At 46.8% G+C, this 139,037-nt stretch overlaps 7 protein-coding genes and 1 long non-coding RNA gene across 14 annotated transcripts in view; 4 read left to right on the top strand and 4 right to left on the bottom strand.

Moving 5' to 3' along the window:
- Nucleotides 1-2,347, top strand: part of Derl3 (derlin 3) — a 2,713-nt gene extending 366 nt beyond the window's left edge. For both annotated transcript variants that reach the window (XM_006999025.4, XM_015990207.3), the window contains exons 3-7: nucleotides 55-128; nucleotides 241-334; nucleotides 701-896; nucleotides 1,347-1,437; nucleotides 1,541-2,347. In XM_006999025.4, coding sequence (XP_006999087.4) covers nucleotides 55-128; nucleotides 241-334; nucleotides 701-896; nucleotides 1,347-1,437; nucleotides 1,541-1,613 — 528 coding nt within the window. In that variant the 3' untranslated portion in view covers nucleotides 1,614-2,347. The remainder of the gene's footprint in view (nucleotides 1-54; nucleotides 129-240; nucleotides 335-700; nucleotides 897-1,346; nucleotides 1,438-1,540) is intronic.
- An 855-nt stretch (nucleotides 2,348-3,202) lies between these two features.
- On the bottom strand, nucleotides 3,203-28,169 carry Smarcb1 (SWI/SNF related BAF chromatin remodeling complex subunit B1). Of its 2 annotated transcripts, none has more exons than XM_042266359.2 (9): nucleotides 27,814-28,169; nucleotides 23,766-23,877; nucleotides 22,024-22,153; nucleotides 16,965-17,102; nucleotides 15,819-15,946; nucleotides 12,710-12,876; nucleotides 11,170-11,360; nucleotides 3,847-3,978; nucleotides 3,203-3,526 (listed from the first exon to the last, which is right to left on the bottom strand). In XM_042266359.2, the coding sequence occupies exons 1-9, from the start codon at nucleotides 27,904-27,906 to the stop codon at nucleotides 3,487-3,489; spliced, it is 1,131 nt and encodes a 376-aa protein (XP_042122293.1). In that variant the 5' UTR covers nucleotides 27,907-28,169; the 3' UTR covers nucleotides 3,203-3,486. The 2 variants fall into 2 exon arrangements, with proteins under 2 accessions (XP_042122293.1, XP_042122292.1); XM_042266358.2 differs by having other exon boundaries at nucleotides 23,739-23,877; nucleotides 27,814-28,116.
- Nucleotides 28,170-29,889: 1,720 nt separating this feature from the next.
- On the bottom strand, nucleotides 29,890-39,320 carry Mmp11 (matrix metallopeptidase 11). Its single transcript, XM_006997022.4, has 8 exons — nucleotides 39,127-39,320; nucleotides 35,167-35,396; nucleotides 33,940-34,083; nucleotides 33,713-33,846; nucleotides 33,365-33,606; nucleotides 33,029-33,245; nucleotides 32,034-32,291; nucleotides 29,890-30,784 (listed from the first exon to the last, which is right to left on the bottom strand). The coding sequence occupies exons 1-8, from the start codon at nucleotides 39,247-39,249 to the stop codon at nucleotides 30,651-30,653; spliced, it is 1,482 nt and encodes a 493-aa protein (XP_006997084.2). The 5' UTR covers nucleotides 39,250-39,320; the 3' UTR covers nucleotides 29,890-30,650.
- Nucleotides 39,321-42,897: 3,577 nt separating this feature from the next.
- Nucleotides 42,898-44,741, top strand: Chchd10 (coiled-coil-helix-coiled-coil-helix domain containing 10). Its single transcript, XM_006997021.4, has 4 exons — nucleotides 42,898-43,055; nucleotides 43,274-43,481; nucleotides 44,328-44,475; nucleotides 44,570-44,741. The coding sequence occupies exons 1-4, from the start codon at nucleotides 43,015-43,017 to the stop codon at nucleotides 44,587-44,589; spliced, it is 417 nt and encodes a 138-aa protein (XP_006997083.2). The 5' UTR covers nucleotides 42,898-43,014; the 3' UTR covers nucleotides 44,590-44,741.
- A 387-nt stretch (nucleotides 44,742-45,128) lies between these two features.
- C21H22orf15 (chromosome 21 C22orf15 homolog) lies at nucleotides 45,129-47,487 on the bottom strand. 3 transcript variants are annotated; one of them, XM_042266261.2, is made up of 5 exons: nucleotides 47,195-47,485; nucleotides 46,727-46,813; nucleotides 46,513-46,638; nucleotides 46,201-46,275; nucleotides 45,129-46,128 (listed from the first exon to the last, which is right to left on the bottom strand). In XM_042266261.2, the coding sequence occupies exons 1-5, from the start codon at nucleotides 47,217-47,219 to the stop codon at nucleotides 45,989-45,991; spliced, it is 453 nt and encodes a 150-aa protein (XP_042122195.2). In that variant the 5' UTR covers nucleotides 47,220-47,485; the 3' UTR covers nucleotides 45,129-45,988. The 3 variants fall into 3 exon arrangements, with proteins under 3 accessions (XP_042122195.2, XP_076414739.1, XP_076414740.1); XM_076558624.1 differs by having other exon boundaries at nucleotides 46,727-47,487; XM_076558625.1 differs by having other exon boundaries at nucleotides 45,989-46,275; nucleotides 47,195-47,322.
- A 94-nt stretch (nucleotides 47,488-47,581) lies between these two features.
- Nucleotides 47,582-54,078, top strand: Vpreb3 (V-set pre-B cell surrogate light chain 3). 2 transcript variants are annotated; one of them, XM_076558626.1, is made up of 2 exons: nucleotides 47,582-48,852; nucleotides 52,765-53,532. In XM_076558626.1, exons 1-2 carry the CDS (start codon nucleotides 48,714-48,716, stop codon nucleotides 53,082-53,084), a joined length of 459 nt encoding a protein of 152 aa, XP_076414741.1. In that variant the 5' UTR covers nucleotides 47,582-48,713; the 3' UTR covers nucleotides 53,085-53,532. The 2 variants fall into 2 exon arrangements, with proteins under 2 accessions (XP_076414741.1, XP_006997081.2); XM_006997019.4 differs by lacking the exon at nucleotides 47,582-48,852 and adding an exon at nucleotides 50,462-51,996 and having other exon boundaries at nucleotides 52,765-54,078.
- Nucleotides 54,079-67,406: 13,328 nt separating this feature from the next.
- On the top strand, nucleotides 67,407-126,731 carry LOC102905148 (solute carrier family 5 member 4-like). Of its 2 annotated transcripts, XM_042266033.2 has the most exons (15): nucleotides 67,409-67,652; nucleotides 69,501-69,572; nucleotides 71,542-71,646; nucleotides 72,067-72,126; nucleotides 84,903-85,004; nucleotides 86,491-86,596; nucleotides 87,787-87,867; nucleotides 93,588-93,808; nucleotides 102,211-102,346; nucleotides 104,405-104,512; nucleotides 108,770-108,920; nucleotides 114,146-114,314; nucleotides 119,004-119,219; nucleotides 122,303-122,405; nucleotides 125,553-126,731. In XM_042266033.2, exons 1-15 carry the CDS (start codon nucleotides 67,524-67,526, stop codon nucleotides 125,876-125,878), a joined length of 2,085 nt encoding a protein of 694 aa, XP_042121967.2. In that variant the 5' UTR covers nucleotides 67,409-67,523; the 3' UTR covers nucleotides 125,879-126,731. The 2 variants fall into 2 exon arrangements, with proteins under 2 accessions (XP_042121968.2, XP_042121967.2); XM_042266034.2 differs by lacking the exon at nucleotides 119,004-119,219 and having other exon boundaries at nucleotides 67,407-67,652.
- Nucleotides 98,429-99,595, bottom strand: LOC143270044 (uncharacterized). The gene is made up of 2 exons (XR_013046914.1): nucleotides 99,455-99,595; nucleotides 98,429-98,540 (listed from the first exon to the last, which is right to left on the bottom strand). It is a non-coding gene; the product is annotated as an uncharacterized LOC143270044 (long non-coding RNA).
- Nucleotides 126,732-139,037: the final 12,306 nt, after the last annotated feature.

The raw sequence follows: 139,037 nt of genomic DNA, 5'->3' as shown, positions 1-139,037 counted from the left end.
CCAGGCCCTTGCCCTCCAGCCCCGCGCCTCACCGCCACCCCCACCTCTTTGCAGGTCTGGAGGCTCATCACCACCTTCCTCTTCTTCGGGCCCCTGGGATTCGGCTTCTTCTTCAACATGCTCTTCGTGTATCCTGGGGCCACGGGGGTGGGTGGTGAGGTCGGATTGGGGGGTGTGCTGGGCTAGGAACGGGGAAACTGAGGCCCAGTCCGCGTGGCACTTCCTATACCAGTGTTGCAGGTTCCGCTACTGCCGTATGCTGGAGGAGGGTTCTTTCCGTGGTCGAAAGGCCGACTTCGTCTTCATGTTTCTCTTCGGGGGTGTTCTTATGACTGTATCCTTCCTGTAGGCTATTATTGGGCCAAGGGACACCTCTGTCTATGAAGTGCCCAGGCCGGAAGAGACCAACATTCAGGGCCTAGCAGCCATGTAGTCTAGATGCCCCAGAGCTAGATCAGTGTCTCTGCAGAGCACAACGGGGAGAAAATAGGATAGACTGGTAGAATACTGAGGCTCTGAAACGTGAATGCAAGAGCCAGAGAAAGGAGCAGTCATGGATGGAGCCTGGGTACCTGGACGCCACAGAGAGGGGGAATCTGCTTGATATGGAATAGACCAGGGATATGAGGAAACCTGTTGAAAGAGCCAGGGAGGCACTGTGGGCAGCAAACTGCTCCAGGGCACCTTGACTCTGGCCCAGCTGCTGGGATTCCTGGGCAGCCTCTTTTTCCTGGGACAGGCCCTCATGGCCATGCTGGTCTATGTGTGGAGCCGTCGCAGCCCTCAGGTGAGGGTCAACTTCTTTGGATTACTCAACTTCCAGGCACCATTCCTGCCCTGGGCTCTCATGGGCTTCTCGATGCTGCTGGGCAACTCCGTCCTCACAGACCTGCTAGGTGAGCCTGCCCACCCTTCCCACTCACCTCAGGCCAGCTGCTCCCATCAGGGTATGCAGCTCACACACACATCCCTTCCCCCTGCACCAGACCTTTCTCCCGTGCACCTCCCAAATTCCTCTTCCTGTCCCAACTGTCATGTTCTTAATGCCCCTCAAGCAGTCCAGCTGGCCCACAGGATTTGCATCTGTGGTTGACCTGAAGACACCAGAGTTGGTCCTGCGTGGGGGTGGTTACAGTTTCTGCTTCCTGGTTCCTACTCCTCCAGTCTTCTCAGGTCCCTAGTCCTGCCCCCTCCCCAGGTACTGTCCACTTTTGGGCCCCTTTATGCCTTTCAAAGCCAGTTCTGATCTCACCCTGATGGCAGGTAACAGGGTGCTTGTGCTCTGGAACCTGGGGCTATACTGGGCTGTGAAAGATGGCCTCTGCCAGCCTTCGGCTCTCTTGCAGGCATTGTTGTGGGCCACATCTACTACTTCCTGGAAGATGTCTTTCCCAACCAGCCTGGAGGCAAGAGGCTGCTGCTGACCCCCAGCTTTCTGTGAGTGTGGGACAACTGTTTTCCCTCCTTTGGGGGCAATCTACCTACTCCATGGGGAAACTTGTGTTTACCGCAGCTCAGTCGAGTTGTCCCCTCCCCACAGGAAGCTACTACTCGATGACCCTCAGGAGGACCCCAATTACCTGCCCCTTCCGGAAGAGCAACCACAGCCCTGAGTGCAGCCCCTGGAGCAGTAAGCCCACTTGGTCAGCCTGAGGCTCCTGGCAGAGTTCTACCTTCTCTTATGCCCAGCACCCCATCCAGAAGGCTGGGCCCACCTTGGGGCCTCAGCCAGCAACACTCTACATCCCCTGTAGCATCTCTGCTCAACTGTAGATGGTAGGACACGAGGCCCCGAGAGGGTGAAGACTGCCAACAGATGCCTAGTACAGCTCGGAACTCAACTAATACAGACCTCCAGTTCTCATCTTCATGCTGCCAGTGCCTTGCTGGAGCACTGGCAACAAGTCCTCACCACCCAGGATCATGCCCAGTCTACAGGTATCCTGCCTGGGTGCCTGTGGGCTGATGCCCGTCCTATCCTAGCCTCCCTGTCCTCTTTTAAGGCAAGCAAGTGTTCACGTTCATCTCTGGCTGGTGACCCAAAAGTCCCATGGGCTCAGGTGCAGAGAACAAGTTTGGTCCTCTGCCACTCTAGTGAGCCCAGGATCTTGAGCTCTACCTTAGCAGAACCCTGTGTGTAGCAGAGGTAGTTCTGGGACATTCCGTTTGCTGAAGGCCTGTGAGTCCTTCCTACCCGCACCTATCTGAACCGAGGATGTCAATGTGGCCAGTTTTCCCTGTTGCTCCACATGTGCTCCCCTGGGGCTTACTCCTGGATGCCCAACAGCATGGGATTCCCCCAACCACTGCTTGTTATTTCTGTGGTAACAAAAATGTTTTCTACTGAGTCTGACTCAATTTCATAGTGAAACCTGGGGGCTGAAGCTGTGTTGCTGCGTGGAAGTGCTCAAAGCAGGCAGGCTCTAGGGGTGTACGGGGAGAGGGGTAGAACACTCCCCAGGAGGACCCCACCCTCCGAGAGGGTAGTAGCAGACTGTAACTGCGGTACTGGGATCACTGTCTTCAATTACAAACCCGCACGCCCAGTTTGCCAAGTGCAGACCCATCTGCCACCTTGATGGATGCTATGTCTATTCTATACCACACCACAAATCAAGGACAAAGGGAATGAGGAGCTTGGGGTGGGGGTAGAGGGCTGTACCTCTTCTCCATACTGCCAACTTAAAGGATGGCACACGGCTGGTGTGCTATTTCCCCAACCTCACAACAGGCTGGGGAAGAAGCTGGTCCTGGCCACAGTGGAGATGGATGGGTTTAGTTAACCTTTCTTGGGTTGCTAGAACAGAAGACTTCCTGTTTGTGTACTAGTGATGTCATGTCCAGGTGCCGCCCACACATGACCAAGTCCTCTAGAAAGGACTCTAGAGCGACATGGTCCCTGCAGCTGGCAGCAGCCTGTCTGGATGCAGAGGACCAAGGCCAGCAAACGAGCCTCAACCTCTACAGAGACTTGCTGAGCACAGAGCTGCACAGGGAAGCTGCTGGAAGGCACAAGGACGAACAATGACTGGGCTCTGCTGTGGGGGAGACCCAGTGATCTCCATTACTCACTTGAGAATCTGAGGGCAAGAAGGGCAAGGTTGGCCCACCAACCTTGACCAAGCCCTCTGCCATCCACGCAGGCCCCACCTCAGGCCCCACTCCTAGCTCTAGCTCACATTTTTATGTTCTCAACACCAAAGAAGCTCAACTGGTTACTTTTATTTAAAAAGTGTTGCTAGCTCTGCCTGGGGCTCCTATAAAAAAAAACAAAAAACCAGCCCAAATGAGGCTGCTTCCTGACGCTGACTCTGGGGTGTCGACAGTGCTGGGGCCGAGCAAATGGAATGTGTGCTGAAGGCAGGCACCCGGAGGCCCTACCCCATCCCTCAGGGTGGCACCAGCTGTCCTCTGCCTCTCTTTACCACAGAGGAAGGGAAGGCAGTCTTTGAGATGCTCCGTGGAAGCTGAGCATGGATGGCTTCATCACCAGGCTGGGGCAGTGTTGGCGAGACGCCTCATTCGCCTGGAGTAGGAGAACAGGTGGTCAGCGGGGCCGCTCACAGCTCTGGGTGGCCACCCTCCTAGGGGTGTTCTTTTCTCTAGAGGAGGTGGTGTGGGGCCCATCTAGAAGGGATAGTCTCCAGCCCTTTTCTTGACCTTGCCAGTCTGCTGCACTGGCCCTGCTAATCTTATAGAAACCCTGAGACCTGCTAGGGGATGTTGTTCTCTTCAAGGAAATGTACCCTGGGGCCTGATCCCCACAGAAACTTCCCCTTAAAACTAGGTTCCTAGGGAGAAGATACCCCTGCCTCTGCCAGGGAAGATAGGTGCCTAGGGGTGTACCTTGTGTTCCGGTCTTGATCCCGGATCTTCTTCTCCATCTCAGCATCGGTCAGTGTCTCCAGCAGGGGGCACCACTGATCAGCGTCCCCGGTATTTCGGATGGCAATCTCAACTGTGGGAAGTGGGTTCTCACTGAGGGAAGGGAAACAGGGAGAGGAACAAGGACTAGTTAACAGGATGGCAGCTCGGAAGTCCCCCAGAAACCACTGCTTTCTACTCTGCTGTTCCTTAGCAGATGGCCAGGGCACAGCAGGAAGGCCCACTTCCTTGTCTCTGCTCCTCCCGGCAGCAAAGCCGATGGGCAGCTGCGAGAGGACTTCTGTCACTGAACCTCAAGCAGGATGCCAGAACCTGTCTAGCAGAAACAGTACTACCTACAGCCTAGGCAGTCTCCCTTCAAGGCCAGTTCTCGATAAGAAGAACTGAGGGAGCTGCTGGCTATGGAGGTAGTTTCTTTGGACAGAATAGTGTCTCGGGTACAGCTGACTGATAGAGACTGCAGCCAGGCCTAGCTGCTACCTTACACTGTCCAGCATCAGTACCCACCAAGACCCACTGATCAGGGAAACACCACCAACACCAAAGGGATGGGGGTGGAGTTGTAACAGGATTTCTCCAGAGGCCTCAAGCTCCTCACAGAAGGCCACTGGGTGGGCCTGCTCTTTGCCGTTCTATACACACCTATCCCTTGGCTCACTTCTCACACTAAGCCCCGGAGAAGCCAGCCTATTTGCTTTGAGACAGACAGCTGGTTGGCAGAGAACTGGGCCTAGAGATGATATCTCAGGGCTTAGAGTCCTTCAGGGAGCACCTGACTGCACACTGGAGTATGGGGGTCATCTGTCCAAGCCTCTTGCCAACGGACACAATGGTGTGAAGAAAATAGGAGGGAGGCTGCAAGGGTCCAAGTCCTGGGGACGGGTGGCTGTGCCGCTCTGCACCTCGGTTTCCGAGTCGTAAGAGGCAGCCAAGGAGGTACCCAATGTGTCTCACAGCAAGGCTCTACACAGGTCCTCTCCTCCCTCCACTGTCACACTGCCCTTCCAGCTAGGTGGCCTCCCTGTCACTTGAGGAGATGGCCTCCCCACTCTACCTACAATCTTAGTCAGGTGTGTGCCCACCTGCCATCCTGCAGGACCTTTTCAGCTCTGGGGAAGGAGGAGACGGAGCCCAAGTGATACTTGGCAGATGAAAATGGGATAAACAAGCTGACTGGGCTGTTTCGGTCTTTGTCTGAAATACGGCAGCAGAGTTTACTATCGGGAGGCTTAACATTAAACAGCCAACATTCACTGCAGAGGCCTCTTCAGAGCCAGACAAGTCCTTACGCAGCCTCTCCCAGGCTTCAGGAATGGTGGACTTCACAAAAGCAAACTCCTACACCAGACTGGATTGTAGAGTCACAATTCTTCATCACTGCACTAAGCCAGTATAGGCCAAACCTGGCATCTGAGAGCCCACCCTAGCCCAACTCTGAAAGGTTGGGCTTGGGCCAATTCTTGGCATAAGGGTTTCAGGGACCTTGAGCCTGGATTAAAGCCAGAGTATGGGTGAAGCTGGTTCCACAGACTGGGGGAGCCCTGGCTTCTTGCAGACACAGGTCTGACTTACTACTGAAGCTTGGCTGACAACATCTATACCCACAGGCTCCATAGAACCTGGAAGCCCAAACTCTTACTAGTGACTCAGAGGCCAGGCACCAGTCAGCCCCCACCCTGTGGTCCCAGGGCAGGCCTCTTCTCAGCAGCTTCATTTGGAAATCCAGGAACGGCCCAGGCAGACTCATCCCTCATCTCCAGGTCATCTCCCTTGGGAGGGCAGGCTTGAAAGGCGCCAAGCCCAGGCAGAAGGAAACAAAACATGTTTTTCTCTGAATTTAAATAAGAGCTGGCAAACAGGCCCAGAGGCCCCTTTGTTTACCTCCTTGACTCTGGGAAGATTTCACACCATGGGTTTGTTCAAAAATAGAACTGCTAGAGCTGACCATGAAGGAATGGGCATTGAGCCAACACTAGCTGCCTCGGCTTTATGGGGACACCCAAGGAGAGATGCTGCCCTGAGCCCCAAGTCTGTGAGCCAGGACCCTGGACATTCTCTGACCACACAAACACCCCTTTAAAAGCTGTTAGAAGACGCTAATGGAGTGGATTCGAGTTGACTTTTGATGTAAGAGTTTTGTTGTTTTTTTCTCTGTGTAGTCCTGCCTATCCTAGAACTTAATATGTAGACCAGGCTGACCTCGAACTCAGAGATCTACGTGCCTATGCTTCTCAAATGCTGGAGTTAAAGGTATGTGCCAACATGCCAGATCTGGATGTAGGACTTTTTTCTGTGATGTACAGGCAAGCTAAGAAGCAGTATCATCCTCCCTGTATGAAGAAGAGAATGGGGACTTCAGAAAGAAATGACCTGTCTAAGGCCACTTAACTGGGGGGAAAGGAGACCGAATTCTACACTCACCCTTATATTTGCAAGCCACAGCTGCCATACCCCTTAAGACAGGATGAGAGTTCCACATACTCACTAGGAAAGGGCAATCTGTGGGCAAACTCCTGATACAATATGCCTCTGCATTAGGCAATGGTTTCTAAAATGTCACACACAGAGACACAGACACAGACACAGACACACACACACACACACACATACACGCGCGCGCGCGCACACACACACACACACACACACACACACACACACACACACACACACACACAGCAACCAACTAAAAAAGCCAGGTGAACTGAACTGTTATCAAAATAACAACTTTTGTGCTGCAAAGGACACTATCAAGAGTGAAAAGGCAACTCAGAGGGTGGGAAAAAATATTTACAAATCATACCTACTAAGGAATGTGTATCCAGATTATATGGAGAACTCTTACAAATCAAGAAGAAAAAGAAAAACTGGTTAAAAACACAAGCTAGTAAGATGGCTCAGTGTGAGGTCCTAAGTTCAATACAGAGTACTCACATGGTAGAAAGAAAGAACTTCCTCCCAAATTTGTCCTTTGACATCCACACATATGTATATGCACATATTCCCCCCCCCCCAAAAAAAATAAACTGGGGTTGGGGTGAATGACCTGAACAAGCCACTTTCAAAGACATATATACATAATGGGCCAATAATAATGAAGAGATATTCTCTAGTAGACACAACTCCAGCCTATCACTTGACACTCACCAGGATAGCTAGTCAGAACAGCAAGACAAGCCCTGGCCGGGGTGTAGAGCCTGGGCCCACAGCACTGGTGGGTTCTGCAGGACGCTGTAGCCTCTGTGAAAAACAGCTCAGCAGTTCCTCAAATGCCAGGTATGACAGCTCATCATATGATCCAGCCTCAGAGAAGGCTGAGCCAGGAGGACTGCCATGAACTATATATTAGAGGCTAGTCTGAGCTACAAAGTGCGATCCTGTCTCAATAAAACAAGCGAAACACAAGTTAACCAGGAATAAACAACATAATCCAGAAATATCAGAGAGCCAAGAGAACCGCCAAGAGTGTTTAAACACAAATATACAAATGTCCTAGCATGATTTACTATAGCCAAAAAGTAGAAGCAACCCACAGCAAAACAGGTAAGTCAAATGTATATATTTAATCAATGGAATATTATTCAGCCATAAGACCGAAGTTCTGATAATGCTACCACATAGATGACCGCTGAACACATTATTCTAGGAATATGGCTTATAAGGCCAAATAGTGCCAGCCTGAGCTTTGTGGCGGGACCCTGGCTCCATAGAGTGAAAACCAACCAGACCAAACCAAATATACATTTAAGAAGGCCAGGCAGAGTGACTCAGACCTATAATTCCATCATTTGGAAGGAAGGTAAAAGCATGAAGATCAGAAGTTCAAGACGTGCCTGGGCTACAGAATGAGTTCAAGGCCAGCAACTCAACTCAGTGTGACTCTATTTCAAAATCAAAAAGTAACAAGACGCCGGGCGTTGGTGGCGCACGCCTTTAATCCCAGCACTCGGGAGGCAGAGGCAGGCGGATCTCTGTGAGTTCGAGGCCAGCCTGGGCTACCAAGTGAGCTCCAGGAAAGGCGCAAAGCTACACAGAGAAACCCTGTCTCGAAAAACCAAAAAAAAAAAAAAAAAAAAAAAAAAAAAAAAAAAAAAAAAGTAACAAGACACTAAATCTTTCTTTATCTCAGAACTTGGAAGGCAGAAGCAGGCAGATCTCTGAGTTTGAGGTCAGGCTAGTCTACAAGCATGTTCCAGGACAGCCTTAGGTTCAATCTCTAATAATGCAAAAATTAAACAAAATTTTAAAGTACAACAAATGGCTAAGTGGTGTGGTGTGAATTGTCTCTCAATGGGTTGTTATAAAAATAAAACCCAGGCTGGGCCAGCTGGCGGAGTTCTACTAGGATACCTACCCTCTATGGTACACACCGAAGTAGCCCAAAGGGGTTCTAGCAGGTTCCCCCACCTAACTGCTGATGCTACACCAGCAGAGGACCATGTTTCTGTCCCTCACTTAGGCTCAGCTGCCAAGCCTCTGACCAAGTACACCTTCACCTTTCTGCCCAGCACATGATCCTGGCGGGGCTGTGGGTACAAGCATCCCCAGGATAGACACTAGTGACTGAGCTCCACACAGTGCTTGTAGTGGGCATCCGAGCATCTGCTCTACCCTTCCTAACCCAGCCAGTGCTCACCCCAGCCAGCTTCACCTTAGGCTGTGTGCCCACCCCCAGCCGTTGGGTACACTAGCAGTCAAAGCACACTGGCAGCCACACATAACACACCTGTCTTTCTCCCGTGCCAGACAGGATGCCGTTTGCTGGTCCCTGGCTTTGGAGCAAAGGGGCTGGCTCAGGAGAAGTTATCAGTCATTTTTCTGGAGACAATCTCCTAAGAGCAGAAAGCCCCCTGCTGCCTAACCGAGCTCCATTCCTCATCAAACCCATTTCCCCATATTTGTCATAGCCCTTCTTAAAAACAAGAAAAAGAATTAAAAAATTTTATCTGCTTTATTATAATTTTATGTGTATGAGTTATTTTGCCTCCATATATGTATGTGTACTAGGTGCACATGAAGACCAGAAGAGGGCACCACATACTCTGAAACAAGTTACAGATGGCTGTGAGCCGTCGCCATGTGGGAGCTGCAATTATTCAAGGTCCTCTGCAGGAGCAGCAGCGCCCTAACCTCTGACCCACCCTACACAGCTATGTCAGAGCCCTTTGTCCTCATTCCGGTTCTGAGACGTAGGTGTTGCTCGAGTTCTGTAGGTTCAGTTCTGTACTCTAGGAGCCTGGAGCCCTTCCCAGTTGTCACCCCCTCTCCCCGCCACGCTTCTTGTCCGGTCCTGGCCTTTATCAGGCCATCTAATGCACGGCCATCATGGTCTTGCTCACACATGCCCTGTGACCGGCAGCTCTCTCTGCTACTCTGTGGATACAACCAAAGACAAGGGACCGTGGGATGGGTACGGAAGGGGATGATGGGACATGGGCATGCAGAGAAAGGCAAACTGGCTGCCGGGAACTTAGTGTGCTTTCAACATGAAGTGACAGAGCTTAGAACTTGAAACTTGTTTGAAGGGGTCATGGAACTCAGTGCTTGTCATACTCTGTACATGGCAGAACCCAGGCCAAGGCTCCTTCTCCCAGGGAGGAACTGCAAGGATGATAGGGACCACAATCATTGTCTTGTGGTAAATGGTTAAGAAATCCCGAGTTTCGGGCTGGAGAGATGGCTCAGAGGTTAAGAGCACTGGCTGTTCTTCCAGAGGTCCTGAGTTCAATTCCCAGCACCCACATGGTGGCTCACAACCATCTACAATGAGATATGGTGCCCTCTTCTGTCCTGCAGGCTGAACATTCACAGTATAAATAAATAAATTAAATAAATAAATTAAATCTTTAAAAAAAAAAAAAAAAGAAAGAAAAAAGAAATCCTGAGTTTCACATGTCCGTGAGGTGAGGTGACGCAGTGCTGGGGATACAGGAAACATCAGTTTTGGTTGCTCCTGTCCTCCGGATTTTTAGACTCTGATTCTCATGTGCCCCAATTGTCACTGCTAAGTCTCTTGCAGTGTGGGTAGCATCCCAGCTGCCCAGATGGTACAACACACGGGACTGGTGTTGAGAGCTCACCAGGACATGTTCCAGGAGTCCAGGCAGGCCACGGTGGGAAGGACGTTTGCTTGCTCAAATTTCTACCAGGGTGGCCCTATACTTACTCCCAGGGATTTGAAATCTGAACTCAGAACTAAGGACCACGGCAGAGGCAGGCCCTTCCTGTCTACACCCGAGAACTCAAGCAATGGTCCCTGAGTCCTGACCTAACACCTTTGGATGGCTCCCAGGGGGTTTGCTCTGGGGCACAGGAGAACTGCAGGTGACCAGGAGTTTATCAAGGACCTGAAGCCACTTGGGATCTGATAATGTGAATGCTGCTAAGAGTTGGTAACGGAAGAAAAGGATGTCAGCAGGAGCCATCAGGAGCCTCAAGAAGCTGCATCTCTCAAGCCTTGACCGTGGCACTTGAGGCTGCCACACAGCACCGTGAAGGCCAACACTCGGTACCTGCTGCTAGAAGCAGCCAGCTGCATGTGCACAGTTTCAAAGTGGGCTCCCCTCAACTTCTGATTGTGGATGGGTCCTCTGTGTCACTGTCACTCCAGGACCCGTACAATGTCACCAGGCATCGCAGGACCTCAGACTGGACTCCAGGGAATAAAACCGTCCTACATTGGCTCTCAGGCCTCCTGGCCTTGGCTTCATACAAGGTGAATGGACACTTTGGCTGCACCCACAAATAGGCTTTCTGCAGGAATGGTGAGGCATGGGACAGACATCAAGACTAGAAAACAGCTGCTTGGCCAGTGGGCTACTAGAGGGGTGACAACAAGCAACGCACGTGCCTGCTTAGCATGTCACGGGCTTCGGCTGAGGGGCTCACACCCCTATGGATGTGCCTCGTTCCTTCTCGCTCAAAACTTTATTATTTTGTGTGTTGAGTGTATTGCCTAAATGGATGTCTGCATACCCTTTACGTTCCTTGTGTTCATAGAGAGTACTGAATCCCTATCGAACAGAAGTTCCCTCTCTCCAGCCCCTTTTCTCTTGCTCATACTGACACAAAGTCCTAAGGAAGCTGATTCTTGGGATGTCTGGTAAACCTAGCTGAGTCCAAAACCTACTAACAAACCCCCTGAATTGCCATGTCTTTCCAAAAAGCCCTTTGTTCTTGCTTTTGCTAAGCATTCCAGTTCCCAGTGAAGTCCTTTTCCAATGTAGACAAGAAAGAGGACAAAAAACGTGAGACCAGAGGGAAGGACGAGTGTGCTAGTTATCCTACCTGAAGGCGTAGGTCTTCTGGTGCCAGCTCAGCTGTCCCCGGATGCTGTATGCAATGGTGGTGACAAACTCCCCGCCCAACCCCAGCTCCGAGCACAGCTTCAGGGCGAACTTCTCTGGGGAGTTCTCCTTCTCTGACATGTCCCATTCAAACTGGTCCACCAGGGAGATGTTGCCCACGTGGATGTTCAGCTGCGGCAAGAACCAATAAGCACAGTGAGGGCAGCCCAGGATGCTGTGAGGAGGTGAGGACAAGCCATGCTCGGTTGCCAGGTTGGAGTGAATTCTGCCCGTGACTCAGGAGCTAAGAACCAAGGCTGGCCCTCGTCTGCCCAGTTCCTTGTTTACAAAACAGGACTGACCTCAGGCCCCTCCCAGGTTGTCAACAGACACGGAGGCTCTGAGTTCGCACCTTACCCTCTCTTCTCGTCCCCCTTGTCATCTCATGCCGACCAAGTGTCTTCTTTGTCTTTTACACCCGGGGCGATCAACCTCTATGTAGCTATGCTGACCACGTAGGGTCCTTGGTTCTGTGTTAAGCCACTGTCTATACCCTAAAGTCACTGCTTTACAGCCATCTTGCCAAGCAGCCCACAGGTACACCTGCCCTATTTACTCCTTACCCCTTAGAAAGACATGCCTATTCCCAAACACCAACTCCACAAAGCTGCCCTCTGACCTCCATCCATCCTGGCACACACATACTAGTAATAGTTGAAAAAAATTCAACACAGCAAGACACATGCATCATAGCACACAAACTAATAATGAAGCTAAAAACGCCGGGCGGTGGTGGCGCACACCTTTAATCCCAGCACTTGGGAGGCAGAGGCAGGAGGATCTCTGTGAGTTTGAGGCTAGCCTGGATTACAGAGCGAGATCCAGGACAGAGCTACACAGAGAAACTGTCTCAAAAAAAAAAAAAAAAAAAAAAAAAAGTAATAATAAAACAAACAAATAAATGAAGCTAAAGTGACCCATCAGGATGACTATTATCAAACAAGGAAGGAAGGAAGGGAGGGATGAAGGAAATTAGGGAGGCAATAACAACTTTTGGTGACTATGGGGAGATACTGGAACCTTTATGCATTGTTAGTGGGAATATAAAATGGTTCAACTGCTGTGCAAGTTTGGTAGGTCCTCAAAATATTAAAGGACAGCCAAGTGATCTGGCAATTTGAACTTATGAGTATAAACCCCGAAGAACTGAAAGCAGGATTCAAACAAGTATTTGAATTATGAAATATTTCTGGCCCAGTACTTAATTAGAATATTACATCAATGCTGCACATCTCACTAAGGGCTTTCATACTTCACCACCAGCTGCTTTCACCTTCTAACTGGGGGACTGGCTCAGCACCCGACAGAGACATAGCAGCACTGGCTGTCCTACCCTCAATGTGACACTTCACTCTGAAAAGTCAGCCCTCCCATTCCTGAGGACACAGTCGGGCTGTCGCTGAAAGATGCCTTCCCAGAAACTGCATCTCAAGCAAGGAACCCTGACAGACTTCCAAGGGCTGAGTACTCTTTGCACCTACCTTGATGATGACGCGCTGGTCAGACTGGTCCTCCAGGATGCTGTCTGTGGGGTAGGACTCAATCTGCTGTCTAATGGCAGAAGCAATAGCTGGCACAAAAGTCAGCGGATTCAAATCCAGGTCGTCACAAAGGATTTCTGAAAACATCTCAGGAGTCATCAGCTTCTCTGAAATCAGAAAATGCAGACACTCCAAGCTTTGCAGAGCCTCATTTTATGGTGCTCACACCTGTCCTGGCTCCTCCCATTTTCTCCTCCTTTGTCAAACCTCCCCTCATGCTGATGTGGATGACTGGGCAACTGAACGTGGCCTTCCCAGACACTCAGAGCAGCAGAGGAAGAAGCGTCCTTTCCCTTCTGGCCCACATCGTTCAGATACCTGCCCCTGGGGAATCTTCCCATGGTTCACCCCCTAGGAAACCAGAGTGTGCTCTCAGAACCACACTTGGGCAGTCAGGATCCAGGCCACGACCATCAACACCGGGATCCCTCTATGTTCTTTTGCAGCCACAGCTACTTGCCTCCCGCCACTCTTCATCTGTGACATGTTTCTATAATTTGAGCATTTGAAGAACTGAAATCATACCTTACGCAACTTTGGGAGTAACTTTTTTCTAGTCGGAAAAATTCTTCAGAGAAGCTAGCCATGGTGGTACATACCTTTAATAGCAGCAGATGGGAGGCAGAGGCGAATGGATTGCTATGATTTCGGGGCTAGCCTGGTCTACATAGTGAGTTCCAAGCCAACTAGGGCTACATTCTGTCTCAAAAACGAACCAACCAACCAAAAGTTCTCCAGAGATCCATGCAGGCTGTTATTTCCTTTTTTTTTTTTTTTTTAAAAGATTTATTTATTTATTATGTATACAGCATTCTGTCTGCATGTACACTTGCAGACCAGAAGAGGGTGCCAGATCTCATTGCAGATGGTTATGAGCCACCATGTGGTTGCTGGGAATTGAACTCAGAACCTCTGGAAGAGCAGTCAATGTTCTTAACCACTGAGCCATCTCTCCAGCCCTGTTATTTCCTTTTTATTGCTGATTAGTATGCTGTGTGTTGGGGGGGTGGTGGTGGTGGTGGTGGTGGTGGTATCACATTTTATTTAAGTATTTACCCACTGAAGGGCATCTAGGCTTCTTCTAATTTCTGGCTATCATGCATAAAGTTTCGGTCAACATTCACTTGCAGGTTTCAGTGTAAACAGATGCCTTCAGAACTTCTCTGAAGCTGCTCACTCATATAGTAGCCAAACTGTAAAACAGGTTTAGGTTTTGAACGGTTTTGCAGTGCAGCCTAGATACTTACATTTGCACCAGGGTGAGGGACTCAGTTCTCCCCTTCCTCACTGGTATTGTCACTAGTCTTAATGTGCAGGTCTGGAACAGCGAATCAAGCAGAACTCCTTTCCAGTGTTTGTCCCCATCTGAGTAGCTTCAGTGAAATGTATCTTCATGTCTTCTGTCCTCGTTCTAAAGGACTTTAGACTTATTTTTATGTCTGTGGTTGTTTTGTCTGCATATGTCTGTGCACCTCTTACATGCCTGGTGCCTGGAGAGACCAGAAGGCATTGGATTCCCTTGAAATGGAATTACAAACTTGCTGTGGGATGTTCTGTATGCTGTGAATATGTGTTGCTCTGATTGGTTGATAAATAAAATGCTGATTGGCCAGTAGCCAGGCAGGAAGTATAGGCAGGATAAGCAGAGAGGAGAATTCTGGGAAGAGGAAGGCTGAGTCAGTAGACGCTAGCCGGCGGGCCAGGAAGCAGCATAATGGCACACAGGTAAAGCCACGGGACACACGGCAAGATATAGATGAACAGAAATGGGCTGAGTTTACATGTAAGAGCCTGAGCAGTTTTAATTAATATAAACTTCTGAGTGATTATTTTATAAACGGCTGCGGAGTCCAGAGGACTGGGCAGGACCAGAGAAAACTTCAGCTACACAGACCGTTGTGAGTTCCCATGTGGGCACTGGGAATTGAACCTGGGTCCTATGGAAGAGCAGCCAGTGCTCATAACTTCTGAGTTAACTCTAGCCCATGTCCTTATTTTAAATAGTTTGCTTTGAGTTTTTACACTCTAGAGCTGACTCATAGGAGGAAGGCGGAACCTGAAATTCACATATGACGTTGTTATTTGTATTTCTTTTTTTGCTGTGCTTGCTTTTTTGTTAGAGCCTCACAAATGCAGCCTAGGCTGATCACGATTGTGCAATCCTCTTGCCTCTACTTCCCAAGTCCTAGGATTACAGGTACACGACAGAGGGCCTAATTTTAGAAATGCACTTTTTTTTTTTAGATAGGGTTTCTCTGTGTAGCCCTAGATGTCTTGGAACTCCCTAAGCAGCCTCGAAATCACAGCAATCTGCCTACCTCCATCTGCCAGTGCTGGAATTAAGGACATGGGCCTTATAAAATATAATGTTTCTCCGTGGTTTTTTCAAATACTCAAGTGTTGTTGATCCCTCCTCACTCCCTCTGCCTGCTTTTTCCATGCTGATTTTTTTTTCCATCCACATTCTATGTTGCTGACCAGACCAAGCCAGCCATTAAAGCCATGTACAACCACACATTTAATTATTTATTAGCAGCTGGGAGGATAAGGTATTGCTTATTCTTTGAAAGCTGGAAGCTTAAGGTAATGCAGGCAGGCAGTCTTCTCTAATGAGAGCTCATTCTTGTTATGTTGGTTTCATTGCTACAAAGGTAGACTGTCATTAAGTGTGTCCTCAAGTTTCTCTAAATAACTTCATTTCTGCTTTTTGTCATGAGTTGAAGCAGTGTGAGGCCTCAATAGAAAAAAACCTTACTTAGTAGCCAACCTTGAACTTCCCAGCTTTCAGACACACAGCAGAGTGAATTGCTTATATTTATTTATAAATTGCTCAGGTTCTGGTTATAGCCAAAGAAAACCAACTAAGACACATGCCCAGTCCACAAGGAATAGTGCACAGGGGCAGAGCCAGGATGAACCCAGAATTTGCAGCCTTAAGAACCATGCCACAAAGTTTCAAATGTGAAGACGAGAATCTGCCTGACAGGCAGGTGGCTGGAAAGTGGGCCAATTTCATATAAAGCCCAGGCAAAGCTGACTATCCACATACCATTCATGTTCCAGGTAAAGGCATCCCGCAGCTTCTGCCCATCTATCTCCATGTCCAACCTGATGGGTACCAGCACCTCAGGCTGTGATGCATTCTCATGGATCACGGCTGGATCATGGTCATCAAAGCTGAAAGTGAAACCACAGCAGCTGTCAGTCAGGGCTCCAGGGTTCCCTATGCCGAGGTCCCCAGGGACACAAGTTTCTAGCTTCCCTTTGCACTGTGGGTCACTGTAAATATGGTTGGACGGACAGGCCATTTCTTATAGGCATCTGTCATCTAACACTGAGGCAGCACAGAAGAGGTTACAGGGGTCCCGAGGCCAGTTAATGGGAGTGTGTGTGTGTGGGGGGGGGGGGGGGGGCAATAACAATAAGCTCAAACACGTCTAGGGTTAGGTTCTGCAACAGCGTGGGGCAGTGTGCTTCACAATGCACCAGAAGAGCCAGGAAGCTGCGGCCCTAGAAAGAAGAAAACCTAGACATGCCAGCTTATGCCTGTATTCCCAGCACTTGGGAAGCCGAGACAGGAGAGTTGCCAGGTCAGACTCATTGTAGGTCACTGTAGGGTACAGAGTGAGACCCTGTCTCAAAACAACAAAACTACCCCCTTGCCCCTGACGCTCAGCAAACACCTCAGAAGAGGGGTGGAAACCACTAAGGCCTTAGGGAAAGCCGAACGAACCTCTTGGGAGCAATGCCCTGCTCACACCTTGACTTGTGATCTCTGTCAGACTCCTGCCTTTAGAAGAGGAGAGCATAAATCTGCACTGTTCTAAGCCACTAGTGTCTTGTCTCAGCAGCCACAGAGAACTGACAGAGTGGGAGCCATGTGGATATCACCCCAACCTTCCAGGTTAGCTGTGGGCATCAGATGACCCATACAAAGGCCTAGGGACTATGTCCCCAAGAATTACACTGAGATGCTAGGGAAGGGGGGAAATGGGAGAGAACAGAGCGAGCCAGGGAGGCTGGGGAAAGCCAAGGATGATGTCCTGGAAGTAAGGGAACAGCATCTGAGGCAGTGGCGGGTAGCATTTGTGAAAACACGGGTCACTGCACAGGGCCTCTCTGGGAATGAGCCTAAACGCACTGGAGAAAGAAGGGGGGCATCTGTGCAGAGCCACGCACAGCAGCGCCTGCTCACCACAAGGGGAAGGTTCGCTTCTTGTCCCGACCCATGCGGTTCCTGTTGATGGTGGTGGAACATGGCACAGCGTCCAGATGGTGGGAACTGTTGGGCAGGGTGGGTACCCACTGGCTGTTTCTCTTGGCCTTCTGTTCCCTGGAGAGACAGAGAGAGAAAGTAACCCCTTCAGACCAGGAGTCAGGTTCTGCTCTCTTGGACTTTACTCCAGTTCAGTGGGCACTACTGTGCCCCTGCCAGTCTCCAAGCTCCTGTGGAGGACAGCTGCACATTTCTTACACTGTAGGACTCTTCTTGGCACCTAGAGGTACCTGTGTGAGAAGGGCACAAAAGTATTAGATACAGGGTGGGGCACGGTGGTGCAGCCTTTAATCCCAGCACTCAGGAGGTAGAGGCAGGTGGATCTCTTTTGAGTTCCGGGACAGCCAGAGTTACATAGTAAGACCCAGTCTCAAAAAACAGACAAAGAAAGAGGTATTAGATACAGCCAGGCACAAGGTGGCCCTTAACCACGGCCATGATGCTCGCAGACATGGTTTGCACAGAAGCACATCCCTAATCAGGGAAAGGAGAATAAGACAGACTTTCCAGAATGCTCTGGAAAGGGGAGTCAGATGCTGAGTCAGGGCTCAGCGGGCAAAGATCTGCAGAACGGAGACGTGACATGATGAGGCCAAGCTGGCTTCTCTCTCCTTCCCGCTCCACCCTCACTCAAAAGATGGTGAGGCTGTCAGCTGAAGGGGGGTGGGGGTGGCAGCAGGAGGAAGACACTGTCGCGGTGAAGGGCTCCAATTACAGCGTCCCTTGAGTTCTTGCCCAGCTGCTGGCTAAGAGTCCCTAAATGCCTAAAAGGATTAATGTGATTGATTTCTGAGGCGATGTCTTGATATGCTGCCCAGGCTGGCTCTGACTTCCTGGGTTCAAATGAAGCCTTCTGAGGAGCTGGGGCTACAGAGATGGCTGGTTGTGATTTTAGATGTGCTGGCCATCCCAAAATGTACTGACAAGGCTTCTAGTCTCTAAACTCATGAACTTACAAGTGAGGAAAATGGATTGATAAGTATAATCTAGGAAACAGCACTGGAGATAATCAACCAGCCCATGCAGCATGAAAAACTCTCTCTTTCCCCAAAGTCCAGGTTGCCGTTACTATTGGGAAAATTCCCAAAGCCACTCCACACTAGGACCCTCTACGCTTTGCTTGTGTGTCTTTCCTAGTGAGACCCTGGCTGGCGGATAGGGAGCCACTGTGTGCTGCCCACTGTGCCTTAGCTTTAACTGTCTATTTGACACAGCCCAGAATCACAGAGGAGGGTTTCAACGAGGAACCTAGATCTAGGCTGGCCTGAGGGCATTTTGTGGAGAATGGTCTTGACTGCTAGTTGATATGGAAAGAACCAGTCCACTGAAGGCAGCACCATTCCCTGGGCTGTATAAGAATGTAGGAGCTAGCTGAGGCATTAATCCTAGCCCTCGGGAGGCAGAGGGAGGTCGATCTCTGTGAGTTCCAGGCAAACAAGGGCTACAGAGTGAAATCCTGCCTCAAAAAATAAAATAAAAGCTGGGCGGTGGTGGCGCATGTGTTTAATTCCAGCACTCGGGAGGCAGAGGCAGGTGGATTTCTGTGAGTTCGAGGCCAGCCTGGTCTACAAAGTGAGTTCCAGGATAGGCGCAAAACTACAGAGAAACCCTGTCTCGGAAAAAAACAAAACAAATCAATAAAATAAAATAAAAAATAATAATCAAAAAAGGAAGAATAAAAACCAGGTTAATGATGCAAGCAGGCAGGATGGGTACATGTTTCTCTTGCCCTTGACTGTGGATGTGAGGTGACTAGCTGAGTTCCTCCCTGGCTGCCCCTCAATGGTGAACACTTGAATTGTAAGCCAAATAAGCTTTGTCCTGCTTCGAAGTTGCTTTTTGTCCGGGGATTTTAGCACAGCAGCAGAACGGAAACCAGAACACTTACCTCTCTACCCCACTATTGCACTTTCTAATAAAGGTCAGGACTTCGTCCTTGGGGGCAGAGCCTTTAAGTGTAACCTTTATTCTGAAGAAAAAAGCTAGGGTCACTTAACACCTGTCGTGCTAAGGTCTGGGAGCACCCTCTGGGCAAGGGTGGGCAGGGAATGAACCACAGTGCCGAGTTTGGCCAGGACCTTACCAAGTTTACAGCACCACAGGAATGGCTCTGACCTTAAGGTCTGCTTTCACCTTTGAGACCTGGACCACAGCCCGCATCTGCACATGCTCAACAGCTGGGCCAGCAAGCCCAGTTTCCATCTCAGCTCTGTGGACCAACGGTTCATGAGAGTGCGAAATTTTAAGTAGCAAATTCTTAAGCCCTATTCAGATTAAATGAGTATCCATCTCTGGAGAGGGCTGGCATTCTTTGCACCTTCCAGACAATTCCAGTGCAGCTGGGCTTGTATCTGGAAACTGCAGCTCTTCACTATTTAGTCTGCTGTGCTGACCCCACTCCTTGGCCCTCAACTCCCACCTACCCCCAACCTTGCTCCTATTAAAAGAACTTCCCAAGAATCCTAAGAGGGGACAAATTATCCAGTGACAAGATAACCGCAAGGCCCAGTGTCAGGCTGACGGAGCAGTGGAGCCGCTTACCTCAAACACTGGACACCCCACCCCTGTTTTGGCTTCCAAGGCAATGGACATCTACTCCCTCAGCTGGTCCTCATATGACACAATCCAGAAATTGTTTACCGCTGTATAAAGGGTTCCCAGCTGACATGTGCAAACATAAAAGTGTCATCCAGATGTACATAATTCCCTTCTGTGACTTCCTGGGAAGGTCTAGTTATCCTTATGTTCTTACCACATCCCGTGGGGAAAACAAGAATCTGCTGAGCATGCGTCTACAGCGCCCACCAGCCTGGATGCATGCCACCTTCTCTGGGGGCTGAGGGGGACCAGAAAAGCAATCTAACAACAAAGATGAAGACAAACCCGGATGGAAATGATTTTCCACAGCCACATCACTCTGAACAATACCTTCTTCCCTTCCTACTCTCTGGGTTTTGTACAGTAACATTTGTTTCTTTTCTTGCTCTGTTTTTTGATAAGGTCTCCTCACTATGTAGCACAGGCAGGCCTTTTAGTCAAGACCCTCCTGCCTTCACTTGAAAGTTCTGGGATTACAGGTGTGGCCTCAGTGACTAGCTTTTATTATTAAGCTTTGAATTTTTAAAATGACATGAGTGACTGGGGATGTAGCTCAACGGTAGAACATGTTTTAGCGAAGAGGCCCTGGGCTCCATTCTCCACTCCACCCACAACAGAACAAGATTACAGAAGAGGACAAACATTCTTCCCATGTTTGTTTACCTCTTGTATTTCTAGATGTGGACTATATTCTAGTTATTTGTATTTTATGGTCTGGGGTGTAGCTCAGTGGTGGACACAAGCTCATGGAGTCCTGGGTTCAACCTCTAGCACCACTACCCCCTCCCCAAATCTATTGGAGTTCTCAGTCTCCAGTCTGAAGTCTAGATGTGCAGACACTACACACCATACAGTACATTTTTAATTACTCGCCTTTTGAGTGCCACAGATACTTTCATAAAGCTCCGTTCTAGGCTGGGAAGATGGCTCGGTGGGTAAAGGCACTTGTTTGGGAGTATGGTAATCTGAACACATGTAAAGATGGAGGAAACCAACTCCACAAAGCTGCCCCCAACCTCCACATGCATGCCATGTCACACACGTGCAAGCTCTCCAGCCCTACGATAATAACGCATGAAAAAGTTATTTTTAAAAAATAACTCCAGAGATGTAACATGGATTGCTAAATGGTCTTATTAATAGAAAACCTGGAGCCAGATACTGGGGTGAATGCTGAAAGATCAGAGAAGCAGAACAAGCCACAGCCAACCTCACCTTACCAACTTCTCAGCCTCTAGAGTGCAACTTCCTGTTTACTCATGCCTTATATACCTTTCTGTGCCCTGCCATCTTCCTTCCTTCCTTCCTTCCTTCCTTCCTTCCTTCCTTCCTTCCTTCCTTCCTTCCTTCCTTCCTTTCTTCCTAGTGCTGGGATTAAAGGCATGTGCCACCATGTTTCCAGGGCGGCCTTGAACTCAGATCCAGACAGATCGCTGCCTCCCAAGTGATAGGATTAAGGGTGTGTACCACCACTGTCTTGCCTCTATGTCTATGTCTAGTGGCTGGTGGCTGGCTCTGTCCTTTGACCCCCAGATACGTTTATTAGGGTACACAATATTTTACCACACAGAGGCAGGCAGATCTCTGAGTTTGAGGCTAGCTTAGTCTCCAGAGTGAGCTCCAGGACAGCTAGGGCTGTTACACAGAAAAACCCTGTCTCAAAAAAAAAAAAACAAAAAAACAAAAAACAACAAAAATTTTTTTCCTGGCTGGGTGGTGGTGGTGCACGCCTTCAATCCCAGCACTGGTGTGGGACAGGCAGGTGGTCTCTGAGTTCAAGGCTAGCCTGGTGTACAGAGTAAGCTCCAGGACAGCCAGGGCTACAAAGAGAAACCCTGACTCAAAAACAAAACAAAAAAAGTTTGGACCTGAGGATATAGTTCTTGCCTGATGCACATAAAGACCTGGGCACCATTCCCAGCACTATTATAACCAGGCATGATGGCACACACTTGTAATCAGAGCATCCAGGAGGTGGAGGCAGGAGGATTCTAAGTTTAACACCATACTTAGCTACACAGCAAGTTTAAGACCAGCCTGGACTACATGAGACCCTATCTCAAAAAGAAAGAAAAGGCTCTTTCAAAGTTTTACCTGTGTACATTCAAATCTTATTTCTTTTGGGAGTTTATCTGAGTCACATTTTTTTTTTTTTGGCAAATGAGTCCGTTTCAGAATATTCCAGAATTCAAGACTTGGCCTCTGTTTGTTAAGAATTCCAAAAGATACAGAAGAAACTTAGAAACCTAGGTCAGGCAGTTATAAACACAGTGAGTAAAGTGTTGAAAGACATTTCAGTTCACTTTAACTTGTTCTTCATGAGAAAGCCCCACCCACCGCATGTCCCTGAAGCCTACACACCGAGATCAGGAGGGCGTACCTGAGGTAGGTGGGGGGCTCTGTGCTGATGGACACAGCCTTGTATTTCTCATCGTTGCCATCCAGAATCTCTTCTACCTCTGAGGCTTTCAGCAGCGTCACACTGGTGGCGAGGGTGGTGTAGCCGTGATCTGTAAGCAGAGAGACCCCACTGTGGTCATCCTGCAGCAGTGTGAACAAGCTGCCAGTCAAGTTGATACAGCACATGAGGTCCTCACATGCAGGAGGTGGGGAAAGCAAGGTGACAACTCACTACTGCTGAGTGCTAGCCTCTTCCAAAAGGGCAATCCAGACTGAGGCTTCACCTAGACATCTCAGTGGAGAAAGCCTCTGGTGGGCTGGATTTGGACAAATTTGCCTCTTATGAGCACTAGCTCAGGGGCAGACATGTTTGGGGTAGCTGCAGCTTGGGGGCTGCCAGGAAGGCTTCAGAGTAACACCCCAGTGGGAAGAGGTCTGACACCACCACAATCTAAAACACAAAGCAAGGTAGAGATAGAATGAGAGATGAATCCTTTTCTTTTAAAACAAGAGCCCAGAGAGAGTTGGAAAGAACTGCTTCACACCAAGCAAGTTACCATCCCTGAGTCAGGCCAGATGTGCTGTCTGGAAAGTAAGGCAGGACTTCATATCACGTGATCCCCAGCTCTTCTAGGGAACCTTTGTCAAGAGCTGCTACTTATCTGCAGGACCTGCTTAGCTTTGCTGGAGGACTCTGGTTATAGGGAAGGAAGGCACACCGCAGAAAGACCACTAAGACTTATGGGACCTTAGGGAAGGGCTGGCAAAGTTAGGCAGCCACCATGCTAGTGACTGGACTCCACTTGTGGCAGAGGAGACACAAAGGAAACTGTTTTAGGTAACAGCGGATCTCTTTCAGTCGTGGATAAAAAGCAGCTCTGGCTCCTGCATTAAAAGAACCCCCAATATACCACAACAGACAAAGCTACATTTGCACCTACAGACGAGACACACTACAAAGTGCTAGTGAGCACACATGCATGCACGTACACACGCACCCAGGCCCACGGCAGCTCTCTACAGGGTGCCTCTGCTAAGTGGAAAGCAGTTTTGCCACCTGCCAGACGGCACGTGGCACCATCCCCAAATGTCCCTGCTGGAGGCCCCAAATGTCTGAAGAGCATCTTCACTCTGCACAGAGTTGCCACAGCCCAGAGCTTGCACTGGTTTCACTAGCACCAGGAGGCTCACCCAGCAAGCCCGGCCCAGGGCAGGCCACATGGAATGGGTACATGCACATGAGCTTAGCACACTGGTTGCCAAGATGAAGTATTATGGGATAAATGTGCTCTGGAGGGAAGCGGTGAAAGCCCCAGAGGAAAGTGAGGGGACCACCATCTGCTACTAGGGCTGCACGGAGGTGACTACAGCAACACACTCACAGCGAATGGCAGCAAATCACAGCATTCCTAAAACGTTTTGAGACCAACATGTCTTCACAGCACCTGCTACTGCCCTGGCCCCGGCCCCTCACGCACCCACTGGCCCAGCCAGGAACACACAACAGCGGAGCACCAAAGACTCCCCATGACGCTCTCACCTGAGTCGTGTGCGCTGGCAGGGTGGCCTGCCCCGGGATGCTCCCTACCCAACTAAGGTCAGGCTGCAATGAAGACACTGGAGTGAAAACGTTTTATCTTCATGACATAAGCGAGTGGTTTTGAAACAGGTTTACAAACCCTCGTGAAGACGCACCCTTAGTGTTAGGTTTTGTTTTTTTACCATGTGACGATGCAACTATTTTCTTCCTCTCTTCCACAGTGGCTAGTCGCCTCCAGAGCGAGGGGTATCTCTTGTACAGAGAACCTCGGAACATACGGAGGTAGTTTCCCACCTATGAGTAAAGCAAGAAGGCTCATTATGAGGGTCAGGCCATCTATCACTATGCCGAAGGGCTCTGGCATAGAGGATTTGCTGGATCAAGTATACGAGATACAAGGCCTCCAGACGCCAGCCTGTCAGCAGTCATAAAACACATTCTGCTGACATCAAGGGTTCAGCAGCAGTGCACATCTGGCTAGAATCTGTATCCTGACATCAGAACCAAGTTCCAAGAGGCCTGGCCAGATGTCTAATAGGGCAGATCCCAGACCTCAGTAAGAAGCTTGTGATTTTGATCTGGACTAAAGAGTTTTTGGCACTTTTCTGAAATCTAAGACTCCTGTGACCTTCTTTCATCTTAAGAAGCAGACTTTGATATTTTTACAAGGCAATAAACACCAAAATGTCTCTAATTTTAGACAGATGCAAGATAATTTGTCCTGCTGCCTGGGTTGCTTTATTTAGTAACAAAACTCAAACCAGAGACACCAAAGAATCTTCCAGGGTCTAGAAAGCACTGTATTAATAATCAGTAGACTATCACAGAAATCACGACTTCCCCCAAGCAATAGCTTCAGCTTGTTTAGAGCAATACTGTGAGTACGGCCTTCATGAAAGCTAGGCCTGCTATTGTCTTAAAGACCCATGGTCTCACTGACTTTTCAGAAATGATGTCTGCAGAGCCACACTACGGGGACAAGCAGGGGACAGGGGCAAGGTGCTGGCTCCATCTGCAAATCCGGGCCTCTTTTCTCCCCTCTCAATGTTTAAAAACTCTGATTGTTTTTTTTCCTGAGACAGATTCTCACTATGTAGCCTTGGCTAGCCTGGAACTGGCTATGTGGACCAGGCTGGCCTGGAACTTACAGAGATGGGCCTGCCTCTGCTTCCCAAGTGCTGGGATTAAAGGTACATGCCACCACGCCAGGCCCTCCAGTCTGAATTCTGCTCTAGAGGATCACTCCTATTATTTTTTCATCTTCTCTACCCATCATAGCATATATTTATTAAGAGAAAGTCATTTCTCCACTTTTCTTCCAGGAGAGATTTATAGAAGTCCGAGTTGCTGAGTCCAGAGCCTAATGGTCTATATAGAGAACAGCAAAGACTCCTTGGAACTATTTGGTTTGTGGGTCATTACTATCCAAAGGTAAAGTACGGTTTTCATTCATTTTAAAAAACAAGTCGGAGCTGGAGAGATGGCTCAGTGGTTAAGAGCACTGGCTGTTCTTCCAGAGGTCCTGAGTTCAATTCCCAGCAACCACATAGTGGCTCACAACCATCTGTAATGAGATATGGCACCCTCTTCTGGCATGCAGGCAGAACACTGTATACATAATAAATAAATAAATAAAGGAATGAATAAATAAATCTTTAAAAAAAAAAACAAGTCGGCAATGTTGCCCCCACAGCTACTGTGAGGGTCCTGTAGCTTCCTTCCTAAGGAAGGAAGAAGAAGCAGGGCTTCTGTACCAGAGTCTTCCTTCCTTCCTAAGGTCCCTTCAGGGCTTAGGACACTAAGGCTAGACAGCTTGGCTTTTCCTAAATCAGTCTTTTCCCTCTCTGGAATACAAAATAAAGATTTGGATTTGGGTATTCATTCTTCAAAGTTCTGTGACTTTTGTGGCACATGGCAGGATGGCGCTGACACAGTCAGACCACGGCAGATGCCCTCCCACAGCAGATGCCCTCCCACAGCAGATGCCCTCCCACAGCAGATGCCCTCCCACAGCAGCTCCTCAGATGCCAGACGCTGCTAGCGCTGCCATGTCTGGCCCAGGTGTCTGAATGCTGTAGTCTTTGTCTAAGAGGAAGGGGCCAAGGACCGTCATCTAGACAGTACTGCCACAGGAACCACAGAAAGGACTACACGATCCTAAGCTCTTCCCAAAACCAAAGCCAGGCCCCAAAGAGCAAATACCACTGTCCATTTTGGTCTCAGGATAATTATTCTCATTCAACTGGGAGGGCCAAGAGTAAACAGGCTGAAAGAAGATTGTGGTTAGCTTTCTAAAACCTAAAACATGCTATGACGATGACCTCAAAAAGCCATTTATCTCCAGTTTAAGCATCTCATACGCATGAGAAAAATGGGACCAGCCAAGAACAGAGTTTAATGGAAGAGCACAAAGCTCTAGGTTCAGTTCCGAGCATGAGAAAAAAGAGAAGTTTCCCACCCCAGTTGATCAGCTGTCTTTTAACTGCTCCACCAGATGAGAATTTTCTTTTCAAAACTACCACCACCCACTCAGAGTTAGGGCCAGATTTACCCTTTGACACGCTTATCAGGTAAATGTTTCTTTCAACAAGCTGCTCTGTATAGACTGCTGAAACTGCCTTACATACCCTGCATTTGAGCAACTGCCCGTCGGCTAACAAGGACCATTCCCAGCTGTGGGAGATGGACAGGCACTGAGTGCTGTCCCCAGCACAGCCACTGGGGAAGAGCAGCACTGAGGTGAGGGTGACACCACGTCACGGCACTTCCCACTTGTTTAGTGAAAATGGCAACGCTTAAGTCCTGAAGCCTGACATGACAGCACTGGCCCCATTCCCTGATACAGCTATGTCAAGAACCACGAGGGGTCCTTAAAGCCTCCGTCTGCTGTGAGCTTTTAGTCATCATGCAGCACTAAACTGTCAAAGACAAAATAAACACCTAGCAAGCAACCAAAATCCAACCACACACTAATGAAATGGAGGAGATGGCACTGGAAACAGCTGCCGGGAGGTAACGGTTGGCATCTGAAATGGCTTTAGCTCTCCATGGTGGACAGCACTCACCTCCTCACATCTGCATTTTATGCCCAGATCTTTCTTTTTTTTTTTTTTCTTTTGAGATAGGGTCCCACTATGTAGGTCAGGCTGGACTCAAACTCACCCTCTTCCTCCACCTCCTGAGGGCTCAGATTAAAGGTGCACCCCAGTGACTGGCCGCCCATATCTTTTCTTTCTTTCTTTTTTGTGAAAAAGAGGAACATAAACTGATGTGGTGCATATGCTATTATTGATCCCCAGACCTTGGGAGTCAGAGGCTAAGTGGATTTTTGTGAGTTCAAGGCCAGCCAGAGTTACACAGTGAGACCTTGTCTCAAAACAAAAAGGGGGGGGGGAGAGCAATAAACTAGTTGGTGGTTGCCCTTAGATGGAAGAAGGCTAGTTTGCGACAATTTGTAAAAAAAAAGAAAAGAAAAAAAGAAAAGAAAAAACAAACAACAAAAAAACTTCAGACAACTTGGCTGGTCCAAAGGGCCAGTTGTAGGGTTTTCCTAAGAAAACGTGTCCATCTGCTTCAACAGAGGCTTTCTCTTCTAGTTATGAATTAGCGATCCTTCAGATTTACCCCCTATAAAAACTCAAAAGCAGCTCACAGATGTCCAAAGTGTTGGTGCTTCTGGCCCCGGGGCCTCATGTACCCAAAAGCAAACATCCTTCTCCAAGCACTTTCTACAGATAATAAAGATCATAACGCTTCCGCAGCCCACCTCAGAGGCAAGAAAACAAAGAGGTGGGGTGGGGATGGGGGTGGGGGTTAGGCCTTCCTAAGCCTCAGGCTAACAACTAGATTTCAAGACCATGGCAGTGGGGCGCGAGAGAGCTGCCCAAGGGTTCAAGAGCAGAACCGCACCTCCGCCGCCAAGCACCCAGGGGCTCCCGGGACATCCTTTTCGCATCTGCCTGCAGTGTCCCGGCTGGACGCCCCAAGCTAGGGGCAGTCGCTTTGGGGTATGGACAATGTGAAGTGTGGTCAAGTCAACCCCGAGGGTCAAGCGTGTGCCGGCCACGCCCACCAGGCCACGCCCCAGCCGCGAGCACGCGCCCGCCTCCGCGATGAATGGAGGCGCGCGCTCGGGGTCGGGGAGGGGGGGCGGCGCGGGAAACACAGGCCCGCTCCGGGCTCGAGCCCGCAAGCCGGTGCCCCGGAAGCCGAGAATGCGCCGCGGGCTACCTCGGAGCCGATCATGTAGAACTCGCCGTCGTCCTCCAGCTGGAACTTGACGGGCTTCTGCCCGAAGGTCTTGCTCAACGCCATCATCATCATGGCGGCGGGGGAAACCGGCAGCCGGGGTCGAGCTGGAAAGAATCCGGTGGGCCGGGGCGGGGCCGAGGTGCGTTGGACCGAAGGGAACGGAGGCCGGGAGGTGAAGGGCGGGCCGGGCGGGCCGGGCGGGCGCTCGTGCCACTACTGGGTTCCGGGGCGGCCGCGGTGGCGGCGACGACGAGCAGGCCACTCTCCGTACGCATGCGCGCGGAGGGGGGGGGGAGCTGACGCTAACGTGCGCGCCGCCGCCTGCGCAACCCGAGCCCGACCGCGTTCCCGCGGGCCCTTAAAGGAACCCGAGCGCTTTTCGCTCCCGGGGCTACCTCCCAAGTCCGGTGTGGAGGAAAACTTCTCAGCGACATAAATAGCCACGGAGGCCCTGCCTCGGGCGGTGGCTTTCCTAACCGCACAGCCAGGGCTGGCGCTCCGCCCAGGGGTGAAGACAAGAAAAGAGACGATAAGCGGAGAGAAGGACCGCTCCATCTCTGGAAGCCCGAGAGAGCCTGGGTGGGATGGCGACCCCAGGCTAGACCTCAGGTTCTCCACCCGAAAGTTCTCTAGGAATAGCTGCACGCCCACAGCTGTTCCCGAGGCAGTAGGGAAGAATGGCAGTACTGGATGGAGGTTGGTCCTATTCAGAGATTCAGGTGGTGTGCCAAGTGAACGGGGAAGGGCCGCTTGCATTCTTCCCTTAGCTCTGCAAGCTTGGTGCCCACAAAGCCCAGCCCTGCTCGGTGCGTGCCTCTGTCCCTTGGGCCTTAACAGCCCTGAGGGAAGACAGTGCCGCTGGAAGATACCCATGCCATCCACCATCTGTTGAACAGAGCAGTGACTCAAATATGTTTGGGCAGTGTTTATTGTAGCACATTACAAGAGCTAAGTTACAGCCCAGCCTAGGCAGCTATTCAGCAACAGAAGAACGGAAAAGAAAATGTGGTATAGGCCAGGCGTGGTGGTATAGGCCTTTTAGTCGCAGCACTTGGGAGGCAGAGGCAGGTGGATTTCTGTGAGTTAGAGGCAAGCCTGGTCTACATAGTGAGCTCCAGGACAGCCCAGGCTATGTAGAGAAACAGTGTCTCAGAAAACAAAACAAAATAAACCAACAAAAACAGAAAAAGAAAGTGAAATGTGGTGTGGACACGATGGAATTTTTTTTTTCAGCCACAGAAACGAAATTATATTGCTTGTAGGAAAATGGATGCAACTAGAGATAATCATATTAAACAAATTAAGCCAATCTCAGAAAGACAAGTATGTTTTCCCCTCATTTGTGGTTTCTAGATTTTATATAGATGCATAAATTATGTATTCCACAGAACATGAAAATAAAAGTGACATTGTGTAGGCGGGCAAAGGGGCTGAGAGGAGCTGGAGGGGAGGGAAGGTCCGGGGCAAGGTTGGGGAGTGTGCAAAACATAAATGCTTCTGTGAAAGTTGAAAAACAAACAGTGGCCAGTTGTGACACTAGTGACTATTTCACAAGGGTCAGGCTAACGAGATTGCAGTTGTGACCGAAGTCACTCTGAAGGAGATGCCAAAGAGCTAGGAAGGGCCGTGGCAACCATGAGTTTTGTCCACTGTTCCATAGCCATGGGAACCAGAGTTTTAAGTTAAGGGCCAGGCCTGCTGGTGCCCACCTTTAATCCTAACACTCCAGAATTCCAGAGTTACAGGCAGATCTCTGAGCTCTAGGACAGCCAGGGACATATGAGATCATGCCCCACTCCTCCCAAAAAAGGTGGGGGTAGTTAGGCATGATCACATAAAATGGCCACTGCTTTGGAGGATGACGTAAGGGGCAAATGAGAACACAGGCGGCCAGCTAAAAAGCCACTGCAGGTGCCCCTCTCTACTTGTGCAGGCGTGGAGTAGGAGAAACCCTCAGCACTGGGCCTAGCCCCAGGAAACAGTCCTGGGTGAAGAAGACTTTGACTTTAGCTCCCACATCCTGACTGCAGTTGCAAAGAGAAACCAGACAGACGCTTAGAAAACACTCACGTTTAATGACAGTCTTGGCTTTTTTAAAAAAGGCTTTATACACTGTATACACATTTACATGGCTTTGGAAGGTACCTGTGCTAGGAAGAGCCCCCCTACCCCACCCCAAGAAGAAATGGCCCCGGGGCAAGGCTGTGAGGTATGTGGGGCCTCTGAGGTTCAGTGTCTCCGGGAGGAAGCAACTGCCTCCCTGGCTGGCTGGCCGGCTGTGTACCTTCTGGCCCGGAAATACATCACTGACTCACCTACCAGAAGATAATCAGTCCAGCATCTCCCCAGAGCTGACTTATCAGGAAAGATAACTGCCCCGAGGCCCAGTTGCTTGGCTGGGGCAGAATGGTACCCTGGGCATCTCATCACTAACACCACTACCCACAGAAACCTCATTACAAGAATCGAATGAAGACACTGTGGTTCCTGCATTCATGTTGGGGGTTCTGCTTTGAGCGGCAGAGATAGAGGCCTTGGGCAGCCAGGTAGACTGTGATCTACATAAGTGGGATACTGTTGGCCCAAGACCTCCCTTATTTTTAAGTAATGCCAAAGCCTTTGCCCAGCCTGAGACAGTTGCTGACAAGTGACCATGACCAGCATGGCCCTCCCTGCAAATGGTGCCATACCCCAACTCACTCCCCTGAGGAGACATAGGCTCTATCTGTCCCATGCCTGAAGCCACAAAGATGGCTGTGGGTCTCTTTAATAAGTGGCCCGGCAGGTCAGTACCCCTGAATGCTTCCAAGGTGTTGTCAGCGGAAAGTATTAGCAGGCTCTGCACAGTCAAAGAAGTCGGGACCTATAAGGCGAGGAAAGCCTTCCAGAACCTTCACCTTCACGGGGTCAAACTTCCAGTAGAGATGGCCACGCAGGAAGTAGGCATAGCCTGCAGAGAGAAGGAAGTCAGGTTGGGTAAGCGGACACTGGCCTCTGCGCCTGCCTGTGAGGCTGGGTCTAAGGACAGACCCTGCTGAGTGAGCAGGCCATGGCCGCTACTGAATTCTTCAGAATCTGCACAGCTGGATACAGTGGCTTCCATGTCTGTACTTCCTGCACTCAGGAGGTACAGGCAGGAGGATAGAGTTCAAGGGCATCCTTGGCTACATAGCAAGTTTTGAAGCCAGCCTGGGCTACATTTATTTACTTTTCTTTTACCTTCAAAATAAGTAAATAAATAAACCTGCAGATTCCAGAGCTGGCTTACCAGAACCTCCTTTCCCTTCAGGGAGCCCTTCTGCCTGCCCCCAGGGTCTGGTTCAGTAGGTACTGGGAACCTCAGCTTGTCTGACCTTTCAGGAAAGCAAGTACTGCTGCCGCTGTTACGAAGCCCCCCATTACTTCCACACCTACCCACAGACCACAGAAGGCAATACCAGAGGTCCAGAGCTTGAAGCTACTCAAAGTAGTTCTCGCAGTGGGTCCCAGTGTGGGTGGGCACAGCCTCAAAGGAGAGGAGCCAGCAACCCCTGGGCTCGACTCCACTTCTCTGCACTTAGGGGGAAGCCCCGGGGTCCAGTGGTTACAAGCAGTGGCTGATGGGAGTTCTGGCTCGCCCATTGTTCATCTGGTATGGTTAGTGACCTCACTGCCCATTCCTCTGTCTGCCCCTCTGGAACTATGCTAGTAAGAACTATTACGGTCAGACGTGGTGGGGCACTCTCTCTATACCAGCATTTGGAGGTAGTGGCAGGCAGACTTCTGTGAGTTCAAACCCAGCCTGGTCTATAAGGCAAGTCCCAGGTTAGCCCAGGATACATAGTAAGAGCCTGTCTCAAACCAACCAACCAACAGCCGTTGTGATGTCAGAAGGCTGTTCTGAGAGTTGTCTGAGACATGTAAGGACTTGGTGCTGTGCCTGAAGCATTGTCTGCCCTTGGTAAGCACTGGCCGTGGCCAAGGGACCTGGGCAAGTCCTTGTACCTCTCTGGCCTTCAGTCTCATCTGCAACATGGGGCATTAACACTGGTTGGCCACCAGGAGGGGAGATGACACTAGACAGAGGACCTGTGAGGATGAAGTCGGGTGTGTTTGTGGGGGGAGGGAACGACACATGATGTCAACACACAGGATGACAGCCACAGCTGTGTAGAAGTGTGAGGGCTACTACACTCGCTCCCCCCCCCCCCCCACCTCACCCTCAGCGTCCTGGAAGGCAGCATCGATCTCAGAAGGTACCCCTCGCCAGTCAGTGGCACGTCGGGGCACAGGATTGTCCACACGTTGGGTTCTGGGGTGGAACCGCCAATAGTCTCCACCTCGGAAGAAGTAGATCTTGTTCTTCTCAAGACCCCAGACCAAGGCAGCATGGACGGGGGACCCCTGCAGGCCCAGCTCGGAAAGCGGTGCAGGGCCCAGGACTGGCTTCTCACCGTCATATACCCAGTACCGCGCACCTGCCAGAGAGGAGATGCTGCCAGGAGCTGCCAAGCCACCACTGCCATACCCAGCCGCTGGGGATCTGCTTGGCCACCATCAGGGACTCTCCCAGCCTGTTTCTTTTGTTTGCGAAACACTGCTGGCCAACAGTGCCTTCTCAGCAACCCTACCCCACGAGGGATGTTAGAACCAGCTGGGATGAGTTGGGTTGAGAAGAAAGATAAGCTTGGGTTCAATAAGCCCAAGTTAAGGTTATTCTGGTCAACAGAGGGCTGCCCATTGCAGATGTCTGCTGGCCACCCTGGGTCCCAGCCCACCTGTCACAGGCCCCTTGGCTACCCTGGAGTGCACATACAGGGTTCCCATGCCTCACCTGTGTTTATGAAGTCCTGCCACCTGGAATGTTCTAGGTTGTCATCTCTGCCAGACGAGAGTTGAAATCACAGGCTCCAGGGTCACTATATGCCTAGATCGGTTTCCTGCTCTGCTTTTTCCAAGCTTTAGACCTTATGTGAGTCATTCTGCCTAAGTCCTCATCTCTAAAGCCGCACCCCACATGGTGGCTTTGGGGGTTGAATATATCAGCCTGCAGCCGCAGAGTGCAAGACCCTCAGTGCTGTTTAGATCTTAAGAGCCGCCACCTCTGTAAGCCCCACTCTCCCTTGGCTCTGAGTCCTCAGGGCACTGTCTCCCTGCCCACTGTGTCCCCGAGTCCTCTGTCATTACTCTTGGCCGACTTCCAATCCCCACTCACCTTGGAAGAACCAAATATGACCCTGGGCATCCTCAAAAGCCGCATCCACGGGGCTCGGCAATCCTTGCCAGTGCCGAGAGGCCAGAGCGGGATACCCAGGCTGCAGCTGCCCACTGCGCAGCCTCCACACAAAGCCCGCCTTGAAGAAGAAGAGCTCGCCCCGGATGGTGGACACGGCATCAAAGGAAGTCTCACAGACATCCGGCGGGGTTTCCGGCTGGGGTGGGATAGAGGAGGCAGAAAAGACCACATACTGGAGCCGTGTAAGGCCAGCTGGGGTGCAAAGGGAACAGGGACAGAGTCTTACCTCTGTCTCCCCACCCGCCTCATTCTTACCTCCAGCAGTGCGATCTCGTTGGTATCGATGCCAGCCTGGGAGCCCAAGGCTGGGGCGTGGGAGGTGGGGGCCAGCCGGGGCCGGCCGTAGAGGTGCTGAATGCCCCTTCGGTCATCTGGGCTGAGGCTCAGTGGGTATCGGAAGGTGTAGAAAGGGGACATAAGGGCCTTAGCCGCCGTGGTGTGCTGTAGCCCGAGAACATGGCCAAATTCATGAGCTGCCACCTGTAGCAGGTCTGTGCCTGGAAAAGGGGGGTGGTGAGTTAGCGACCTCCACCTCCTGCGGCCAGTCGCCAGGTTCATCTCCAGATCCCGGCGTCATCTGGAAGATGGGTCTCTAGCACATACCCTGGTTGTCCCCGATAGTCCAGGTCTCATCATAGTCAAAGTGTACATCTCCTTCTCGGTGGGTCTTAGGGAAGAAAGCATGGGCCAGGATGCCCCCAGGCCCATCAAATGGTAAGTTGTCTCCATGCCAGTACCTGGGGGTGGGGGTGGGATGGGGGGAAGAACACAGTTAGAGGTTGCTGACAGTGGGGTATGTCCCCAGAAAGGTCCCAGGCCACAGGTTTCACCTGGTGAAGTCAATCATGATGTCAGCGCGTCCCTCATGCACCTCGGTGAAAGTGAGTGGTGTCACCTCACTCCATACCTGGAGGGCCTCTGCCACCGTCTGCCGTACCTGCTCCCTTACAAGCTGCCATGGGAACCGGAGGATCCTGGGGGGAGGCGGAGGGGCCTGGGCATATGGGGCAAGGAAGCCCCTGAGGACTGAGGAGCCAAGCTTCCCCTAGAGCTGAGTGTGGTGACTCATGCCTTTCTTCCCAGCACTGGAGAAGCTGAGGCAGGAGGATTTCTGTGAGTTTGGGGCTTATTTGGGCAATTACGAGAGATCCTGTCTCCCCGCCTCCCCACAAGAAAGAAGTGTTGCCTTTGGATGGTCAATGGGCAGGTGCACTCAGGGCTGCAGCCAGGAGTGTCCTGGGTCTCAGGTTTAGGGAACTGTTTCTAGACGTGGGTTTCCTGTGTATGGGGTTGTGTATGTTTAGATATACACACTGAGTGGAAAGGTTACAAGACCAGGAGTCCCAAGACCTGACAGTACAACTCAACTGTGAGGAGCCTTGTGCTGGAACTTGGTTCCCCAACCAGGAAATTCTGTGCCCTATCCCAGCTCCAATGCCCTATGACCCTAGATCATTGTCTCTCAGGCTAAGTCTCGGCTTGCTCGCCACCTGCTAAGGGACCTCCTATATCACTAACAAGTAGTCCACCATTACTCTTGTCCACCTACAAAAGGCCTAAGTTGTTATGGTAGATTTGAACAATCTACCAGGGCTGTGGCTCTGTCCCATTCACTACCGGTCCCAGGCCTGAGCCTTATAGGTATCTAATAAAGCCTGTCTGAAGCCAGTCGGCAGTGGGGCACGCCTTTAATCCCAGCACTCGGGAGGCAGAGCCAGGTGGATCTCTGTGAGTTCAAGGCCAGCCTGGTCTACGGAGCGAGATCCAGGACAGGCACCAAAACTACACAGAGAAACCTTGTCTTGGAAAACAAAACAAAAAGCCTGTCTTGAGTGTCTGAAATCTTACCCCAGGTACACTGAGATTCTTCCAGGCTGCAAGAGGACATAACCTGCGGGTCTAGACCAAAGTTCCAGGTTATTGGTCCATGAACGGCTGGGGGAGGAGGATCAGTGGGCATGCAGGTCTGTGCACTGTGTGAATGTGGCCTCGGGCATCTCAGGATGAAGGTATAAGAGATAACGTGCGGCCCTGCTCCCCTGCCCTCTGGTCCCTACCTATAGGTGAGGTCTGTCTTCTCCCAGCGCCCTCCTGACAGGACGAAGCGCTTCTGTCGGTTTCGGGCATTCAGCACGTCAGGTGGGTCAGGCACACCACATCGTGGAGGTCGGGAGCTACTAGCAGGACTAGGGGCCCAACGGGAGGCAGGGGCAGATGTCAAGCTATGAGGCAGAGCTGCATGTGGGAGCTGCTGCCCTCTCTTCCCAGGGTGGTGGCGATGATTATCCTGGGCAAGAAAAGTGACGTAAGAACCAAGTCAGCTCAGCTCCCCGGAGCCTAAGGTTTTAGATGTAGTTCTTTAATGCAGCCATGCTTAGCCTACTGAACTGCTGTGCCAATGGAGGAGCTGGAAGGCACGCTGGCACACGGCTGGGTCCACTGGCCTCAGTTTGAGCCTCCGGTGTCCTGATACTCGTCCAAGGCATCAGGCTCTCTCCTCTTGCTCCTGCCCTGCTGGAAGGCCCTGGATGGTCGGTCACCAGCTCCTACCAACCAGGCTAAGGAGGTCTAGATGGGAACACATTGAGACTAAGGGAACATGAGCCTATGAAGCCCCTGAGTTCTCCAAACGTACCCAGGAAGCTCCTGAGGATGCTCCTATGACCCTCGTCCAGCATGGAGGGGCTACAGCCTGCAGTGTGGTCCTGGGCTTGCCTGCCTAACAAATGGGGATGAGACCCCGATGAGTGTTGCTCGGAGAACACAAGGTGAGGCATGTTGAGCACTTAGCACAGGCCTTGGGCATCAGGTAGCGGAGGTCAGAGTTCCCTTTGTGCGGCTTACATGGGGGTGCTGGTCATTAAATCCAGGGCCGACTGTACTTGTGTTCTACTCCTGAGAAGCATCCCATCCCTGTGAGATCCCAGTCCTAGCAGAGACACGTTTGCCCACACCCTGCCAGATCCGTAATCTCCTGCCCCTTGGATGCAGAAAGGGTAGGACAATCAGTTCCCACTCTGTCAGTGTCTCAGGACCACAGATGGCAACGGTGGCCAGAGCTGCGTTTTCCCACATTCGTCCCATATTCTCCCCCACGAGGGGACACCTGAGATTACAATGATTTTCTCTGGGAAAGTTACAAAGCATCTGCGGGCCTCTGAGGTAATTCACACAGGGAGTCACTGAAACTCCGCCTGGGGACCCCAAAGCGTCATAGTGAAAATGTGGTTCCATATGACCTGGTTCTAGATGACCAGCCACAAGGGCCTGTCTAAGCAGCCAGCAGGAGAGGCAGGTTCCCCTAGCCAGTTCTAACAAGGCGAGCCGAGAGACCCTATCAAAGAATGTTCGGGTGTTGCCATCCCCCGGGCGGCCCTCCTGGCTCAAAGTCTAGCCTGTCTGCTTGGCGTCTCTCCGTTACCACCCAGTGAGGCTGGTAGAGCAGCCATGAGAGAACAAAAGGTGAAGGAGACACACAACCCTTCCCATCTCCACCACGGCCCCTTCAACACCTCTCTCCTCCCTGTGAGGCACCAAGGTCATGGCCAGAAGCTGTGAGCTTCTGAAAACCAAATTCTATGCACTGGTGACCCCGACAAGTCACCGTCTTTGTGGAACTTCCACGTCTCCGTCTGTCAGACGGCCATAGTGCCAGAAGAAGGAGTGGAGAGGCACCCTGTAAATCCTGCAGCAGCATCTCCCCCCCAGAGGGCCTTCCCAGACTCTACCCCCTCAGGCCTTCTACTCCCACAATCTCCTCTTCCCAAATTCTCAGCCCTCCCAGGACTACTGGGGATCCAAATGAGCTAGACTGGTAAGCTCAGAGAACCCCTGGCCTCATCTACAGCTCTGGAGAGTTTGGGGAGCAGTCATTAATTTTATCCCAAATGCCCAACATCACAGACATGGAACAGAGTCCAGAGAGGTTAAAGACTTAGCCCAAGATCACACAGCAAGCCAGACAAGAGCTGGGGCTTATGCCTCTCCTCAGAACTCACCCGCTCCCCACCAGCTTGGCTCATCTCCAAGACCCACATTCCTAAGAAGAGGCATTTCTGTTTCTAGTGCACTCCTTTCTCAGCTAGCAGCCTTCCTTCGGGCTGCCCTGACTCACTCTGCCCCACCCTCCCCTGGCCTGGCAGCTGCCAATCCACAGCCTCAGACACACTCAAGGGACTCTTGGGCGACCCAGCCTCCTGGCATAGCTCAGACAATCAAGATCAGCCCCTAGGAGAACCGTCCAATCCAGACCATGAAGGAACCTAGCGGAAGGTAGATAAGAAAAGTCCTCAAGACTAGGAAGCCACCGGGAAACTCCAGGCTGGTGGTGCCCCTTCCCGAATCTCAGTCCGCTTTTGAGTTAATGCGGATGATGCTGGTCATTAGTAAGCAACCTTGAGAGGAAATCCCTTGGTTAGGCTGTGATGAGGCAGGAGGTGGGGGCACCAGAGAAGGCAAGGAAAGAGCCCAAGTCATACACTCAGCTGGTACACAGACTTGGGCTTCTGTCTAATCACCCCCTTCCCGCCCCTCCCCCACTGGCTCCAGAAGGGAAGGCAGCTTCCCTGGCCACTGGGGTTGTGGGGCTTTCACCAGCTCAGCAAGTTGGGGGCTGGGCTGAATAAATATTTACAGAACTCTTTCGGCCCCGCTGATGGCAGTCTAGGGATTAAAAACACTAGAGGTGACCCTCTCTGGGCATCTATAGGAATGACAGATCCTCGTCTCGGACCCCACCCCGGGCTTGCCCCCAGCCCTGTACAAGCATCAGAGTGGTTACAGCCACAGAGGACAACGCTCCTCCAGTGTGCCTGGCCTTGCTTCCTTTTATCCTAAGTGCCCAACAGTAGGTGTTGGCCCGCCCTCCTGCTTTGTCCTCTTATAGACCAAGGAGTTTGGGGTGCATTCACTCAAGGTTTCATGGTTCAGACTCCCAAATGCATGAGTTTAATCCATGGCGGTGGGGGTGGGGGGTGGGGGTTGTTAACGACTGTGCTCCAAGTTCTAGGGCAGGAAACTCCATACTCTGCCTGAGAAGCTCCTGATCCATGATACCCACCCTCCTTCCACACCCAGCCCCCTTTCCAAACGCTTTTGCTCCCGAGGCCAGTGTGGGGCAAAAATGGGCAGATGGACCAGTGTGGCTGGACCGAGGGGCCAGTCCCAGGACACCTGCCTGTCATAACTTTCTCCCATCATTCCTTGAGCTCAGCTGGCAGCTAAGGGCAGGGTACCCGGTGGGCATTGTAGGTCTGTAGTGGTCCCTGCTCCAGTCCCAGCCCACTTAATTGCTACTGTGACAGGTACCTCAAAGGCTAGCCCGGAAGGATGCAGCCATTGGGACACGCAGGCTGTGAGCCCCTCGATCCCTCTTCTCCCTCTTTGCCTCCTTCTCTGCACCCCCTTTCCTTTCTCTCCCTGTGTTTTTGTTTCCTGAGTGTCTACAGCACCCAGTTTCAGTGCCCCCCCTTTTATTCTGACTGCCACCCGATGCTCATACGCACTGTCTCAGGTACAAATCTTGGTTGGCTCCAAGTCTCCCAAACTTGCCTTCTGCAGGTGGAGGCACCTCTCTCAACGTGGGCCCCACCTTCTCCTTCCCTGGCTCTTCCTTTATTCTCCATCCACTGTTCACACCTTGCAGGGGTGATCACCGGAGGCTGCCACCCCCCGACCCTCCCCTAGACTTGCTTTGCTTCCTTCCTGTGATGAACAAGGGGCCCTGGTACCCACTCCCTCTGCTGCCTCTACCAATACACACTCCAGCATCCCTAGCTGGGGCTGGAGAAGCCGGTCCCCAAGCTGAGTCCAGCGCACAGTCGCGCTTAACCAGCCTCATAGGCTCCACTTGCACACCTCCAGCGACGGGAAGCTCATTATCACGGCCAGAGAAACCCAAAAGGCATTTCAGGGACCGATTGCGCTAGGGTAGCCGGGGCGCTCCGTGGGTCAAACTCAGCCAGTGGGCCCAGCCCGCGTGCCCAGCCCTCCCTCGGGGAGGAGCGGCGGGCACTCACCGGTGGCCTGGCCCGGGCCATCAGCGGCGGCGGCAGGAGCAGCAGTAGCAGCAGCAGCAGCAGAGGCGGCTGGAACAGGAGGGCGCGCGAGATCGCGCGGAGGAGACAGGCGGCCTGTGCCATCCGCCCCGGGGCTGCTGGGCCTGCTGGGCCGCGCAGGGCTGCCGCCCCTTATAGCATTCGCCCCGCCCCCCGCCGGCGCCGGGACCGCACCCCCCACCGCCCCGCCTTCCCCTGCCTTTTGTTCTAAACTCAGCCGGTCTGCAACCCCGGCGTGGGTTAGGGAGGAGTGCCTGGAGGGGCTGGACCCCTCAGACAGATAATAGCCGACCCCACTTTCAGAAGTCTCATCCTCTTCTAGTCTCCATAGTGGCTTGACCTCTCTCTGTCTGACTTCTTTTAGCCTGCAACAGGTGGTCAAATCTTCCATCCTCACAGCCCTAGCCAATGCACCAGGAATGCGGTACAATAGTTCCTGCAAGAAACCCGCTATTGAAATATGACTACTGGGGAAACTAAGGCATATATATGGCAGAAGGTGGCCAGCCCCTCACCTTAAACCAGAGACGGGTCTGGAGAGATGGATCAGCCATTAAGAGCACTTGTTGCTCTTGCAGAGAACCAGGGTCCCATTCCTAGCACTCCTCACGGTGGCTCTCCTAGAATCCGATGCCTCCTTCTGCTCTCCAAGGACACTAGGCACACACTGATGCACATACGTACATACAGACAACGACTTCAGACCAGAGACAGTTACCCAGGATCTTGGAGGGAGGGACCAGACTTCTGTACTAGCAGACAAATGGGTCAGATGCCTGGGAGGAGAGGAGCGTTAAGAGATGTCTGAGCGGGGCACTGAAACCCAGGTTGTTTTCTGGCTCAGGCCCTGGCCAATGGGCTTTTCTTGACCAGTCAGGCCCAGTCCTCTGAGACGTGAAGGAGAGAATCAAAGATGAGAGTGAGGTCCACATGCTGGAGAGGTTCATCCACTCTCATCTCTGCAGAGGGTGCCCAGTGTGTAGACAGACTTTCCTTTGGGCCACCAGCTCACAACTAATGACATGGAGACTTATTATTACTTATGAAAGTTTGGCCTATAGCTGAGGCTTGCTCCTAACTCTCTCTTATAACTTAAATTAACCCATTTATATTAATCTACATTCTATCACCTTGTGTTACCTCTTTTCCATCTTTCACCTCCTGTTTCCTTTCCTGTCCGCCTAGATTCCTCCTCTTCTTCCTTTCTCTCCCCAGAAATCCCAGCTACACCTTCTGCCTAGCTATTGGCCATTCAACTTCTTATTACACCAATCACAGCAATATATCTTCACACACAAATATCCCACAACACAACTGTGCTGTGTACTCTCTATGATGAGATGTACTGCACTGGAAAACCTCCAAAGCTAAGAATCAGGCAGGCAGGACCCTGAGCTGATGCATGGTTGCGGCCAGAGAGCAGTGCATTTTATTTGGCTGTCTGCGATCTTTTAAAAAGCGTCACCTTTTTAATGGCTGGCACTTTTCATTCTTTCCTTCTCCCTTCCTGTCTGGCCCCCTGTCTCTCTTTCCTTCCTTCCTTCCTTCCTTCCTTCCTTCCTTCCTTCCTTCCTTCCTTCCTGTCTTTCTGTCTTTCTTTCATGATAGAGTCTCCTATGCATAAACAAAGCCCAGGCAGGCTTCCAGCTTCAGAGTCTAGTCTTAGCCTATCTGAATACTGGGATTACAAACACATATCATGTCTAGAATTTCAAGGTCTGGTTCAGCCTCATTGTAGCAGTGTTGAAATGATCAGGCGGTGGTAGCTCATGCCTTTAATCCCAGCACTTGTGAGGCAGAAGCAGGTGGATCTCTGTGAATTCGAGGCCAGCCTGGTCTACAGAGTGAGTTCCAAGACACCCAGGGCTACACAGAGAAACCCTGTCTCAAAAAAAAAAAAAAAAAAAAAAACCAAAGCAAAACAAAGAAAGAAATCATGAAATGGATGAGGTATTCATACATTTTCTGATGCATATGAAAGTATAGCCTTTTGAAAATAAACTGTTCTCTGGCCATGGTGATGCACACCTTTAATCCCAATACTTGGGAGACAGAGGCAGATGGATCTCTGTAAGTTTGAGGCCGGCGTGGTCTACAGAGTGGGCTTCCAAGATAGTGAGGCCACATAGAGGGACCCCGTCTCAACAAAACAAGGCAACCCCCCAAGCCCTAAAACATTAATTTGTGCAGCACATAAACAGTCTTCTGTGTTGCCAGGGATGCATGGCCGTGTTTTGAGGGACCTGCAGCTTATCAGACAAGGGCTAAGGCATTACCATCCCTCATTCGGGATCTGGAAGGGCAGATGGGTGCATTTATACAGGTGGGCTAGCTACAGATGCCTGCAGAAGAAGTTGAACCTGGAAAGATGTTACCACTTGCCCACTGGATACCAGGTAAGCAGAGACCAGACTTCTAAGCCAGTGGGTCTGGAGCAAAGCCTGGCATTTCTTTGAGGAAAGAGCGGCTCATCCTTTAGCAGCTCGCTTCACTGGGAAAATCCACCCTGCGGATAGGTGGGGACCCTACGTTAGAAGAGAACTGAAGTCCTGGTTGAAGAGGGCCAGCCAAGAGGCTGCTGAAAGAAACAAGGTTTGGGACACAGGAATGGGCATGGACCTCATGTCCAGTGTGCAGTTCTGAATAGTTTTGACTCCCTGTTCCTGAGACTTTTGCTCTTATAGAATGTTTGGTGCCAGGTGATCTCTTCTGTATCACCGACAGAAGAAGGGAAAGAAAGTATGGTCCCTCTGTGCCCACCCTACTCTGGCCAGAGGTTACAATTATTATTATTATTATTATTGGTGGTTTTTTTTTTTTTTTTGGAGACACGGTTTCCCTGTGTAGCTTTGGTGGCTGTCCTGGAACTCACTCTGTAGACCAGACGAACTCACAGAGACCCATCTGCTTCTACCTTCCAAGTGCTGGGATTAAAGATATGCACCACCACCATTTTTTTTTTTTTTCTGCCAGAGGTTATATGTCATGACCCTAGCCAAAAGTCTCTGAGGAAAGACCGTAAAAGCCAAGTTCCAGAGGACAGCGAAGGAGCTGCTCTCAAATAAAGGTCAAACGTTCTAAAAAATGATAAGCTCTGGGTTTGCCTTGACCTTGCCTGGCAAACACCTCTAGGCACTCAGGTCACCTCTGGGACGGCTTGAATGTTTCAAAAACGCTACCAGTTTTTGGGCGCTCTATCCCAGGATGCTGGGAGCCCCGGTGCCTGTGGTATGGTGGTCGCAGGGTTAAGGGCCCTGGGCACACCTGGGACAGGCATGGTTCAAGGATGCCAGCGCGCTGCGAGAATCAGAGAAGGAACAGAAAGATCGAGACACCTCCTAGCTCACATTCTGATAACGCACCACTGAAGGCCTTTTGGATCTAGTCCTTTGGTGACCCTGGAACTGTTATTGTCAAACCCTATCTTGTGACAGGAGTCAGGGAGTGAAGCCGGGCCTGGAATCTCCCGTTCCCTGTTCTGCTTGCTGATGGCCTATGTGTCCCTTCTTCCCTCCAGGGCTCGTGACAAACCCCTTGGGATCTGAGATAGTCCTAACAGAAAGGACTGCCTTCGCTGCCCCTGCTTAAACCTTCGGGTTTATAACTCCGACGGGCGTCTCAAGGACCCTCGTAGCTCCTCCCGCCCTAGGATGGCTCAGGGGCCCTAATCCAGGAGGTTACTGGAAGGGGGAGGCTTGCCCCGCCCACTTGTGGGCGTGCCCCCGAGGCCCCGCCTCGGATCCCACCCATTTCACCTGACTCGCCGCACGCTGCAGCGTTTGTTCCCGCATTGAGCGGCTGCTGCGGTCCTCGCTTCTGACTCTGCTCCTCCTGGGTCCTACCACTGCCATGCCTCGGGGAAGCCGCAGCACGGCTGCCAGGCCGGCCAGGTGTGAGGGGGACAGGGACCCCGTGGGAAGGGGTAAGGGAAGCGTGGGTCCTCTCCCAAAGGCGTCCGCAGAATGACCTTGGAAGCCGCTGCGCCATGTTGGCTTGGGGGAGGACTGGGGGCGCAGAAACACGAGTCTAAGACGAGGGTCGCTCTGGTCCCCGGAGCAGAGGGGCTTGTTCCCGGAGCACTAACCTTGCCTCCCTTTGCCTCCTGCAGCCGCCCAGCCCACCCTCCTGCTCACCCACCACCCTCAGCGCCCGCCCCGGCACCTGCCGCTTCGGGCCAGCCGGGTCTTATGGCTCAGATGGCATCCACCGCAGCTGGCGTAGCTGTGGGCTCAGCTGTAGGGCATGTCATGGGTAATGCCCTGACCAGCGCCTTCAGTGGGGGAAGCTCGGAGCCTGCCCAGCCTGCCGTCCAGCAGGTGAGCAAGAGGATTTAAGAGAAACGGAGGCAGGATTCGCTCAAGGAGACTTAAAGGAACCGCTTAAGCGTCCAGCAAGGGGTGACCCAGAGTTGCCCCAGGCCCAGGACTTTAACCAAAAGAGGGTCCTTAACCCTCGTGGTTGTTAAGCCTACTTTCCCCTAGCTGGAAAGCTCGCCCCAGCCCTCGTTTGCGGGCAAAATGTCTGACTGCCAGAGACTGACACCCACCAGTCCTTGAAAGACGGAGAAAACCCAAGCTCAGATGAGCGCAAAGACTAATCCAAGGACACCTAACCCTAGTGGAGCCGGGAGAGGTGCAGTGTTTCCCAAGCCCCTGTTCTCACCAAAGCCCGTCATGGCATCTGTTTCCTGGTGACCTGTGCCCCACTGGGGTGCTTCCACTCCCCACGAGTCTTGAACCAAATCCAGATGCTAGTTAGCAGTGTGAGTCCTGAGTCATGAGATTCAATGTGACTGAGCCAGGAAGGTGCTGTATCATGGAGTAAGGCATACATACTCTGTGTACACATGTAGTGTGCAGCTTTTTCTAGACCCTTCCCTTCCCCTTCCTGCATTTGCCCATCATGTCCATTTTGAGGCAGAAAGAAAACTCTATCTGTTGAGTGACCTATGGAAGGCCGCTGGTTTACCCTGTGCCAGGGATGCCGCTCAGGCCGGACGGGGTCAGTCTCGCCCTGGGTCACTCAGCCTGCCTTGAACCATTCTTGGGGGACCAGGGCTAGGGATGTGGGGAGAGGCAGTAAGCCTCTAGCGTTGGTACTTAATTTTGGGTACCAACCTCGGGCTGACAGTGTTGACTCTTATACTCTCCCCGCCCCCCCAGGCCCCTGCCCGTCCTGCCTCTCACCCCCTACAGATGGGGCCCTGCTCCTATGAGATCAAACAGTTCCTGGATTGCTCAACCACTCAGAGTGACCTAACCCTGTGTGAGGGCTTCAGCGAGGCCCTGAAGCAATGCAAATACAATCACGGTGAGCGGTCGGGGTGATGCAGGTGGGGTTGGGAGGGACAGACCTCTGGGACCCTGCTGATCATCACCACTTGGTGCTGTGGTTCCTTCCACAGGTCTGAGCTCTCTGCCCTGAGGAGCCCATGGGCCTGCTCTGACCGTAACCCCTCACCGACAGCTTGACCAAGATGAGATTGTACCTGGGACTGGGAGTAAGGAGGGTAATTCTCACCCCACAGATGAACAAGAGACATAAGTGTTCAATTAAAGCATTTACTTTAGACCACAGCCTGCTGTGTCCCAACTGACTGCCTTGTCTGCTGGGAGGTGGGATCAGGGGAGATAAGTGAATGGAGGCATAGTGTGCTGTCTCTCTCTCTCTCTCTCTCTCTCTCTCTCTCTCTCTCTCTCTCTCTCTCTCTCTCTCCCCCCCTCTCTCCCTCTCTCCCTCTCTCCCTCTCTCCCTCTCCCTCCCTCTCTCTCCCTCCCTCCCTCTCTCTCCCCCTCCCCCTCCCCCTTCCTCCCTCCCTCACCCCCCTCTTCCCCCCTCCCATCTCCCTCCCTTTCCCTCCCCTCCCTCTCTCTCTCTCTCTCTTTCTCCCTCCCTCCCTCTCTCCCCCTCTCCCTCTCCCTCCCTTTCCCTCTCCTTCTCTCTCTCTCTCTCTCTCTCTCTCTCTCTCTCTCTCTCTCTCTCTCTGTGTGTGTGTGTGTGTGTGTGTGTGTGTGTGTAGGGAGAGAGAATATTTCCTGCTGTGTAACCCTGGGCTGTCCTTGAACCTCTAGGGTGGGGTGGGAGGAACCCTGTTATAATCTAAATTGTAAATAGCCAAGGACAGATTCCTCTAGGGATCTCTTGAAGTGGGGGGAGAGGTCTTAGTCCCTGGGACCTGAAACCTCAAGAGGAGCCTACTGTCTGCCCCACACAGACCATCAGCCCCGCTCACTCTTCCTGTTTTTGTCCTTGGATCTTTTTCTCTGCACTCAAATGGGGGGGGGGGGGAGTGGAGGGGCTCTCACATCCTGTCTGTGACCTTTCCCTTCTTGCTGATGCAACTTCTTAGTAATGCCAGATTCTGAAAGAGGAGTCCCGCTGGACTGCGGTCTGTGTGCAGTTGATCATAATGCCGAGGTCAGGGCCAGTCCCCTTGGATCCAAGTCCAGCTGGGCCACTTGGCTGTGGCGCGCCAGGTCATAGGACCTGCTGGGACGGAAGCAGGCCCTTCAGACCCCAGCACAGATGGCTTCATCACACACTGTTGCTGCTTTCACAGGCAGCAGCTGTGCATTGAGCACCTACGTTGTGCCAGGCTGGAGAAGTGTGTACCAGCTTCTTAAACTCGTAGCATGTCTGCCTTTAGGATCCTTATACTCCAGCAGTATAGTGGGACTTCTCTCTAGGTACGGTGTGTACTGTCCTGGGTGTGTAGGTGTGTGAAAGCTGTACCCCTCAGCACACGTGTCTCTCAAGAAGGGCTTCCCCCATTTTGGATCTTCCTGAGTTTCCATAACTCTTCTGTACCTGGCTCAGGCTCCAGCTAGCGGTTTCTGGATGGTAGGGAGACCACCTTTCGAGACCTGGAAGGGGGGCCTTGTTCCCGGTGGCCGCGCCGAATGCCGGGGCGTCTTCTCTGACTATTGCTTGTAGCTGGAAAGCCGGAGAGGCAGCACAGCTCCTCTGGAAAGCCCAGGAGTCTCGTTGCTGGGAGCTGCATAGATGTGCCTCCACCCCACTTACCTTGATACGTACCTGCTAACTCTGGACAGTGGTCATCTAGGTTGTCCAGTAGGGACTCATAGTGGGCAGGAGTCCCATCTCTCCCTCCTGAAGAGTATAGAGACAGCAAATGACCCTAAACTGTCTTCGTAGTCCCCATCCTACATTTTATCCTGTGTCTGTTTCCTGGCCCAGGCTGGGGGTTAGGACAGGCATTGGATAGGGATGGTTGGGTATAGGACCCAGCCAAGGTTGAGGCTGAACAGGATCTCAGCTGGTCTGTGGCCTACTGTTCCTCCCTTATCGTCAACACAGCTGCAACAGAGAGTCTTGGGTCCTACTCACCAGTGATCTGTACCAGGACATAGGTCCCTTGCTCCTGTAGCAGGGAACAGGCCATGGAGGGGGCCTGGGCGATCCCTTCTTCCAGCCTCACCAGATGCCCGTCTTCAGCCAGAAGAGCAGTGGTTACTGGGCAGAAATGGGAATAAACTGGGCAGCCTGCACCCCGGCATGGGACCCTCAGCCCTTCCTCCCCAGGGCCCCCAGGTCTCCTCACCTTCTGGGGGGACCTGAACTTTCTGTTTCAGATGCATAATGAAGGTCACCAGGCTACACCAGGTGTTCACCAGCACCTGACAACCAGCTAAGAGAGGGGTGTAGTTGAGTAGGACATCACAGCCTCTCCCAACTAGGAGCATTTTCTCTCCCATGCCTAGAGATGGCACTAGGATTATGGGGCTAGTACTGTGCTTCAGGCCTAATACCCTAGGCAAATGCTGCTCAGACCACCACACTGGAGACCCTTCCATCCATCTCTTGCTCTATAGAGGATTCTGGACCACAGCTGAAGTCCTCCCAGACCTGCCCCTTGTCCTGGCCTTGCTTTGCCTCCCCATAAGAACAGCTTTCTCGAATTTCCATCCCCCCCTCCTAGCCTGTATCTCTCCCTCCTAGGTCTCTAGGGTAGAGGGACGAATAACACTCAGTATGGCCCCTGTGTTCTGGGACAGAGGACCCTGCTTACCTCCAAACATCACAGTGATAAACATGGCTGAAGAAGGAAGGAGACAGACAGATCATGGGTCTTTGAACCCCCTCCTCCTGATTCCTTCCACAGCTCCCACCTGGGAACTGTGCGCGCGTGAGGAATGCTGGGTAGGTGGGCGTGGCCCCTGGCTCGGGTCTGGCCCCTGCTCACCCACTCGCTCAGCTAGTTCAAGACCACTGGCCTCCTTTTTCTTGTGCTGCTTTCTGGGTGTCCGCAGCTCCTTCAGCTCCCGATGGTCTCCATGGCAGTGGGAGCTGCCAAGACATCTAGGCAGGAAATGCTTTATCCCCAGTATCCTAGTAACTGGACCTACTAGGGCGGGCCTGCAGGGGGAGCTCTGGTCGGGCCCATATCGGAGGCTCCAGACGGAGGTCCCTAGGATGCCGGGGATTCTGTTTCAGAGACCAGGTCTCCTACCAGGGGAAGAGAGTGTGCAGGATGCAGGGATGTGAGCACCCTCCCGCACGAATCTCTGCAGGCCCCACTAACCCAATGACCTCTTCCTGTGTGGCTTTCTTTCCCTCTCTCCCAGCCTGCCAATTATTTTCTTCCGTTCCTGTTTCCTCTTGTCTTCTGTTAGGCATGTTTATGGAGGTATAATTTATGTTCCCCTTTGGAAGGCTTTCAAGTTAGAAAACACTACTTACACTTATTGATTCTGTGTGTGTTTTTGTATGCATGCATGTACCACAGTGAATATGTGTGGTGGTCGGAGGATAACTCGTTCTCTCCCTTCCACCTTGTGGGTCCCGGGCATTGAACCCAGGTTGTCAGGCTAGGTGACAAGCTTCTTTCCTTACTGAGCCATCTTGTTGGCACTGTTTTGACAAGTCTCTGATGGCCACAGCCAGGATACAGAATGTTTCCATCTCCCCTTTCCATAGGTGACTCTTTGGATTTGTGAGACTAAAAATAGTTCTTAACCTTTGGGCAGCGGTGGCGCACGCCTTTAATCCCAGCACCTGGCAGGCGGAGGCAGATAGATTTCTGAGTTCGAGGACAGCCTGCTCTACAGAGTGAGTTCTAAGGACAGTTGGGGGCTACACAGAGAAACCTTGTCTTGAAAAACCAGAGAGAGAGAGAGAAAGAGAGAGAGAGAGAGAGAAATAGTCCTTAGCCTCCATCCTCCTACTCCAAGTAACTAAAGCTGGATGACTACCGTTGGGGATTTCATGCATGTACGTTTAATGACAAGAACTAACCACAAAAGACTGCCACAGCCACAACTTTGCACAAAGGCCACCACACCCTTACACAGAAACACTCCTGCAAGGCCATCCCATCCACCCAGCAACTGTGTGTTTAGTCTTGGACACGGGCCACCCTTGTTATTGATCCTTGTAGCCAAGGATTAGTGTTTCCAAATACCTTATGTAATCCAGTTCACCTTTAGATACTTCCCCTTGCTTCAAGGCTCCCCGAATGGCTCCTAGTGTGCTACAGCATGGTATATCCCTCCTGCAGTGTTAGCTCCCCAAGTCTTCTTCATCTTTAGATGCTGTTGAGGTTCATGTCGTCAGCCCTAGCGCCTGCCATTCACAGCCGTTTCCTACGCATGTTTTCCATGGAGTCTCATAAGTGGGCTCAGAGTATACGGCCCATGGTCTCTTCACTCAGCATGATCCAGGCTGTGTGTGGGGGTCAGTGGTAGTTTCCCTCTTATTGCTGAAGTGTACTCTGTCGTCAGTGTGGCCAGGAGTTGACCCACTCGCTCACCTGCGGTTGCTTTGGAATTTGGGGAGATTTTTATGAATAAAGCCAGTAGAAACTTTTGTCTGCTTGTTCTTGTGGGGGCAGTTTTCATTTCTCTGGTCCAGTGAGGACCACCGGGAGAAATGCAAGTGAATTCAACTTTATATAGGCGTGCTCGCGTATTTTCCAGTGTGTACTCGGTTGGTGGAGTTTTGCTTTTGGCCCTGGGCCTCCTAGAGCTGTAGCAGGCCAGAAGCACCTGCTTGTGATTTCTCACTATTAGTTAGGGTCCCTGCTACCACCCCCCCCACCCCCCACCCCCCCACTTCTTCTGTATCCAGGGACACAAATGCTAAGTGCTCCACACTGAGCTCTAATCCCAGTTCTCTGAGCAGCTCTGGCTTTCTCTCCGCAGACCTTTGCCTGTCTCTCCTCCTCCTCCCTGGCTCTCTCCTGGGTTCTACATTCTCATACGCAGTGTTTGGTTTCGGTTTCCATCTCTGAGGTTATCCTTTCATTGATTTTGTTGTTGTTGTTTTCGAGACAGGGTTTCTCTGTGTAGCTCTGTGCCTATCTGGATCTCGCTCTGTAGACCTCTGTTGGCCTTGAACTCACAGAGATCCGCCTGCCTCTGCCTCCCGAGAGTGCTGGGATTAAAGGCGTGCGCCGCCGCCGCCGCCGCCGCCGCCGCCGCCGCCGCCGCCGCCGCCGCCGCCGCCGCCGCCGCCGCCACCACCACCACTGCCAGGCTTAATTGATTTTTTAAAAAATGATTCCTCATTCTTTCTTTTTTATTCTCTCACATGGCTCCCGTCTCTCTGCTTTGGCATGGTGTTCTCTCTCTGAGCCTCCACTCAGACGCTCCAAGCACAGTGTCAGAAGGGTCCCTGCATGGTCAGGCTGCTTGCTCTGCCTTCTGCGGGCACATTTCTCGATGGGTAACTCGGGAGAAATCTGGGTCCTCCATCTAGCTCACCACTGACCCATTTTCCCCCTAGACAAACACTTTTCTTTTGTATTAGCCTCACTATTTCCATTTGTAAAATACACATCAGGACTGAGCAGGCTTGTTGTGACTCTGTGGTTGCTGTGGCTTTCACAGTCCTTTTTTGTTGTTATTGTTATTTGAGACAGGGTTTTGTATGTAGCCCAGATGGTCTTGATTCATGATGTTACAGAATTAATCTGCCTTCCCAGTGAGAAATCACTCCACCACTTCCATAAATGATGGAAAAACTCTTTAATAATAGTGCACGGTTGGTTCCAGCTAATGCACAAAAGGGAACGAGCCTTGAACAGAAATCCCTCTCTATTTCTATAGTTTCATGGCTCCGAGTTACACTTTGAGCAATTAAACATCTTTAACAGAGACAGAAATCCTAAGGTTTGGTTGTTTGGATGAATGGGGAGATTTCCAATGTAAAATTATTGCCAGAGTTATCACGAGGCAGACCACAGCTGCATTTCCTGGGCAGCTGTTAGCCAGGATCATCCTGTCTGGCTGGCAGAATGATGCTCTTTCTGATAGAGGCACGGGGTTTAATTGGTGGTGTCAGCCAGGGTTGTCTCTCTAAACTGCCTGGCAGAGCCATGCTCTTTTAGCTAAATTTTAGCTTGATATATAACTTAGTATTTTTGAAGCAAGTTTATTGGTAAGTCCCTTAGGGAAAAAAAGTATAGACACCAGTTTATTTCTTTTCTCCTTCAGAGTTCTTGCTTTAGCCTGATAGGTGCTTGGATTAGAGGTGGGTGCCACTGTGCCCATCTTAAATGTTACAACATTTTAAAAGCCATCTCAGGCCTCAGAACAGTACTGTGGAAGCAAGCAGTATTTCCAGAGCTTACTTGCACATAGGCTCCTTTGTGAGGACTTATGTCCTACAGAACACAACCGGGATGCGTTACGTGTGAAGTCGGTGGCACCTAGAGACACACTCCGGAAGGAAGGACAGTGTAAGATGGGAGCCTTAAGCTCTGAGAGTTGCCTTTGCCTGTACTGTTGTTTTGGTCTCCTTTCCGGTCTCAGAGTCACGTGACCAACTGATTAAAGGCATGCACCACTGTGCGTACATACATACATACATACATACATACATACATATATATTCTACTTAAAGGAGAATTTCTACAGCAAACAAAATTAATCTAATGTGGTAGGAACCAGAACAACTGTTCCTTGGGAGGTTGTATGAATTTCTCATGCCAGTAGCAACTATCTGAGACAATCAACTTAGAGAGGAAAGGTTAGTTTTAGCTGATAGGTTTGGAGTTTCAGTGCACAGCACATTGCTTCTGGGCCTGTCAGGGTAAGGCAGCATGCCATGGAAGCATCATGGCAGAGCGTATGGGGTAGAGCAAGGTCATGGCAGGGCCGGGTAGCAAGAGAGATGAATCTCTGGCCCCTCTAGACCCTTTAAGGGCATAGTCTTCTTGATCGAAAGACGTCCCATTAGGCCTTTACCCTCAAACAGTGTCAAGCTGGGGACACCTGGGCCTTTGTGAGGACATTCTAGAGCAGTGGTCCTCAACCTTCCTGATGCTGAGACCCTTTAATACAGTTCCTCATGTTGTAGTGGCCCCCAACCATAAAATTATTTTCATTGCTGCTTCATCACTATAATTTTGCTACTGTTTTGGGTCATAATGTAAATATCTGTGTTTTCCGATGGTCTTGGGTGATCTCTGTGAAAGGGTTGCTTAACACTCCCAAAGGGGTTCTGACCCACAGGTTGAGAACCACTGTTCTAGTGGCTAGCCATTGTTGAGGACTTAGAAAAGAGTGTGAGGGGGCTCTCTGGGGAATTCTGACTTACGGGAACTGGATGTGAAGAACTTCTGCTCTCCCACCGGCTCTGCTCTCGGGACATTTGGAAGGCAGAGCCCGACACTGGCCCCAGACCCACACTTCCCTCTTCAATCAGTGGGCTGATTTGCATGCTCTGTTGTGGTCCAGAGGCTTCCCCGTCCCTGTAACCACAAGCACCCAGAGCACAGCCCAGCAGAACAACTCTAGGTCAGCCTTCTGCCTCTGGCCATGGCCTGCCCTGGTTGCCTGCCTCTCCTCCTGACTGGAGCCTTCTTGGCAGGTAAGACTCCTCTGGGAGTGAGGTGGGGGTTGGCCCTAGCTCAAGAAAACCCCAATGCAAAGAAGCAAATCAATAGGGTTAGTGGGGTGGATCCTAGGAGGGGCATAGAGGTGGAGTGGAGCCCAGACTCCAGGCAGCTCTGTCCAGGACCGGGGGGGGGGGGCACTTTCCTGTGTGCATCTTGCTTTCTCCATTTGTGGGTCTCCTGACACTCTGACCCTTTTAGAGTCTCTGAAGAGATGACTAGTCACCTTTGTTTCTCACAGGGGAAGCTAATATGGACAGTCCCCTTCTCCATAGATCCTTTAAGACCATCCTCTGTGGCCAGAAGCTTGAAACTAAGATGATGGTTATGCATCCTGGAAGGTTCCTGGGGGCAGTTAGCCTGTGGCCAGGGTTTAGAACAGCTGTTAGATTGAGGGGCAAGGGTCCACAGAGTAGGGGAGAGTAGGTACTAGAGGGGCATAGAAGGTTCCATTTCATGCTTGAATACTAGGCTCTGCTGCATATGGATTCTTGGAGACATGACAATAATGCTAATTTAGGGGTCACTTACCCCTCATTCATAGAGGAGAATAGAGCTGTAGAGAGTGCATACTAAGTCTCATGGAACCAGGCCCTCCATGCTCCATCCGGGGCCAGTCCTAGGGCACTGGGCTATGAAAATTATGGGAGTGAGAATCTTTTGGGGTGGGGGTATCTAACAAAATATTCATAGCAAGGCAGGAAGGGGCCCAGGCTAGCCCTCAGTGGGTCTGTATCTTTCAGTCTTCCAGCCAACCCTGACCCATCCTGACGCACTGCTGGTCTTCCCGGGCCAAGTGGCTCAACTTGGCTGCACAATCAATTCCCAGCATGCCACCATTGGGGACTTTGGCGTGTCCTGGTATCAGCAGCGCCCAGGCAGCGCTCCCCATCTTCTCTACTACTGCTCAGAAGAGGAGCACTATCGGCCTGATGACATTCCGGACAGGTTCTCAGCTGCCACGGATGTGGCCCACAATGTCTGTGTGCTCACCATCAGCCCTGTGCAGCCAGAGGACGATGCGGACTACTTTTGTTCCATTGCCTATAACTTCGATCCTTAGGGCTGGGGTATGGGGTGAACGTCGTCTGTTTGTCCCCTACTTCTGCCCCTGCCCTCCGACCTCTCATTTTCCTCTAAGTCTGGCTTCCCTTCCTCTGCAATATGAGTTAAGAACATTCAACACGCCAACCACAGTCACGATGACCACGAGATCCTGGGAGAAAAAAAGGGACAAATTAGAGGACATGGGAGTCGAGGTTCTGGTGATTGCTGTCAAAAGAGGAAACACCTGTGACCCTTAGGGAACAGGCCCAGCCTTGTCCCGATCCCCAGGGGTTTTAGCTTGGTGCCTGACCTCCCAGTGATCTCATGAACTGAAGGCAGAGAAAAAGGAACTAACCTTTACCACGTGTCCCCCCTCACCCCCTCATTCCCCACCCCGCCACCAGCTCTGCCTGGCTGATTGTGGTCCAACGCTCTCTTGTTCTTGGGTCCCCATGGAGTTCATACTGACGGCTTGGGGGAGGGGCAGCCCCTGCTTCTCCCCCTGAAGTCTCTGGACAAGTCTCCCCTGATCCTTGATGGTCAGCCGCAGGTGTTCTCTGAAGGGCCCTGAGGGCCAGGTTCTGAAAGCAGGTAACAGATCCTGTAGCGTCCCTCCCCCTCAGAGACAGTGTGTTCTACTCCTTTCCCACAGATGGGTAACCACACCTGAGTAGTCATGGGCAAAGGGGTGGTACAAATTAACTGCAGGGCAAATCTTGCTGTTAGAAGCCGAACTGGGTAGGACTAGAGCCTTCAAAAAGATTTCTGGGTCAGTGTGGTGGCACGTGGCTTTCATTCCAATACTCGTGTGGGTTCCTGTGACTTTAAGGCCAGCCTGGCCTACATAGGGAGTTCCAGACAGCCAAGGGTAGACCTGTGGTTAGACCTTGTCTTAAACCAAAATAAAATTCCTGGGCTGGAGGACATATCCAACCAACTTCTTTCCTGTTCCTGGGGTCTTAAGAAGTGCCTCCGGCTCCCCTCCTCCCACCCCCCTCCTCCCACCCCCCAAAGGTATGGGGTTATGGCGCACACCTTTAATCCTGGCACTGGGGAGGCAGTAGCAGTGGCAGGTGGATCTTTGGGAGTTCGAGGCCAGCCTGGTCTACAGAGAGTTCCAGGACAGTCAGGGCTACACAGAGAAACCCTGTCTGGAAAAACAAAGAAGTGCCTCATTTTTGGAGGTGAGCACCTAGATGCAGCCCTTGGGGGATCCCGAGTTCTAGGAGGGTCCAGTTTACAGTCTTGACTATCTTTGGGCTCTCCAACCTTTAATCTCCCTTCATCTCACTGCAGTTTTACGTGGGCAGCGTGCGCGCCCGCGCGGTGGTTGGGGGGACGACGGGACAAGGCAAGGGTTACCCTTGAAACGAAGAGCTTGATCCTAGCCTCAGGGAAGGTGCAGCAGTTATCTGAGGCTCTAGACTCGCCTCTCCCAACCTCACTGTTTTCTTGTGCACTCTGTGCAACACGGGCTCCACTCTACTCTCCCCACCGCCAGGACGCGGGGACACCCTGCCAACCAGCAGCCTGGCTCAGCAGGAGCAGAGATGCTGAGACCTCCGTGACGCCCAGAGTGGTCCCGGAAGTGCCCACGGGCTCGAGGGAGGATGGGAAGAGGGGCAGAGGGGCAGAGGGGAGGGAGGAGGGGGGAGTAAGGGAGGAGGAGGGAGAAGAAGGGGGAGGGAGGAGGAGGGAGGAGAGGGAAAAGGAGGGAGGAGGGGGAGCGGAAGGGCGGGTGCAGGGCAGCTGGGTGCAGTTTCACCCCAACCCAGATGCCCCACCCCTCACCCCATCCGGGTCCTGCGGACCCACCTGTCGCTCCGCTGGACCAGGGTGTGGATGCCCCAGTTGGCTTAAAGTCTTTGGGGAGCTGTGTTCCTCTCGCGATCCTGGTTTGCGGGTCTGTGTCCACTTGCGGGCCTCCAGCCAGGAAACCCTGACCACGCCGAACGTTTGTCCTGTGCCCAGGCCCTGGTGGGCTATGGATTCCCGAGAGAGCTGGGAAGTCTGGGGTTCCAAATCTTCGGATTTTTCAGTCAGGCAACATTGAACACATTGTTGGGGACAGATAAAGCACCTTTTCATCATCTCAACCCTCCTTACTTACTCTCCAGCAGTTTACCATCTCCAAACTCTCTCATTCAGTGTGGTACTGCTGGGCCTCACTTTCTCAATCAGTATTACTAAATGCTCGTTATGACCAGGGGTGTACGGTGTGTTTAACAACCAACTCAGAGCGTTTGCGCGGCACGGGGAGCTCTAAGCACTTGGGAGGTTGAGACTGGAGGATTGCCACTTGTCCTCAAAAGACAATTTTGGGCGGGCGTGTGGGGGTGCTGTCCCAGCAATAGGTAGGCAGAGGCAGGCAGATCTTTCTGAGTTCGAGGACATCGTGGTCTAAATAGCAAATTCCATGACAGCCAAAGCTACACTGTGAGACCCTATCTAAAATTCAAATAAATAAATTGATTAAAAATAAAAAAAGCAATCCTAGTCTTTTTTTAATGAGTAGACAGCGACACCTGGTGGGGAAGCCAACAAATTCAGACTTGTCTTAGGACGTGGGAAGAGGAAAAGGAATCCCTTATATCTCAGAGGGCGTTTCTCTCTTTAAATGTGTCCATCCTTTCTAGGGAAGCCTCAGCGCTTGGGGAGAGCCCACAGGTCTCCCTCTATGTTAGTGTGCAGTGACCTGGCTCCTGGGTTAGCGTAAGAAGCTATCTCCTGGAGCAATATTGTCCTCGGCGACTCCCAGGCCGAGAGTTTCCACAGGGAGCCTCAATCTGAAGCAGTCACTGCAGCATTTCCCAGTGGACATAACCAGAGACATTTGTCCCATTTGTTCATGGTCTACTTCTAGGGTCTTGGACGTTGGCCCCATACTTCAGAACCTTTCTTTGGAAGGAAGTTTCCCTCCAAGTTCACACAGAACCCTGGCTTTCCATATCTCAGCCTTTCATATCCCAACCTACCATAAGAAACCTGGGGACCCCGTAAAAGCAAAACTATTACTCTGAGCCCTTGGGTACCCGAATTTCTTTTGGGGGCACCAACAGATTGCTGACTCCCAAACCTTCTCCCTCCCTTTGAAGGTGTTCATAGAGAAGGCTCCTTCCTAGCCTGGGACTCTGTTTCCCGGATCCCTAAAGTCAGATCTGGGAGAAAGTTAGTTGTTGTTGCTTCCCCAGCACAGCTCCACGGAACCCCCAGGCACCCCCACACTACAAGCTGCTCTGACATACCTGCTCCAGGCACCCCACCTGTCAGCCGCAAAAGGCCACTCTGTGGACCCACCTTCCGGCAATAACCAGTTAGTCCTGCGGATCAGCTCTTTGCTCCCATCAGCCTGCGTGACATCATCAGCTCGACAGAACCATGTTCTCTCAGTAAAGGCCTGGATCTCAGCTTTGAGGAGAATCCCCCCAAGGGGCTTAGTCTTTCTTCACCTGGCAATCTGTCCTCATCATAGTAACTTCTTTTTCAGTTGACCACTGGTGAGCTTCTTAGAATCTCTTTTATGCTTTTTTATACGTGGAAAGCCTTTTTATATTTTCCATGAGTTAATAATTCTTAAGAGTTTCCATTTAAATTGCTGATGGGATTTGTTTCCTGACTGGACACTGGTTAACATAACAGGGCTTCAAAGAGGCCTAGAATAAAAGGGGGTGGGGGTTGGGAACCACGCCACACTGCTGCTGTGACTGAGCTAAAACCCAAACTAAAATGAAAATACCTTCTTCCAGAAATGAGGGGGAGATGGGGAATGGGGGGTGCCATCAAGGACGTGTGTATGGCACTGAGCTATGACCCTTTGTAGCCAGATGGGACTTAAATAAGAGAATGGAGGAAAGCAGGGAGAGAATACACATTCATGCGTATGCCCCTGGTACAAGTAGACATCATTTATTGTTAGCTAAACAGGGATTGTTGCATTAAAGCTCCCCCCCCCCCCATCTCTCTCTGTTTTATGAGACGGAGTTTTGTTGTGTAGCTTTGGCTGTCCTGAAACTCATGCTCTAGACCAGGCTGACTTCAAACTCACAGAGATCTGCCTGCCTTTGCCTCCCTAGTTGGCCTTCAAAGCATGTGCCACCATCGCCTGGCTCCCACTGCTCTTTATCAAAGATGAAGGAAACTGCCCTCTTGTGGGAATGGAGTGTACTGCAACGCTTTGCACCTGGCTTTCTGGGGGCTTTGGGATTTGCCTTTCCTACTCCATTCCATTTTCTCTGGGTTCTAATAAAAGGAGGCTCCAGGAACTGGGTCTTACGGAACACAATCAGGCAGATGTCGCAAGTGTTGCTGTCAAATACCCTAATGCTGGACAGCCCAATGTAAGTGAGAGATAAAACTTAATGATAGCTATCAGCTCGTGTAAACTCAGGAGCTCAGGCATATTGACTGCGCTCTCTCTCTCTCTCTCTCTCTCTCTCTCTCTCTCTCTCTCTCTCTCTCTCTCTCTCTCTGTCTCCCTCTCTGTCTCTGTCTCTGTGTGTGTGTGTGGGGGGGCACTTTCTCCTCTCTTGAAGAAGTGAAGCAGAGGATTAGGGAGATTCAGTCAGGATAGCTGTGTCACAGAAGGCTATCCAGGGATGTACGGAAGAAATCAAAGATTTCTGGTGGCCATTTAGAATCCAACAAAAAACACGTTTGTACATGCTTCGGAGGTGGCTCTAGAAAAACTTGCTGGGCCAACCGCATGCTCAAGAATTGCATAGACTGTGTAGGCTGTTCAGGCTGCATGCTCAGGCTGCATACTCAGATTGCATAGGCTGCTCAGACTGCATGCTCAGGCTGCATACTCAGACTGCATAGGCTGCTCAGACTGCATGCTGAGGCTGCATAGGCTGCTCAGACTGCATGCTGAGGCTGCATAGGCTGCTCAGACTGCATGCTGAGGCTGCATGCATGTGCTACTCAGGCTGCATGCTCAGGCTGCATGCTTAGGCTGCATACTCAGACTGCATAGGCTGCTCAGGCTGCATGCTCAGGCTGCATAGGCTGCTCAGGCTGCATGCATGTGCTGCTCAGACTGCATGCTCAGGCTGCATAGGCTGCTCAGACTGCATGCATGTGCTGCTCAGACTTCATGCTCAAGGTTGCTCAGGCTGCAAAACAAAGAGTGAAGCTGGAAGCTCAGCTCTCTACCTTTTCAGATAAAAAAAAGGAAGAAACCATCATGGCAGCCTGCCATCTTTCCACTCCCCTCATGGTGTCGCATAGAGGAAAGTTTCTGATTTCGGGTGGATCCCCATGCAGATGAATGCAGACTCTCATCCTCGCAGGCCACAAAGTTGTCCTCTTCAAACACGATCACCATCCCTCATATGTTCTAGGATTTTCATAATCTCGCAGAAGATGACAAGGTGGTGAAAGTGTGAGCCTTAGTGATCAAACCAGCATTTTGGATAAAACTACTTTTGGGAACACTAAGGAAGTTGGGTACTGTGGACTGATCACCCAGCTTATTTAAATGGACCGCTGAGTCCAAGATCACAACCTTCTGACTGACCACAAAGTCAATTATTCTCTCAGATATTGGGTCACAAATCCTGGCAATCTAACCCAACGACCACTAGATAGCTAAGTTGTCGGACATCTGCAAGTGGATTGGCCCCAACAATTAGATCTATAGATTGCTTTTGGTAGGTAGCCATTTTCACAATATTAATCCGAAGGATCTATGAGCAAGTGAGGCATTTCCACCTTCTGGTATCTTTTTCAGTTTCTTTCTTCAGACTTTAACATTTGTGTGTGTGTATATCGTGTGTGGGGGTGGGGCAGGGTTGAGACCGGGTTTCTCTGTGTAGCCTTGGCTGTCCTGGAACTCGCTCTGTAGACCAGGCTGGCCTTGAACTCAGAGATCCGCCTGCCTCTACCTCCTGAATACTGGACTTAAAGGCTCTTAACATTTTCATTGTACAGTCTTTTTCATTTCCTTGGTTAGATTATTCCAAAATATTTTTGAGCCTATTGTGAAGGGCATCATTTCCCTGATTCCTCTCTTGGTATGTTTGTTACTGATATATCCTTATGACTCTTTGAATTTCCTCAGTGTTTTAAAAAAGCTCTTCTTATTCATTTCTTTTCTTCTCTTCTCTCTCTCTCTCTCTCTCTCTCTCTCTCTCTCTCTCTCTCTCGTTTTTTCGAGACAGGGTTTCTCTGTGTAGCTTTGTGCCTTTCCTGGATCTTGCTCTGTAGACCAGGCTGACCTCGAACTCATGAAGATCCACTTGGCTCTGCCTCATGAGGGCTGGGATTAAAGGCATACACCACCACCACCCAGCTCTTATTCATTTCTAATTTTATTAATTTAGGTCTTCCCTCTCTTTCTTTTGGTTAATTTGGCTAAAGGTTTGTTGAGCCTTTCAAAGAAGCAACTTTTTGTTTCATTGATTGATAGTTTTTTATTTTATTCCTTTATTTATTTATTTATTTAGCTTCTATATTTTTAAATTTCGGGCCTGATTTTGATGACCTCTTTCCATTTACTATTTTGGAGTAGTGCTTATTCTTGTATTCCAAGGCCTTTGTGTGCACTATTAAGTTGTTAATTTGAGATCTCAAAATATTTTTTAAGTAGGCACCAAGTGCTGCAAACTCATGTATTGTTTCGTTTCCACGAGTTTGTGTACTTTCTATAGTTTCTATTGCTATTGCTATCCAGCTTTGTTCCAGGCATCAGACAGAATGCAAGATGTGATTTCAGTTTTCCTGTATTTGTTGTGATTTGACTTGTGTCCAAATATATCTATTTTGAAGAAAGTTTCATGGGCTTCTGAGAAGAATATGTATTCTTTAGTGTTTAGTGGGATGCTTTGTAGACATACTAGGTCCATTCAATTTACTATGTTATTTAATTCCAGGGTTTCTCCGTTTAGTTTTGGTCCAGGTGACCTGTTTATGGAGAGTAGAGTATTGCAATCACCCACTATCACTGTAATAGTGTTAATCTGTGGTTTTAGATCTAATAGAATTTCTTTTATAAAATTGGATGCCGCTTGTTTGCTCCATACATGTTTAGAATTGTAATCTCCACTTGGTGGATCATTCAATGAGTTTGATGTGAACCTGTTTAACTCTCCTGACAAGTTTTGGGTTGAAGTCTATTTTGTCTGATATTAGAATACCTATGCCTGTTTCTTGGTTCCTGTGGTGGTTTGAATGAGAATGGCCTGCTAAACGCATGTATTTGAATGCTTAGTCTGCAATCAGTGGAACTGTTTGGAAAGGATTAGGAGATGTGGCCTCATTGGTGGAGGTGTGTCACTGGGGGGTGAGCTCTGTCTCTGCCTTGTGATTGTCTCAGCATGCAAGCTGTCATCTATTGCTCCAGTGCCATGCTTACCTGTCTGCTGCCATGCTCCCTGCTATGGTGATCATGAACTTTACTTCCTTCTGGAACTGTGAACTACAAATTAAGTGCTTTATGTTATAAGTTGCCTTAGTCATGGTGTTTTGTTATGACAAAAGAAAATAAGACAGTTATATTTGGTTAGAATACCTTTTCTCACTTTTTTGCCATAAGGTAAATCTATCTTTGATGGTAAAGTGTGTTTCTTGGAGGCAGCAAAAAGATGAGTCCTGTTTGTTTGTTTGTTTGTTTGTTTGTTTGTTTGAGACAGGGTTTCTTTGTGTAGCTCTGAGTATCTTGGAACTAGTTCTGTAGATCAGACTGGCCTTGACTCACAGAGATCCACCTGCCTCTGCCTCCTGAGTGCTGAGCTTAAAGGCATGCACCTCCACCACCTGGCTAGGATCTTATTTTCTAATCTTCTAATTAATATATATATTAATATATATTAGTTGATATTATTAGGGAATAGTTGATATTAAGAGCTAATATTGATCAGTGTGTATTAAGTCTTGTCTATTTTGTTCTTGTTTGTGGTGTTTTCTAAGATGTCTTTTGACAGAACCCCTCCCGCATAGATAAGATCCCTGAGCCTTGAGGGGAGGGTTTTGATGAAGACTTCCCATTTAGGAGTATTCCTAAATCTGTGTTCCAAAGTCTCTCACTCTTTGAACATTTTCCATTTGTGGGTCTCTATGCTAGTTCCATTTACTGCTGGGAGAAGCTTCTCTGACGATGGCAGAGTGAGGCACTGATCTATGGGGACAGCATAATGCCATTACGAGTCAATGTATTGCTGTGTCCTTTTAGCAGAACAATAGTATCTGGTTTTCCCCTGGGTCCATGGCCAATCTACTCTCAGCGTATCAGCTCCCAAGCAGTGTCAGGCATAGGCTCCATGTCATGGCCTTAAAGCCAATCAGGAAGTGGTTGGTGACCCCCATAACATTAGTGCCTCTATTGCAGCAATATATCTTGCAGGCAGGTCAGGTCACTGTGTAGACTGCAGGATTTGTAGCTAGGTTGATGATTACCTTTCTCCCCCAGTAATATGGAGAGTACCTTTCAGGACCATGAAAACTAGTCAGTAGTGGTGAAGGCTCTAGTTAGGCACCCGCTTGACGTCTCTGTGTTCCATGAGTCATGTAGGCATTGTCTTCACCAATAGGGCCTTACCATTGGTTTGTGTGGAGAGTTATCAATAGCCTTGGCAATAGCCTGAGACATTTGGGGTTCCCATGGGGCCCCTTTGGCCAACAACTCAACTAGAATAACTCATTCCTAGCACAGCAGGTTTTACTTGTTGGCATTAAGATGTCTAGTTGGAGCATTGTTTATTATTTGGTGACTCCAGTTAGATGTCTTTCATATATGTATGTATTTTAGGAAGCTTCTGCAGTAGCAGGTTCCCATGTTTTTAGTTGAAATAGAATTATATTACTTCATTCCAGCCCCTCCCAGGGAGCCTGCCTCAAACCAACCCCTCTTAGTCCTTACACTCTCAAGTTGATAGCCTCTTTTTCTTTTATTACGAATGTTACAGACACACAGACACACACAGACACACAGACACACACACACACACACGCATGTGTATGAACAATATACATACACATATACAAATATATATTCATATACAACTTGCATATATAACCAAATAAAAAAATATAAATATACAACTTGCCGAGTCTGTTTTGTTTTCTCTGTGTGTATGGTTTCAGGGCTGACTACTTTGCACTGAACAACCAGCAAGGGGGCTCATCCCTGGGAGAGGCTAATTTTCCTTCTCTGAGCACTCATTAGCTCTTTGTGTAGAGGTGGGGTGCTGTGAAAAATTCCCTTTTCCACATCAACATGTCCATTGATAGTGCCATTATTCCAGTCTTGTTTATGCATCCATTTCTAGGAGAGACCTTTTTCTTTCTGTGGTGATATTTTGTTTGTACTCTAACAGAGAAACAAAGGAACAAGCTACTAGATTTAACATAGAAGCCAGGCAGTGGTGGCACACACCTTTAATCCCAGCACTTGGGAGGCAGAGATCCATCTGGATCTCTGTGAGTTCAAAGCCATCCTGGACTACGTGAGATTAATCCATTCTAAAAGAAACAGAGCCAGGCAGTGGTGGCACACACCTTTAATCCCAACACTTGGGATCTCAGCTCCCAGCATTTGGGAAGCACACACACACCTTTAATCCCAGGACTAGGAAGTGATATGGCTGGGTGGAGAAAGGTGTACAAGGCGGAAGGAGACAGGAACTCAGTCAATTTCCGCTGAGGACTCAGAGGCTTCTTGGAGACAGGATCTTCCCCTTTCAGCTGAGAAGTTGGCTAGGTGAGATGTGGCCGTGGCCTGTTCCTTTGTTTCCTCTGATCTTTCAGCATTTACCCCAATGTCTGGCTCTGGGTTTTTATTATAAGACTAATTAGGATCTCTCTCTCTCTCTCTCTCTCTCTCTCTCTCTCTCTCTCTCTCTCTCTCTCTCTCTCGTCCTGGAATTTTTTTTATTGAGAATATCATACATGCATGTCACATATTTTCATCAAATCCAACTCCCAAACCCTTCATCCAATTCATCACCTATACCACCAGCACTAAAAATTCCCAATTTAATATCTAATCTGTGATTAAAAAAATAGATTTTTTTTTTTGCTTCCAGTATGATCCATTTCATGGGTACTCCTGAAAATTTAAAAACATTGTTTACTGGAGCTTAGCCAGAAAAAAGAAAGAAAGAAAGGAAGAAAGAAAGAAAGAAAGAAAGAAAGAAAGAAAGAAAGAAAGAAGAAAGAAAGAAAGAAAGGAAGAAAGAAAGAAAAAGAAAAAAAAAAGACATTTTGGGAAAATGATGCATCCAAGAAATCCAGAGGTCAGGAAGGAAAAGGCCTTTCCAGTGACCGGAACTTTTTACTCGGTGCTGTGGTAGATGAGATGGCAAGTCATCCAGACACTGCAGAGACCAAGTCAGGAATCTATCTTCATTGAAGGTGTCAGGTAGTGTCCTACCAAAGAAAGCCATAGTGAAGCTTCCTGTGGCCAGAGAGCCCAGGTATCCCAGAACACAAGAGAAAAGAGTGATTGAGACTTTGTTTCTCAGAATGATGATGTGACCAGATGTACATCTGTGTCAACAAAAGAAGGAGCTGTTCTAACATTACAGAGAAGGTAAGTTGGACCACCACACAGATGGGAAGGATGAATTTAGTAGGGTCTCCTGACACTTGTGCATCCCTCATCTTTCTTCTGGAACTGGTGAGCTTGAAAGCCAGAAGCACAGAGATGGTTTGGCCAACACATTGGAAAGAACCACAGAAAACAGAATTTCAAAAGAAGTATCCTATAAGACACAGGTGACCATGTTGTGATATCCAATATAAAGGAGGAAGAGGAGGAGGAGAGAAAGCAGAATGTGAGGGAGAAGAGCAGGATGTAGTTGAGAGTTGTATAATTGGCCTTCATGGGTGGAGTGTCTTTGTGCTTCAACACCCCAAAAACAAGTCCTGTTGCTGAAGAGAAGGACAGGGTCATGCAGGTTAGACCCACCCCAAATTATTGTCATAAACCAGAAAAGTCACGGAACTGGAAGGCAGCGGTTTTGATCTAAGTTGGCATACTGGTCCTCTGGATGTTCACACAATCATTTATATCTGATACAGAGAACAAAACAATTATGAGAACTTAGCAGGTGTCTATTTTAACAGAAAACTGAACAGACGATGTATTGGGAAGATGATAAGACTATTTGCCTTCTTACAGCAATATATAACTATCAAATTGTGCTGCAATGTTGTTTGTCTTTCATAGATTTTCTCATACACTATATCCTGATTACAATTTCCCCTCCCTCTGCTCCTCCCACTTTGTCCCCACCTCCCTGCCCATCCGAATCCACTCCCTTTCTGGAGGAGAGACTGTTTCACTGCAGACTTCCTGGTGTTCTGGCTCTTACAATCTTTTTTTTCCTTAAAAAAAAAAAAAAAAAAAAAAAAAAAAAGCTACTGGTCTTTCTTTTTTTGTTTTATTAAAGATTTACTTATTTATTATGTATATAGTGTTCTGCTTGCATGTATACCTGCATGCCAGAAGAGGGCACCAGATCTCATTATAGATCGCTGTGAGCCACCATGTGGTAGCTAGGAATTGAACTCAGGACCTCTGGAAGAACAGCCAGTGCTCTTAAACTCTGAGCTATTTTTCCAGCCCCCTTTTAAAATCCTAATCTTTCTTTCTTTCTTTCTTTTTTTTAAAGATTTATTTATTTATTATTTATTATTTATTATTTATTATGTATGCAGTGTTCTGGCATGTTTGCCTACATGCCAGAAGAGGGCATCAAATCTCAACCTAGATGGTTGTGAGCCACCATATGGTTGCTGGGAATTGAACTCAGGACCTCTGGAACAGCAGCCGGTGCTCTTAACCTCTGAGCCATCTCTCCAGCCCATAAAATCTTAATATTTCTAGTTACTACCATGTATATAGGAATCCTTGCTATTTGGGTAGTCCTGCTATTACAGTCTCTGGCTGATGTCTACTGGCCTTGACTAAACAAGTATTCTGTTATTATACATATTAGATACATTTGTACATCATGTGATGACTAATCTTGGTTGTCAGCTTGATCACATCTGGAATCAAACCCAAGAAGCTGGGCACTCCTGTGAGGAATTGTTCTTGATTAGATCATTTGGAAGAGCTACCCTAAATCTGGATCTTTTGTGGTATGAAGACTGGTCCTAAATCCAGGTTACAACTTTTGGTGGCAGCCTACTAAAAGGACATGGAAGAAGAAAGCTTTGCTTTTTGCCTGCTTGCCCTCACTATCCCTGGCCAGTTCATCTATCCTGTTGCAGAGGCATTCCTCCACTGGTATTAGAACCTACTTCTTTAGGATCCCAACATACACTGAAGATCAGCTGAGATATCCAGTCTGGTGGACTAAGCGACTATTGGGTTCTTGGCACTTCCGTTGGGAGAAAACCATTGTTGGACTAGCCAGGACACAGCCTGTAAGTCACTCTAATACATGCCCCTTTAATATGTGTATAGATATTTGTTCTATAAATTCTGTTCCTCTCGAGAACCCTGACTCATAAGATGAGTCTGTTTATGGTCCTTCGCACTATTCCCTAATTTTAAAAAGAGGTTGGGGGCTGTTATTTTTGTAGGCCTATGATTGAGGCAAAGACTTTACACTTTGCTTTTAGGCTAGTTAGTTTTTGCAGCTGGATGCACACTGGAGCTATCTTGGAGACCCCATCTCTCTAGGTAGCCAAGGATGACCTTGAATTTCTGATCCTGCTGCGTCCACCTCTGCAGTGCTGGGGCTGTACATGTGTGCCAACAGTTTACGTTTCTGTGGTACTGGGGATTGAAGCCAGGGCTTGGTGTACGCTAAGCAAGCACTCTGTCGGTTGAACTATAGCCTAGTCCCACTTTCCTAGTACGTGTCTGGGCCGTGCTGAACTAAAGGGGACAATGGAATTCTGCCCAGGATTCTGAAATAACAGGTTTCTGCCAGCTTTAAAAAGACCTTCCTCACCGCGTCATAGACTCAGATTGTTTGATTATTGTGAGAACCAAGGGGGTTAATATATAAAAACGCATAGAAAGGGGTCTGGCACCCAACAATAGCTATGTCTTAGACATTCTTAGAGTCATTATGATTACTGGTAAGGATTTACTAAAATAAGTTTTTTCCCACTTTTATTAGTTCTCTGAGTTTCATACAATTTGTTTGGCTCCTATTCACTCCCTTCCCTAACTCTGCCCAGGTCTACCCTCCTTTCCTACCCAGTCACTTTGTGTCCTCTTCCCCGATTCACTCATCAAGGCTAAAATAACATTTAACAAAAAAATGTACCAAGAAAAATAGAACTGGGCATATCGCTTTGGGATATAGTTTGTGGTAGAGCCCTTGCTTAGCATGCACCAGGTCCGGGGGTTCCATTTCAGTACCTACCCACACAGAGCATGCACCAGGTCTGGGGTCCCATCCCGGTACCTACCCACACACAGCATGCACCAGGTCTGGGGTTCCATCCCAGTACTTACCCACTCACGCAAAGAAAGAAAAAATAATTTAAAATTGATTTACAAGGGCTAGAGAGATAGCTCAGTGGTTAAGAGCATTGGGTAGTCTTCTGGAGAACCCAGGTTACATTGCCAGCACTCATGGGGGTGGTTTACAACCATCTATAATTCCAGTTCTAGGGGATCTGAAGACCATCTCCTGGCCTCTGAGGACACCAGGCATGCCTGTGGTACATGGGACATACATGCAGGCAAGATACCCATACAGAGAAAACAAATAATTTAAAAAGTTGAATTGCACAAAACTGAGAAGCTCCTGTGATCAACCCTACCATCCAGAGCTGTGACCTCAATAAAGGGAAGAATTGCCTTGGCACACAGTTTAAGAAGTGCCAAAAAGAAAAGAAAACCTCGGAAATTAAGGTAGATACCATTTTGATACAACATTTTAATAAAAACTAATGAAAAAAATCTACTATGATCAAAATAGAAACACTGTTGTTTTTTTAAAGATAGGAGTGATGCTCCTGGTTTCAGTCTCTGCCCCAGAATCCTATATAGCTTGTAAAGACACCATTAATGACCCTCCTTCGGTTGTCCTATGTTAATCCCACCTGCGCCCATATTTACCTGAGGATGACCACGTGTGGCTAATGGAGAGACAGCATTGGGACTGACCTGGCAGCCAAAAAGGGTGAGTCGCCGTGTTGGTGTCTGTCTGTCTGTCTGTGTCTCTCTCCATCTCTCCTCTTTCTCTCCTCTCTCTCTCCCTCCTCCTCTTTTGTGCAAGCGCGCGTGCGTGTGTATGTGTGTGTGTGTGTGTGTGTGTGTGTGTGTGTGTGTGTGTGTGTGTGTGTGTGTGTGTGTGTGTTTAATCGGACCAAGACTAAAAGAAAGGCAAGAAGTCTATGCTTGGGAAGAATTAGGCTGCAGAGCCTACGGGGAACCACTAAGGCTGTTTCGTGGCTCTTCCCAGGGTGCCTTGCGAACCAGAGTAGAACTGGGTCCAGAACCGTTGCAGTGCTCTGGCTGCAGGTGCTTACCTGACTCAGAAATGCTGCCATGGACTCCCTGAAGAGCGACCATGGCTTCACCAGGGATTCGAGCACCGTGGACTTAAGTATCCACAGCACCATGGACACACTGGTGATGACTTCGTACTTCTTCTTGGTTCTGTTCTTCGGGATGTGGGTATGACGTGACCCCTGGGCGGGCGTATACCACCACTTCCTTCCCGCAGAGACCTGGCCTGCACCTAGCATCCTGGCGCTTCGGAGGGGATGGCCCTGCCCATCCTTTGCCTAGCCCCTCCCCACCCTTCCAACCAAATCTCAGCTACTTCGTCAACAAAACCATCCTGGACCATTATCCATTCCTATGTCCTATTACCCCCCACCCCCGAAATAATAGTCAAGTAATTAAAATATGCCTGCCTCTGCTGCCTAGAACCCCAAACCTGAATGGTAATTTGAAAGTCCTTGTTAGAGTCATGGTGATGACCGCAACTGACACAAATGCGCGGCTCTAACACTCTGAACTCTCAGCCGGGCGGGGGTAGCGCACGCCTTTAATCCCAGCACTCAGGAGGCAGAGGCAGGAGGATCTTCGTGAGTTCGAGGCCAGCCTGGGCTAAAGAGTGAGTTCCAGGAAAGGCACAAAGCTACACAGAGAAACCCTGTCTTGGAAAACAAGAAACAAACAAAACAAAACAACAACAACAAAAACACTCTGAACTCTTTCTCCAGGAGTTCCCCATCTGCAGATCTGGCCAATCATGCTGAAAGTATTTGAGATTGTCTTTCATTTGTATTGGATATTTAGGATTATTTACAGTAATTAAGTATTAAAATGCCTAACTTATAATCTAGAGTCAATGTAAAGCATACAAAAGCATGTACTGAAGCTTATATCTAAATGTTATATGACTTTTATAAAAGAGATTTGAGCTGAAAGAGCCTAGGAACTAAGTCTCCATGCAAACCCAGGCAGGACTCCACTTTGACTTGAACTGAGACATGGAAAGGTTAAGAAAGAAGCAGAAGATGGTGGAGTTCAGATGCAAACCTAGAGCTGTCTGACATGTGATGGACTTGAGCATCCTCAAATGTCGTATTCACAAGGGCTCCTGGAACTAATTCCCCACCAACACCAAGGGATGGGAGCACAGGGTCTATTCCAAACAGGAAGGGAAGTCCTGAATGCACATCTATAACACTCAAACAATATCTGTCTTCGCTGGCTTCGTTCATGAACAGTCTGTTTCCAGGGGGCAGGGATTCTTAGTCTCTGAGCATCTATTCTGGGGTCCTTCCTCCAGTGCTATTATTAGGAATCCTCCCTGCACCCCAGATTACTCTTGGCCTAACCCAGGCCCATGTCTGGCCAAGATTTGAGAACCAGGTAACCTATTGTTCCTTCTTCTGGGAGATGAAAAACATGTATGGATGTCTGGCATGTTTTGATCCCTTCTTTATATTATTTATCTTCATTTTTCCTAGACAGGGTCTCACTCTGTAGCTCTGGCTGGCCTGGAACTCCATATGTAGACCAGGTTGGCCTCAAACTCATAGAAATCCACCTGCCTCTGCCCCTGAGTGTTAGGATGAAAGGTGTGTGCCACTACATCCAGCTTTTTTTTTTTAATTAAAAAGTCATACTGTTGTTAGTTACCAAATGCTTTACCCTTCAGTGTAACAAGCAGAATGTACATGAAGATTTACATAATAACCTAATTTTCTTCCCTCATCCATCTCATCTTTCTGAGGTAAGTGGAGAGTGTATCTTTTCTCCATTTCCTCAGTGCTTGGGCAAGCATACAGACACAAAATGTATATTCTATATGTTCTTTTCATAAAACATGATCAAATTACACATTAGTCTGCAGTGTGCTGTCTTTCCTTACTGATGTATTTGGAGAGTCCTACACACCAGCTCTTAGTGATTTAGCTTGAAGTTAATTAGCTGCAGAATAGCGGGACCAACATACACCACCCAGCTCTTCTCTACGAATCGTGTTCCACCAGAGTATTTCCGTTTCAGGCTGTACTGTCACAAAGACGTGGGACAGTAGAAGACTTCTTCCTGGCTGGCCAAAACCTGTCATGGTGGTTGGTGAGTAACCTTGTATGTGGCTGTTTGCGTGGGGCTTTCTGGGTTGGCTTGTTTTGTTTCAAGACAGGGTTTCTCTGTGTAACAGCCCTGGCTGTCCTGGAACTCATTCTTTAGACCAGAGATCCATCTGCCTCTGCCTCTCCAGTGCTAGGATCAAAGGTGTGCACCACCACTACTCAGCATGTGTTGGCTTATTTATTATTTTAACTTGTATGTCTTAAATCCAAAATAATTTGAAGTTGCTAAATCGGGAATTTCTTTTTCTTTTCTTTTCTTTCTTTTTTTTTTTTTTTTTTACAGGCACAACCTTGCTATGTAGCCCAGGCTGGCCTTGAACTCCCAATCTTCCTGCTTTAGCCTCCTGAGTGCTGGGGTAACAACTGGTGTAATAAACCACCAATTACTTTTAGTTGGCGATTTATTTAATGTCTAAGTATTTTTCTTTCCTAACTCTGTCACATGAAAGTGCAGAACGAAAAGTAGGCTGCATCTTAAACATTCTAATTGTGTGTGCACATGTGTGTGCAGGCGTGTAAGTACCTGGGCATGAACATGGGCCGGGGCAGGACCTTAAGTGTCCTGCGTCCTTGCTCTTCACTTTCCTCCCTCGACACAAGGTCGCTCACTGAACCTGGAGCTAGGCTGGCAGCTAGTGAGCCCCCAGCAATCCTCCTGTCTCTGCTCCCCACAGTGATGCGCAGCAGCCATACCTGTTTTTCTAGGCAGGTGGTAAGTTTTGAACTCAGATCTGCCTGGCTCTGCCTCCCAAGTGCTGGGATTAAAGGTATGCACCACCACTGCCTGGTCTCAGCCTGCTTTCTTATAGAACCTAGGGTCACCAGCCCAGGGATGGCACCACCCATAATGGAGTGGGTCCTCAACCATTGATCACTATTTGAAAAATGCCTTACAGCTGGATCTCATGGAGGCATTTCCTCAACTGAGACTCCTTCCTTTCTGATGACTCTAGCTTGTGTCAAGTTGACAAACAAAACCAGCCAGTACACCTAGCCTGTGCAAACCCAGGTTCCACCCCTACCATCCCATAAAACCTATGATTTGAGCACTTGGGAGGTGGAAGCAAGAGGATCAGAAGTTCAAGGTCATCCTCAGCTACTTAGTAAGTTTGGGCATAGAAATTCTGCCCAAGGGATATTCCCTCTGCAGAAAATGTCAAAGTCAGTGGATTTGCATTTTTTGAACATTCCTTATTTGTTTTGAGACAAAGTCTCAAATATCCCAGGATGTCCCCAAACTCACCATGATACTGGTCTCATTTAACACAGCTGTATTTTTCAGCTTCAGCTCACCAGCATTAAGCATCCCAGCAATGCAACAGTTTCACCTCAGTGGGGCTAGTCTATTGTTAGTCACAGCTGACTCTTCTGCCCTAGTTAACCAGATACCACAGATTCTTTGTTTAAAATATCACACACCTGTCCTAATAGAATCCTTGAGGAACTCTCAAACTTCACTCTGAAACTTGACAAGCTACAGTCATCAGAGAGGTCCTAGATAATGCCTTTATAAAATGGGGCTTTAAGCAAGGCTGTAGAGCATTTTCTTAATTAGTAATTGATAAGGAAGGACCCAACCTATTGTGGTGGGGCCATGCCTGGGTTGGTAACCCTGGGTTCTATAAGAAAGCAGGTTGAACAAGCCATGAGGCACAAGATAGTAAGCACCCTTCCATGGACTCTGCATCAGCTCCTTCTCCCAGGTTCCTGCCTTCTTTTAGTTCCTGTCTTGACTTCCTTCAGGGATGGACTACGATGTGGAAGTGTAAGCCAAATAAACCTTCTCCTCCCCAACTTGCTTTTGGTCCTGGTGTTCGGTTGCAGCAATAGAAACCCTAACTAAGACCATAGGCCAGTGCTCTATGACTGAGTCACACTCTCGGCCCGTAAACACGAATTCTTGTTACATATGACAATGGTTCTGACACACAGTCTCATCTTCTGATTTTCAGATGGGCATTTCCATTTATTCTTCAAATACTGGCAGTGGCCACTATATGGGCCTGGCTGGGATGGGCGCAGCTTCAGGAATTGCTGTTGGGGCCCTTGAGTGGAATGTGAGTAGTAACTTCTGAGCAACTGACCACTTGATCATTGTCCGAAGGAGACTCGCACACACGAAAACGTGCTTTTAACCTCGAGTGACCTTTAGAGATGTCTTGGAAAGTATAGATGAAAGGAGTCAGGTCTTTGGCTCTTCAGAAGGATTATGCTGGTCTTCATTCTCCCTCGTAAGTCAGGAGACAGAATGCGTATATGCTGTGGACCATAGGGAACACAGTGAACCAAGACCTGTTACATCTGTCAGGTGGGGAGAAGATCATGTTACCATTTAAATGTGTGTGTGTGTGTGTGTGTGTGTGTGTGTGTGTGTGTGTGTGTGTGTGTATTGACATCTGCAGAGAGTAACTGAACCTGCATCTCTTTTAAGTGCTTGACCTACCTGGGCCTTGACTTCTGCTTTTTCTTGATTTCAGACTATATTTACCCTCTTTGTTCTTGGTTGGATATTTGTTCCTATGTATAGCAAGGCTGAGGTAAGTGTCCATTACCGATTATTGTTTATGATATTAAAAAACTATTGCATGTGTAGTAAGAACATCCTGAAGGACAGATTATACCGTCAGTCTTTTGATCCTGGCACTGACTTTCCTAATCTGACTTTCCTCAAATATACCATTCTCTCTTGGGTAGACAGATGCAAGAAGGAACCATCTGCTTACTTGGGAATTTACAGAAAATATTTCAAAACATTATAAAAAATAAGATATAAAGAAACAAAGAGAGCAAACGTGTTAGTGACTAGAAGACTTAGTACCCTAAAATGCTATTTCTTCCTGGTTGGCCTGTTGGTGGGATGAAATCCTATGCAAGAGCCAAGGAGGGCTCTGTGAGAAACTTGACATACTTCTTTTAAAGTCAAAGGTGTAAGAATAGTGAAGGCATTGTCAGAGGAAGGCAGAACTGTCTAAATTGACATTTATCAGAAAGCATTAACGATACCATATAATATTAATCCAGAGATAAACATGATGCTGTGGTTGAGCTAAGTGTCTCCCAGAGATCCAATAAAGGTTTAGTCACCATCCCATGGTGCTACTGGGAGGTGCTAGAAACTTTAGAGACAGATGCAGTAGGGAGTCTAGTCTTTGACCTTGGATGGAATGTTAGGACCCCAATTCATTCTTCCTTCTCTTTCTTCTGCCCATGAAATGAATAGCTTCCTCTACTGCACTCTCTTGCTATGATGCTACCACAGAGCCAAAGGAATTGGCCCAATTGGCCCTGGACTATGAGCCAAAATAAGTATACAAAGTATTTGTTACAGCGACAGAAAGGTGACTATAATGTACACACTGACAAGCAGGCAAGGCGAAACACCTGGATTCAATCACATTTATGGACACTTGACTTATGACATTGGTGGCACTGTAGATCACTGAGGGAAGATAGACAAGTTGACCATCATGTGAAAAATAGAAATGGATCCACACGCTACACGAAATGATGTCGCTACATGAAATGATGTTAGATTGGTTAAAGACTCAATTGGGGAATGTAAACCTGCATAGGAAGGCACAGGCTGTCTTTATCTCCTTGTAGTAGAGGATGATTTTTAAGCAAGAAAGATGTTAAAGCCTTCAGTCCCTGGCTGATCATTAAGTACACTTGCATACAAGAGGCTCCACAGAGCCCATCCGGAAAAAGGGAGAAATTAGAAAGAGCTCAATCCTGGAATGACAGGACAGCGCCTGATATGGTGTTTTAATTTATTGTTTCACCTCCAACTGAGTATCTTCCTAAACCAATAGGCAGTAGAAAGCAGAAGTTTTACCAGTTCAAGGTGTCCGAAGATGGTACAGAAGACACAAAGAACTTGAAAATGTTGGTAGAAAGCAAGCAAGCAAGCAAGCAAACAAACAAAGGCACCAATGATAGGGTTAAATTCCAAATAAGAGTATGAATTACCCAACTCCTTGAGTAACTGCTAACTGCACAGGTATGAGGGAAACCTTTAGAAGGTTGGCTAAAAGAAATTTGAGCTGCTGCATGTCACAGGACAGAGTTGATGTGTGTGTGTGTATGTGTGTGTGTGTGTGTGTGTGTGTGTGTGTGTGTTGAATGGTTTTGCACCTTGAGTTGAGGGTAGTTAATTGCCTATGAAAATAAGACACAGAACCTCCAGAACAGTAGGGATTCCAGATTAGGACATTGCATTATTCACTATAGCCAGTTTTCCTTTAGTAAACAGATACTAGACATACAAATAAGTGGGAAGACAAATGTAAACCACATGCCCGATAAAATCCAGTGACTAATTGAGTTGGAATTTTGATGGGGATCGTATTAAATCTGTGGATTGCTTTTGGTAGGATGGTCATTTTTCACTGTATTAATCCTATTGATCCGTGAGCATGGGAGATCTTTTCATCTCCTGATGTCTTTTTAATTTCTTTCTTCACTGTCTGAAAGTTCTTTTTATAATACAAGTCTTTCACTTGTTTGGTTAATGTTACTCCAACACAGTTTATTTTTTTTTTATTTGAGGTTATTGTGAAAGGTATTATTTCCCTGATTTCTTCCCCAGTCCATTTGTCATCTGTATATAGAAAGGCTATTGATTTTTGTATCCTGATACTTTGCTGAAAGTGTTTATCAGCTGTAGAAGTTTCCTGGTGTAGTTTTGAGGGTTATTTATGTTGTATAAAATCATGACATCTGCAAATAAAGATAATTTGATTTCTTCCTTACCTATTTGTATCCCCTTGATCTCCTTCAGTTGTCTTATTGCTCTAGCTAAGACTTCAAGTACTATATTGAATAGGAATGGAGAGAGTGGACAACCTCATCTTGTTCCTGGGTTAGTGGAAGTGCTTTGCGTTTCTCTCTGTTTAGGTTAATATTGGCTGTGGGCTTGCTGTAAATCACCTTTATTATGTTGGGCTATGTCCCGCATATACCTAATCTCTCCAGTACTTGTATTGTGAAGGGATATTGGATTTTGTCAAGGGACTTTTCTACGTCTAATGAGATGATCATGTGGTTTTATTTCTTTCAGTCTATTTATGTTATGGGTTACGTTTATTGATTTTTGTATGTTGACCCATCCCTGCATCTATGGGATGAAGCCAACTTGATTGTGTTACATAATTTCTGTTTTTAAAAGTGTTCCTGGGGCTGGAGAGATGGCTCAGCCGTTAAAGGCTAGGCTCACAACCAAAATATAAAAGTGTTCCTGGATTTGGTTTGCAAGTATTTATTGAGAATTTTTGCATCTATATTCACAAGGGAAATTGCTCTGCAATTTTCTTTCTTTGTTGGGTCTTTGTGTGGCTTAGATATCAGGGTAACTGTGACCTCATAAAAGAGTTAGGCAATGTTCCTTCTGTTTTGTGGAGTAATTGAGGAACATTGGCATTAGTTCTTCTTTGAAGATCTGGTAGAATTCTGTACTGAATTCATTTGGCCCTGGGGTGTTTTGGTGGGGAGACTTTTAATTATTGCTACTATTTCACTAGGGGTTTTGGGTCTGTTTAAGTTGCTTATATCTGATCTTGATTTAACTTTGGTAAGTGATATATATAAAGATATGTTTACATTTCTTTTAGGTTTTCCAGTTAAGTGGAGTTCAGATTTTTAAAGTAGTCCTTATGTGTCTCTGGATTCCCTCAGTGTCTGTTGTGATGTCCCCCTTTTTGTCTGTAATTTTATTTAATTTAGATTTATTAATTTTGATCTTCTCTTTCCATTTTTTAGTTAATTTGGCTAAGGGCTTGCCAATCTTAATGATTTTTCTCAGAGAACTAACTCATCACTTCTTTGATTCTTTGCATTTTTTAAAAAAATTCCATTTTATTGATTTAAGCCCTGAGTTTGATTATTTCTTGCTGTCTGCTCCTTTGGGGTTACATTTTTTGATCTAGAGCTTTCAAGTGTGCTATTAAGTTTCTAATATGAGGTCTCTTCAATTTATATTTTTATCTTTATTTTTTATATGTAGACACTTATATTATGAATTTGCCTTTAGAAACTCCTTCATTGTGTCCCATAGGTTTTGATATGGCGTGTATTCATTTTCTTTTCTTTTTTTTATTATATATATATGTATGGGTATTTTGGCTGCATGTGTCTATGTGCACCATGTGTGTGCTGTGCCCAGGGGGGTGAGAAAAAGGTTTAGGGGAGTCACCAAGAATGGAGGTAATGGGGAGCAAGCAGTCTGCTACAGGAGGAGAGTGGAAAGATTGTGGCGGAGGACAAGAAGGACAGTGGAAATGGCCTACCTGATTCCAGCCACAGTGACCACATGGATTCCAGGTAGCAAGCACTTCTAGGTACTGGCAGCTGACACAAAGGAATGGGAATGGGCTAGAAGGGGCAGTGTGAAGGAGTCCATAGGAAGTGAAAATACACTTTTTGAAAGACTCTTAAAACTCCTTAATAAAAAGGTTAGAACTAATGTTTCAGAAAAAAACACCTCCCCCCAAATAATGCAAATAAGCACAGGAAAGGATTTTATCCATAATAACAACAAATGCTAGCTTAAAAAAAAAAGTACAACTTCAGACTCCTTCTTCTGTTCTCTCATGAGCTGGTCAGTGGGGTTCATCCACATGAGGAGAAATAGGAGAGCCCCGAGAAAAACAAGGTGTGCTATATACCCCCAGGTCCCAGAGATAGGAGGGGCCCAGAGACAGTCTGCCACACAGAACCACGTGGAGAAGACATCAGCATCATCAGGAGCCAGAAGATGGGCAGGAGGTCAGGCCTCTGTTGGGATTCCATGGGGAAGGCAAGGCAGAGCAGAATCAACAGCTTTGGATTATCTGGTTTGACTAATTCCATCAGGCTTGTGTTGCTGGTTGTCTGGTACTTGGTCTTGAGATGATATAGCAGAGGAGGATTATTGTCTCCGGGATACATAGGCTGGGTGGAGGAGGCCAGGCTCTGGACTGGTTAACCTGCTGTCAATGCTAATGCTCTAGCCTGGGCCTTCTGTTACCTGTGAGAATTGCCTAGTTTTTTTTTGTTGTTGTTGTTGTTTGTTTGTTTGTTTTTTTTTGAGTAAAACTGAAATTTATTATATGCCACAGTCGTCCTAGGGACCTCCATGCTATATATGTAGCCTCTATGGTTCTATGGGTTGTGGTCTGATTGTTCTTTATTTTATATCTAGAATCCACCTATGAGTGAGTACATACCATAACTGTCTTTCTGGGTTTGGGTTACCTCACTCAGGATGATTTTTTCTAGTTCCATGCATTTGCCTGCAAATTTCATGCTTTCATTGTTTTTCTCTGCTGAGTAGTACTCTATTGTGTATATGTACCACATTTTTTTCATCCATTCTTCCGTTGATGGGCATCTAGGTTGTTTCCAGGTTCTGGCTATTACAAATAGTGCTGCTATGAACATAGCTGAGCATGTATCTTTATGGTATGAATCAGCATTCCTTGGGTATATGCCCAAGAGTGGGATGGCTGGGTCTTGAGGTAGTTCGATTCCTAATTTTCTGAGAAACCGCCATACTGATTTCCACAGTGGTTGTACAAGTTTACATTCCCACCAACAGTGGAGGAGTGTTCCCTTTGCTCCACATCCTCTCCAACATTGGTTGTCATTGGTGTTTTTGATCGTAGCCATTCTAACAGGTGTAAGGTGGTATCTCAGAGTCGTTTTGATTTGCATTTCTCTGATGATTAAGGATGTTGAGCATTTCTTTAAATGTCTTTCAGCCATTTGTAGTTCTTGTTTTGTGAATTCTCTGTTTAGCTCTTTAGCCCATTTTTTAATTGGACTGTTCAGTATTTTGATGTCTAGTTTCTTGAGTTCTTTATATATTGTGGAGATCAATCCTCTGTCAGATGTGGGGTTGGTGAAGATCTTTTCCCAATCTGTTGGCTGTCTTTTTGTCTTATCGACTGTGTCTTTTGCCCTGCAAAAGCTTCTCAGTTTCGAGAGGTTCCATTTATTAATTGTTGTGCTCAGGGTCTGTGCTGTTGGTGTTTTATTTAGGAAATGGTCTCTGGTGCCAATGCGTTCAAGAGTGCTTCCTATTTTCTTTTCTATTAAGTTTAGTGTAACTGGATTTATGTTTAGGTCTTTGATCCACTTGGACTTGAGTTTTGTGCATGGTGACAGATATGGATCTATTTGTAATCTTTTACATATTGACATCCAGTTATGCCAGCACCATTTGTTGAAGATACTTTCTTTGTTCCATTGTATAGTTTTGGCTCCTTTGTCAAAAACCAGGTGTTCATATGTGCATGGATTAATGTCAGGGTCTTCAATTCGATTCCATTGGTCCGTATGTCGGTTTTTATACCAGTACCAAGCTGTTTTTATTACTATAGCTCTATAGTAGAGTTTGAGGTCAGGGATGGTGATGCCTCCAAGGGTTGCTTTATCGTATAGGATTCTTTTAGCTATCCTGGGTCTTTTGTTTTTCCATATAAAGTTGAGTACTTTTCTTTCCAAGTCTGTGAAGAATTGTGTTGGGATTTTGATGGGGATTGCATTGAATCTGTAGATTGCTTTTGGTAAGATTGCCATTTTTACTATGTTAATCCTACCTATCCATGAGCATGGGAGAACCTTCCATTTTCTGATATCTTCTTCAATTTCTTTCTTTAGAGATTTAAAGTTCTTATCAAAAAGTTCCTTCACTTGTTTAGTTAGTGTTATCCCAAGGTATTTTATATATTTGTGGCTATTGTAAAGGGTGATGTTTCTCTGACTTCTTTCTCAGCCCTTTTATCATTTGTGTATAGGAGGGCTACTGATTTTTTTGAATTGATCTTGTATCCTGCCACTTTACTGAAGGAGTTTATCAGCTGTAGGAGTTCCCTGGTAGAGTTTTTGGGGTCACTTATGTATACTATCATATCATCTGCAAATAGTGAAAGTTTGACTTCTTCCTTGCCAATTTGTATCCCTTTGATCTCCTTTTGTTGTCTTATTGCTCTAGCTAGAACTTCTAGTACTATATTGAATAAATATGGGGAGAATGGACAGCCTTGTCTTGTTCCTGAATTTAGTGGTATCGCTTTGAGTTTCTCTCCATTTAATTTGATGTTTGCTGTTGGCTTGCTATAAATTGCTTTTATTATGTTTAGAAATGCTCCTTGTATTCCTGATCTTTCTAAGACCTTTATCATGAAGGGGTGTTGGATTTTGTCAAAGGCTTTTTCAGCATCTAACGAGATGATAATGTGGTTTTTTTCTTTCAGTTTGTTTATATGGTGTATTACATTGACTGATTTTCGTATGTTGAACCATCCTTGCATCTCTGGGATGAATCCTACTTGGTCATGATGGATGATTGTTTTGATGTATTCTTGGATTCGGTTTGCCAATATTTTGTTGAGTATTTTTGCATCAATGTTCATGAGGGAGATTGGTCTGTAGTTCTCTTTCTTTGTTGCATCTTTGTGTGGTTTGGGTATCAGGGTAATTGTAGCCTCATAAAAAGAGTTTGGTAGTGTTCCTTCTGTTTCTATTGTGTGGAACACTTTGAAGAGGATTGGTATTAGTTCTTCCTTGAAAGTCTGGTAGAATTCTGCACTGAAACCATTTGGGCTTTTTTTGGTTGGGAGACTTTTGATGACTGTTTCTATTTCTTTAGGGGTTATTGGTCTATTTAAATGGTTTAGCTGGTCTTGATTTAATTTTGGTATGTGGTATTTATCCAGAAAATTGTCCGTTTCTTCCTGGTTTTCCATTTTTGTGGAGTACAGGTTTTTGAAGTATGATCTGATGATTCTCTGGATTTCCTTGTTGTCTGTTGTTATGTCTCCCTTTTCATTTCTGATTTTGTGAATTTGGGTGCCTCTCTTTGCCTTTTGGTTAATTTGGCTAGGGGTTTGTCTATCTTGTTGGTTTTTTCAAAGAACCAACTCTTTGTTTCATTGATTTTTTGTATTGTTCTCTTGTTTTCTATTTCGTTGATTTCAGCCCTCAATTTGATTATTTCTTGGCGTCTATTTCTCCTGGGTGAGTTTGTTTCTTTTTGTTCTAGAGCTTTCAGTTGTGCTGTTAATTCATTGGTATGGGATTGCTCCATCTTCTTTATGTGTGCATTTAGAGCTATGAATTTTCCTCTTAGCACTGCTTTCATAGTGCCCCATAAGTTTGGGTATGTTGTACTTTCATTTTCATTGAATTCTAGGAAATCTTTAATTTCTGTCTTTATTTCTTCCTTGACCCATTGATGTTTCAGGTGGGCATTATTCAGTTTCCATGAATTTGTGGGTTTTCTATAATTTTTGTTGTTATTGAGGTCTAACTTTAAGGCATGGTGGTCTGATAAGATACAGGAGGTTATTCCAATTTTTTTGTATCTGTTAAGATTTGTTTTGTGTCCAAGCATGTGGTCAATTTTTGAGAAGGTTCCATGGGGTGCTGAGAAGAAGGTATATTCTTTTGTGTTAGGATGGAATATTCTGTAGATATCTATTAGGTCCATTTGAGTCATAACATCTGTTAGGTCCTTTATTTCTTTGTTAAGTTTCAGTCTGGTAGATCTATCTTTTGGTGAGAGTGGTGTGTTAAAATCTCCCACTACTAATGTGTGGGGTTTGATGTGCGTTTTAAACTTTAGTAGTGTTTCTTTTATGAATGTGGGTGCTTTTGTATTTGGAGCATAAATGTTTAGAATCGAGACTTCATCTTGGTGGATTTTTCCCGTGATGAATATGTAATGTCCATCCTGGTCTCTTTTGATTGATTTTAGTTTGAAGTCTATTTTATTAGATATTAGGATAGCTACACCAGCTTGTTTCTTAGGCCCATTTGCTTGGAAAACCTTTTCCCAGCCCTTTACTCAGAGGTAGTGTCTGTCTTTGGAGTTAAGGTGTGTTTCTTGTATGCAGCAAATGGATGGGTCCTGTTTTCTTATCCATTCTGTTAGCCTGTGTCTTTTTATAGGTGAGTTGAGACCATTGATATTGATGGATATTAATGACCAGTGATTGTTAATTCCTGTTATTTTTTTTTGGTTGTGTTGTGTTGTCCTTCTGTGGTGCATGTTGGTGTGGGATTATCTATTGCTTGATTTTTCATGGATGTGTTTAGCTTCTTTGGGTTGGATTTTCCCTTCTAGTGCTTTCTGTAGGGCTGGGTTTGTGGACAGGTATTGATTAAATCTGGTTTTATCCTGGAATATTTTGTTTACTCCACCTATGGTGATTGAGAGTTTTGCTGGGTATAATAGTCTGGGTTGGCATCCGTGGTCTCTTAGTGGTTGCATGAGGTTTGTCCATGATCTTCTAGCTTTCATAGTCTCTATTGAGTAGTCTGGTGTTATTCTGATGGGTTTGCCTTTATATGTTACTTGGTCTTTTTCCTTTGCGGCTCTTAATATTTTTTCTTTGTTCTGTGTGTTTAGTGTTTTGATTATTAAGTGGCGAGGGGACTTTTTTTTGGATCCAGCCTATTTGGTGTTCTGTAAGCTTCTTGTATCTTCATAGGTATTTCTTTCTTTAGGTTAGGAAAGTTTTCTTCTATGATTTTGTTGAATATATTTTCTGTGCCTTTGAGTTGGTATTCTTCTCCTTCTTCTATCCCTATTATTCTTAGGTTTGGTCTTTTCATGGTGTCCCAAATTTCCTGGACATTTTGTGTTATGACTTTTTTGTCTTTAGTGTTTTCTTTGACTGACGAATCTATTTTCTCTATCGTGTCTTCAGTGTCAGAGATTCTCTGTTCCATCTCTTGCAATCGGTTGGTTATGCTTGTTTCTGTAATTCCTGTTCGTTTAGTCAGGATCTCTATTTCCAGTATTCCCTCAGCATGTGTTTTCTTTATTGTCTCAAATTCATTTTTCAGATCTTGGAATGTTTCTTTCATCTGTTTAATTGCTTTTTCTTGGCTTGATTTGATTTCTTCCCATTTTTTGTTCGTTTTTTCTTCCATTTCTTTAAGGGAGTTTTTTATTTCCTCTTTAATGGAGTTTTTCAATTCCTCTTTAAGGGAAGTTTTTATTTCCTCTTTAAGGGAGTTTTTTATTTCCTCTTTAAGGAAAGTTTTTATTTCCTCTTTAAGGTAGTTTTTCATTTCCTCTTTAAGGAAAGTTTTTATTTCCTCTTTGAGGGAATGTTTTATTTCTTCTTTAAGGGCCTCTATCATCTTCTTAAAGTCATTTTTAGGGTTGATCTCTTCTGTTTCTTCTGTCATGGTATGTTTAGGTCTTGCAGGTGTAGAATCACTAGGTTCTGATGTTGCCATATAGGTCTTTATGTTGTTGCCTGTATTTTTGCACTGGCGTCTACTCATCTCTTCCTCTGCTCGGTGCAGGTGGTGTCTGTGTCTGAGAGTGCCTCTCTTGTTCTAATTTTTAGTCTTGGTTTAGTAGTGGTTCTTGGTTAAATTGGTGCTATTGGGCTATTTCTTCATGGGCAGCTGATTTCAATCGGTGAATTATATACTTATGATTCTGGTGATCTGGTTTGGTGGCTGGGTAGTGCCTTCTTCTGTGTTCCCGCCACGTTTTGTTCATTTGTCAACTCCTCAGCTGATCTTGTTTCTTCAGACTTCAAACTGTAGGCATCTGAATCCTCTCCCAGATGGGTTTCAGCTGAGCAGGATAGTCTCACCAACACCCCCAAGTTGTTGGGTTTCACAGGATCAGCAGCTGGGCCCTGGGTTGTCCTCAGATGGAGTGTTCAGATTCGTTCTGGTTCCGACCCATGGAGATAACTTCTTCCCCAGGTGTTGGGGTTAGGGGCATCCCTGTTCCAAGCTGCGTCTGCTTGTCTCCGTCCCTGGGCCTGTCTACCTCTGTGGTCCGCCGCCGGGCCTGTATGTCCCTGTCAGCTGCCGCTGGGTTTGTCTGCCTCTGCGGGCCACCGCCGGGCCTGTGTGTCTCTGCCAGCTACCGCCGGGCCTGAATGTCCCTGTCACTTCCACCGCTGGGCCCATCTACCTCTGCGGGCCGCCTCCACAGGCCTACCTGCGTCTGCTTGTCTCCACCGCCGGGCCTGTCTACCTCTGTGGACCACCGCTGGGCCTGTCTACCTCTGTGGGTTGCTGCTGGGCCTGAATGGCCTGAATGTCTCTCCCGGCTACAGCCGGGACTGAATGTCCCTGTCGGCTGCCGCCACTGGGCCCGTCTACCTCTTTGTTTTTTTTTTTTGTTTTGTTTTGTTTTTGTTTTTTTTGAGACAGGGTTTCTCTGTGTAGCTTTGGTGCCTGTCCTGGATCTAGCTCTGTAGACCAGGCTGGCCTCAAACTCACAGAGATCCACCTGGCTCTGCCTCCCAAGTGCTGGGATTAAAGACATGTGCCACCACCACCCGTCTGGGAATTGCCTAGTCTTGAGGAGAGTGGTCTCTTCCCAACCAGAAAGATTTAAAAACAATTTTTTTATTCACATTTTCGTTTTGTTTTATGTGTTTGAGTGTTTTGCCTATATGTATGTATGTATACCACATGTGTGCCTGTGTCCAAAGAGGCCTGAAGAAGGCACTGGATCCCCTGGAACTCGAGTTCCAGATGGTGTAATCCACCATGTTGGTGTTGGGAACTGAACCTGAGTCCTCTGTAAGAGCAACAAGTGTTCTCAACCACTGAGCCTTCTCTCCAGTCCCTAGAAAGATTTCTTTTAAAGATGTCAAAACATCAGAAAACTAAAGAAAATATCTACAGCAAACACTGGAATAGCTGAGAGGCAAGCAGAAAGTGCATGCATGCTGTGACGTATCCTTATAGAACACTAGAATACTGCGTTAGCTCCAGACAGGGCATCTTGGACAAGTCTACACACATGACCTGGACAAATGCTTCCCTCACAGCCCTGGGAATAAGGCAGACCTGCTGAAACCTTGAGCGTGTAGCCTCTACAACTGAGAGATAATAGTTAACCTGTTGTTTAAGGCACTTAAACCAGTGTTTCTCAACCTGTGAGTTGTGACCCCAGGTAAATGACCCCTTCACAGGCGTCTCGGAAGACCATCGGAAAACACAGAGATTTACATTATGATTCATAACAGTAGTAAAATTACAGTTAAGAAGTAGCAACGATGCCGGGCGTTGGTGGCGCACGCCTTTAATCCCAGCACTCGGGAGGCAGAGGCAGGCGGATCTCTGTGAGTTCGAGGCCAGCCTGGGCTACCAAGTGAGCTCTAGGAAAGGCGCAAAGCTACACAGAGAAACCCTGTCTTGAAAAACCAAAAAAAAAAAAAAAAAAAAGAAGTAGCAACGAGAGTAATTTTCTGGTTGGGGGTCACCACACCATGAGGAACTGTGTGAAAGGGTCACACTGTTAGGAAGGTTGAGAACCACTGCCCCAAACCATCCTCATTTGTTATGGAAGAGCCCAAACAATCAACTTAGAAATAGTGGTGACGTATGCTTTTTATCCCAGCACTCAGGAGGAAGAGCCAGGCGGATCTCTGTGAGTTTGAGGCCAGCCTGGTCTATAGAGTGAGATCTAGGACAGGCACCAAAACTACACAGAGAAACCCTGTCTCAAAAAACCAAAAGCAAACCAAACCAAACCAAACCAAACCAAACAAACAAACAAACAAACAAAAAATAAAGAAATAGCTTGGAAAGTTTAGAACTTTGCTGGGAGAATGAGTGACATATGGCAGAATTTGACTTAGAGCCAAGTAAAGGCTAAGGGAATAAAAGCCATAGGTACTTAGACAAGGGCCTCTGGTCCCTGTGAGGCGCTGTCTGTGAAGTAGGTGGAGTCTGAGTTGGAGCTCAGGATAGGCATATGTAGGGAGGTAGACCAGAGCGCATACATTAGCCAGAACAACGTGAGGCAATAGCCTCTTAGTGATTCACTTCCCTTGAGCCAGGGGCTGCTGGGGTCAGAGAGCATTGTGAGCGCCCAGGGCTTGGGTCCCTGTGCTCATGGCACACACTGCCCAAGATGCTGTAGAAAACAGGATCCCTTGAGACGCTGCCATCTGACTGGAGTGTTCACACAGCGGGGCTGAGAACTGACTGCAGCGTCAGGTTCTGTCTCTGCCAGCCATGTTTGACAAAGCGCTCTGCTTTGTCCCATAATGAGTAACTTATCATTATTGCTCACTTTCAATGAACGGAGTTTCTTTCTGCATTCCTAAGATCGGACAGAGCCTGAAATCTAAGCTGCCAGAAGACAGCTGTCCTGTGTCTCCTTCCTTATCGTCCCCATCTTGACTGGTGCCGAAGGCAGTGACCCACGTCTTATATTCCTGGGCTGTCTCCAACATCTGGGCTGTCTCCATCTCTGTGACCTAAACTCGGGAGGAAGGGTCATCTGGTGACCTGCCTCTTGCCACTCGCTCTCTGAGGGTGACTTGCTCTGTTGCTTATGCAGGTGGTAACGCTGCCAGAATATTTGAAGAAGAGGTTCGGCAGCCTCCGGATCCAGTTCTTCTCAGTCTGCTTCTTTATCCTCTACATCTCCAGCAGGATCTCAGTGAGTTCTTGAGCGTGGAGTAGAGACTGACCAGGCATGTCCTTGGAATGCCTCTCCAAAGAGGTGACCTTCCTCCTCCACGAAAGAGGGGGAGGAAGTGTCATCTAAAGCAAAACTGGGCTGGTGCATTCCAAGGCCCAATTGTCTCTACTACGTGCCTCTGTTATTTTCTTTCTTTCTTCCTTTCTTTTTCTTTTTTTCTTTTTTCTTTTTTTTTGTTTGTTTTTTTTGTTTTTTTCGAGACAGGGTTTCTCTGTGTAGCTTTGCGCCTTTCCTGGAACTCACTTGGTAGCCCAGGCTGGCCTCGAACTCACAGAGATCCGCCTGCCTCTGCCTCCCGAGTGCTGGGATTAAAGGCGTGCGCCACCACCGCCCGGCTTCTGTTATTTTCTTTATAATGAGTACCACCAGGTGAAATCAATTTATTGGTGTAGTTGCTTAATATGTGTCTTCTCTACTTTCAGTCAAGTGATCTGAGACCATGAGTCTTTTCTGGGGTGTTTATTACACTCCCCCTGAGTCTAGAACGTGTTTTGTATATATGGCACTGTGCAGATGGTTTTCACTAACCAGATGAAGGGCATTTACCACAAGGCATGAAAGTGCCCATGTAGTGTCTTTATCCAACAGAAACTCAGTGATGGCAGAAGCTGGACTTTGGCAGTTTTAATGTCTTCTGAATAGTGCAGTGCCCACAGCGTTGTGGGGCCACATAACTGTTTGGGGGAATAAATGGTTGGATGAATCTCTGCCCATTTTATCCCTGACTTGGGGAGCAGAATAATAAAGCAAAAGGTCAGCCAGGTAAATGATGGGCAGGTGCTTCAAAGTTAGTGTCAGCTCAGCCAGAGCTTGACAGATCTAGTCAGTCAGCCAGGCCAATGAATGACCGCTTTGTACAGCCCTGGAGCTGAGACTGATTTTCATACCTAATTTAAAGGGTTGTAAAAAGCTAGGGGTAGTGTAGGGTGCAGCCCTCAAAACCTATAATATTTATCATATAGTCTTGTGCAAAAAGTTTGCCAATCCCAGAGCTTGTTAAATATATGGGTCCAAGTGAATTTGGTAGTAATCTAAAAGTACATAGAACTGAAAGTCTCCAGTAATTGGAAAGATAATGCAAAAGGTGTTTTCTGGAACAAATGCTTACAGGAAAAAAAAAATGCCCATGGTCTTTTCCTAGCTGCAGAACCACGTGCCACAACCGCTCTGAGTATAATCCCCATTCCGAGGCTCTGGAGCAGAGTAGGCTAGGTTGTGTGAACTGGACAGCTTGAGTTAGTTAATCCATACCCTGGAAGGTGCTAACTTTGGTTGAACTCAGAGGGCACAAAATTCGGGCAGATCTCTCTCAGGGCCCATTGGTGGTGGGGTGCTGCCCAAAGGCCACCTCTTTCGTGTGGCCCCCAAGACCCATTTCTTTCTGGGGTGGTTGTTGATTCTGCTGGAAAGGAGGGTTCAGCTGCTAACTTTATGCCCATTTCAGATGGAGATCAGCTTTGGTGCCATGTACTTGAAAATGGTTTGGAACACAGATATTTACCAGACAGTGCTGATTGTGGTGACCATTACTGGCCTTTATACCATCACAGGTGAGGTAGCTCTAACCACACATGAGTTTATACTGACACACACTCAAGAGAGTCCCAGGAGCTACTGAATTTTCCCAAAGTCTATAGATCTCAGGAAGTGTGATGGAGGCAGAGGTACAATCAGGGATCATATTGGGTTGGAAAAATCGCTTCGAAGAGTGATTGATAAGTCGGCAGCAATCATGTTTATGGAACAATGGGGCATGTCGCTGTGGGTTACCAGGTAACAGAGTGGGCGCATACAAAGTGAATGAGGGGAAAATGAGGCAGGGTCCCTGAGGAGGCCCCCTGGCCAAACCTTCCGATGGGATCTTTTGGAAAGGCAGTTCTCATGTATTCAGCCTCTGCTGAGGGTAGGAGCCTTCATCTCTCACTTTCTTCTACTTAGAGTGTGACCAAAGGTCAAGCAGAGAAAATCAGAGGGACAGAAAGTAGCCAGGAAGTTGTTCACAGTGGTGAGGAGTCTAAATTGGACCTTTCTTCCTGTGGATGTTTGGTGATGCTTGGAGACAGTTTTGGTTGTTAAAACTGAGCAGGGACTTAGGGAAAGTCTGTCTAGCTGGTACCTACCAGGGACAATACTAATGGTTGCTTCCAAACTGAGTTTCTGGGATCAAAGGTGTACGCATTTGATTAAGAAAATGGTCAGATTTTAATTTGTCCAGAAAAGCATGGAGAGTAAAGAAAAATTGGGACATAGAAAGTCAAAACACTCTACTGCTTTGACGTGTCTTCTCTTGTCTGAGGATGGCTAATATCACGTGAGCATATAAAGAAGGAACAAACACACCTGCAATAAATGGACGTGTGTGAACATGTTAGCAATCCATGACGACACTTTTATGACATCTTAAAAGTCTATTTATAGGTATAGAACAATGTGTTTTCTTAAACAGTATCACGTTTATAACTTCAGAATTGATTTCATTGTTATTACTTGGAGTTTTATTGATTCAACAAAATTGGCAAAACTGAAAAAAAAAAAAAAAGAATCCTATAAAAGTCCATGAGGAATGGTAGAGAAAACAGGATGTGTTAGATAAAGCAGATGGAAATGGATGAGAAGTCAGAAAGGAGGTCGGGTGGGGGAAGGGCATTCGGAGCAGGTGACTGTCGGGGCGGGGCATACAGAGAGGTTGCTGTAAGCAGAAGCACTCATGGTTTCCATTTCCTTTCTTCTTCCTCTTCAGGTGGCCTGGCAGCTGTGGCTTGTGTTGAGGCCTTACAAGCTGGTATTATGCTTTTTGGCTCAGCCTTGTTGGTGGCTTATGGTGAGTAAGAGGGCCGCAGCGGTAGCGTCTTTGAGTCTAGGGTTACATGGGGCCATCAGCTGCTTCATCTTACAGAGGAAGTGACTGATCACGGCCGAAGGTCATGCTGAAAGTTCTGAAGGCCACCTCACGGCAGGAGCAAGAGGAGCCAAGGGGTCGAATGCTGGTGAAAGACTCCAGGGCTGTGGTCCAGAGTGCTCCTCCCCAACCTATGTGTTTTCCTTGTTCTCCAGTCGGAAACCCCTTCCATTTGCCCACTGGACTCTGCCTGTCAAGGTCAGCTGAAGGTCCCTTCCGAGCAGTGTGAGCCTACCTACTCAAATGGCCACCACGCAGCAGTCCATGTTGTCACGTAGATCTCAATGATTGTTTCACCAATAAATCACACACACCCCATCCAAAAGTTCCGGCCCTCACACAAAGTGTCCCATAGGGAAAGTGCAGCCTGAAGACTTAAATACTTACTAAATAAGAAGTGGAGATAATAGCTGGCCTGTAGGGTGCAGGAGACAGAAGATGACAGGCATCCTTGTCTTACCTCCAGCCTCAGAGAGAAGACATTAAACATTTCACTATTTAATATTAGCTGTAAGTTGTTTATAGACGCACAGCCGTTTGTAGGCTTTTTGGCTCCTACTTTGCTCATGCTGTTTATCATAAGTGACCTTTGAGTTGTAACGAGTTTTTTTCCATACCTACAGAGATGATTTGTTGTGGAATATTATTTTAAGGTGTGTTACTTTAGTTTATGTTGCATTTGTTGAACTCTCTGAAGCTGTGTTACTGTGCCTGTCTAAAACACCTGACTGGTCAAATAAAGAACTGAATGGCCAATAGCAAGGTGGGAGAGAAAAATAGGTGGGACTGGCAGGCTGAGAGAAAATACAGAAGGAGAAATCTGGGGAAAGGAAGAATAAAAAAGATGGAGGAGTGAAGAAGGAAGTAGCCAGAGAAGAAGGAAGACTCCAGGGGCCAGCCACCCAGCCACCCAGCCACCCAGATACACAGCAAGCCACAGAGTAAGAGTAAATTCACAGAAGAAAAGGGAAAAGCACAGAGGCAAAAGGTAGATGGGATAAACCGGGTGGTGTGGTGGCGCACACCTTTGATCCCAGTACTCAGGAGGCACAGGCAGGTGGATCTCTGTGAGTTCAAGGCCAGCCTGGTCTACAGAGTGAGGGTGACACAGAGAAATCCTTTCTGGTAGGGGGAGGGGGGAAAAGAACCCTCATCAAAAGGTACACGGAATAATTTAAGTTAAGGAAAGCTGGCAAGAGAAAAGCCAAGCCAAGGCCAGGCATTCATAATTAAGAGTAAGTTTCCGTGTGAGATTTATTTGGGAGCTGGGTGGTGGTGGTGGGGAGGCAGAAGAGCCAATAAACAACAATGATTGTATTAGTCTTCTCTGTGTTTCATATTAACACTGTGAATGGCACTGGTGTGGTTTAGAATGCTAGTTCAGCCTGACGTTCTTGAAATGACCACAGCTTAGATGAGATAGATAGCCCTAGTGTCTGTACTAACTTACAGTCTCAGTGCTGTGTGCGACTGGATTTCTTAACCCTGCTCCAGCCAGTGAACCATGTTGAGGGTTTTGCTCATTTGATAGGCTAAAAAAGTGTCTCATTTCTCAGTGTCGTTTTACTTTTTAGTTTCCAGATATGGTAAGATTGAGTGCTTTTCAGTTAATTTAGTTCCTTTTCTTTCTTTCTTTCTTTTTTTTTTTTTTTTTTTTTAGTGAATTGCTGATTTGTTCTTCTATTTCTTCCCAGAGCTTTCTTTTGTCCACTGATGTATAGGAGTGCTGTAGGAATGAAGGGAATGCATTCTTTCGAGCTGAGGGCAGCTTGAAAGAATGTGGTATGTGTGCATGTGTGCATGTGCATGGGTGTGAGGAGAGGCTGGAGGGGAATGGCTGTTGTTTCGCTCTCGCACTTTCGGCTCTTTTTCCTTGAGGTTGGATTCCCAACTCTAACTCCCTCCACCCTAGGCTGTCTAGACAGCAAGCCCCAGAAATCCTCTCGTCTACACACATTACGGTGTTGGGGGTCACACGGCCACACCTGGCTCTTTATTTATTGTTTTGTTTTTGGAGAATTTCATGTATGAGTACTATATTTCATCATTTCTTCCTTCTTTCTCTCCCTCCGATTCCCACTGGGTCCCCTGCCGTTCCTTCTCAAGTTCATGCCCTCTTCTTCTTTAATTTTCATTCTTACATCTATGCATATGTAGACGTATAAACATTTGAGTGTTGTTATATGGATATGTGTTTAAGGCTGACTGAATAGGATTGGATAGCCTATCAGGGAGCTTGTGCTTGAAGTAGACTGGTTGTCCCCTTTCAGCATCCATTAATTGCCTGTAGCCCTTCATCTAGAGGTGGGACTTTGACCTTTGAAGCTGAAAAATCAAATGAAATTGAGAAGTGAGATTATTTTTTAGCCTATTAGATGAACAAAATTCTTAAAGTCTTAGAACATGGAGTCCTGGCTGGAGCAGGGTTAGGAAGGAAATCCGTCTCATGCCCCACATCCTCATGGGCATGCCAACTGTGTCGCCATGTGCAGGCCTTGTTTAGGTGGCCATACCGTTTGAGATTTCATGGGTGGGTGCAGCTTCCTCGCATATATAGAAGATACTATGTCACAGAAGACATTTGGGTCTTTGGGCTCTTTCAATCTTGCTTCCCCTTCTTCTGAGATGTTCCTTGGGCCATAGGTTTAGGGGTTGCTCACAGGTGTGTCTGTTGGGAGCATGGAAGAACGTCCTTGCACCCACAGATCTTCAGAGAAACCGGGAATGTTAAGCACATAGGACTGTCTTTCCATTGGGAAAGACATAAAACCTGTTCTTCCATCCAGAAAGCTGAGAACTGGGAGCAATGAACAGTCTGGTGGTCTATGTTATCTGTTGGGCCAGGCCATATCAAGCTCCTACAAGCAGGACTGGAGGAGGCTAGTAATCTCAATGACCCTTCTAGCCAGAGGCTCCCTGAAGCTCCCACAGCCAGGACCACAAGTGGCTAATAGCCCAAATGACGTCTGCCATACCCTTAGGCCCTTCAGCTAGTTCAGGCGGCCTATCTCTAGAACCCATCTTCATGGAGAAAATGACATGTACCCTGAGTTGAGTTTCAGTGTAATTCTTTCTTTCTTTTTTCTTTTCTTTTTTCTTTTGTTTTTTCAAGACAGGGTTTCTCTGTGTAGTTTTGGAGCCTGTCCTGGAACTAGCTCTGTAGCCCAGGCTGGCCTCGAACTCCCAGAGATCCGCCTGGCTCTGCCTCCTGAGTGCTGGGATCAAAGGTGTGTGCCACCACCGCCTGGCTATAATTCTGCTTTCTTGTGCACTGGAGATTGTATTACACCAGTAAACATTTCCCCAAACTATACTGGGCTTAAATACATTGGGAATAAACCACTTGTTATTAGACTCCCCAAGTCTGATCCGTATCTGCACCAGGGTTTCCACCTTTCTCTTTGAGTTTCCTATGTGACACCTGCAGGGACCCCCCACATGCATCAATTGGAGCTAACCACCCTACATACTAAAAGGAGCTATACAAGCTGCCAAGGGACAAAAGTAATCAAAAGTCCTACTCGTTGACTTTTCAGCCAATGTATGCAGATCTCGTCTGCTAGACTTGGGACCTGAGGACTTGAGAGACCAGGGCGGACTACAGTCTAATGTTGTGGACAACCTTACTGAAGTTTCAGTGTGCTTCTATACCAGAATGGAACAAAGAAGCAATGGTCCAAGAACGGTTGTTTGAGTTCAGACGAACATGATCGGAAAAACATGTAAATAAACGTCAGTAAGCACATTTAACAGGGCAGCCCTTTCCAGAACTCTCTGAGAACCGATCAATTTAAACACAATTGCCTGGCACATACTGTAGATTATATCTGGGGAAGCATGAAAGCAAGACAGAAGGCCATATCCATATTCCGGGGACACTGACCAGATTGGGGTCTATAGCTGTGTTCTGACATCCAACAAGAATAAACATGTCCTATTAAATGAGTGTAAATGTTTGTCACAGCTCAAGAGCAATCCGGAAACAGAATGCTCCTGAGGTTTGACCTTCACCTCTGCCTTTCTTCCTGGAGCCTCTCTCACAGTTCCCCAAGGCATTGTTCGCCATGAGTCATTCTTTAGACTGAGTTCTGACCCTGCTGAGCTCTGTGTATGGGTCACAGCAATGACAAGAACGGCAAGATACCCCCAAAACTGCAATAGTGACACTAATATCTTGAGGGAAACCAACAGAGACCTAATTGGACTTATGGCCCACCCAATGGGAGGGAAGTCATGCCGGTACTGTAAACCTAGCCCACGACCTGTGTCTGGGGAGGCCATGGGCCCTAGAGAAGAACTTACTGTTGCCACTGCCTCAAAGCAGGATAATTTTTAACTCTATTCTAAATACTTATCCTTCCACCCAGAGATAAGATAGCTCTTATCCCTCATCAAAGCCGCTTTTTGAGGCAGATGGAAACCATCTGTGCAGAGAGGCACTCAGCTGGCTTCTTACGTGGGTGTTGGGACTCTGCACCCAGGTCCTCACGCATGCTCAAGAAGCACTGTTATCCACTGAGCCGCCTCCTGAGCCCTCGGTCTAAGGAATTTTAATGTACCTTATATTGTAAATTTCAAATTTTGAGTTCAAATTTATCTCTATTTCTTCTCATACCTTGTTGTAAATGTTTTTAAATTATCCAATGTTCATAAAGATATTCTCATGTTATAATTTTTGTATTTTATCTTTTGTTATTGGACATGAGTTTACTTTTTGTAAGTGCCATAGTATGATATATCTTTCATTAATTTTATATTCTTTCGTCGACTAATCTTATTTACAGATAGATCTTAATTCATATAAAAATTGATTCTGTTTCAAGGGAGTATGTTTTTACATGCCAGGATAAAATAAAACATAGTTAAAACATAGTAGGTATTTTAGTAGATACAAAATACTACTTTAATGTTAAGACTTTATACTGCCTAGAATACTGGGAAGAATACCATAAGTTCTGAAGGAAAGTTTAACTAGAGTGTGTAACATTTTGTTGGCATCTAAGGAAAAAGAATATTAATCTACTTAAAAAAATCAAGATTCTTTAGATAATTTATGACAGAATTTTAGTTAAAATTGGTATGAAATAAGTACTTTTAGCTTCTATGGATAAAAATTTTAGGAGCATATTACTTTCAGGCATGGCTGGATTGAGGGTTATGATTGGACCAGGTAGATAAGAGACCTCCCAGACATTGCACTTAGAGGAGCCCAGTGGAAGGGAATAGTACTTCCAATGCCTTCTAGAACATATTCTGTGCAGTTCAGGAGGGGGCTCATGTATATTCCTCACTTCTGGCTGTTGATCAGGAGACAGGGAATGCCAGTAAGCCAGGGTCCCCCAGAAGACTGGAAAGGGGATCATTTGACTCCTTCTTCATAAAGCACACACACTTTGGAAAGAGGGGTTCTGAAACCAGATAATGGAGGTGGGGTTCCAGGCACCCAACTCAATGCATTTCTTCTCCCGAGAAGAGCTAGTCTTTTCTTGCACACATGAGGTACTGATTGTGTATCACTGTGTTGCATTTTATAGTGTGAGCCAGCAGGTCACACTGGGTCTTATTTCCAGTCTTCATTCTTTAGGTGTGTTGTTTACCCTTCAAGGAATTGATAAATATCATTGTTTGTTTGTTTTTTAAAGCCATTCAGGAAGTAGGAGGATATCAGGGGCTAGTGAATAAGTATTCCCAAGCCATCCCAAATGTGACCCAACAGGGGAACTGGACTGCCAAGCCACAGTGCTACATGCCTCGTCCAGATGCTTTCCACATCTTCCGAAGCTGTGTCTCTGGAGACATCCCCTGGCCTGCACTCATCTTAGGTGCTACTACTGTCTCTCTGTTCTATGGGTGTGCTGATCAGGTAATTAAATGCAAGGTCAATGACATGATTGTCCTTTAATGTCCCTGTAGATACAGGCCACTATGGCTTACCTGCTTGTTCGTGGTTTGCCTCCTAATGTATTTGTTGCCTCAATAATGTAAAAAATAGTTTTTTCCAGTTGATATAAACAGTAAAATTTATCCTTATTTAAATGTTTATAATACTTTAGCCCTGATAAAACCTTTTTGAACTATTCTCTAGCTTTTGTGATTTAGAGACTGTCCAGATCATGACCAGTCCCTGGTATAAACATCTGTCTTAGTTAGGGTTTCTATTGCTGTGAAGAGACACCATGACCACAGCAACTCTTATAAAGGAAAACATTTAATTGTGGTGGCTTACAGTTCAGAGGTTCAGTCCATTATCATCATGGTGGGACATGGCAGCATGCAGGCAGACATGGTGCTGGAGAGGTGGCTGAGAGTCTTATATCTTGCAGGCAATAGGAAGTGGTCTGTGACACTAGGTGGCATCTTGAGCATAGGAGAACTCAAAGCCCACCCCCACAGTGACACACTTCCTCCAACAAGGCCACACCTACTCCAACAAGGCCATACCTCCTAATAGTGCCATTCTTTTGGGGGGGCATTTTCTTTTAAGCCACCACAGAGACTTTAGCTTTATATGAAATTTCCATGTATTTTACAGATTGGGAGAATTTCTTTTTTATAGATTACTGATATCTTTCATGCCTAAATGTTTTTTGAGAATTTTATACATGAATACTGTGTTTTACATCAATTCCACCCCTCCCTGTCTCCTCTTCCCACTCCTCCCATGTCCCCCACCTCCCTCTCTTTTCATTGCCTTTTCTTTAATTATTATTGTTATACATTCACACACACACACACACACACACATATACATACACACACATATGTATACATAATCTGCTGATTCCAATGTTGCTCACATGTGTGTGTCTTCTGTGTGGACCACTTGGGAATAGATAACCTATTAGGACTGAAGAAGAATGATTCTCCTTCTCTCAAAAGCCATTGATTGCTTATAGCCCTTCATCTAGGGGTGGGGCCTTTTGAAATTTCCCCCACCTACAGTGGCATGTCATCTGGTGGGTCATTCTACAGGCTAAGCTTAAGCTTAACTATATGGTTGAGGTTTGTGTGGGTGCAGCTTTCTTGCCATGTATAGAAGATACTATTTAAGCTGGGTGGTGGTGGCCCACGCCTTTAATTCCAGCACTCAGGAGGCAGCGGCAGGCGGATCTCTGTGAGTTCGAGGCCAGCCTGGTCTACAGAGTGAGTTTCAGGACAGCCACAGTTACACAGAGAAACCCTGTCTTGAAAAACAACAAAACAAACAAAACAAAAAAAGAAGGCACTATTTAAAAGCAGAAGATGTGCTAATCCCCTGGCTCTTACAATATTTCTACCCTGTCTTCTCCAGTGTTCCCTGAGCCTTGGGTGCAGGAGTTGCATTGCAGATGGATCAGTTGGGGTTGGATACCTGTGGTGGTTTGAAGAAGAATGGCCCCAGAGGCTCGTATATTTGAATACTTAGTTATCAAGGAGTGGCACTACTTGAGAAGGATCAGGAGGTATGGGCTTATTGGAGGAAGTGTGCCCCTAGGGACAGGCTTTGAGATTTTGAAAGCCCAAACCAGGTCCCGTATCTCTGTCCTCCTGCTCTCTTTGGATCCATGTGTAGAACCCTCAGCTACTTCTCCAGCACCATGTCTGCCTGCATGCCACCATGCTCCATGATGATAATGGAGTAAACCCCAGAAACAGTAAGCCAGCCCCAATTAAATGCTTTCTCTCATAAGAATTGCCTTGCTCATGGTGTCTCTTCACAGCAATAGAACACTGACTAAGACAGGATTTGTAGTGGTCTCCATCTGCTGCAAAAAGAAACTTCTTTGACTAGGGTGGGAACTACATTTATTTGTGGTTGTAAGGATGAGCACTTTTACTCATTGTCCAATGCAGAGTAGGCAGCCTTGAAACCATATACACACCAACAATGAAAATAGACTCAGCAGGCTGCATATACATATACTTGTGCATACACATAACACACACATGTATCTAACAACAATAAAGAAAAAGGCTATCAACTTGAGAGTAGAGGAGGACTAGAGTGAGGGTAGCTGGGGAGGAACTGAAAAGAGGAAAAGGAAGGGGAAGGCAATGTAATTCTTAGGAGGCACAGCTTAGAGAGAGCCTTAGAGGAACCAGAACTGTTAAACACACAGGCCTTTCTCCTACAAGAGAAGAAAATGGTTGATGCCAGGTCACCTGGAAGGCTGGAGTGGATGTTGACTAACAACCTAGTGATCTTTCACTATTCTGTGGAGCCAGCCTTCCTGAATCCCCCCAAATACTGAACATTGTTTAGGCCCTTATCTTCAGTCTCTCAGTGAATAGAACCCATCCTTATGAAAAAGGTTCTGTGTACTTTGCATCAATAAAAATCTATTCCTATGCTTATTATAAATCCTTCCTTCCTAGACCCTTACCCTGCGCACTGTTTATCAGTCAAAAGAACTCATTTTGGTGGGGGCCAGGGGTTGGTGGTTGAGACAGGGTTTCTCTGTGTAGGCCTGGCTGTCCTGGAACTCACTCTGTAGACCAGGCTGACTTTGAACTCAGAGATCCACCTACCTCTGCCTCCCGAGTGTTGGGATTAAAGGCATGTGCCACCACTGCCAGGCATAGAACTCGTTATTATTGTCAAGGTCACAGGTGCATTGCTATAGAGATGTACTTTGCAAGGGAGTTTCAATGTAACCATCCCTGAAGCTTGTTGTGATAATTGTCATGTGGATGGAGACTTTCCCCAAGGTTTCACTGTGCTTAAATGTGTAAGGAAAACAAACTGTGAGGTCAGTCGCTGGGAGTCTTTGACCCAACACCTACTAAAGTAGTGTTGACCTGAGTTTCACTCTTCACCTTGCACGGATCACTTCCTTGCCGACTTTGACACTTGCAAGGACCCTGGCATAATTCTATTTTAATTAAAATACATAAAAGATATGAAAATATTAAAATGAGTAAGTATTTAGAATATAGTTAAAAATTAAAACTGACTGGAGAGATGACTCAGAGATTAAGAGCACTTGCTGCTCTTCCAAAGGTCCTGAGTTCAATTCCTGGCAGTCACATGGTGGCTCACAACCATCTATAATAAGATCTGATGTCCTTTCCTGGCGTGCAGATATGCATGCAGGCAGAACACTGTATACATAATGAATAAATAAATCTTAAAAAAAAAGCTGACTTAGGAAAGTGGCAGGAGTAGGTTCCTCTAGGGTCTGTGATCTCATCAGCCAGGGGTAGTTGGCTAGGTTTACAGTACCAGGCACGGATTCCTTCCAACTGAGTGGGCCTTGAATGCAATGAGACAGCTGCTGTTTATCCCTGAGATATAAGTGCCACTATTGCACTGTGGAGGATATCTTGCTATGCTGGTTATTGCTGTGATGTCTAGGCTTTAGAGCTTCATGTGGTGATATTGTGTCCCCCAATATATTGTGCACCTTAATAAACTATCGGGGGTCAGAGAACAGAACAGCTGCTAGATAGACACAGAGGCCAGAGAATGGTGGCACACACACACCTTTAATCCTAGCATTCTGGAGGCAGAGATCCACCCGGATCTCTGTGAGTTCAAAGCCACACTGGAAACATCCAGGCATGGTGACACATGCTTTTAATCCCAGGAAGTGATGGCAGAAAGCAGAAAGGTATATAAGGCAGGAAAACCAGGAACTAGGGTCAGTTAAGCTTTTAGGCTTTTGAGCAGCAGTTCAGCTGAGATCCATTAGGATGAGGATACAGAGGCTTCCAGTTTGAGGAAACGAGATCAGCTGAGGAATTGGCGAGATGAGGTTGGCTGTGGCTGGTTCTGTTTCTCTGATCTTTCAGCGTTCACCCCAATACCTGCCTCCAGGTTTGCTTTTTATTAATAAGACCTTTTAAGATTCGTGTTTACAGCTTGGTAGGACTATTGATTGCTTTTCTCCCTTGGCAGCTTGTATAACACCTTCTGGTCACATGCTTCTAGGTCAGTTTCTCTACGTCCTATGTCTGAAGTATGGGGTGTCTTCAGCAATAGTATCTTACCTTATGGGAGGAAACCAAGGACAATGGCCATAGCATACATTGTTTTGGGAATCTCTTGGATTCCCCCAATGAAAAGCATGAAGGGAGGTTTTTCATGCCTGGTACTGAAGATTTTATTAGATAGTTCTACTACTTTTCTGTTACCATAAAAACAAAACAAAACAAAACGCCATGGCCAAAATAAGAAGAAAAGAGCTTATTTTGGCAGAGTTGCAGAGTGAGAACAGTTCATCATGGCAGGGAAGAGGTATAGCAGCGAGAGGCAGACGTGGCAGGAGCTGTGAGCTCACATCTTCAAACACAAGCAGAGAGAGCAAGCTGACATACCACGCTCTTCAGCAAGGGCACACAGAGCAAGCTGACATACCACGTTCTTCAGCAAGGGCACACATCCTAAACTCCTCAAAGATCGCCACCAACCTGGGATCAAGTGTTCAGATATCTGAGCTGACGGGACGTGGGGGGGGGGGCCGCGCGCGCGTTCTCATTCAAACCACCGCCTTCCAGACCTCCATAAGCTCACAATATTTTGTAATTCAAAATGCATGCAGTCCAAGTCCCCAAGGTCTTTTCAATAGTTCCGAAGTCCAAAGTCTCTTTTGAGGCGATCTCTTCATTATAAACCTCTGTAAAATTAAAAAAAAGCAAATTATGTACTTGCAACATACAGTGAGCTGGAGTAGACATTACCATTTCAAAAGAGAACATTGGGAGCGTAGGGAGGAAACTCTGGACCAAAAGAAGACCAGGACCCGGCAGAGCAAACACCAAATCCTGTGACTTCCTGTGTCAAAGAGCTTAGACGTTTGTGCCTCACCAGCCTTGCAGCCTGCAAAGTACATCTCTCTTTGGGCTGGTTCAATCGCTGGATGGCTCAATCCCTGGATCTCTTTGGCAGATATCCCCTGGCTCTGGCACCTCTAACACTCTGGCATCTTGGGCTCTTCACTGAAACCCGGGATTCACTTTCATAGTATCCTATAATGGCCTCTCAGGGCTGTACCATTAAGTTTCCTAGTGTTCTTTTCCCCCTCCAAACTGCACATTTTCGTATTTATTTCTGCCCAACTTTCTCTTTTTCATTTTAAACCTGCACATGCATTACTAATAACAGCCATGCTACAGATCGAATAGTATGCTGTCTTGAAACTTCCTCCACCAAAGAAATAAGTCCATTACTTTTCAATTTAGCCTCAGGTAAATCGTTAGAATATGGGCAGAAGGCAGCCAGGTTCTTTAATCGCCTCTAGTGCAGCGCTAAAGATTGCTCCTGTCCGAAACCTCTTGTCCCAGGCCTCCATAGTCCACATTGCTCTCTGCACTACAATCTTTCCGGCTCCTACTAGAACGGTCCTGTAAATTCTGTTTAGAGCTGGGGGTGGGAGCACATGCATTTAATCTCAGTACTCCGGAGGCAGAGGCAGGAGGATCTCTTTCTTTGAGGCTAGCCTGGTCTACAGAGGGACTTCCAGGACAGCCAGGGCTACTCAGAGAAACCCCGTCTTAACCAAAATAACAACAACAACTAAACTCTACTTACAGCATTCAACTGTTTTTCTAATCCAAGGTTCCAAAGTCTTCCACATTCCTCCAAAGAATAACATGGCCAGGTTCTCCACAGTAACAGCTCACTCTCTGTACCAACTTCTGTATTTGTTACTCTTACATGGCTGTGATAACATGACCCAAAGCAACCTATTGAAGAAAGAGGTTATATTGGCTCATGTTTTCAGAGGAATAAGAATTCAACAGGGTAGGGAGGAGGTCTGGTGGCTTCCTTATATGTTATGTATTTTGTTTTGCTTTTTGGTTTTCGAGACAGGGTTTCTCTATGTAGCCCTGGCCGACCTGGAATGCACTCTATAGACTAGACCTTAAATTCAGAGATTTGCCTGCCTCTTCCTCCTGAGTACTGGGATGGAAGGTATGTGCCACCAGGTCCAGCTTTATTTTGAGATAATCATGAAATAATGTTTTCCCATGGCTTTTTCAAATATCCTAAGTGTTATTAATCTCTCCTCCCTCTCCCTGCCTCTCTTTTTTCCGTGTTGACTTTCTTTCATCCACATTATTGATTTTCACAATTTTTTAAGTTTATTTTCTATGTTTTGACCTATCAAGCCAGCCAAAAGTCACCCAAAATTCCTGTATGGATGATGGAGGAACTCATGAGTCCCTATCCCTAACTGAGGAGCTATCTGCAGTTGCTAGATTCTGGGGGAGGGAGAATTATTGTTTGTGGAGGTGTGACCACAGTAGGTTGCCCATGCTCCAGGGGGTGGCCTCACACTCATGTACATATAGATGGTAATAACAGAACTTAGTGAATTGTTACAGACAAACAAACAAAAAAGATGACACAGACATGGGAGGGAGATACGTTGATGGGATCCATAGGAAGCTGAAGGGGGCCAGTGTGGAATGGATATGATCATATTTTATTGCATACCTGTGTGAAATTCTCAAAGATTAAAAAAAAGATCTTATCCACTAAAGCCAAGGACCAGGGATGTAATTCAGCAATAGAATCTTCACTTAGCATTCAAGGTCCTGAATTTGGTTCCAAGCACTATAATCATCATCATCTTTATCATCGACACCACCACCACCATCATCCTTAATACAACATGATAAAACTAAAATGAGCTTGACACCACAGATTGTAGTTAATCTGTCTAAAGACATTGAATTATGCAGAAGATGGAAGGGATATTAATTTACTTTATGTTGTTTCCATGTTGAAAATATAAGGCTACTCATTAAAAGCACAGGAGTAGAATACATAACTGCCTAAATTGTGAAGGAAATTGTTTAAGAAAAAACAAATTTGTGGTTGCTGGGGTTGGAATCCAGGATCTTAGTGATGTAGGTATAACTCAATGTTCTGAGTTTTACCCCATGCGCTAACTGATTTTTTTGTTTTGTTTTGTTTTTTGAGACAAGGTTTCTCCTTATAGCCCTGGCTGTCCTGGAACTTACGCTGTAGACCAGGTTGGCCTCAAACTCAGAGAGTCACTTACCTCTGCCTCCTGAGTGCTGGGATTTTAAAGGCATGCACCACCACTGCCCAGAATTCTAGTAAAATTTTTTAATTTTTATTAAAATTGAAAGGCAAATGGATTTCTGGGTTCGAGGCCAGCCTGGTCTACAGAGTGAGTTCCATGACAGCCAGGGCTACATAGAGAAACCCTGTCTCAAACCAAAACCAAACCAAACAAACAAGCATTTAATTGGGAAAAAGTGACAGAAATCTGTAAACAGTTTGGCCCACCAGCATTTTAAAATGACTTTTCCCTCAGTTACAGTTGACAGTACACGGATGTGCTTAGGACTCCCTGTGGACGGATTTAATGTGGTCACCCTCAGTACAGGGATCACATTTCTACCCTCATGCTGTCACTCCATAGGAGACAGACCAGCTGTTCTGTGCCCTGTTTTGTTTAGGATTCACCATGACTGCTAGATCTGAGGATTCTTCCTACTTCAGGAATGATAATAACTCTCGGCTCTTTTTCCTTTTGCATGCTACCCTCTTTCCTTCTGCAAATTCAAGACGATGTGCTGTAATTTCATTTATGGTTTCCATGTCAGGATTTCTTTTACACAATTTCAATTTGGGTACTTTCCATGGGAGACCAGCTGTTCTGTGGCCAGGAATGGTATTCCCTCCACAAGCTCAACTTTGGCACCTCTCCACCCAGAGGCCAGAAGCAGCTGCCTGTAGATCTCTCAAGATTCAGTTCCTGTCACATGGGACAGTATCACAATTCCATTCTTCCCCGATTATTAAACAAATGTACTTTGAAAATAAAGAAAATGTAAAGAAAGCAACAAACAACAAAAATCTTATCTGCTAATCCTTTTACTGCTAAATCACATTATCACACTGATTCATTCTTGTGGATTTTTTTTCTAGACTCAATATCACAGTATATACACTATTTTGTATCCAGTGCCTTTAAGTCACCATGGGCATATTTTACCACTATTTGAATATTCTTTAAAAGCATAACATTCAGTACATTATTTGGATGCATGTTGACCATCTAGTAAACCCACCAGAATGTGTATCCTGCTGTCACTACAGATAGACACAAGTATCCTACCTGAGCAGAGGGAGCTTGGGCCCTTATATGCCACCAACTCCACCCACTACACCATTGACTCCACCCACTATACCACTGACTCCACCCCCTACACCACTGACTCCACCCACTACACCATTGACTCCACCCACTACACCATTGACTCCACCCACTACACCATTGACTCCACCCGCTTGTCTTTCTCTGGCAGATTTCTGTCCAGAGGCTCCTGGCAGGAAAGAGCAGGCTTCATATGAAAGGCGGCTGCCTCTTGTATGGGTACCTGAAGCTACTGCCCATGTTCCTCATGGTGATGCCAGGGATGATCAGCCGCATCCTGTTCCCAGGTAAATTCTTGATCCTGACATGCTCTTAGAGATATTTGAACTACCGGGTCTCCCGTGGTATACTAATTACTGAATTGCCTCAAGTGCCTCTTCAGAGTGTGTTTGAGTAGAAACTCTTGAGATGGACAGCAGTACAGGAACCCCAGAGCGATAAGAAAAGAATGAACAGATCCAAGCACTTCCCCCAATGAGACAGTCACGTTCCCCCCACCAGAGACCCAGACACAACTTCGGGACAGTCTTCAGGAATCTGGATTACTCTGTCACTTCACAGGCCTTATGCTGTGTGCATCAGGGGCTGTGCTGGGATCTCTGATGCAGTAAGCATTTCTCACAGCCCTAGACGGAGCATTCCCAGCACTCACTGAACTCGTGAGACAATTTGGGAGAGGTTGATGTGGGTGGAAGGAAAGAAAGACTTGGAGAAAGACCCTCATTCTTTTGTAGTTTTGGTGCCTGTCCTGGATCTTGCTCTGAAGACCAGGCTGGCCTCAAACTCACATAGATCTTCCTGGCTCTGCCTCTGAAGTGCTGGGAGTAAAGGCGTGTGCCACCACTGCCCAGCTGGCCTTCCTTCTTTCTATTAAAAGCTATTAACAATTACCCACTTCTCCCAATGAGTGATCAGAATTCCATAATGTATTTCACCCCCAATATCAACTGAGTTTGGCTAGCTTGACCTGTCTCTCAGGTAATGCGAGTCTGCTTATTCATTAGGTAAGGGAACATTTACTAGCCTGGTAGGTATGGCCGCAAGAGTAGTGTCCTAGTTAATTCTTGTTGCTGTGATAAAACACCATAACTAGAAGTAACTTGGGGGGGGGAGGGTTTGTTTATCTTATATTTTCAGATGACTGTCTATCACTGAGGGACATCAGGGCAGGGACTCAAGACAGGAATGTAGAGGCAGGAGCTGAAGCAGAGGCCATGGAGGAAAGCTACTTACTGTTGCTCCTCATGGCTTGCTCAGCTTGCTTTCTTATATGACCTAGAACCCCCACCCTGTGCCCAGGGGTGGCACCACCCACAGTAAGCTAGGTTCTCTCCCATCAATCATTAATTAAGAAAATGCCAGGGCTGGAGAGATGGCTCAGTGGTTAAGAGTACTAACTGCTCTTCTAGAGGTCCTGAGTTCAATTCCCAGCACCCACATGGTAGCTCACAACCATCTGTAATGAGATCTGGCACTCTCTTCTGGCCCACAGGTATACATGCAGACAGAATGCTGTCTACATAATAAATAAATACAAATATATATATTAAAAAAGAAAGAAAATGCCTCATAGATTTGCCTGTGGGCCAATCTGATGGGGACATTTTCTTAATTGAGGTTTTCTCTTCCCAGATGGTCCTAGCTTGGGTTAAGTTCACCAAAAACTAGCAGCCCAGGTAGAGCAAGTGACTTCTAGGACTGCATACTGCTAAGTGCTTTTGACAAGGCCAAAGGAACTCAGAACAATTTTTAGTGCTAAGTAAAATGAGCAGTGGCCATCTCTCACTCTATCCCACCCTTCAGTCTGCCCTGAGACATGCTTCTCTTCCTGTGCCCCCTTTTCCCCCCAGCTTTAATAGAGAGGAGTCTCAACATTTCTCTATTTGCTCTTCAGTAATCAAGCAGTGTTGTTAGAGTTCATAGATGTTTCTTTTTGATAAATTGGAAAACTGGCCCCTCTGCTTTCCAAGACTTGGAGTCCAATTTATTATGGTGAATCATGCCCATCTTGGGGCAAAGGTAATGAGTTTCTGGGTGGTTCCAATGTTAGTACATGGTGGGTGGTTCATAGATTTCCTTAACACTTCGTTGAGATCTTTGAAAGCCTTGTAGAGGTCCCATGGCTTGCCCTTGGGTCAGTAGAAGGATCAGGTCATTTGACTTCTAGGATCCTGAGCTCTTTGTTCGAATGTGTAGAAGGATCATGAACTGGATAAATCTCCAATGGACCAGGAATCTGACATCTACCTTTATACATGTGCTTCCTAATCTGCTTCCCTTACCCCCAGCTCAGATTTGAGAACTCTAAACCACAATGTTTATGTGACCATTCCTTCTTGCTGCAGATCAAGTGGCATGTGTTGTACCTTCAGAATGTCAGAAGTTCTGTGGCCGACGAACTGGTTGTAGTACCCTCGCTTATCCAGTGCTGGTGCTAGGAGTGATGCCTTCTGGTAAGAAGTGGGCCCTTCCACCAAGAGCTACATGACTCTCATTGGAGAGACAGGTAGGAGTGAGAATACAGGTTGGCTTCCTTACCAACCAGCCCATCATTCTGCATGTAGAGGCAGTCTGTGTATTGGGAGCGGTTAGCACTGGAGCAAGCTTGCTTTACTCAGGTAGGAGCATAGGCCCTTGCCTTCCTTCCAACACTGGAAGTGTGCATCCTCATGGAGGCACAACCTGCACACACCAGTTGTATTATTTATGCCATCTGCTCATTTTTTTTTTTCCAGAAAATCCGTTCCTTGTAGTGTAAGTCATTGTTTTAAGCCCCAGAGAACAAACACCAGCAAGAAGAGTGCTGTCCTCAAGTTGCTTATTGCACAGTGGAATTAGTTAAAGAGCCAGGCAGTTATTTAGCAGTCAGATAATGCTCATTATTAGGTGGACAATGAGCCTTTGCATCTATCTCCTTGTTTTGCAGATTCTGGTAAAACGATCAAATAAATATTTTTAAAGACGACAACAACATCTGTGTCAGCTCTTGAGAGCAACATTTCCATAAACTTCAATACTGACCATGCTGCAGTCTAGGAAGGGAGCTGTCTGACTCTGAATCTGAGCCTTGGGAAGTGTCCTGTGCTAGAGCAGCCAGGGCTTTGACTGGGAGTAGTGCTTGAAGGAGAGCCAATTCTAGAATCCCAGTCTGTGTCTTCCAGCCTTGAAGGGCCTTTTAAAGTCAGTTATGGTACTGCCGTGGGGGGCGTCCAGGTGAGGTCCTGGTTACCTTCAGATACCTTTAGATATTGTGCTATCTCCTGATAGCACAAAGAAATTTTCAAACAGAGCCACCCCTGAAACACTATCCTAACTAGTCTTATTCAATTAAAAACCCAGAGTCAGATGTTAGGGTGAAAGCTGAAAGGTCAGAGAAGCAAAGGAGCAGCCACAGTCACTTCTTACCTCTACAAATCCTCTGACCAAATGGGGCCAAGATCCTCTTCACCCACCTTATATTCCTGTTTCTACATCCCTAGTGCTGGGATTAAAGACATGCACCACCACTGTCTGGCTCTGTTTCTCTTTTAGATTAGTTCAACCTAATGTAGTCCAGAGTGGCCTTCAACTCATGATCTTTCTGCTTCCTTCTCCCAAGTGCTGGGATTAAAGGTGTGTGCTACCACTGCCTGGCCCCTATGATTAACTAGTGGCTAGCTCTACCCTCTGATCTCCAGGCAAGCTTTGTTTGTCAGGACAGAAACAAAATATCACGCATTTCTCCCTTTTTGTCAAAACAAAAAGCAAAGGTTTTAACTAACATAGAAAAACTATTATACATTAAGTACAATAACTATATACAAATATGTACAGGCGATAATTACATTAACAATGTTTAATCCATTAGCATTTGACAAATTCAGAGAAAACGCTCTATTGTCAATCCTATCTTGGTGAGTTCAAAGTGTTGTACCTAATTCACTTTCTATCCTAACTTGTATTACCATATTTCTATACCCCCTTTTCTTTTTACCATGAGATCCCTGAATCTAATCTCCTTTGTTCAGCTTTTTCCTTGACCATTACCAATAGCAACTTGTACCCAACTCTTCTTAAATGATAATAAATATCCATAACCCATCTTTTGGGAATGTGGGTGTAGTTCTCTAGACTACTTCCTGCTAATTGGGGACACTGGTAATCTTTGTGAGACCCTGGGAAAATTCAGGATTATGGTCAAATCCTGACTGGAGAATTCCATGAGGCTGATCATCTCAGCCAGCAACCTTGAAGCTGAGAGGATGTAGAACTCAGAGGAAACTGCCACAGAGGTGCTCTGAAACATTGGATCATCTGGGCCATCTGCTCCCATTGGAGATTTTTCAGGGGGTCTTCCTTAATCAAACCTGATTTTTCTTAACCCAGGATGAATCCAGAGCCTCTCATTTTCTGTGGAAATAAAAGCAGAACCTCTTTCACAAAGCAATATATCTTTTGACTTAAAATTTGAAGTCAAGATATTTTTAAAATACATAGGTTGGTTTAATTTAGTAGCTTTCACAATCGAATGTCATCAGTTATTTTCCCATTAACAGTCAAAAATCCAAAGACAACCCAATAAAATATAGAGTCCAGACTCTGTGTATTTTCCATCTTTACTTGGCTTATATTTTTATTCTATTCCCTTTTTAAAGACTTTACTACTATTATTATTTTTTCCTTTTATTTTATTTTACAATACCATTCAGTTCTACATATCAGCCACGGATTCCCCTGTTCTCCCCCCCTCCCCTTACCCCCAGCCCACCCCCCATTCCCACCTCCTCCAGGGCAAAGCCTCCCCCGAGGACTGTGATCAACCTGGTAGACTCAGTCCAGGCAGGTCCAGTCCCCTCCTCCCAGACTGAGCCAAGCGTCCCTGCATAAGCTCCAGGTTTCAAACAGCCAACTCATGCAATGAGCACAGGACTTGGTTCCACTGCCTAGTTGCCTCCCAAACAAATCAAGACAATCAACTGTCTCACCTATTCAGAGGGCCTGATCCAGCTGGGGGCCCCTCAGCCTTTGGTTCATAGTTCATGTGTTTCCATTCGTTTGGTTATTTTTTTCTTAAATAATTGAGTAAAACCAATATTTATTATAAGCCACAGTCGTCCTAGGGACCTCCATGCTATATATATAGCCTCCATGGTTCTATGGGTTGTGGTCTGATTGTTCTTTATTTTATATCTAGAACCCACTTATGAGTGAGTACATACCAGGACTGTCTTTCTGGGTTTGGGTTTACCTCACTCAGGATGATATTTTCTAGTTCCATCCATTTGCCTGCAAATTTCATGCTTTCATTGTTTTTCTCTGCTGAGTAGTACTCCATTGTGTATATGTACCACATTTTTTTCATCCATTCTTCCATTGACGGGCATCTAGGTTGTTTCCAGGTTCTGGCTATTACAAATAGTGCTGCTATGAACTTACTATTATTTTTTAATCACTTTTTAAAATTTATGACTATTTCTACCCTTTCTCTTCTCTCTCCCAAGTCTATGCACATTTTTCAAACAAACTGTAAACCATTTAGAGATTGTTTTTTTTCCCACCATCGGAATCTGTCTTTATTGCATATCTCTGTCTTTTTCTGACTACATGAGCCTTGAAACTGCTAAGTGGTGAGGATAGGACCTCTACCTCTGCCCTGCCTGGTTCCCTAAGAGCTTCTGGTCCATGCTGCCATTGAGTAGCCCACTGCTCATGGCTCACAAACCCCACCAAGTGTTTGGTAGCAGGTCCTCTTAATGCAGTTTTTGCTGATAGCACTGAGTCAGGAATCTGTCTCTTAAAGGAGCCACGCCTCTCCGCTTGCCACTAGCAAATAGAGCCTACCCAAGAAGAAGCAGTTATCAAGAAGCTGAGTTTTGACTGTTTTTGTGTGTTTAAAATCCTTTTTAAAGCCTTTCCAGACTTTTCATGGAAGTTCTTGCTGAACATTTGGGTGCCATATGAAGCGCAATCCTAACTAGTCTTATTCAGTAAAAACCTGGAGTCAGATGAAAGCTGAAAGATGAGAGAAGCAAAGGAGCAGCCACAGTCACTTTTTACCTCTACAAATCCTCTGACTGAAGGGGGCCAATTTTCTGTCTCCACCCCTCTTCTATTCCTGTCTCCACCTTCCTAGTGCTGGGATTAAAGGCATGTGCCTCTACTGCCTGGCCACTATGGTTAACTAGTGGCTAGCTCCACCCTCTGATCTCCAGGCAAGCTTTATTTGTCAGAACACAAATAAAATATCACACAACATATCCCCCTTCCCAGGCAGCCTCCCAGGTAGTGGTACCAAGTTGTTACATTTCTATATTGTTGGGCGAATGTTTTCTCTCTTTGGGCATTGCATGAACTCACCTGCTTACTCTGTCCCTTAGCGGCCTCATGGTAGGCACCATATGCCCACTTAACCGAGAATGAAGAGTCCAATATCTTATATAGCAAGGACTTTTCCAAGCTGGGGCATAAGCAATGGCGTCCATCACATAGGGCTGTAGTAAGGATGATAAAGCCTGACACAGACCATCCCTCCAAGAAAGAATGGCTCCCACTGTTCTGTAACTCAGCGGGGAACCAAGGATAGATACAGCACGATGTCTTAGAGGGAATTCCACTCCGGGTAAAAGCTGCATGTTTTAAAGTTGGTTTGGAAGTGTTCCTTAGGAGGTCAAGGCCTTCTCTGGCCTGGTCAGAGAGCTGGCAGTCCAGGAAGTGTTTTCTCTTTCTTCCAGGCCTAAAAGGCTTTATGATGTCCACAGTCTGTGCCTCCATCATGTCCTCCCTGACGTCCATCTTCAACAGTTCCAGTGCCCTGTTGACCCTGAACATTTACACCAGGATTCGGCCCACAGCCACTGAAAAGGAGATCATGGTAGCTGGAAGGTGAAGTGTTCTGGTCACATTAGTCAGTAATGTCAACGATTGCCTGAAAAATAGGCTGTAATACTTTACATAGAATTATCCTTTTTTTTTTTTTTTTTGTCTTCACGGCTGGAGGGTTATTTTTATGGAGTTTTGCAATGATAATGTAATGCTTTATCACACAGAATACTGTTTCCACATGGTAAAAAGAAAGGAAAGCAATACTCATAATGATAATAAAAATGAGCATAGTTTGATGTACCTCTCCTAAATATCCCATCAAGGGATATTTATATAAGCTGACCCATTATCTCACTTGATGCTCATGAAAACTGTTAAAGGAAACTTTCACTTTTCTTTCTTTTTCATCGAAAAAAAGTTTTTCATTCAATATATATATATTCTGATCACACTTTTATCCTCCTCCAACTCCTTCCAGATCCTCTCCATCTCCCTACCCACCCAACTCTGTGGCCTTTCTTTCTCTTTTTGAAAAAACAAGCAAACAAACAAACAAAAAAACCAACCCAACCAAACTAAAACATAAGAAACACAAACACAGAAAAAACCAAACAAAAAACCCCACAGAAACAAAAAAAGGAAACAAGAATATACAAGCAAAAGAAAAATAAGACAAAAAAAATGCCCAAACAAGCAAAATGAGACAAAAAGTCTAAAAAATACCACTGAGTTCCTGTTGTGTTGGCCATCTGCTGCTGGGTCGAGGGCTGACTCTAAATATAGTTAATATACCCAGTGAGACTCAACTGGAGAAAACTAGTTTTCCTTTGCAAGTAGGTGTCAAGTGCAGAGGGCTTCTTGGTTAGGCATGGAAACCAATGTCTACCTCTCCCTCTCAGTGCTGGAACCCCATCCGGATTGAGCTTGTGTAGACCTTGTGCATATGGCCACAGTCTCTCTTCCTCCTCTTCCACACAGATCCCTGAACCTTGAGGGGAGGGCTTGATGAAGGCATGCCATTCAGGACTGAGTGCTCCAAAATCTCCCACTCTCTCTCTATTGTCCAGCTGTGGGTCTTGGTGAGTTAAAGTCCATTTCTCACCTTCAGTTCTATCAGATTCAGTGTATTTGGTCTCACATTTAGGTCCTCGATGCATTTGGAGTTGAGTTTTGTACAGGGTGATAAGTATGGATCTATTTGTATTCTTCTGCATGTAGCATCTAGTCTGAGGAGAAACATTTGTTGGAGATGCTGTCTTTCCAACACTGTGTATTTCTGGCTTCTTTGTCAAAAATCAGGTGTTTTTGCATGTGTGTGTTTGTTCACAAGCATGTGAGGCTGATACTGTTAGTCTTTAGTCTCTCTTACTGTGTCTACTTAGCAGGAGCTGGCAAGGAAGGAACACAGAGCTCACCCTTCTGGCTAGTCTGGTTAGTCTGTTTGATCCAGGAATTTCCCATTCCCCTCCCCCACACACTGGGATTACAGATGGGTTGCTTTGCCCGTGACGTTTTTTTGTGGATTCTGGGAATCACACTCCTGTGGCAAGTGCTTTACTCATGGAACCCTTTTCCCAGCCCAAGATTTCAGTTTTGTGTTGCTAAATAATATGTGAGAACATGAGAAGGGGCTAAATGAAATTTAAGTGTCCTAAGGTTCTAGACAGAGATATTAGAGATGTGATAAAAGTAAAACTTGGGCCAGAGTATATCAATAATGCATTTAGTCCTAAACTAAGCAATAAGAGAGTAGTTCAAGAATGTTTAGCAAGTTAATAGAAAGAAAAAAGAGGCTAATAAAATATGTGAGTAGCTCAAATTAAACCCCAAAAAGGATGAGAAGAAAACAGCAGGTGGGTTAAGTTAAAAAATTAATGGGGTGGCACATATCAAACCATATTTATAAAAGTTATTTTATAAATTGTACGTAGACTAAATATTTGAGCTAAATAGCTAGGATTTTATGATTATAAATATTTATTTAAACCATTTGCATGTTCCTTGAAGTGATTTCCTTTTCAGTATAAGACAAATGGTTTGGCACCAGGTGGTGGTGGCGCACACCTTTAATCCCAGCACTCGGGAGGCAGAGCCAGGCGGATCTCTGTGAGTTCGAGGCCAGCCTGGTCTCCAAAGCGAGTTCCAGGAAAGGCGCAAAGCTACACAGAGAAACCCTGTCTTGAAAAACCAAAAAAAAAAAAAAAAAAAAGAAAGAAAAAAAAAAAGACAAATGGTTTGGTATTTAAAAACCTTCAGCACTTACCTGGAGCAACAGAGATATTATTTTAAAAAGACTCCTATTGGGTTGGTGGATTGGAAGCCCTAGATTCTTTGTAAGCCACATTCTCAGGAAACCAAGAACAAGTTTCACAATACTAAGTGTTACAATTTGGCCAGCAGGATTCCTTTAGACTGTGGGGAAGAAATGTTGAGTTAGAACCATGAATTAGTTTATTCAGAGAGGTGAAAACTTGATCAAAACCAGAGTTTGTGGGGGAAGATATACTCAGGTTCCAAGTAGTACACCTGCTCAGAGTTGTGACCCATCTATGACCTGACTCATGAGTCTACTTATGGGACCAGCATCTGTGTGTGACAGGCATTTCTGAGAGCTCAAGGAGGAATGCCAAGAGATGTGAGACTGGCACCAGCAAGCAGTATTCTATTCTCAGTGGAATACTGAGACCTTAATTTGGTGCCCCCAATGATGGTGGTCCAGAGGAAAGTGATAACTCAATTGTACAATGATCTAGTCCTTCTTAAATACTCTAAACATTTCTATTGAAAGAATACATGTGATTTAATTTTGTGACTTAGTTCCATATGCACAAGGATTAACATAAAAACATAACATGAAAAAGGAAGGCAATATGATTCCTCCAAAAAATCATTAAGCCTCTGGTGAGCATGAATTAGATGAAATTCCAAACAAAGGATTCAAAAGAATGATTATAATTATGTTCAAAGAACTCAAAGAGGACACAAATTCTTGAATGAATTTCAGGAAAACACAAATAGCTGAATGAAATCAGTAAGTCAATCCTCCCCATGTTGTATTATAGTTAAAACATAAAATACAGGACAAAGACAACTTTCAAAGATATTGAAAGTTGTAAGACAGAAACACCAAGTCACATACAAAGGCAAACACTTCAAAACAACAGCACACTTATCAACAGAATCTTTAAAAACAAGGAGGGCTTGGAATGAGGTGTTTCAAGTTCTGAAAGACAAAACTACCAACCTAGACCACTATATCCAACAAAACTACCTGCTATAATTGAAGGAGAAAGAAAAACCTCCCCATGATAAAAACGGGTTACAGGAATTTATGACTATTAATCCAGCTCTATAGAAAATATTTGAAGGAATCTTTTGGACTGAAGAGAAAGAAAAATATATCTGAGAGGCCATAAGGAAGAATAAAGCATATTAGAAGATCAGGTAAGTACATGAGAAATAAGAAAATATGATACACTGTAGCTCAGTAAAGGGACAGGAATCAGTACTTAACGTTTCAACAATAACTCTAAATGTTAATGGTATTGATTCTGTAATAGAGAGACACAGACTGGTAGATTGGGGGGGGGGGTGTGCGCGTGCGCGTGCATAAACTTCACAGCCAGCAGAGTGTCAGTCTGTGGGAGGCAAGAAGGAAGTCTGTTCAACATGACTCAGTAGCCAGTGTTGGTTCAAACTTCTTCAGTCTAACACTAGGCAGTATGTTTTAGACGTATTTAAGTACAGCACAATTTTGAGAAAAAAAAATTTCCTGGTGACAACTCAATTATGTATGCACAATAAAGCTCATGGCATGACTGCTTCAAAACTTTTTGCAAAGTACCTGTGACCTCTTCCATAAAGATTGGTGTCTTAGGGTTTCTATTGCTATGATGAAACACCATGACCAAAAAACAAGTTGGGGAGGAAAGGGTTTATCTGGCTCATACTTCCCTATTACAGTTCATCACTGAAGGAAGTCAGGACAGGAACTCAAGTAGGGCAGGATGCTAGAGGCAGGAGCTGATGCAGAGGCCATGGAGGGGTGCTGCTTACTGGCTTGCTCAGTATACTTTCTTATAGAACCTAGGACCACCAGCCCAGGAAAGGCACCACCCACCATGGGCTGCCCCCCCCCCAACTGCCATGGATCACTAATTGAGAAAATGCCTTACAATTGGATCTCATGGAGGCATTTCCTCAACTGAGGCTCCTTCCTCTCTGACAGCTCTAGTTTGTGTCAAGTTGACATAAAACCAGCCAGCACAATGTGTTTGATAGATTGACTACCTATGGCATCTTAAGGGTCTGGGGGAGGATCTGGTATGGTCTTGGTAACACAGAATGTGCAAAGGTCACCAGGCTATTAACCACCTCCACTCCCATTTGTAAAGTACGTGTGATATCTCCCATATAGATGTGTTTTATTGACTGAGAAACGATGTTCAAGAAGAGTCTAGGGAGGATGTCTGAGATAAACAGAAGAGTCTGGAGGAGCCAAGTGTGGCTTGGCCCTACAGACGGCACAGAGGTCACCAGGCTATTAACCACGTCCATTCCTAGCCTTCTGGGCAGAAGACAGGCTACACATCTCTTCCTTTGAAGAGGCAACCCTGTGTGCTTAATATTCCTGGGTTCCCTAGTGTTTATCTGTGGGAACAAGGACCTAGTGCCCTCAACAGATTGAGTTAAAAATCTCAACAGGACCCATCTTTTTATTGCCTCAAAAATGTATTTTACCACCAAAATAGATACCAGGTTATGTGAAAGGCTGGGAAAAGGCATTCTGAGCAATTGGAACTAGAAAATAAGAAGGTCTTACTATTCAAACAAAATAGACTTGAAACCAAAATTAATCCAAAGGGATGAAGAGGGTCATTTCATCAAGAGATGAAGGCTGCTGAGCTCAGCTTCATAAAACAAATACCACTAGATGTAAAGAAACAGACTAGTCCCAACTTAAAAGTGTGGGTGACGTCAATAGTCCAGTCTCTCCACAGACAGTTCATTCTAACAAAAAATAAACTGAGAAACATCTGATTTAAATGACATCATAGATCAAATAGGTTTACTAGACATTTATAGTACATTTCTTCCAAACACTGAAGAATATAAATTCTCAGCAGGTCATGAAACTTTCCCTAAAATAGACCGTAATTACAGCAATAGTAGTAATAACAATAATAAACATAAGCAACTAAGGGAAAGCTACTGGTTAGGATTTGTAGGCATTTTTGCAGGAGAAAGATCTTCAAATTATCACCGAGTGTTGGTTTCATTCACAGGTTTTTTGTTATAATCTTACTTGCTGTCACCATTGTCTGGATCCCCACTATGGAAGTGGCATCCAGTGAGGCACTGTTTGAGTACATGCTGGTTTTTAAGAGCTGCCTGACACCGAGTGTGACCGCCGTCTTTCTGCTGGCTGTATTTTGCAAGAGAGTCAACGAGCAGGTGAGTACTCCCGTGGAATGGTGTGAGGGGCTGTCTTCACACTGTGGATGTCTTTAGAAGGACGGCCTGCCTTAGGGAGGTCTCTTAGGTGTCAAGAGTTCACTTGAGGACATCACTTGGTTAAAGGGGAGGCTTTTACTATAGATATGAGAGAGAACAGCCAGAGAGAGAGAGAGAGAGAGAGAGAGAAAGAGAGAGAGAGAGAGAGAGAGAGAGAGAGAGAGAGAGAGAGAGAGAGAGAGAGAGAGAGCAGGGTTATAAAGAGAATGAGTGAGTAGCTGGGGGGAAGGAAACCCATGAACTGGGGGGAGTTTAGGGTAAGGAAGGAGGTGAGAAGGCCAGCCTGGACTCTGAAAGTGTAACGGGCACTTGTGAAACCGAGGGAGTCTGGAGACCAGCGTGAGCTTTGACGTGTAACATGCACTACAAGTAGCCAGCCATATGCCCTTTCAGCCAGCCATAAGGGAAATGACTCCTTTTGGTAGCGTCCTTTTGGGAGAGGGGAATCAGCTTTACAAGTTCCTGAGTAAATGGGGAAAAAAAGGAAATAAAAAGTAAAGGATATGACTGCTCCTAGATATGGTGGAGAAGAAAGTTTATTGTAGATAAAAGGGGGAGCACAGGCAGAGTGAGAGGCAGCTGGGAGAGACCAGAGTGGGCGTGACCAGATTGAGCTGGGCCATGTGAGGAGAGGGAGAAAGGGAAGGGGGAGAGGGGAACCAGGTGCCACAGCCAGCAGGACCAAAGAAGAGGGGGAACCAACACGGCTGGATTATATAGGGTAGGGCAGCCCAGCCCCTGGACTGGAGAGTTCAGGATAGAGGGCAGGGTATGCTAGTCATACCCTGTAACAGGTAGGGACAGATGGATGCTGAGAGGACCTGACTGCTGGGTGTGTGTGTGTGTGTGTGTGTGTGTGTGTGTGTGTGTGTGTGTGTGTGTGATTTGACATGTTAAATAGGCACCTCAGCCATTTGTCCTGGGTTTGAGACTTCACATTGAGGAATGCCGTCTTTTATCTAACTGCCAGAAATCCTCCTACAGTCTAGGTTGAGTTCATTTCTGGATATTTAGACTACCTTTTGGGGTGTGGGGAATTGGACCTGACACTGTGGTAACACAGAAAAATACTTAGAGAGAAAAGAATCATTATTATTTTATGTTGGTAGATCCAGCCTGTCCAGATGGATTTTGAAACATGTTAAGCTTTATCAGAGACAGATTATTTTAAAGCACCTGTTTCCTTTACTAGTTTGGCATCCAGGGGACAGGTGATCAATTGTTAAAAGCATCTCACAGTAATAGATGTTTATATTCAAGGCAGTTTGAGAATGAGTGGGTGGAGTTAAGGTGAGTTAGGGCGAGTTGTAGAAATTGCCCAAGCCTTCCCATTTGAGCCCGCCCACTGCCGGCGGAAGTCAGACAGAAAAGGTTGCACATGGCAGACACAGAAGTGGGGAAGGAGAAGGGTTTAGAACTTTAGCAGAAAGCTTGGAGATAAAGTAACTCCTATTTGCCCGCTCGCTGGCAGAAGTTCCGAGACTCTGTTGTGTGGCCAGGTTTACTGGTGCCCGCACCATCTGCCATGCAGGTGGCAAATGTATGGTATCTGCCCCTTTGTCTCATGACTGTAGCCGAGAGAAAAATAAAAAATTAAAATAACAAACCGGGATCAGACTACAATCTTGGGTGTCCCCAAAGAGTGGAGAGAGATCCATGAATCAGCTCAAGTCACCGTTCCTCTTCGTCAAGGGAAGGTGAGCGCTCAGCTGTACTGCAGTTGGTCCACCATTGAACTCTAGACACCATGTACTTCCTAGTCAGGAGCAAAAATGTGCCTGCTACGAGAATTGCGGACTCACCTACTGTGAAGAATCATGGCGGTAGCAGTAGTGGAAGCTGTGTAGGGGTCCAGTGGAGGCGAGGAACGCGCTCGTGGTCTTGCTGAATGGGGAAGAGGTGGCAGCGGTCACATCAGGTGCTCGGTGGTGTATCCGAGTCTGAACGGCACCAATGTTGGTTAAACGGCACAGAGGAGAGTGCTGGAGGAGAGTCACGAGCCATAGTTACCTTTTTAGAACTTTATTGGGAGAGGGAGGGGAGAGAGGGGAGGGAGAGAAGGAAAGAGAGGGAGAGAGAGGACAGATGGAAGGAAGGAGCGGAAAAGAAAGAGGGACACAAGGAGGGCCCACCTGCTTTTTAGGCTGGGCCGCCGCCGTTGCAGGCTGATGATGTAATTAAGGACCGAATCCTTACACCAGGCCCTGCCTTACGTCCACCCCAGCTTGAAACAGTTTCTAGATACAACTCTTGAGCCAAGATCTAGTCCTTACTCTTATAAAGTGGACAGTCTAACTGGGGGAGACAGATGATACCAAAGGAGCAGATAAATCTTTGTGATGGTAACACAGAGTATTTAAAAGAATGTGAGGTGGGGTGGGGTAGGGTAGGGTGAGAGAGATAGCTTCACTTGTTAAGAGTATTTGTATTGTTCAATGTTGGTCCCTGCAGTAGAGAGAGAAACTCCCCAAGATGTTAAGTCTGCTTTCCAAAGGAGCAGAGAGGTTCAGCCTTCTTAGAAAAGACTGACACCCAGCTAGCTCACTCGAGTTACTTTATGCAAACATATACAAGGTTAACAGGGGCTGGGAAAGGTTCCATCTACCAAAGTCATCTTTCTTTTGCTGTCTGTGAGAGCAGACAACCCACACACATCTCAGTCCCTTCTGATTATGGCCATAACCAAAAGTAAGAACTTCAGGTTTGCCAGGAGTGTTTTAGGACCAAGGTCATCGCAGCTGCAAGCTCTCACATAGCACCAAGTGTAGATTCTCCAGAAAAACATTTCTTCAAGGTTCAAACAGTCCAAAACAATTTCTTAGCCTCTATTGATTAACTCAAACATAGCAAAGGCTTTGCTGAAACATTTCTCTCAAAGCCAGACACAAAGGCTTTATTGTACACTTCCCTTAAAGCCAGACATAGTCTTCACTTTACATATCACTACACATTTCCTAATTTTATGTCAACTTGACAGGGGCTAGAGTCATCAGAGAGGAGGGAGCGTCAATTGAAAAAATGCCTCCATAAGATTGGGCTGTAGGCAGGCCTGTAGGGCATTTTCTTAATTAGTGATTGATGGAGGAGCACCCAGATCATTGTGGGTGGGGCTACACCTGGGCTGGTGATTCTGGGTCCTGTAAGAAAGCATGCTGAACAAATCACGAAGAGCAAGCCAGTAAGCAGTACCCCTCCATGGCCTTTGCATCAGCTCTGTCTCCAAGTTCCTGCCCTGTGTAAGTTCCTGTCCTGCCTTCCTTTAATGATGGACTATGATGTGGAAGTGTAAGCCAAACAAACCCTTTCCTCCCCAACTTGCTTTGGGTCATGGTGTCTCATCATAGCAGTAGTAACCCTGAATAAGACAGACACATACACATAATTAAAAGTAATAAAAATAAATATTTTAAAAAGAAGATTGGACAGATGGCCTAGAGGGTAAGAGCACTGGCTGCTCTTCCAGAGGTCCTGAATTCAATTCCCAGCAATCACATGGTGGCTCACAGCCATCTAAAATGGGATCTGATACCCTCTTCTGGCATGCAGGTATATATACACAAAATATATAATTCAATAATCTTAAATATTTTAAAAGAATGATAAAAGATCAAGGAGGTTGCAGGGTGGACTGTGAGTGTGGGACAAACAGGGACACAGCTCAGCAGGAGAAGACCTCTGCTAAGGAAATGACCTGGAATCAAAGCCAGAAATACCAATACGGGGGGGCGGGGGGAGGTGGATTCTAAGCAAGTGCAAGAACTCAAGCCAGAAGCAAAGTGGGCAGCTTGTGGGGGCAGAAGCAGGCCAAGAAGGAAGGAGAGGAGGGACCAAGTAGGGAGCATGGAGCTAGGTGAGGTCAGCCATGATGCAGGGGTGAGGCTTGATCCTGATGGCAGGAGCTGAGAAATCACTGGAGGGTCCAGGAAAAGGCTTGGCATTCTCCAGTAGAAGATCCTGTAGTACCAGTGGACATTTAGGAACAAGGTGGAGCCCCCTGAGTGAAACAAGATGAGGATGAGGATCATGGTAAGGGACTGGATTCTGCACACATTTGGAAGCAGAGGCCAACAGGATTTGCTGAGGGATAATGGTAGAACAACATGGAAGGGAAGAGCTGGAGGTGGCTCCGGGTTTGACTTGAGCATCTTGGAGTTGGGCTCCCACTTAGGGAAACAAGGAAGATGAAGCTCTTTTTAGGACACGGTTTGCGATGTCTATTCATGGTCTCAGTTAAAAGTGTTTCCAGCAGGGCGGTGGTGGCGCACGTCTTTAATCTCAGTACTAGGGAGGTAGAGGCAGGTGGATCTCTGTGAGTTTGAGGCCAGCCTGACCTACAATGAGAGTTCCAGGACAGCCAGTGCTACACAGAGAAACCCTGTCTCAAACAAACAAACAAACAAACAAACAAATGAACGGTGTTTCCAATTTTTCCTAAGTCCCCTGTTTGATGTAAGAGACAGTGCCAGGGTCTGGCATTCCCTCCCTTGTTCAGATGCTCTACTGCAAGGTATCAGTGCCCTCATTATAACAAGTTTAACTCTGAAACCCAGCTCATCAGCAAGGGGAGGAGGATGCCACTTTGTCTTTTCTTCTTCTGCCCATGTAACACTTGCCTGGCTTCTTTGGCAGGGTGCCTTCTGGGGGCTGACTTTGGGAACCACAATTGGTGTCTTTCGACTGCTGGCTGAGTTTCTCTATGGACCCTCGACCTGTGAGGGAGGCCGCAAGTGCCCCAAATTCATCTGTGGCCTTCATTACCTCTATTTTGGCTTTCTCCTTTTCCTCATCACTATTCTCATCATACTGGCCATCTCCTTAGCCACAAAACCAATTCGGGATGAACATGTAAGTGCTACTGTTAGGATGCTCGGGGAAGAGTCCCAGGGAATGGTAAATCACAGTTAAGCTGGATTCCTGGCAACGGGAGGACTGTGGGTGGAGTGGATCAGAAATAGGCAAAGTGCTGCAGAAAGGATCCTGCCTAAAAAACATGAGCGGCGCCCTGGCTGGTGGTGGCGCACGCCTTTAATCCTAGCACTTGGGAGGCAGAGCCAGGAGGATCTCTGTGAGTTCGAGGCCAGCCTGGGCTACAGAGTGAGCTCCAGGACAGGCACCAAAACTACACAGAGAAACCCTGTCTCAAAAAAACTAAAAAAGGGGCTGGAGAGATGGCTTAGCAGTTAAGAGCGCTGGCTGCTCTTCCAGGGGACCCAGGTTCAATTCCCAGCACCTAAATGGCAGCTCGCACACCTGTCTGTAACTCCAGTTCCAGGGGCTATGATGCTAATGCACATAAAATAAACTTAAATATCTATATCTATATCTATCTATATATCTATCTATCTATATCTATCTATCTATCTATCTATATATATATATATGTATAGAGAGAGAGAGAGAGAGAGAGAGAGAGGGGCTGGAGTTGAGGAGAGGCTGGGTTGTGTGCTTGCTTACAGTCCCCTAGCATAATAATAATAATAATAATAATAATAATAATAATAATAATAAGCAAAAGCTGTTCAGTGATCCATCAGCTACAAACTCACTTAGTTTGAGAGTTAGATTTACAAAAGGCTTGTTTTTCTTGGAGCATTTTTTCACTTGTCTCAATAGAGATGCCAGGGCGGTCCACACAGAAGGGCCGGAGACAGGATTACAGGCCCCAGAAACACCTCTTAACCCTTCCCTTCACAAGCCATTGTCTACTTCCCAGGAGGCAAGTGTCAGTCATTTGTTTTATTTATTTATTAGAAAGCTTGGGCTCAGCGAAGTCAAATGACTCGTCCAAGGTAATGACACTATTAAGTGTCCTTACGAGGCTCCAAAGCCTGAACTGGCTCCAGTTCATCACCTACTTCATTTGGCACTTGTAGATGTAACCAACTGTCTTATTAAATAAGAAACACAGAACCAATGTAAAAGAGAAAGCCAAGAGGTCAGAGCTCAGAGCTAAAACCTTACCCTTCCTCCTGCGGTGGTCCTACCTCTCCGAAAGAGACCTACTTCCTGTGTGTTTGTCTTTATATAGTCTTTCTGTTCTGCCTTCTCATTGGTTGTAAACCCAAACACATGACTGCCTCATCACTGCCTGTATGTACCGCCCTCCAGGTCTTCTATGGTATTGAGATTAAAGGCGTGTGTCTCCAATGCTGCCTGTATCCTACCACACAGAGATCTACCTAGCTCTTCTACCAAGTGCTGGGATTAAAGGCGTGCACCACGAATGCCCAGCTCTGCTATGGCTTGCTATTAGCTCTGACCTCCAAGCAACTTTATTTATTAACATACAATTAAAATCACATTTCAGTACAAATAAAATACCACCATAGGCACCCTAGCACAACAAGGAGCTGGTGTTGGCAAGAGTAGGGGTCCTGGGCATCTGTCTGACAATCAAGAGGGAGCATCACAGATGGGGTGGGGATGCAAGACCAACGACCTTGCTTGCAGCGTTCCCTAGTCTGGACAAAAGGGTGAACTCTGTTATTAGAAGTTGGGTTAGAGATGACAGAGGCAAAGCACACACACACACACACACACACACACACACACACACCCGCCCCCGCAACTTTACGTCAGCTGGGTGGGTAGCAAATTCCAAGGCAGCCTAGGCTACTTAGGCAAAACCCATTAAAAAACAACAACAACAACAAAAAGCCGAGCCTATTTGGAAGGCTGCAAGCCTCAGGCATCCTCAGTCTGTCCAGCCACTCTTTCATTTTATTTACTTCTCTCTTCCTCCGCCCATGTGGGAAGGTCAGGATGCTCACATCCCTGGACCACCAGTGACCCAGCATGGGAGACCCCTGCTCCTAGTGCCCCAGGTGGCTGTTTCCTATGGCCCAGGCTTTTCATCCTTCATCTTTTCTGTCCTCTTCCTTCCGACCCACATCCATTCCCCAGTTTGTCAGCCTAGTATGTCCTGAGTGCCTCTCCTATCTGCCTCACAGGCTTACTGAACTCTATTAAAGACAAAGGAGCCGTGTAGCGGGGAGGGAGCTGAGGGGGTCAGTGAGGAGGGGTCCAGCTTTGGCCTGAACCCTCCCAACACAGTACCTCTAATCATAGAACCTGGAGAGATGACACGATCCCTCAACTCACACAAGCTCAGGAGCCCGGAGATACTGCACAGTATTGAACACAAGCCTCCACACATCCAGACCCTCATTCACGAGAGGGGAGGTAAAATATGTAATATTCGGTGTCATTAGGTCACCGTGCCACATTTTTATGTGGTGCTGGGGATCAAACCCAGGGCTTTGTGCATGCTAAGCAAGCAGTCTTAACAACGGAGATACCCCTCTAGCCCACCTAAAATATTCTTCAGAGAAATGGTTAGGAAAGGGGAGGGAGTGCCCCCCCGGGCTTGGGAAAACCTTCTGCTAAACCTGTGAGCAGGTGAGCTGTTCCTGCGGCCAGGCAGGGGACTCCACCTAGCCTAGCTTGTGTTACTGCTCTCTAGTGTCCCATGGAGGGCATCTGGGATGATAGCAGCTCTGATCTTTTAGGATGCCCTGCTCAGCAAGATCCCCTGCCCCTACACTGTTAGAAGATTTAGACCAGAAGTGGTGGGTAGCTTTTATCCTGCAAGGGGTGTGAGAAATGCATGTTCCTGGCCTCTCCAAACAGGAAGAGCCCTGAACTCAATGTCTCCAACCTTTGGCTTTAGGTTGAAGAAGACTGACAGGTTATGCTCTCATGCTAAGATCATACAATCACATATGACCTGAGCCAAAGCATAAACCCAGGCTTCCTGATTCCTTTATCTCCCCTCTACCCTGAACTCCACCTTCTGTTAATATCTAACAAGCCATCTCCCTCCACAGCCGACTGGGACATGGCTCCTGCCCTGTAGGCTGTGGTGATACATGGCTGCAGGCTAAAGGTCCCATGGTAACACCCTCCCACCCTGCTCTCTCCCAACCCAGCTCCATGGTCTCTGCTGGAGTTTACGTAACAGCCGACAGAGGAGGTTGTCTCTAAACAAAGAGATGAAGTGGAAGGTCTTCCCCAGCTCCACATCCCAGCAAGGTAATGAAGAACACCCACAGCCTCGGGAAGCAGTCCTGCGTGGGCCCTGAAGCTGGGTCAGCTACCCCAAGCACCTCCTACCTCACCATTCTTAACCTCGGAAACATTCTTTCAGACAGAACGCCCGCTTTCTTCCCCCTAAAATGCTTCCTGGGGCTGTTAGTACACGTGAGTCCGTGAGGCCAGGTGGGTCCTCGAGGGAAAAGAAGAGATTAGGCCAAAGTGGTGGGAAAGCCAGGTGATGAGGAGGCATAAGCAAGGGGGAAGAAAGCCAAGGATGTCTGGTGTTCTAGAACATTCCACTGCAAGGGCTGATGGGTGAAGGTGAAGCCCAGGACCGTGGCGTACCTCCAGCAGGGCAAATGGGCGTGTGGTGCTGAGCGGGAATAAGTCTGTGTAAAAGGAGGGCAATAGTACAGAATTCCGAACCAGAGGCTCCCAAGAAGGGACGAGGAGGGAGGGAAGGAGGGAGGGAGGGAGGGGGCACTCCCACCACCTGGATATAGACCTAGGGTGAGGGGAGAACTAAGTTTCAGTCCCAGGAAGAAGGGAGAGAGTGTCCCTGGTGGGGAGAGAGGGTGTTAAGGCCTGGGAGAGAGACTTTCAGCAAATAGCACGAGAAAAAGTCTACAGGTCCACAGCATCCAGGGAGTGAGTGTGATGATTTGAACTTCTAGAAGCCCCTGCCACAAACAGTGATGATGGTGTGATGAGGTTAGTCTTGAGGTTGGGGCAGAGACTGGCTACAGGCTATGAGCTTGGGGGAGTGAAGGAAGAAGATGCAGGCCTGGCTGGGAGGAGGTAGAGTTCTCTGGTCCTCTGCACATTGCTGCTGGGGACCGCAGAGTCCTGAGAGGCCTGGTGTGTCCTCCCAATCCTTGCAGGATGTGCACCCTGGTAGGGAGGGCCTACCCTTCTGTGGGGTGGCAGTCAGTTGTCCTGGGCATAGGGCCCTGGGTTCCAAGATCCTCCCCCTCCTGCTGATGGATTACTTTTCTTAAGGGGCTGAAACTGGCCTCAGTGCCAGATTTCATCAAAATACACTTGTATGGGGCAGGTGTACTTGTCATCTCTGTTGTAACCAACTCCAGCTGCCCACCTGATGCAACCCAGAGCCACCTGGGAAGAGAGAGCCTCAACCGAGAAACTTCCTAGATCAGACTGGCCTATGTGCGTGTCTATGGGGGCAGGTTTTTGGACTATTGATTGAGATGGGAAGGCCAAAGTCATTGTTGGGCAGCATCACCCCCGGGCTGGTGGTCCTGGGTTGGGTAAGGTAGCTGAATATGAGCCTGGGAGCAACAAGTAGGCAGCATTCCTCTGCGGTCCCTGACTGATGCTAGCTTGACTCCCCTCAATGAGGGACCATAACCTATAAGCTGGAGTAAACCCTTTCCTCCCCCAAGTTCCTTCTTCCTCTTCTTCTTCTTCTCCTTCTCCTTCTCCTTCTCCTTCTCCTCCTCCTCCTCCTCCTCCTCCTCCTCCTCCTTCTTCTTCTTTGGTTTTTTTGGACAGGGTTTCTCCATGTAGTTTTGGTGCCTGTCCTGGATCTCGCTCTGTAGACCAGGCTGGCCTCGAACTCACAGAGATCCGCCTGGCTCTGCCTCCCCAGTGCCTGGATCTCGCTCTGTAGACCAGGCTGGCCTCGAACTCACAGAGATCCGCCTGGCTCTGCCTCCCCAGTGCTGGGATTAAAGGCGTTAGCCACCACCGCCCACCCTCCCCCAAGTTTCTATTGGTTAGTATTTTATCATAGCAACAGAGAAAGCAAACTAGAATAAACCCCATTTTAGAACTAGAGAGAGACGGCACTCAGCAGTCAGGAAACCAGTCAGAGATCCAGCCGGGATGCACACTGCCTCAAAATGTGCACTCTCACACTCAGCCCCTGAGACAGCAGACGCTTGCCATCCAACCTCGCCTGTTAGGTACCTTGGGCTGTGGTTGAATCACTAGTTGACTTTTCCACACGTCTCCAGTGCCTCTACCTGCAGCCTGTGTGCTCCTGGACACTGTATGATGGAGTAACGCTGTGGGCGTTTAAGAGCGGACGCCACAGCATGGCTGGTGATCAGGACTCTCTGCCACCGTATGAGATAACCATGTCACTGACTGGTCCTCCCTGGCTACAAGTGTCCTTCACCTTGTAATGGAGGCCACTCTGTCTCTGGCTGATAGTTCCACCATCCCTGAGGCTTCTCCAGCCTCAGCTGCAGGGACAGGAGGCAGGAGACATGGGCGACTCAGAGACTGTTCGATGGATGAAACATCAGATGTCACAGCACAACTTCTGCGATGCAGCTCTGACTGAAATGGAACTGCCCTATCTCCGGGAGTGGCTGGGAGGTCACATTTCTAGGCAGATGGTGGGCCCACAGTAGTGGGATACAGCTTAACATGGTGCTGATCCTGGTCAGCACAGGCTCTGAGGGGCCAGCCTGCACTACCAGTGCAGACAGACGCTGGGGTCATAATGTACAGCTTCGGTTAGGAGTCCTAGAGAAAGGCATGGCAGCCTTCTGAAGTTACTGGGCTCCCCTTCTGGACAGCGGTAGGATGTTCCTCCCGGGGCCCAGGTATCTGCAGATGCTCTGCTGGCCAAGCAGAGGAGTAGAGCTTCCTGGAGAAGCCATGCCCCAGGTGTTACTGAAGAAAACAATGTGTGTCCAGGACTCACAGGGTTTCTGCTGTCCTCCAAAGCATAATGACCTCATGGGGTGCGGGGGTGGGGGGAGTGGGGGGTGGGGAGGGGGGATGGGGGGGTGGGGAGGGGAGGTACACACAGAGGAGCGGCTACCACTTGCCCTAGACCTGTGGCAGTAGAGAATGGCAGCGTATGTATCACGGGGAGTGTATGTATCATGGGGAGTTACATTTCTGTAACCCTTACTGGGGCTGCCCAATCAAGAGGATCTGGGCACAGCGCTGAGCTTTCAGCCCCCCACCCCCAGCACTTCCTCGGCCCCTTTCTCACCATCTGTTTGTTTTAGTTGTTTCCCCCGAGAACTTTCCCTGGATAGGCTGACAGTGGGCTTTCATATAAGAGGCCCAGGGAACTTCATTCTGCTGAGACGGACCTCCCTTCCAAGTCCTACCTCCTGAATTAAAGCCTGCCTGTCCCCTGACCTTCTGCTCCCTCTCTTCCAGGCATGTTTGGGGAGGCCTCCACCTGCTTCTGGAAGCTCTGGGACTTGTTTTGTGGCCTCGACTCGCAGTCGGGCTCCGAGATTGGCCCCGGGAATAGCACCGAGGAGAAGATCAAGGCCATCTGGGAGCAGATGGAGTCCAGTGACACGTCCGCAAGCTTAGAGGCTCTGGCCAGGCGAATGGCAGCCAGAAAGGGGGACGAACACAAAGAGAGGGTGAAGGACTGGAGTGACGTATCGGAGAGCCCCTTCTGGAAGAGGGTCGTGAATGTCATCGGGGCCCTTTTGTTTGCACTGCTGATTGCTGCTCATGTCTTCTACGCTTGATGACTCAGGAGTTGCCGCCTTTCCCCAGACCGGCCTCATTACGCAGGGATAAAGTGTTTCCTTTAGAGAGACCCAACGGTATGGGGCCAAAGACCACACCAACGAAAACGCTCCCCCAGCGTATGCCTCAGGCACTAACAGCTGCGGTGCATGCACGGACCAGAGACAGAGGACGGATGTCCCCGTGTTGACGCACTATGCCAGAGAGGACATCTGTTCCTCCCAGAGGCGAGTCCTTTTCTCCAAAAGACTGCGCTGTCTAAAGCACTGGATTGCCTTTTAAACTTAATGTTGACTTTTTATCTCTGATTTTTTTGGGTTTTAACACACACACACACACACACACACACACACACACACACACACACTTTGCTTGTGGCAAACTCTCAGCACCTCTTTCCTCTCCCCACTCAGTATCACTTTACAGTCCACTCATCTTGAAGGCATGGCCCCGCTGAAATGACACCAGTGGTGTGTGTCCAGCCCCACCCTTGCCCGTGGGCATTCGACCACAGGTGTTGGGCCAGTGCTGATGGCCCCTCAGACCAGGGAGCAACAGCTGCCTCCTTTAGCTGGTCAAGGGCTGCTCTAAAAGAACTTGTCTCATACCGTTTACCACCAATTGGCTTCTGCTGCGCTGAGCTCTAGAGGGCAGGGGGAGGGCACACTCCTTCCCTATGAGCTCTTCCTAGCCACACCCCAAGTCTGACTGTAAAAGAGGGGGCCTATGGGTAAGATTATTTTTAACCAACAGGTCCAGACACTTCTAGGCTATGTCGCTATGGGAATTTCCTATACCTCTCTTTCCTCTTCCTTCTTATTGGACCATAATAAATCTGTGTCTTTAGCCAAACTTTCAGGTGTCTTGAAGTGACCCTGGGGAGGCCCACTCAGAACTTTGAAAATAACGCTCTGAAGGTATACGCACGCACCCCATCCCTGATTCCTTAATTCTTTAGCTGACAGTTCTGAGTGCCAGTTATGCTCCCCAATATGTTGTGTCCTGTTAAAAATGGGCATGGGGTCCCAAGAAAATGGCCACACAATCTGAAGTATTTCCCCAAGGCAAAAGTTCTATTTCTGTACAAAGCTGCACAGATGTACTTCAGCCAGAAGGCCACCGAGCAGGGGTCCTGTGCTACATACACTCTGAGTGGTCAGAATCTGGCCTCACATTCGTAATTCAAAACAGCAGAGCTGATCAGCAAAGTGCAACTTTTGAGAGTACGATTCACCATCGAGCACATGCTTTGATTAAAAAAAATGGAAACTCAGGGAGGGATTTTTGCTGGCTGGTGTCTTTACAAACTTCTTTAAAGAGAGCTCTTCCTTTGTCTACATTTAATCCATTGGTAGAAAAGATAGTACATTTCATTACCATTTCCCATAATGCCCCCTTTTATAACATAATTCAGTTGTTTTTTAAAATTTATTTTGTATTTTAAGAAACATCTCTTCAGGGGCTGGAGAGACGGCTTAGCATTTAAAATCACTGACTGCTCTTCCAGAGGACCTGGGTTCAATTCCCAGCACCCACATGGCAGCTCACAACTGTCTGTAACTTCAGGATATGCCAGAACACCCTCAGACATACATGCAGGCAAAACACCAATACACATAAAATAAAAATAAGCAAATTAAAAAAAAAAAGAATCTAAAAAAAAAAAAAAAAAAGAAACATCTCTTCATTTATTAGTTCCCTGAGAATTTCATGATATAGTTTGAGCTAACTATGATATATTCACCAACCCCCCCCCCATCCTCTAACTCCTTCTAGATTCACTGCAGTTTCCCTACCCACACAACTTGTATCCTCATTTCAGCTTTTAAAACCATCAAGTCCAATATGTACTGCTGATATAGTCTTGGAGGTGGGTGGTCAACTCACCAGGAGACCTAACTGTAAACATAACATCTCGGAAAGGGATCCTGGCAGTCGGGAGCCAAGGAATAACACAAAGTCACCGTAAGCCTAGAAGCTTACAGCCCTGGTCCAGGGACAGGTTTCCCCAGTGCAACAACTCTTTCCTAGTGAAGTTGTTACAGAGCTGCTCAGGTCACCCCTGGAGTGTAACAACTCAGTCAGGCTAGCGGAAGGAAGGCTTACCCAGCCTAAGGGTTACGATTCTACTGGCTTTTCTCTCCCGCTAGCTACCAAGAAAAGTTGTTACATCTCTGCTCCGCTCCATTTCTGTGAAAGGTCTCATCCAAACCTCATTCAAGAGATGTATTCGGAGGGAAGAATCCAGGAGGGTGGCTGCCTCTTCCAGGGTGGAAAAAGGCAGCTCCCAGCTGAACGGGTCCAGGACTTATATAGGGCTTCTTAGGGGCGGAGGTTTTCCAGGGTGAAGATTTTCAGGGTGGGAATTGGTCAGATTTCAATCCCTGAGATTGGACAAGAGATTGGCTGGATTTCGTGCTCAAGGGTTGGTTGTTTCCCCTACTCAGGGATTGGTGGTTTTGTTTGTTTGTTTGTTGTTGAGTTGATGGGGCAAAGTGTGTTTCTTTCACTGGCTCTGTTTTCAGGGCCCAAATGTGTTTCTTGGCCCTGGTTTCAGGGACAGTGTATGTTTCTTTGGCTGGCCTGTTTACCCTACAATAAGCTTAAAGAAAATTGACTCTTCTCCCAGAAACCATTAATTGCCAATAGCTCCTCAGCTAGGGGTGGGATTCTGTACCCATTTCCTCCCTCCATGCTAGGATTTTGTCTGGCTTGAGGTTGTACAGGTCTTGTACATATTGTCACAACTTCCATGATTTCATGTGTTCAACTGTCCTGAAAATAATATTTCGTGCTAGTTCTCACTGCCTCTGGCTCTTAGAATTTTTCCACTCCCTCTTCTACAATGATCCCTGAGCCTTGGAAGGAGAGGGTATGATGTAGATTCCCACTTACAGTGAGGCATCCTGTAGGGTCTTATTCTCTGCACCTCAACCAGCTGGTCTCTATGTTAATCATCATCTATTGAAAAAAAAAACTTCTTTGATGAGGGTTAAGAGATGCAATCAATGAGTGTTTACCATTCTAGAGGTATTGGAATCTGGGAGAATGGAGCCTAAAAATGAGGCAGACTAAAGTCTCATGCAATAGCCAACTTTATTCAGAGCACTAAACAATGTATCCTCTAAGTGTTAAGAGGGGTCACATGAATAAAGTGTACAATCACAAGGACAGCCGCATGTGACAAAAACATGTTTTTCCGTAGAGGCTTATAAACAAGTAACAATAGCCAGTTGTAATAAATAATCTAAAGTAAACTCACTCTTATCTGCTACACCTGGGAGGGGCAAGAAAACACATTCCAAGAATAATTCTGTTTTTGAAGAAACTGAGGCCATAAGACTCATGTCTTGTTTTCTTAGAATTTCCTCACAAGCACTCCGAATTCTCACACCACTTCATTCTCCAACATATGGGTATAGTTGGCAAATCATTAGGAGTCAGTTGAATAGTATGTCCATTTAGCAGCATAATAATGGCAGGTTCTCCCTTATGGCCAATGTCCTTCCTATCCATAGTTTCTTAGCCTGATAATGATGCCAGGTATGGGTTTCATCTTGTAAAGCAGGACTTAACTCAGAAAAATGGCTGGTTATGCCCATGATATTTGTGACACGATGGCACCAGTGAACATATCTTGTCAGATCAGTCAGTATGGTAGCTCTTAGGGTTCACAGATGGATAGGACTGATGATTACCTTTTTCCTCTTCTACCTGGCATGGCACCTTAGAGCACCATGAAAGCTAGCCAGTAGGGATGAAGTTTCCAGACCAGCACAAGGTGATTTCTCCATGTTCTCTGACTCAAGTGTGGTATCTTTAGCAATGGGGTCTTACTGTCAAGTTCTGGATGATAATCAAAAGCATTGGCAACAGCCTGTCATGTTGAGGGTCTGTGGGACCTCACTAGACAATAACTCCAAAAGAGGTACCCCATTCCTGGCCATGGTGTTTAGTCTGAATATTGTTACCCCATTATAGGGTAACTCCATTTAAACTGCTTTTATACACACACACACACACACACACACACACACACACACACACATATATATATTTTTTAGGAAGAGTCTATAGTAGTAGGTTTCCATGTGACTTTTTCTAAAGGTCTTTAGTTATTGTTACCCCTCTCCATATTCCCTCTTCTACAGCTTCATTCATTTTTCTCAGACTCACTTAACATTGTTCAAGTTTCCTGTCCTGAGGTCCATATCAGTAATATATTATGATAAAATGTAGGAATTTTACCAGTTACAGAGTTCAGTCAACTGCATTCATGACTCCTGGAATGACGATAGCAAGGAGTCATTACTTTTCCCCATTTTCCAAAATATCATTTAATGAGATTAGAATAAAAATCATTCATTCCTGAATTTTTGTTTTCGTTTTTATATTTATTTATTTATTTTTTTCAAGACAGAGTTTCTCTGTGTAATTTTGGTGCCTGTCCTGGATCTCGCTCTGTAGACCAGGCTGGCCTCGAACTCACAGAGATCTGCCTGGCTCTGCCTCCTGAGTGCTGGGATTAAAGGCATGCGCCACCATTGATGAGCCATTCCTGAATTTTTATCTAACTCACTGAATGAAGTAGTAACTAAAGAGCTCTTGTAATAGTTCCACCGAAAACTTCCTTTTATTGAGAATGAAAATGCAACACAGTGAAAGTCTATTAAACATGATACAAACATCTCTATTTTCTGCTAGTGATGCATGGTCCTAATTAGTCTTAACAATAAAAACCTGAAGTCACCAATTTGCAGTAAGGCTCGTTAAGGAAGGGAATGGCTCAGTTGCCTTTAGCCTACTGGCTATGGGTGGGTTAGAACTTCTGTTGGTCTTTTCTGTGTCGAACACACAGATTGTAAGCCCAGCACCACTTTGAGATCTTTGGCAGCAGTTAACTCTGCAGCTCACACCACTGAGCCTGTATAATAATGAGTATTCAGAGACAGGTGTTACATGGGGGATGCTCACCAACCTAAGACAGAATGCCTGTGTGGCCGGGCAGGCATTTCCATGACGGGTAAGGTGACCTGCTGACATCCCATGCAACCTAAGTCAGAAGCTCACTTTTTAGTAAAAGGGGGACCTGTAGGTCCCTGGCCCCCGTTTTGGGTAACTGTTGCCTTGCTTGCTGACCTTGACCTTGATATCCTACCTATGCTAATTCCCTGCCAGGTTCCACCCTCCTGAATGATTAAGGGAAGTTCCTTGTCTGTGTATCCTGCATAATGGGTGTTAACAACTTAGATGCAAGATTGTAAAACATCTGTAGCAAACTTCTGCCCTCCAGGGTTCTCCCATTGTGCTGTAAGCCTGTATTTAAGACCTCCTCCCTCCTTCAATAAATGGCATTCCACATAAAAAATATAAACAAAACAAAACAAAAACAAAAAAAACCCTGGAGTCAAATATTAGGGTGAAAGCTGAAAGATCAGAGAAACAGAAGAAGCAGCCACTAGAGACTTCTTACCTCTACAAATCCTCAGACTGAATGAGTGGTTGAGAACCTGTCTCTACTCACCTTACATTCCTGTCTCAACCTCCCTAGTGCTGGGCTCTGTTTCTCTTTTAGACTGGTTCAATCTCTTGTAGCCTAGCCTTAAACTCCTGATCTTCCTGCTTCCTCCTCCCAAGTGCTGGTATTAAAGGTGTGTGCCACTACTGCCTGGCCTCTATGGTTAACTAGTGGCTAGCTCTGCCCTCTGATCTCCAGGCAAGCTTTATTTGCCAAAATACAAACAAAATATCACACAACATGCTAGCATCATATCAAGTGCAGTTTTGTTCTCCAAAGTTTATTTGGCTAGTAGCACTCAGATGTATAGATACTCCTTAAGGGTAGCCCTGGAATATTTGACAAGTTTTTGCTGATTATTTTATATTCTGGTTCATTGTTATCCACCAGAATATAGTTGATGTCAATCCTTCAGCTGTTTGATTCATAGCCTAAAATTCATCTGAAACTCTCTTGGAAACTCCTGTAAGGTCATTGTAGGCATCACAAGACCAAGCCACTGACCCCTTCCTTAGCCCTTGAATTAGTTTTGCTAAGAGGAGGAGAATTGAAGGCCTGGGTTAAGGATGTGGCAAACTGAGCCAGTACACAGGTCCTGAGTTAATTGTGTGGGTAGGCTCGTGTGAAACTTCCCTTGTCTATAGATCTACCACATGCCAGCTCAAAAGACATACTGAGTGCAGAGTAATTGCTATTTGTCTGATTTTCAAAGTATTTGGTTTAAGGTTTTGTGATGGTTAAAGTTATGTTCTAAGTTTAAATTACTGTGCTTAAGAGATCAATAAAACAAAAATGCCTCTAATCTATAAGCCCCTCTTGTCCAAGGACAAATAACTTCCTGGATTTCTGGGGGCTGTTTATGTAAGACAACAAGCCAAATGTTTTCACTTCTGTAAACAAGGTTGGTTGCCCCAACTGCATGTGATGTGCTTGATCACATGTAGGCAGGAGATTTGTAGGTTTTGCCTTTATAAACCCCTGACTAATGTAATTTGGCAACATACTTTGGGAATCCCAGGTTTGGACCTCACTAATATTTAATGAAACTTGCTTCAAATGTGGCTCAAAAATTGTGGTAGTGATCTTATTTGTGCTTCGTGGGATTAATATTTTTGGAGGTCCCAGAGAGATCAGACCACCTACCCAAATTCTAAAGCCTGACCTTCACTCTGGGACTCCAGGGCTGAAGGACCACCTCAGAAGGTGTGCACCTTGAGATGTTCCGAGGCTCCAAGGCATGATTAATGTTTTGTGGACTATCAGAGTGGCTTGCCATGCTGAGAAAAGCAACAGGGATCTACAGAGGCCTCCCCTGTGTAAGTCACAGTAATTTTCTGTGACATCTGGTTCTGCTGGGATCCTGATCTGGGATGAAGAGGGTGCAATGGGACCCAGTACTCTCCCATCCAGGGCAAAAAGCAAGACATCTATTTGCCCACGGAGGTTTTGGTCTGGTTTTGAGTCTCGTTTGTCTTTAGTGTCATTTTTACTGTCCCCATCTCTTGTACTTCCTGTGTTCTGTGTTTATGGGTTTTGTTTTTTGCTGTGTCACTGCCAGCTGCCTGCCACCACTACCACTGCTTGTCGAGGCTGCTTCAATGGCCATGGCTCAGAATTTTCTACCTTTGAGCTTTTTGATCACTGGATCCAGTTTAGCAGGGATTCAAATGTCTTTCGGGTGTGAATGATATTAAAGTTGTTGTATGCTGTTCTGTTATACTGTGTGTATATTTCTACTCTTGTTTAAGGTGTTATGTTTGTACAGCTCATTTAAAATTGTAATGGATAATTATAACATAGATTAATAATTAGTCATCTATGATAATCATACTCATAGCCATGTTAGTTAAGTCTTCTAGGTATACATAGATATATTTCAGATAGATAGGTAATCTTCAAATACTTCAAAGGCCTACAGAATATGGCATTTAAAATATTTTAAAAATTTAGACTTTCTGGACAGTGAGACATGTCTGCTCCTGGCAGCACCGATTTAATTCAGAGAGGAGGATGGGCATCGGAGACACTCCATATGGAGTTTATCTTTACCTTGGCAAAAATAGCCATTTGGGCAAGAAACTGTTCTTGCCTGGACTGCTTGATCGACTGGACATGCAAGACCCATAAAAAGGTGACCACTGAACTTTGCTTGACAAAATGGTCCTTCAGGTTCCTGCTTCGCAGAGCAAACTGCCAGACATTCTATGGGACACTAAAAAAAGTGTGTAGCTAGAGTTTTCCTGCCTTGCCCACAGTCAGGACAAATCTTTGTCACCTGCCAGTCCCACAGCCGCTCAGACCCAACCAAGTAAACACAGAGACTTATATTGCTTACAAACTGTATGGCTGTGGCAGGCTTCTTGCTAACTGTTCTTATAGCTTAAATTAACCCATTTTTATAAATCTATACCTTGCCACGTGGCTGGTGGTTTACCGGCATCTTCACATGCTGCTGGTCATGGCGGTGACTGACAGTGTCTCTCCGCCTCAGCCTTCTGCTTTCCCGAATTATCCTCTCTCCTTGTCCCACCTACTTCCTGCCTGGCCACCTACTTCCTGTCTGGCCACTGGCCAATCAGTGTTTTATTTATTGACCAATCAGAACAATTTGACATACAGACCATCCCACAGCAAAAGTCACTGAGAGACTCTAGGCCTGTGGGCTGAAGACAGATGCCCCAACTTTACAAGAGAATTTTGGATGACTGTCCAGGCTGCCAGCTGTCTCTGTCTACCCTGAAAGACTCCCAAAAAGTTGCTTGCATCCTTCTCCCATTTCTCAGGTAATAGTATATCTTTCTGAGGTCTTTGATGTAGTTGAAGCTAGATAGTTACAATTTTCCTTAGTTATGATAAAAGATAAGTTAGATATAAAACCTTAGACTCACAAATATAAGATAGATAGGATATCTAATTTTGCCAAATAAACTAGTTATTATAAATAGACTAGATATTATAACTGTAATTCTTGCTTGGAAATTGTTTTGTCATCTGTAATTTTACTATGTGAAAGTTAAAACCTTCCTTTTTGGAAAAAAAAAAGGGGGAGGAAGTGCTGTGGATATTGTTCTGTATAAATAAAACACTGATTGGCCAGTGGCCAGGCAGGAAGTATAGGCAAAATAAACAGAGAAGAGAATTCTGGGAAGCAGAAGGCTGAGGAGGGAGACACTGGAGCCGCCACCAGGACAAGGAAGATGTAAGGTGCCAGGAAGCCACGAGCCACGTGGCAAAGTATAGATTGATAGAAATGGGCTAAATATAAGAGTAAGAGCTAGACAATGATAGGCCTGAGCTAATGGCCAAGCAGTTTAAATAATATAAGCGTCTGTATGTTTATTTTATAAGTGGGCTAAGGGACTGTCGGGGATTGGTGGGACCTGAAGAGAAAACTCCAACTACTCTGTTCCACTTGGTTGAAAGTTCTGGTGTGGTTCTCCCTTCTCTAGACCCAAGCATGCATATTTTAAAAGTTTCCTCTCTGTTCTATGTCACGTGATCCACCTGATTTTGTGACAGAGAAAAGAGAGCAAAGCAAAACAGCCAAAAAAAAAAAAAAAATTTAGACTACCGGTTTCATTTAACTGCCTAAAACTTTTGCTAAGATATAAATAAACCTTATCTCAAGATATGTAAGGCCATTATGTGAACTTTTTGTACCTCAGGATCTGTGAGTTTATTGGGTACGGTTAAAAATCTGCAATAAAAAAGTTAAGTTAAAACTTGTAACACGGTGGGGGTGTTGCTGATAATTAAAAATCTCAACATAGGTAATCTTAAAGGAACTGTGTGGCATGGCACCATCTTAGCTGATGATCCCATCAGGATGTAAGCAACATGGCTTGCCACCAATCTTAGCTGATGGCCCCCATTGGGATGGATGCAAACACATGACTAGCAGCCATCTTTACTAAGGTTATAGAGGATAAATGCCATGTGACTTCACCACCATCTTGATTAAAGGTGACTACATGGTGTAAACCAAAGAGGCAACAACAGGTGTGGTGATATTTTGTTTGTGCTCTAACAAATAAAACTTGCCTGAAGATCAGAGTTTGGAAATAGCCACTAGAGGCCAGGCAGTGTTGGTACACACCTTTAATCCCAGCACTTGGTATCTCATGCCTTTAATCCCAGCACTGGGGGAGGAAGAAACAGGAAGTGACATGGCTTGGCAGAGAGAAGAAGTGATAAGGCAGGGTAGAGATAGGAGCTTGCCCCTTTCAGTCTGAGGATTCCTAGAGGTAAGAAGTCTTTCTAGTGGCTGGCTGCTCTGCTTTTCTGGTCTTTCAGCTTTCACCCAGATATCCAGCTCCAGATTTTTATTATTAAGACCAATTAGAATTGGTGCTACAAATAGGTCTGGATTAGGATGGATTTTTGTATGATAATTCTTGTCCTGAAAACAAAGTCATAAGAATAAGGTTTATAAAAGATGGGATTTAAAAACAGTGCTTGTTCAATAAGGCTTTAAAGCTGCACTCCCATGTGTTGTTCATAGACAAGAATGTACCTGGTGCTGGCAGCTGAACATTGTAATGCCAGGGTCACCCAGGAGGTACTGGTTTTAAAGGCATGAAGGGGGTCATGGAGAACAGCTGAAGCTTGGCACTGTGTGACAGGGGCTAGAGTTCCTAAGTCAAGCTCAGGAGAGGCCATTGGTGAAAATGCATGGTTGCAATGGGAGAATCCCAGCAGTTTTGGAGATGCTGGTGCGGTATGATGGCTACCAGGAAGAACAGCTCCAACGAAAGGGAGCCAGCTGGAGCCTAGAAGACAGACGGTATGCACTGCCAAGTGCAGCGGGACTCTTAAAGGTTCTTATTCATAAAGTCAAACCTGAGGCCAGTTATTGAGGTGAATGCTGGAAGATCAGAGAAGCAGAACAAGCCACAGCTACCTCACCTTGCCCGTTCCTCAGCTGGTCCTGTTTCCTCAGACTGGAAGCCTCTGTGTCCTCATATCCAAATGGCTCTCAGCTGAACTGTGCTGCTCAAAGCCTAAAAGCTTAACCAGCCAAATGCTTAACCAGCCAAATGCTGCTAGTTTCTGATCTTCACGCCTTATATACCTTTCTGCTTTCTACCACCACTCCCTGGGATTAAAGGCTCACTTTCTGGGATTAAAGGTGTTAGTCACCATGCCCGGCTGTTTCCAATGTGGCCTTGAACTCACAGAGATCCAGAGGGATTTCTGCCTCCAGAAGGCTAGGATTAAAGGTGTGAGTGCCACCATTTTCTAGCCTCTGTATCTAGTGGCTGTTCCGTTCTCTGACCCCAGATAAGTTTATTAGGGTGCACAATATTTTGGGGAACACAATACTACCACAGCCAAGGGCAGAACCAGAGAGGTGACCGGTGACTCTTGGGGAAACCAAGAGAATTGTGAACAAATCACAGATATTAAACAGTGCAAAGTTGTTTGCACTGTTGGAGTTTGATTTTTCCCTTGTCCAAATTGTGGCTGTGCTCTGTTTCTTCCCTCTTGAAGTTAAAAAAAAGTTTTTAATGTATTTTTTGATGTTGTAGGAGCCCCACAGTTCAGATTTTAAACCTTTTTTTAAAAGGAAATTTTAGAGTTTAAAAAACCTGGATATCTTCTTTAAACATTTAAATTTATAAGGCTATGGGACATGTAAAGTTTATAAAAAGTTCTATAGCATGATGTCATTAATATGTAGTCTTAAAAAAATAAATAAAGAGCTAAAGATCATAGCTACGAGCACCAAACACTAAACACTAGAAATGGGATATTCCTGCCTTAGGAGGTAGCAAGACAGTGACCTAAGCAGTCTGGCAAAGGGTCTCTCCTCACCCAAGGTCTATTCAGGCTAACAGAGGCTGACTTAAGAATGTTTGTCTAGCCTCCTTGTCTTCAAGGCTAAGCCTAACAGGGATAAAAATGCAAATCCTGCCAGGAGGTGGTGGCACACGCCTTTAATCTCAGCACTTGCGAAGCAGAGCCAGGTTGATCTCTGTGAGTTCAAGGCCAGCCTGGTCTACAGAGCGAGATCCAGGACAGGCACCAAAATTACACAGAGAAACCCCATCTCGGGAGAAAAAAAAAAGCAAATCCTAATCTTATAAAAGCATTTTATTGCCAGGTGTGGTGTGCATGCCTTTAATCCCAGCACACTGAAGGCAGCGACAGGTGGATCTTTGTAAGTTCAAGGCCAGTCTGGTATACAGAGTGCATTCCAGGACAGCCAGGGCTATTCTACAGAGAAGCTTTGTCTCAAAAAACAAAACAAAACAATAACAAACAAACAAAAAACAAACAAAAGAAAGCAACTTATTGTAAACTATTAAAGACGATTAAGACATGAAAGTGAAAGACCCTAACCCTTCAGGCTTACCCCCCCCCCCAAGCCCCAGGAGAATGAGGAACTAAAAAGCTAGTTCCAAGGGCAAACTGACTCAGCCACCCCTGCTACAATGTAACAATGTAAAGAGATTTCTATTAAGAGATGCGCTCAACTGTGACTGGGATAATTACAAGTGTTCCAGGAAAGACCACTGTAACCTTTGTGTAACTTTCACTCCCACCCTGATACCCCCCTTGAGGTTTCCGGAAGAATGTGCATGCGGATGTGACTATCCACCCTGTAATCAGACCATGATTTTGTGAAATTAGCCTCTAGACATAAATCAATCGAAACAAAATTGTATGGGAATTGTGATCTTGTGGCTTTGGTGGGTTTTTCCTTTAAAAGTACCTATGTGGTTGCAGTAGGATGCGACTCTTGCTCTCAGGACAGGAGTAGCCCGACTGTACAGCCGCATCAATAAACCTCTTGCTGTTTGCATCAACTGGAGTCTGGGTTCTTGGGGTGCCCACTAGAGAAGGTAATACCCTGGGTCTGAGGTCTATCAAAAGTAAATGGCCAGTCACCTTATAAATGAAACAAATTCTTTTTTTTTTTTTTAAGATTGATAGATTGACTTATTATGTTTACAGTGTTCTACCTGCATCTATGCCTACATGCCAGAAGAGGACACCAGATCTTATTATAGATGGTTGTAAGTCACCATGTGGTGGCTTGGAATTGAACTCAGGACCTCTGAAAGAGCAGCCAGTGCTCTTAACCTCTGAGCCATCTCTCTAGTCCCCACATTCATTAATGTATTCAATGTGGGGCCCAGGGCAGCTTGGCTACGCTGCTGCCACGACAGGCTCAATAGAAACCAGCTAGAGAATAGGCCTAAGTTTCGGTTTACTCTAAGGCAACACCTGGTTCCAGGAAAAGCCATTAACAGGAACCCGCCCAGAATGGGCCAATCAGCATCTAAGGGGTAAATACCTAACATTACCATCCTGGGAAAAATGCCTAACATCCCAACCAGGTATCTCTTAACCCAGCACACACCTATCCCCTTTTGCCAAGATACCCCTAGACAAATGTCAGCTAATCAGGGTCCTGAACCCCGGAAATCCCCTCACACCAACCTCTGCTATGATAAAAACCCTACCCTGACTGTGCTCAGGGCTCTCAGCTCTCACCATTGCGTTGGACAGATGGAGAGCCCAAGTTTGAGCTTGAATAAAGTTTTTTTGCTCTGCATATGGATTTGGTCTAGGTCTCCATGGTTGTCTTTGAGGGGTCTCCACAATCTAGGCATAACATTCAAAACTGTATTTGT

Source organism: Peromyscus maniculatus, chromosome 21 (assembly GCF_049852395.1).
Source record: "Peromyscus maniculatus bairdii isolate BWxNUB_F1_BW_parent chromosome 21, HU_Pman_BW_mat_3.1, whole genome shotgun sequence".
NCBI lineage: Eukaryota > Metazoa > Chordata > Mammalia > Rodentia > Cricetidae > Peromyscus > Peromyscus maniculatus.
Note: the sequence above shows the minus strand (reverse complement) of the source record. Positions and strands in the feature narration are given on the sequence as shown.

What these genes read in the sequence shown, in the direction of transcription:
- Smarcb1 (XM_042266358.2), bottom strand. Translation starts at nt 27,906, where the DNA reads ATGATGATGATGGCGTTGAGCAAGACCTTCGGGCAGAAGCCCGTCAAG. An exon ending in ACCAGCGCGTCATCATCAAG is followed by an intron (nt 11,361 to 12,709) that starts GTAGGTGCAAAG and finishes TTCTTGCCGCAG; the next exon opens with CTGAACATCCACGTGGGCAA. An exon ending in GATCAAGACCGGAACACAAG is followed by an intron (nt 3,527 to 3,846) that starts GTACACCCCTAG and finishes CTCCTACTCCAG; the next exon opens with GCGAATGAGGCGTCTCGCCA.
- Vpreb3 (XM_076558626.1), top strand. Translation starts at nt 48,714, where the DNA reads ATGCTGTTGAGGTTCATGTCGTCAGCCCTAGCGCCTGCCATTCACAGC. An exon ending in CAGCATGATCCAGGCTGTGT is followed by an intron (nt 48,853 to 52,764) that starts GTGGGGGTCAGT and finishes TGTATCTTTCAG; the next exon opens with TCTTCCAGCCAACCCTGACC.
- LOC102905148 (XM_042266033.2), top strand. Translation starts at nt 67,524, where the DNA reads ATGGACTCCCTGAAGAGCGACCATGGCTTCACCAGGGATTCGAGCACC. An exon ending in ACATCTCCAGCAGGATCTCA is followed by an intron (nt 85,005 to 86,490) that starts GTGAGTTCTTGA and finishes TGCCCATTTCAG; the next exon opens with ATGGAGATCAGCTTTGGTGC. An exon ending in TCTATGGGTGTGCTGATCAG is followed by an intron (nt 93,809 to 102,210) that starts GTAATTAAATGC and finishes TTTCTCTGGCAG; the next exon opens with ATTTCTGTCCAGAGGCTCCT.
- C21H22orf15 (XM_076558624.1), bottom strand. Translation starts at nt 46,979, where the DNA reads ATGGAAGGGTCTCCAGTGTGGTGGTCTGAGCAGCATTTGCCTAGGGTA. An exon ending in AGTTCAGGTCCCCCCAGAAG is followed by an intron (nt 46,639 to 46,726) that starts GTGAGGAGACCT and finishes ATTTCTGCCCAG; the next exon opens with TAACCACTGCTCTTCTGGCT. An exon ending in TGTCCTGGTACAGATCACTG is followed by an intron (nt 46,276 to 46,512) that starts GTGAGTAGGACC and finishes TATACTCTTCAG; the next exon opens with GAGGGAGAGATGGGACTCCT.
- Chchd10 (XM_006997021.4), top strand. Translation starts at nt 43,015, where the DNA reads ATGCCTCGGGGAAGCCGCAGCACGGCTGCCAGGCCGGCCAG. An exon ending in CCCAGCCTGCCGTCCAGCAG is followed by an intron (nt 43,482 to 44,327) that starts GTGAGCAAGAGG and finishes CCGCCCCCCCAG; the next exon opens with GCCCCTGCCCGTCCTGCCTC. An exon ending in GCAATGCAAATACAATCACG is followed by an intron (nt 44,476 to 44,569) that starts GTGAGCGGTCGG and finishes TTCCTTCCACAG; the next exon opens with GTCTGAGCTCTCTGCCCTGA.
- Mmp11 (XM_006997022.4), bottom strand. Translation starts at nt 39,249, where the DNA reads ATGGCACAGGCCGCCTGTCTCCTCCGCGCGATCTCGCGCGCCCTCCTG. An exon ending in AAGACAGACCTCACCTATAG is followed by an intron (nt 34,084 to 35,166) that starts GTAGGGACCAGA and finishes GCCTCCCCCCAG; the next exon opens with GATCCTCCGGTTCCCATGGC. An exon ending in GACTATCGGGGACAACCAGG is followed by an intron (nt 33,607 to 33,712) that starts GTATGTGCTAGA and finishes CCCCTTTTCCAG; the next exon opens with GCACAGACCTGCTACAGGTG.